This window comes from Phoenix dactylifera, chromosome 9 (genome assembly GCF_051530095.1).
Source record: "Phoenix dactylifera cultivar Ajwa chromosome 9, Ajwa_hap1_PhDact_Kaust_v1.1, whole genome shotgun sequence".
Classification (NCBI taxonomy): Eukaryota; Viridiplantae; Streptophyta; class Magnoliopsida; order Arecales; family Arecaceae; genus Phoenix; species Phoenix dactylifera.
In genome coordinates this window covers 6,510,765-6,642,625 of record NC_143198.1, presented here as the reverse complement: position 1 = coordinate 6,642,625, position 131,861 = coordinate 6,510,765, and the positions used below count along the sequence as shown (strand labels likewise).

Below are 131,861 nucleotides of genomic sequence, written 5' to 3'. Positions count from 1 at the left end.
CGCCATACCACCGGTGGGACCCCTGCCAGCCGCCAAGTGCCCCTAGCCCATGTGCACCAAAACAGGGCATGGTCCACCGTCTCGGCCACCCCACAAGCCCCACACACCAATGGGATCCTCACACCTCGACCTGCGAGTACAGCTCTCGTAGGGAGACGATCCCAAGCCACCTTCCAGAGGAACAACGCAACCCTCGGGTGGAGCCCCAATCGCCAGATCCAGGCAAAATCAGGGCCAGGCTCGTAATCCTGCCGAAGGATATGGGAGAGATCGCCCATCCTGACCCTGGATCTGGTCGAGGAACCCCACACACATACATCTGGTCCGCCACTCCGTGGTAACGGTAGTGAGCGGACCTGCTCCGCCAAATGCTGCCCGAACAAACGGGCCAACTGAATCTCATCCCAGCCAGCCCCCCCGGGGGTCATGAGATCACAAACCTGTAGACCCTCCCCAGCCTCGACACTAACCATAGTCGGCCAGAGCCGCAGCGGGAGGCCGTCGACCCATGGGTCTATAGCTGCATCGACGCTACGTCCGTCGCCTATCAGCCATCGGGTGTGACTCAACACCAATGGCACGTACGTCGCTATCTCACGCCATAGAAAGGAACATCTCCGCCCTCCTCGGGCCCAGCCCTCCGGGCTTGCCCCCCCATAGCGGATAGTCATAATCCGGCTCCAGAGCCCCTGCGGCTCCAGGATGAGACGGGAAGCATGCTGGGCAAGAAGTAGCTCTCGTCTCTCCAGGAGAGACACCACCCCTAGACCACCCTCCCTGAGGGGGAGGCAAATACGCTCCCATGCCACCATATGCACCCCACGAGCCCCTCCATGTGAGCCCCATAAGAAGCCCCGAAGAAGTCGCTCAATCTTCAATAAAACAGACCTTGGCACCACCGTAGTTGCCATAAGATAGATGGGCATGGAGCCCAGTACAGATCGAATCAGCGTGACTCTGCCCATCATAGACAGGGACGCTGCCCGCCAGCCCTTTAGTCTACTCTGAACCCGCTGCACCATCCCGGTGCACTCAGAAACTCGCAATCTCCTACCCGAGATCGGAACACCCAGATAGGTCCAGGTCCCGTCCTGCTCGGGCATCTCCAGAATCCTCCGAATCCCCCGTCGAACCCCGAGTGATGTGCTAGGGCTGAAGGAGATGGAGGATTTCTGGCCATTCACTCTCTGACCGGATACCATGCAGTAGGCAGCCAAAACCCTCCTGATAGCCTGAGCGTCCGCTACGCGAGCCCGGGTCAGGAGGAGGCAGTCATCGGCAAAGAGTAAATGTGATATCGGCTGGGCCCCTGAAGTTGGGACATAGGCCCCCAGCTCACCGGCGGCACACGCAGCCCGCAATGCCCGAGACAAGACATCAGAGCAAATGATAAACAGATACGGAGATAACGGGCATCCCTGCCGAAGCCCCATAGTAGAGCTGAAGAAAGGAGATGGAGAGCCGTTGACCAAGATAGAGAACCTCGGTCCCCGAACACACCCCAGAATCCACCCAATCCATGTCTCATGGAACCCCAGACTCTCCAAAGCTAGCCTAAGAAAACTCCACCTGATTCTATCGTAAGCTCGTTCCATATCTAGCTTGACTGCCATCAAGCTCCGCCGCTGCGAGGCCCGTCGAAGGTCCCACATCATCTCCTGGGCCACCATAACGTTATCGGAGATACTCCGACCCCTCACAAAAGCACCCTGCTCCTGACAGATGAGGCCAGAGAGGAGGGGCTTCATACGATCCATCAGTATTCTTGCCACAACTTTGTATAAAGTATTACATAAGCTGATCGGCCTAAAATGACTCGGCCCGGCCGCGTCCTGACGCTTTGGTATAAGCGTGACAAATGTGGCCTTCTAGTCATCAGGCATACCTGCCTGATTGAAAAAACACAAGACCGCTTCCACCACTGCAGTCCGAACGATCCTCCAGTATCTTCGGAAAAAGAAAGGTGGGAAGCCATCCGGACCAGGGGCTCTATCCGCACCTAGTGCCCAGATAGCCTCACGCACCTCCCCCTCCGTCACTGGACGAACCAACATAGCGTTCTCAGTCATATCAATTTGGGAAGCAGCCCTCGGGAGCTGGCCGGCAGGATCGGACTCACTATCCTCCGTCCAACGAGAGCGAAAGAAATCAAGCAGGATATGGGTGATGGCCGAATCACCTTCAACCCGGTGGCCCTGCTCATCCCGCAAGGAGCGAATCATATTCCTCTGCCTCCTGATAACCGTAGAGCGGTGAAAGAAACTAGTGTTTCAATCACCCTCTCTGACCCACTGAATTCTGGATTTTTGTCTCCAAAAGATCTCATGTTGCCTCAGGATCGAGTGGTAAGTGGCGAGGAGTCCCCGAAGGCTGACCATATCGGCCTCGGGGAGCGCGCCCATCTGGTCTTCTCTTCTTTGGTGGTCGGCAATCGCGGCCTCCACCTCCTCCAACTTCCTAAAGATATCGCCCACTACCTCACGGTTCCAACGTCGTAGCCGACGCTTAGTCAATTCCAATTTACGTGAAACCCTCTGCATGGGGTCACCACGAACCGGCAGACTCCAAGCTCCTCGGACAATGTCCCAGGATTGAGGGAGAGACAACCAAACCTTCTCGAAGCGGAAGGGGCAATGGTGAGAAGAACCAGATACAGTCGAAATCAACAAAGGACAGTGGTCTGAAGCAATCCGGGGTAGATGACTAACCCTGTAGGAAGGAAATCTGGTAAGCCAGTCAGTGGAAGCAATAGCCCTATCGAGCCGCTCCCACACCCTGGCTCGACCGGACTGGTTATTACAACAAGTAAATTGCGGGCCAGAGAAACCTATATCCACTAGGCCGTTTCGCGAGAGGAAATCGCGAAACTCCCTCCTATCCACAGTGTCAGTAAAAGCCCTACCTCCACGTTTTTCACTCCCCTCCAAGATGCAATTAAAATCACCCACTATTGCTGTTGGAAAACCCTGAGCGATTAAGTGGGTGAGCTCATCCCACAAGACCCTTCTGGTCCGATGGTCAATGCTAGCATACACACCACTCAGGACCCATGGTGCGGCGTTAGGTGTCGAGATAATCATCAGGACCTTTTGGGAGCAGTTATGGAATACATCGACTGTAGCCCCACCCCGCTTCCACAGAGCCACAATACCCCCGGACAGCCCCTGGGACTCAACTACATATGACTCCCAGTCAACCTCAAACCGGCGTACTACACGATCCAGTCCACTACCGGATAGTCGTGTTTCATAGAGAAGGCAGATCTCTGGACTATGGATCTGAACCAACCGCCTAAAGGAAGACATGAAGGCCAGCTTAGCCGCCCCTCTACAATTCCACGCAAGAATCCTCATGGGGAAAAATCCGAGAGGTCGGCCACAGGTGCATCCACCCTCTGGGCCGCAGGGTCCATCATCACCTCAGGATAAGGATCGTCCCGCAGACCCTCATCCACGCTAGCCCTGGACACGACTCGTAACACTGCCGCCTTCACCCGTTGAACAACCGTCGAATGATCAGCGGACCTACTAACCGCCCCCTCAAGACTACTCGAGTCACCTACCCCTGGCTCCACGAATGCAGGCGCGTCCCGCCCTGCCAGAGGGTCCCTCGCAGGGCAGTCTCCGCAAACAGGGAGGACACTAGCCATAGTCGCATCGCCCAAACCGGGCTCGCTCGCGACACCATCCCCCTGTCCTACATCCACCTCTAGAGGGCCCAAAGTAATAAGAACCTCAGACGGCGAAACCACCCCCAAGGCCTGGGCCCTAAACTGGAACCCAGGCGCACTGGGCCCCGCCAGCATAGCCAGCGGCACAGGCCCTAAGGCAGGCCCAACGGCAAGCCCCAAGTGGGCCATGAACAGTGGAAGGCCCCCGTCCACAGGGGCCTTCCCTGAGGCCTCTGCGCGTGGCCCAGCCAAGTTGGGCCACGCGCTATCCACCACGCGACGGGCCTGGGAACCCGTCGCGCGGTTCACCGCGTGAACCACGCGGGGCTCGCGTGCCCCGCGGTCTCCCATGGGCCCCGCTGTCCCCTACCGGGTAGGCGGCCCACATCCAGTAGCGGCCCAGCATTTCTGGGCCGCTTCTTGGACTGGACCTTGTGCTGGCCCACCAAACCAGCACTCGGCCCGGCCTGATCCCGCTGGCCAGCCCAAACCTCACACGGCCCACTCGTACTCCCCCCTGTTGCCGAGTCAACACGTCCCACGACCGTGTCAACTCGGGAACCCCCTTCCTGCCCACCGGAAGCCAGGGCCCCTACCACCACCGGCGGGGAGTGGCGAGGGCCACCTTGGTTGGCTTTTGCCAACCTTCTAGGTCCGGCGGTGACACCGGAGGCCTAGGTGAGGCGACCGGCGAGGAGGGTCGAGAAGGGGGCAGCCCACTAGAGGGCTCCGACACCATCCCCGCTTGTGCCGGCGGCCCACGCGAGGGCTCCGTCGCCTTCCCCACTTGCGCCGGCGGCCCACGCGAGGGCTCCGTCGCCTTCTCCGACTGCAGTGGCACTTGCTCCCGTGGCTGCCGGGCGCGGGATGTCACCAACCACGGGCCATAGATCGGCTCGAGAACCTCCTCCCCCGGTAGGCTCGCTCCCATCGGCGCCGGAACCCCAAATGGGCACCCTAGCTCGAGGTGACCGATCCTACCACACTGCACGCAGAGATCCGAGATACTCTCGAAGACGAACGGCTGCCAGAGAGCCTTCGTCCTCCCGAGTATCCGGATTCCAGGGAGGAGGGGAGCGGAGGCGTCAATCGCCACCTTGACACGCGCAAACCCCATGGCTCGGCGCCCCTCTGTGACACCGTCCACTGCCAACGGCCGCCCTGCCTTGGCGGCGATTTCCATGATGGTCGAGGTCGACCAATATTCTGGAGGAAGCCCGGGAAGCCGGAGCCAGACCACCACCATTTTTACCGGATTTTCCCTGGGTAGAAAATCCGGCGACCACGGCTCCATGGCTAGGAGTTGCCCCGCCACCACCCAGGGCCCCTCCAACAGGGCACGGTCCCGGCCCTCCGGCGACCGGAACCGCAGCGCGAAATGGTCTTCGGCGAGGGAAACCGCCACCACCTCGCCTGCATTCTTCAGCCGGGCGGCCACATCCTTGGCCACCCACTCGACCGACACCCGCCGACCGAGGCTCCGGCCAACCACGGCTAGGCCTTCCCACTCCCGGCGTGCCGCCTCGATGGGCTCCCCCGGGAGCTCGAAGACCGACGAGAAGTGATGGCTCAAACGCACCACCTCCGTCTCCGTCAGCCGGTGAGTAACCCACGGTCCAGGCCGTGCCCGGCCAACGGGTCGCTTCCCTTTCCCCCCCCAAGATCGTACCTTTTCCTTGAGCTGCGACCTGCGCCCACGTCCTCTTCATCGGCTCCGCAGGCAGCTCCGTCGGATCCTTGCCTTCCACCGTCGACGCCCCCGATGCCTGCTCCCCTACCGAGCCCGTCGACCCCACCAACGGCTGCTTCCCCTTCTTCCGGCTCATTAGCACTCCTGAAAGGAAAACACACAAACCAGGGCAAACAAAAGCAAGCCCGCCTCGATCTCCGCCGCCGAACACCGGGCAGCAGTAGAGCTCTCCGACCACCGGTGAAGATAGCCGTTAGACGGACCTTTCTCTCTCCTCAGAGTTTCTCACTCTAAAGAGCCGTTTTTTTCTACTTTCAAGGCGACTCTTGGTGGGAATGGTTTCCAATGGGACGAAGGCAAAAATGTTGGTCTACAATACTTTTATCTAGGCCTCCAAAGGTCCAAAAGGTTTCAACTTAGATATTAGCTACCTATTCTTAACATTAGATTGGGTGATGTTGAGTAGGTGGAGTTGTCCTTTTGCAAGATTTAAAGTCAAATTTTGGACCCTCAAGGCTACCTTTTGTTCTCTTGATGAGTTGAAATCATGTAAAGACTACTAGTTCAATGTTGTCCTTGAGTTGGTCTGAAGTCCTTCTCTTTCCAAAGAATATGAAAATACTTTATCTTCATGGGGTTGTTTATTTACTTGCAATTTCAATTGTTGCAATATAAATTGAGTAATTCAAATTGCTATAATGGAATGGCAAGTAAAATTATTATCTTTATTTGGTTGCCCATTGTTGGTGATTATATATGTATTTGCAACTATTCAATTGTATGATATAAAAAGAGGTGTGGTAATTCTACAAATGACTTGGTAAGGCCACCCTTATCGAAGAAGTGAATAATTTATTTTCTATTACGTTTGACTAGTAGATAGCTCATTATCACCCTATTTTATATATTATATAATATAACAATTATTATAATATAATATTTAGTAATTATTATAGTATTATTATCATAGTAAATTTTATACTATTATGCTATTATTATATCTGTTGCTGGTGGTCCAAACCGAGAACGATTGGCACAGCGGTGTGAACGGGGTTCCCTTTGAGTTGCTTTGGTTGCGCTCCGCCTTCCGCCGTGAAACCTGCAAACAAGCCTCGCACCACCACCGGGGTAGTGGGGGCCCTCCGACGATCAAGTCAGAGGAGATCGAAGGAGAAGGAGAAGGAGAAGGTAGCAGGTGAGTTGATACTCTGGAAGATATATCTTACCCTCCCCCTTCCCCCCCAGCCTCATATATATCAGGCTGGGGAGTTTTTCCGGGGATTCGTCATCGTGTGGCACGATGGGGCTGCCACTGACATGGCCGTTACAGGGCGTCGTGGGGCAGCGCTGGGTACAGCCATGGCAGGGCATAGTGGAGCTCCGCTTTGTACGGCTGTTACAGGGGATCGTGGGGCAGCGTCGGATACGGCCGTTGCAGGGAGTAGTGGAGCAGGGGGCCGCGGCGTGCCTCAGAGGAACAGTCTGTTGTTGTCGAGAGATTGTCGACTCGGGGTCGGATTGCTGGGTCAAGGGGCAGCCGACTCGGGGTCGGGCTGCAGAGCCGAAGATATCCGACCCGAGGTCGGATTGCTGGATCAAGGGGCAGCCGACTCGGGGTCGGGCTGCGGAGCTGAAGATATCCGACCCGAAGTCGGATTGCTGGATCAAGGGGCAGCCGTAGTCTTCCTGGGCGCGCGCGCCGGTCACGTGGGGCATGGTGGCTAAGTTCCCCCGTAACAATATCATTATACTACATTTTATTATATATGATAAAACTTATAATACTATTCTGTAATATTATATACTATATAATTACCATTATATTATAATATGGCCTAGTATAGATATAATATTAGTAAATGGTTAACATAATATTATAACAATAATCATTGTAGTAATTATTCTATTAAAAATATTTGATATTATAATAATTAATTATATTTATTATATAGACTATAATATTGACATAATACTTTGTAACTATAATATAATAAAAAAGTGATAGTTATATTATTAAATAATTATGATAATACTATGCGAAAAAAATATTAAAGTAATATATTATTATATAAATTATTTGATATCACATAATTATATACATTAGCATAATAAATTTATACTTTATAGTATATGATTAAGGTAATTAAGTAATATGTCCCATGTTAATAATATATAATATTGAATTGTAAATTAAATTAAGCTAGTGAAAGGGTGGGAGAATACAAGATGTATCAGCTAGAACTAAAGAATTATATGCAACTTTTGGGTATCTTTCTTTTAACTGGAATTGCAAGTTGTGATTAAACTGAAGACTGTAGAACTGCAAATGGGTTTGGTTAACCTATGAATTGACCCAATCACTGCATGATTAGACTTGACACCTTTTATTTTTTGAAGACTCATAGGTTGGATCAGGGTCAAAAATTGGACTCAATTTAAAAATAGGATTACATCTACATTTGTGATTTCCAACCCTACCTAACCCGGCTTATATCACGCATATCTAATTTGGATTGATAAAGAACAAGCCCATCAGACCCAAACTCGATCTGATCTAACCCGAAAATCCAAATCCTATAAACCCTCTTTTCCTTCTTCCAGACATTTTTTTAAGTTCATCAAATAAACTCTTACCTAAATAATTCCTTCTTTATTCATCCCAATGACCTCACCTTCTAGTTATATTTAACCACTAATTATTTGTCTCAGTCAATTCTTGTTTGTAATGTTCTCGAGTCTATCAACATTTATTATTTAAAATATTGTACTTTATAAACTTGTATCTTAACAATTTTTTTGATCAAATAAAAAAATGAATAAAAATTCATGTCAAGGTAACATTTCTTTAGTTTTATCTAAAACTTTTCAGTGATTTTATTTTTGATTATATTTAGCTATAAAAGATAGCTAATTGCTTGACTAGAAATGCAAGCCTGACCTGATGCAGTCCCTTTCCGAATTCGAACATGTTGGATGGGTCATGCTTGACCTCAAATCATCCTGAATGATCCATTGGATTCAGAATCTTTCTTATGTGCTTGACCCAACTTAACCTGATTTGCCATTTGGTCGGGTGTAGGTCCAAAATCAAGAACCAAAATTTAGATCAAGTTAGGTCGGGTTAAAGCATGTCTCGGTCTAACCCAACCCTTTTACAACCTTACCCGACAACCAAATAATTGCATTAGCAGCTTGCTGATTCAATTGCAGCAATCAAAATTACAAATTCTTCGAATGAAGGCAAAAAACAATTATTTAGCAAATTAGTTGTAACCTTAATAACAAGGTCTACAAGGCAACGCCTCACATCTTATTTGCTCAATGTCTTCACACACTTTGACATGCGTGGAGGGTCTTTACTTGGCTCACATTGGTGCATGATGCATGTTACCATACTTGCACAATGCATGAGATGATTTTGCTTGCATGTTTGTTGCATAGTTCAATTTGATTATTTGAAGGTCTAAGCTTTATGATGTCACATAAAAGGCTGCATGGTTTTTTCCACATATTAGTCGTCGGTGGGCATCAGAGGTAACCATGCCAACAAGTAATTTAATTAGCATCATAGAAACAAATTTATCACGCGGTATAATGGATACGACATAGAATGAAAAATTATTGATTGGATCAGGACCAACAGCTCATTGGTGGATCAGTCTAATCACAAACCAACATGCATGCTTGTATTGCTATGTTTTTTGTTCTCTGTATGCGTGTTGGACTGGTCTGCCGCTGAGCTGGTGGGCCTAATCCAATCAATAATTTTCCATATAGAATATAGATCAAAACAATTTAGTTCTTGCCTTCTTGTCTTAGGTAAATTATTGGTCAAAGAAAATAACATATTCCAATCTTTGTAAAAGGTTCTCCGTTGCCAACTCCCGGGTAACGACGTTGCTGGTCCGTAGAATATTCTCCTTCGAATCATCGCCGCCAAAGGCCCAAGATTACAACGTAGGAATAGGTGTAGGCAAAGAATCCACGAATATCCATTTGTTCAAGGAATACACCCATGCCGTTCAAATTGAGATGTAGTGGTACAAGAGACCTATCCATTCACTTCGATACAATAAATAGGAGATGAAAACCTTCATTATTAACCGTGTCCTGAACAATAAATCCCTAACCCTTGGCCCCATAAATGACTGGACTTGGATGTAAGCCTCCACCTTCGTTCTCACCCTCTTTTATCCTCCATACCTAATCGCCTTAAGTCTCTATATACGATTCTCTTCATTTTATTCTTGAACTTGTCTCAGCAAGAGTGTTTTTTTCTTTTTTTTTTTCTTTTTTCTTTTTTTTCTCTGTTAGACAAGTGGCTCCCAATACATGAGTATGGACACACCTAATAAAATCTAAAAATAAAATATTGCGAAGAGCCATGGACAGCTCTTCCCTCTGCGTCTACATAGTACCGTCTGAGTGACTAGTCACGTAAGAAGCCACTCAATCCATGGCCGCGTTGGCTTCCTATAAACATGCTTGGCTAGAAAGACCTCCCCGTCTTTGCCCATGGCCTAAATGTCTCAGAGTAGGGGATGGTCCCACCCCAACACCCTCGGATCCTCCTGGATCCATCCTATAATAGTAGCCAAGCCGTTCTCCATAATAATGAAGCTAATCTGCAATACTCGCTGCATGTATCGAAGACAACAAGAGTGTTGGTTTTTCCAAACATACATGGGAATAGTCCAATTGTTAGAGGGTAATTAAATAATAATAATAATAATTATTATTATTATTATTAGTGAAAATTATGTTCAAGAAAACTTTCAGGGACATACAGCTCCAATTAGATGTGTTAAAGTAGATGCTTATGTTCGAATCCGATATAGCTTGAAATTGAACAAGTTGGCTTGAGTTAGGGTGGCAATTTATTTTATTTTATTTTATTATACACCAGACCTGATCTGACTCTGATGGAATAGATTTTATCCAACTCGGAATAAATCTAAAATGCATATGAGTAAGTATAAAACTCATTCCAAATCTAATCTATATATATATATATATATATATATATATATATATTATTTTTTAAAATTATATAAAAAACTAATTTTTATAGCTTTATTGGATTTGATCCTCCAGCCCACCTGATCATCTAATTCTAACTATTCCAAATTTTTATCCATCTTATCTCATTCCAAGGTTAGGATAAGGCGAGTACAAGGGCCCAACCGATCCGGCCGTTTGCCGTCCCCATCGTGGTCCGTATCCACAGGTTGCATCCACTTTTTGGCTCACAACAGCAAGCAGCCAAGTCAGGACCGACCGGGGATGAAAGCAGAACGACGGTCGCCTACTCTCACCGGAGGTGCTCATACCCTCACGCGTTAGATTTTAGACTTTAAGATGGCGAAGTGAGATCGATTTATTTTTATATTATATGTTTACGATAAGTATAACCCTCATATTCCCATGCGGAGTTTCTAGACGAAATCTTCTTCGTCGTCTCCGTCCGAAGCCTTCAAACCCTTCAAGGTCGCTTAATTCCTTCCCTCTCGAAGCGTTGCGGGAACAAAAAAAAGGAAAAAAGAAAACGAAATCGATTCCCGAGTAGCGTCTCAAATCCCCGAGAGTAAAAGAATCGGAAGAAGAAATTATCTTGGACACCAGACGCTGATTGCGGAAGGGTTTCTATCCGGATTTGTTGAATCGGAGGCGAGATTTCGGTGATTTATTTTGCTTCTCCATCCTCGGATTCTTGGGTTCCACCTTTTTTTCCCAGGCTTGATTAGAGGTAATCCGATTTTTCTTCTAGGGATTCTTCGTTGGATTTGTGATTAAAATCGCTTCTTCGAAGAATTCTTTTTTGTGATGTATATGAAAAATTTGGGAATTTTTGTACTGTGATATGGTATAATCGAGGAACTTACCTTTTTTTTTTCTTAAAAAAAGGATAATTTCGTTGAGTTTTTGTTTCAATGTTTGTCTGTCTCCCTCACTTTGATATCATTTCTTTGTTCAGTTAATCGCATTTAGATATGGCAAATGTGGTGGCAACTGCACCATGGAGTTACTGTACTATTCATTTGGATTTAGACAAGCTACAACGGTTTAAGAATTTTTTTTTAATTTCTTTCAAATTGATGGTTTTGGCTTTCTTATCCATCAAGATGCCATGTTTCTCCATGCCAACATGTATGAATTTGCGCTCAAACTTCAGAACCCCTGTTTTCTTGGTGTTTTATTTGAAGATTGCAAGCAATCATCGATTGCTGCACCGATTTGTGGAAGCCAGTTTGTTTATTGTATCCTATGAACACTTATCTTTGCTTCTTATTGGAATATTATGTAGCAGTTTGTAAGATTCTATGATCTGCTTCATAGTAAGGTCCTGTAGATATCTACGAACTTATAAAGGGTTTTACTTTAGAAGATAACGATTTTCTTGTGGATGCTTTGCCGTCTGATCATATTTGATATATATACATTTTTCAGTTGTTGCGTGGACAAATCAATTTAACATTGTTGCTCTGTTGAGATGGGATGGAAATTGTGATGACACTTTTATTACGTGTACTTTCTATGTCAATGATAATTTATTCACATAAGCAATTTGTGTTGACAAGGTGCTGAATTTTTATCAGTTAGCTGTATTTGATCACATTAATTGTTGAATCATCGGCAAGTCAGGTATGCAGAGCCAAGTTGTGTGCAACGGCTGCAGGAATGTCCTTCTTTACCCTAGGGGAGCTACTAACATATGCTGTGCAATATGCAGCACTGTAACTTCAGTGCCCCCTCCAGGTATTTTTATTTTGCTCTCTGCTTGTACCAGTTAATTGTTTTATGAAAAAATATTACTAATTATTATTTTTATTAATTTTATCATAAATAAGAAATTTTATCTTATTGTGTCAGTCTGGTGGGGCCAAAAAAATTGGCTTGATAAATGTGACTAGGATCATCATGTTAGAATTGCCTCAATCACACTTGATAGCATAAAAGAATCATTTTTTGATGAACATATTTTTACTTCTTAAAAATCAATAAACTAAGTCAATTCCTATTTGACATTTTCATTATTAATTCATTCTAGTTCATATATTGCGATGCATAACAGTACTTTGTTCTAGATACTGCTCCTGATGGTCTCATAGGCAGTCCAAATGCCCTTGAATTCTGCTGAGGCCCTAGGTGAGCCATTAGGTGTGGGCCCCCTCCCCACTCACTCTGTAAAACTGCATATCCTCCAGATTTGCAATTGAGTCATCTGAGAAGGGAACTAGGGATGAAAGTGGTGTTTTGTTGTATGGAAGGGGGTTCCATGCCATTGCGGTGATTATTAGAAGTTGTTTTTCTCCCATTTATCGTTTTAGCCTTTTTTCCTTCCTTTTCCTTTCTTCACTCATTTTCATTTTTTTTTTCTTGTTTTTTTCTCTTGTTTTTTTCATTATCAGCATTTTGTCATTAATCCTTTTCTTTCTTTCATCTTTTGATTATTTACCCATTATTTCTTATAATTTTTTTTGGGTGTTTGGATGCTTGAAAATTTTTAGTTACCTGCTTCAAACCTTGTCACTTTGCAATCTCAAGATGCTTAGAGACTTATAGAAACATTGATATTGACATGTTTGGAAATGCTAATTTGTGGCAAAAGCCAAACTTGTTGACTATTGTGAGTCACTAGTGTGTACTCAATTTCATCAAATTCCGTTACAAGGTAGAGCCAGCCAACTTGGAACATGTAAATAAATCCTCTCACTTGCTGTTTGTTTTTGATTTAAACAGTAATTGGCAAGGCAGACTTATCCTTTGATGCATTAAGGAGATCAAGTGGACAAGTACTTGTTACAAGACAACCTAAGAATCATCCCCAACTTAAATTGGATCAGTGAATGGGAATATAGTAATGCAGAACTAACTATATCATCTTTGCTACTAAATTACCATTCTATTAAACCAAAAAAAAAACATTTTCTGGTAACTACCAGTCTCGATAAACTAGTGGCCTCTTCTTTATCCGACCTCCTGCTTACCAAAGATATATTATTCCCATAAAGTTTTTATTGCTGAAGTGATGTCATTTCGTGGACTCTTTGCTCCATCCTTTTGTTGGGAAAGAGTATTAAAGTTAAAGCATAAGATGAAATTTATATTAGATATAGTTCCAACATATATTTCTGCCATTTGACTATGATAAAGGCTTGCTTTATGCAAAATAAGTTAGAAATATATGAACAATATATGGAGGCATGTATAATTGATATAGTAACTTCTCACCTGAAAAATTGACGGTTTAATCTTTTGACATCTTATACCATCTGGGGCATTTCAGCTCATATTCTTTTGATCGGACTACAGTGGATTGTGATGATATCAACATCGCCATTGTTGTTCACTGTATTTTTGGATATGAGGATGTCCAGATTAAAGGTTTGGACATCAATCAGTAGGTTCTGGTATCATTATTGTATTCGGCAATGTAGGTTTTATGGATTAATTTTGTATTATTAATCAAGTCTAACAACTACACAAGAGGTGTTGTCTAAGAATTTCTTCCTCTGAAAGAAACAAAAATGTTCTTTGTAAAATAGATGTGCTTATCAGCAGTATTGGACTGGACTTCTTTCTTGCTAAAGCAAATATCAGATAATGACTTTACGAGAAGCTAGACAATATTGTTTTTCTCATATGGTGCAACTGGGTCAGTCAGATAATGATATTACTTGGAACCTACCTTAGTATTGGGATGAGAAAATAGGGCTGAACGAAATCTTGGGGTGGATTATCCAATTGGGTTTAGTATAGCAATGAGAAAATGGGGCCTGACTGAAATATACTTGCCTTATTGGACTTGATCTAAAATGGTATAGCTGTTATGTCTGGCAAGCATATTTATAAGAGCTTGATCCAAACAAATCAATGAATGAGCCTGTTTTTGTTCACATTCTAGACCCAAATTCAATTTACATCTTAGAAGGTTCATGGTGGACTTGGATGCAAATGGACTCAACCATATATTTATCCATATTCTGGCTTTATGCTCACCTATCAAAAAATGCTTTAGCAACATATACATATGAACTGCCAAAAATATGGAAAGGTTCTATGAAAGTCAAGAAATGCTGAACACACCATAGAAATTTGCATTCTAAGCAATATACCTTTAGAGCGGACAGCAAACATACTAGTGTGTCCTGCCTTAAGCAATCTTTCTTTCTAGTCTAAGTAATGCAACCTATTTTAAAACATGTGTAAATGACATAATTATGATGAAGATAGAGACAAACTGAACTAAATATTTTAGCAGGACTATTGATTAATATGTGTAACTTTGAGTTACATTTGGAGTATTCTATTCTCCCTGTAGTGTTTGTTTTCTTAAGACAAGCATTTGCTCTTTTTTTCTATATAGGCATCATTAAGTAGAAAAATTGTTTAGGTGTGCGTGGTTGCTGCTTATCTGCTGGTTAAGGACAGGCTTTTAGTTTATCCAGCCAAAATGAAAGCTAGTTGCTCAATGCCCCCCAAAACCCCTTAACTTGGTTAACTTTATTTAGGGTGAAATAAAGCTAACCACCAGAGTGTTCTTCTTCTTCTTCTTCTTCTCCTTTCTCTCTCTCTCAACTTTTTCACTTTTTTCACAACTTATCCCACTAATCATGGGAATGTCAACTTAACAGCGGATAACCTCAACTGGTGGTTAGCTGATTTCAGGGTGGTTACCGATGGTTAAATCTATATACCCCCCAGTTAGCTATTTTGCATCCAAATGCAGCTTTAGAGCATGGAAATATTTAAGCAGTTAGTGAGGGCTATATCTGGACATTCATAAACAGGTTTCCTGGGTATATATGTATATATACAGCGCTCAGTTTGCATATGCTAACATTAATACAACTTAATTGAGAAGTTTGTTCTATAACTTCTGCAGGAATGGAGATATCTCAGCTTGTATGTGGAGGTTGCCGAACTTTGTTAATGTATACCCATGGTGCAACTAACGTGAGATGTTCCTGCTGCAACACAATTAATCTTGCAAGATCAGGTATGTATTATTTATTTACACTGTTAATTATTACTTGCTGAAATTGTATTTACAAAAGTTGAAATTCAATATGGATTGACAAATTTAAGCATTACAAAGTGCTTGCATTAAGTTGTTTATCATGACTGTAGACATGACATGTGCTATTAAATATTTTTTGTGAATTTTTCTGTTTGAAATATATTGGTTTCGAGAAATGCAATGAAAAACAATGCCATGGTCAGGGAAACATTTTTGCATTCTGAGACCATATAACACCTTTAGACATTTGTGGCTTTCCATTTGATTTAGCCCTATGGATTAAATAGGTCATTCTAGTCTTCAGCAACCTTGCTGTTGAAGTCTTTTTTGTCTCATCCTTCAGGGGAAAGGGTGCTTGCTTGCTCCTTAGTTTTTGCTGCATATTGTTCAGAAAAGAACTTGGGAGTTCTTCCTTTTTATGCTTGTATAATAAAACATCACTTTGGAAGTTTGCAAGGTTAATTGAGGATGATCCATCAGTACACCTCTTTACTGTTTCTAAACTGGAAATCAAGCATGGATGGGGAGGAGGAAGAAATTTGGGAGCAGAAGAGTTTAACTTATTAAGTTGGTTTGCAGTAACTTTAGTTTAATTTTGCTTATTTTAATTACAGCTGGTCCTAGGCCTACTTTTAGGGTGTTTAGATGGGTTATTTTGATTATTTTATGTGTCTATTTGATAGAAGGCTGAGATTAGATCTAAACATGGTTTTTAGAATCTAGCTTCTTCTTTGATTTTAAGATCAGCTTAAGCATGGAGCCATAAGAGGAGCCGGCCACTTGATTGGGCGCCACATTGGCTTAAGAGAAAGAGTGAAGCTGTAGGATTCCTCTTGAATCTGTACGGACTACTGAGGCTTGTGCACCTTTCCTCCCAATCCAATTGCTGACAACAATGCTTTTATATGTTTTAGTGTCCAATGTTGGACATATTGTGGGTCCTCGTGTCTGTAGGATGTTTCTTTGTCTCGTTATAAAGATGAATAAGGGTGTACGAGAATCAGTTTTTGTAGAGATGGAATAATGATCTATAGTTATTCTTTTCTTCTTCCTCTTTCTTTTGGCTGATTTTCTTTGGGAGTTCTTCCTTTTTATACTTATAGTATAAAACATCACTTCAGAAGTTTGCAAGGTTGATTGAAGATGATCCATCAGTACACCTCTTTATTGTTTCTAAACTGAAGATCAAGCATTGATGTCAAGGAAGAAGAAATTTGGGAGCAAAAAGAGTCTAAGATATTGAGTCGTTTTGCAGTAATTTCAGTCTAATTTTAATTATTTTAATTGCTGCTGGTCTTAGGCATACTTTTGGGATGTTTAGATGGATTATTTTGATTATTTTAAGTGTCTAGTTAGTAGAAGGCTGAGATTAGTTCTAACCATGGTGTTTAGAGTCTAAATTTCTGCTTTGATTTTGGCAAGTCGGCAGCCAACTTAAGCATGGAGCCATAAGAGGAGCCAGCCACTTGATTGGATCCCACATCAACTTAAGAGAGAGAGTGAAGCCGTATGCTTCCTTGTAGAATCCATGTGGACTAGAGAGGCTTCCACACCTTTCTCCCAATTCAATTGTCCACAAGAATGGACTTATATTTTTTTCATTGTCCACTGCAGGACATATTGTGGGTCCTAGTATCTGTAGGATGTCTCTTTGTCTCATTATAAAGATGAATAAGGGTGTACGGGAATCAGCTTTTGCAGAGGTTGAGTAATATTCTAGAATGACTGTATTCTTCTTCCTCTTTCTTTTGCTTGATTTTCTTGGCCTGAGGCTCAATCTACATCATTGGAGTGCAAATGCTGCTGTTATGCAAGTTTTCTGCACTTTATTCTGTCAATTTTAGATCTGATATGAAATTCAGACCTTAAAAAGTATTGTGGATTTGCCTTTAAAGTGTTAGCATACGTCAAACTGGTGTCGGAGTGTCAGAAGATCCTAAACCAGTAGTTTCTTGAATGCTACAGAGGTGGCGAATAATGCAGAACGGGACGAGTGCCTCAAACAGCATGAGGATGCACTTGAAAGATTGGGGCAAAACGTTAGGTGATGTGTAGTGGCAATTCGAAGCAACAATATTGCGAACTGATAACATGGACAAATAGATGGACAACATGGATGATTTGATAAAGTTATGGAAATCCTAAGAAATCGATTGGACAAAGGTAATTCAGATCAGCCCCCTTTTTCGAATTTGGTAGATTAAGCCCTATAAGGTGCTTGTGGAAAGAATCCCTATAAATATCTTCAAAAACTCTAATCATAAGTTTCAATTCTTGGGGAAGTGATATGCTGATTTCTTTTCTAAAATCAATCATGTATAAGGCAGGAAGCTAGAATTTTTGAAACTTGAGGCTGGCGGAAGTATGGGCTTGAAGTGCATGGTCGGCCAGCCACATTTCATAGAAATATGGAGCAGCAAGCTTGTAATTTTGAGGAACAAGTTATGGAGGATTATCATCATAATTTTAGAGAGACTATGAGTTCTGGATCTCTTCAGCAAGCAATTGAATCTTTTAGCATGATGGAGAAAGGAGTATAGTTGGAGGTTCCAAAATTTTATGGACGGATGAATTCTGAGGTGTTCTTAGATTGGCTTTCAAGTGCCGATAATTTCTTTACCTGGCATCAATTAACTGAAGAGCGGAAGGTGCAATATGCAAAAGCAAGTTTTGAAGGGGCTGCTAATATATGGTGGAACCAGGTTCAAGAAGCAAATAAAAGAAGTGGCAGAAGAGAGTGATCACATGGGATGATATGAAGACTATTGAAACGAAGATTGTCCTCCTGATGAAGCTTGTTCATCAAATTTCATTGACTTGAAGAGGGTGATGACACGGTAGATGAGTGCATGGAGAAATTCTTTGAACTATATATGCATGCTGGGGTGTATAAAAAAATGAAGATATGTTCAGTAGCAAAGGACAGAGCAGGGCTTCAATTGGCAATATAAGATGATATGGTCGGATCTAGGCTTTGGACAGTTCAAGAAACATTAGTTGCTTTGCAAATAGAAGAAAAGTTGAAGGGGAGGTCCATTATGTGCCTGCCGACTTTGGGAGCTCCTATTGCAGCGGTTAAACCCTAAGGGCAGCCATCTAAAGCTATAGAAGACAAGCCTAAGGTGTCCAAATTTACATGCTTCAAGTGTGGGGAAATTACACATATAGGCAGCATGTGTCCTGCCTGACAATTGAAGACCACAAATGAAGAAAAAAAAGAGGATGATGTCCAAGATGACACTTCTAGGGAGGATGGAGCAATACCCTCGAATACTGTTGAAGGGGATGAATTGAGGGGAACACTCATATGGATTTCATGGAGACCAAATTTGCAGCAACAATTTTTGCGTGAGGATTGGCAAAAAACATAGCCTTCCGCACCGAAGGCTATTTGTTGTTCATGCCATTGCACTGTTGTCATCGATAATAGGAGCACTAAGAATTTTGTCTGAAAATTGGATCTTCAGAAAACTAAGATTGTCCATCATGGCTGGGCTATAATACCAACATGGTATTGTGAATGTGATGCTTGTCGCAATTTACTGTTGGAGATGTTAGGAGAGCGGGTATGGTGTGATGTAATACCAATGACAACTGCTCAAATTTTACTTTGATGCCTATTTGCAATAAAGGAGGTGTCCACTCGGTAAGAAAATAATTACACATTCTCACACCGAGGACATTGAATCATGCTGGCACCAAAGCAGAGAAGAATTTCAAGCAAAGATGGCTCTCTCTGATTGCTTAGTCTAATCCATCAGAGCCAAATTCCTCTTAGCTGGGGGGGAAGCATCCAGGCTAAAGATTAAGTATTGATGGCAAGGGAGAAGAAATTTGGGAGCAAAAAGGAGAATAAAGTTTTGAGTCGATTTGCTGTAATTTTAGTTTAGTTTTGCTTATTTCAGTTATTGCTGATCTTTAGTTTAGTTTTAGGGTGTTTAGGTGGGTTATCTTGATCATTTTAAGTGTCTTCTAGTTGATAGATTAGATCTAGACATGGTCTTTATGGTTTAGTTTTCCACTTTGATTTTTCCAAACCGGCAACCAACTTAAGCATGGAGTCATAAGAGGAAGCCAACCACTTGATTCTGTCCCGCATCAACTTATGAGAGAATGAGTGAAGCTGTACGCTTTCTCTTGGTGTCTATATGGACTAGAGAGGCCCTTGCACCTTTTCTCTTCATTGCTGAAATAAGTCACTTTTTTTTTGAATTAAGCCCTGTGTCTGCTACAAGCCATCTTGCGCAACCTATTCTCCCCACCCCCTCATCTCTCTCCGCCATCACCTTTTCTCTTACTGCTGGTCTTCTATAAGTTGTATGGATAGTGAAGTAAATGGATTATCTTATCCTTAAGAATTGCTAGTTAATCATGATCTCGCTTTCCAAGGTTGATCAATGCAAGGATTCAACTAGTTCTGGCACAAGACAGGCCAAGCAGAGTAGCCAGCACAGCACGTGCCACCACATGCCATGCCATGCTGAACTGAAGCAAGAAAAGGATTTAAGGGATCATCTCGGTTAGGTGTGGTACTAAGTTGACATGGGTCAAAATGGGCCAGCACTACTCAGTACCAAGTGGCCCACCTGGTACTCCATGCCAACCTGATGCCAAAGGCCAGTACTAGTTTGGCGTAGACCAGCATGGAATGGTACTTGAAGCCATGGATGCATGTGCCTATTGTGTCGACAGACAACATTACAGTTATTTTTGTATGTTAGACGGTTATATTATATGATTATGGATGTGTTTGTGTGACTACTAAGTCGGAGGTAGAGAGGGGGGGAGGTGGATCGTGTTGCTATTGTTTCTTATGGTTCTGGTAATAAACCATCTAATCGATCAGCAATGAAGTTTCCTGACTTTTTATTTTGAATATGTAGAGAATTTTAATTAATTAGCTTAATTTCTGAAAGTTCCTCTTGGTGCTTAGGTCAAAATTCCATTGGGTAGCTCTTCTCAATTGTGGCTATGTTTGCAATGCTTGGATTTTTCTTGTTTTTTAGGAATTAGCACGATATCAGAACTATTTTTTAGGTCTAATCTGTTAGATTCTTACCATTTATTTATATAAAGATCCCATCACCAGGGGAATGCACATACACCATTATTTTGCACCATTGCCATGCAAGTTTGCTCTTTCTATACACCTACATTGCAGTCTAATTTCATTTCCCCAGTCCCCTCTCCCACTCCCAAAAAAGACCCAATCCACACACACACCAAAAATAGAAAAGGGGAGGGTGGAGAGAGTTGCTTCTTGAAATGAATCATTGACTTTCGTGCAATTTGTTGCAAGAGCAAAATTTCAGAAAGAAAAGAAAGAAGAGGGCGATCTAGTAACCAAAATCTTGGTGTCAGGAGATTTGATCTAGTTTACTCTTCTTTAAGGGATTACTTACAGGAGACCTGCCACTCATTTTAGGAGTTTCATTTGTATGATATTGCAAGTTTCATTACTTCAACTTGCTGCATTAAATTTTAGAGCTGACGTTGTATTCTAAGAGTTGTCTAAGTACTTCAGAAATACCTTGTACTTACATCTGGATGGAAGCTCTCGGATCATTTCAGTTTAGATAGAAATTTAGTTGCTGATGTTTTCACCTGAGAAAAAAGGAGCCTACCTGTAATATTGTGTTCTAAATATGGTTTGCTCATGCATAATATGCAGCAAATCAGGTTGCTCATGTGAACTGTGGCCAATGTCATACAACTCTGATGTATCCTTATGGAGCACCGTCCGTCAAATGTGCAATATGTCATTATGTTACAAACATCGGGGTTTGTTGATATCTTCCTATGGTTTTCTTTTTTGTTCTCAAATATCTCATGACATCTTTTGTCAACTATACGGCATAATATTACAGGTTCATGTTTTCCTTTCTCTCTTTCCCTCATTGTTACAGGCAAGTAATATGAGAGTTCCAATCCCAGCAGCACACAGGCCTAATGAATTCACGGCCATGCCACCATCGAATTCAGCTGTATGTCTACTTGTCTTTGTTTTTCTTTCTTGCCCCCCCCCCCCCCCCCCCCCCCCCGCGCCGCGCCAAGCTTAACCAATTGGTAGGTGATATCAATTGTTAACTCTTTGTACCTATCTGTTTTTGTTGTCGTAGCCTTCTTCTCAAGCCCAGACTGTTGTTGTTGAGAACCCTATGACAGTGGATGAAAGCGGCAAACTGGTGAAGTCTATTTATCCTTTCAGCAGTATCTGTATGCTCTATTGCTAAGTTTATTAAAGAAATATAAAGTGCTGAACAAAGTGCTACTTCATCTTCTACGATGCAGGTGAGCAATGTTGTAGTGGGAGTCACCACTGGGAGAAAATGACGTCTTTTACCGAGATCCAGTATGTTGGTGGTTGGCATTTGTTGTTGTAAATTTGGATAAAATTAAGCTCTCCATTTTGGAGCTCGGCTGTCTGCTAGAACGGTTAAGAATGCAAGACATGATGAGTGTTTACAAAACAATTGATGCTACTCTAGCCTAGATTCCTGTATTCTTTTCATTTGTGTATGATCTGTGTTATACTGCTAGTGTGCAGGTCCCCATGACGATAACACCATAGCAAAGTAGCAGGTGGTGCCATGATTGTTGTTGCCAACTTGATATGGAGTCAGTCTTATAAATAATATCCCTAGATTTTATCTGCAAGATTATATGGTTGTAGTTATGCTTGTGATTGTATTAGCCTGATAATAGATTGGTTCGCAACAGCCTGCTGTTCCAGATGGTTATTAAGGCCCCATTTGGGGGAGCTTTTGGAGGGCCAAAAAGTACTTTCTGACCTTTCAAAAGATAAAATAGATGTGTTTCGTAAAATTTTTGGAAAGTTGTTTTAGCTTTTTTAGAAAGCTAAAATTACTTTTTGGGGAAGCTCCAAAGTAGAGCTTCTCCAAAAAAGCACTTTTAGGAAAAGTTGTTATAAGTTGTAATATTTTTTTTTGGACCAAAATATCCATAATAAAATAGAATAATTACACAAAATATATTATAGATATAATTATAATATTTATACCTTTATATTGTATTATACTATAAATATTATATTATATTATATTATATCATAATACATTAATATGTAAGATTAAATAATTTAATATTATGTTATATTATTCTATAGTCATCAAGAGCATGAAAAATTAATTTATGTTTATAATTATAATATTTTATATCTTTATTATTGTATTATACTATAAATATAATATTATATTACATTATATCATAATACATTGATATGTTATATTAAATAATTTAATATTATATTGTTATATTATAATAATATTATATTATATTACATTAATATTATACTATCATATATTTATGTATTAATACATATTATATTTTATTATGCTTTGTTGCATAATATTATATAATATTTTTTATTGTCATTTTGTTATACGAAAAGTACTTTCTTTGTTTGTTTATCAAACATATGTTAAAATTTCATAATATTTTGGAAATGTAGTTATCAAACATCAAATAGCTTTTTATAAAAATGCTATTTACAAAAGCTCTACTTTCGAAAGCTCTATTGCCAGTAGATTTCCTAAACAAGGCCAAACTTGCTTTGAAACTCGACTATTTATTTCATGTTTATGTGCCGTCAAAAGGTGCATGTATCAACCAATTGGACTAATGTTTAAACTAGCAATAAGTAGAAAATGCAGCATAGAGCACAATAATAAAGTTGGTGATCTTAACATTCATTTATTCTGATGTGGTGATATGTTTGTCCCTCCTAATTTGTTTTCTCTCATGGGATGACCAAACCAAACGTATCCGAGAACTTTAGATTAAACATTTGAGTAATCAGTACTGTTCTTGATATATTAATAGAAAAAATTAGTTTAAGATCCTGTTTGGAAGAGCTTTTGGAGGGTCAAAAAGCACTTTCTGCTAAAAAAATGGTGCTTGGTAAAAATTTCGGAAAGCTGTTTCAGCTTTTTCGGAAAACTAAATACAGCTTTTGGGAAGAAGCTCCAATTTGGAGCTTTTCGAAAATGCTATTTTCAGCTTTGTCGAAAAGCTATATTTTTGGCAAAAATACCCCTATTTAAAAGCCATGTTTTTTCTTCCAAAATCTTCCATCCTAGTGCCTCTTCCTCTCTCACCCTTCTCTCTCTATCTCCTTCTTCTTCTCACGTTGCCGACCCTGTTTTTTTTTTTGGGAGGCAGCCACCACACCGGCCACCACCCGTGGCTGCCTCCCCAGCCGCCGATGCAGCTTGTCGCCCCGGCGAGCCGGCATGGACGTCCGGCTCGCCGTTGCGGCCCACCACAACCGTCGGGCGGTGGGAAGCAAAACAAACAAAAAAAAAAGAGGAAGGGGAGGAAAGGGCAGCCATGGCCCCCGCCTCCCCGGCAGGCGCTGCGGCCCGCCGTCCCAGCACCCTGCTCCACCCCCCCCCCGCGGTCGCCATTGCCCACCGTCCCAATCCCCTCTCGGGCCCCCTCCTGCGGCTGCCGCGGCCCGCCGTCTCGGCCCCCTCCTGCGGTTGCCGCGGCCCGCCGTCTCGGCCCCCTTCCGGCGTCGCCGGCCTCGCGGGAGGAGAAGAAAGGAGAAGAAGGAAAGAGAGGAAGGAAGGAGAAGAAGAGAAGAAAAAAGAAAAGGAAAAAAAAGAAAAGGAAAGAAAAAGAAGAAAAGGAAAGAAAAAAAAGAGAAGAGAAAAGAAAAGAAAAAAAAAAGAATAAATAAATAAATAAATAAGATAATAAATAAAATATATTTTAATAAAATAAAATAATAAATAAAAATAAATATTAGTAATTATTTAAATAATTTTATTATCTAGCTAGAAAATTTGTTAGAGAGATAAATTGTCATTAGAAGAGTGAAAAATTAATTTACACTGATAATTATAATATTTTATATATTTATTATTGTATTATACTATAAATATAATATAAAATATTCCTGATCCATTAATACCGGAGGAAACAGTTTGTGAAAACTTTATTCAGGAACTATTGTCTCTTGATCCAGCCATATAAAAGTTAGACAACCTAAATACAGACATTTATTTTGGAGAAATACTCACATTTTTTTAGCCAAATACCGGCATTTATTTTGTAAATAATCGAAAAAGAGACCGGGAAAAAGAAATGTGTCATGATTAAAAAAATATTGTAATTATTAAATTAAATAACCGACAGAGACTGAGAGATCATGATTTAAAAAAACTTAAAAATATTATAATTTTTTTTTTTTAAAAGGGGAAAAGTGGAAGAGCTCAGAAGCGCAGTTTCGTCGGAATAATCAGACGGTCGTGATACGCCCTAGCATCACAGTTTGCGCAGTTATCCTCATGGCTCTTTTCTCCTTTATTGGAGTAAGAGAGGCTCGAACTCTCGACCTCGGGATAACTCTCCTAAAGAAGCTATGAGACCAAAGCGCTAGCCAACTGCGCACGACCCCATGGTGAAAGCGGCATGCTGAAATCTCCTAAAAGCTATTAAAAACGAATCCTTTTCCAATCGACAAAAAATGATAGAGCTCAGGAGCGCTCATGTCATCCCATAATCAGACGGTCATGATTTGCCCTAGCATCATAGAAGGCGCTGCTGCCATCATTGCCCTCTTTTCCACTAATGGGGTGAGAGAGGATCGAACTCAAGACCACAAGATAATCTCTTAAGAAGAGTCGAGATCAACTGCGACACCACAGCATGATGAAAACGGCATGCTGAAAAAACCTAAAACCTATTTAAAATGAATCCATTTCCAAGGGGCAAAAAACGAAAGAGCTCAGAACGGCTGATGTCATTCGATAATCAGACGGTCATGATGCGCCCTAGCATCATAGAATGCGCTGCTATCCTCGCTGCTCTTTTTTTCCACTGTTGGCGCGAGAGAGGATCGAACACTCAACCTCAGGATCAACTCTTAAGAGGATACGAGACAAACTGCGACACATCCAGATGATGGAATTAGTATGCTGAAAATATTTAAAACTTATTTAAAACGAATCCTCTTCCAAGGGACCAAAAAAGAAAGAGCTCAGGGGCGCTGAGGTCATCCGATAATTAGACGGTCGTGATGCTCCCGGCATCACAGGATGCGTTGTCGTCCTCATTGCTCTTTTTTCCACTGATGGGGTGAGAGAGGATCGAACACTCGACCTTAGGATGACTTTTAAGAAGAGGTGGGACCAACTACGCCGCGACCGGATGATGAAATTTGTATGCTGAAAATATCTAAAACCTATTTAAAACGAATCCTCTTCCAGGGACAAAAACAAGAAAGTTTTTTTTTTTTTTTGCGCACATGAATACCCTCCTAAATATCGAGTTTTACATGAATACTCTTCTAAACTAATATTTGTATGTGTATCCTAGTAAAATACTTGTTTTGCTATTTATCCTTTTTTTATTTTTGTTTTTGCATATATACCCATGCTATCTAACGACGCTAAAAAATTAATAATTTTAAATTAAAATGAATAAAATATCCTTAATGGGTAGATATGCAAATAGATCGCAATCTCGATAATAGGAGAAGAAGACAAGAACAATAGCATAATTTTAAATTTTTATTTCATTTTAATTAATATAAATATAATTTTTCTCAACACCATTACAACAACCGTTATATTAGGAGCATTTGTACAATAACAAAGTTTTATAAGAGTATACATACAGATATAAATTTTGAAAGGATACTCATGCAAAATTCGATATTTAGAAGCATATCCAAAAAAAAATCTAAGAAAAGAAAGAGCTCAGGAGCGCTGAGGTCATCTGATAATCCGACGGTTGTGATGCACCCCGGCATCACAGGAAGCCCTGTTCTCCTCATTGCTCTTTTTTCCATTATTGGCGCGAGAGAGGATCGGACACTCGACCTCAGGATGAACTCTTAAAAGGATACGAGACAAACTACGACACAGCCAGATGATGGAATTAGTTTGCTGAAAATATTTAAAACCTATTTAAAATGAATCCTCGTCAAACGGAACAAAAAAGAAAGAGCTCAGGGGCGCTGTGGTCATCCAATAATTAGACGGCCGTGACGCTTCCGGCATCACAGGATGCGTTGTCGTCCTCATTGCTCTCTTTTCCACTGATGGGGGAGAGAGGGTCGAACACTCGACCTTAGGACGACTTTTAAGAAGAGGGTGGGACCAACTATGCCGCGACCGGATGATGAAATTTGAATGCCAAAAATATCTAAAACCTATTTAAAATGAATCCTCTTCTAGGAACAAAAACAAGAAAGTTTTTTTTTTTGTGTGTGTGCATGAATACCCTCCTAAATATTAAGTTTTACATGCATACTCTTCTAAATTAATATTTGTACGTATATCCTAGTAAAATACTTGTTTTGGTATTTATCTTTTTTGTTTTTGTTTTTGTATATATAACCATGCTATCAATTTTGTATATATCAATTTTGGAAGGATACTCATGTAAAATTCGATATTTAGAAGCATATCCATAAAAAAAAATCTAAGAAAAGAAAGAGCTCAGGAGCGCTGAGGTCATCTGAAAATCCGACGGTTGTGATGCACCCCAGCATTACAGGAAGCGTTGTTCTCCTCATTGTTCTTTTTTCCACTGTTGGCGCGAGAGAGGATAGAACACTCGACCTTAGGATCAACTCTTAAGAGGATACGAGACAAAATGCGACACAGCCAGATGATGGAATTATTATGCTGAAAATATTTAAAACCTATTTAAGACGAATCCTCTTCCGAGGGACCAAAAAAGAAAGAGGTCAGGGGAGCTGAGGTCAACTGATAATCCGACTGTCATGATGCTCCTGGCATCACTAGATGCGCTTCGTCCTCATTGCTCTTTTTTCCGCTAATGGTGTGAGAGAGGATCGAACACTCGACCTATGGATGACTTTTAAGAAGAGGTGGGAACAACTACGCCGCGACCGGATGATGAAATTTGTATGCTGAAAATATCTAAAACCTATTTAAAACGAATTCTCTTTCGGGGACAAAATTAAGAAAGTTTTTTTTTTGCCATTTTTCCATTGTTGGCACGAGAGGGGATCGAACCCTCGACCTCAGTATCAACTCTTAAGAGGATACGAGACAAACTGTGACACTGCCAGATGATGGAATTAGTATGCTGAAAATATTTAAAACCTATTTAAAACGAACCCTCTTCCAAGGGAAAAAAATAAGAAAGTTTTTTTTTGTGCGCATGAATACCCTCCTAAATATCGAGTTTTACATCATCCGGCTGTGTTGCAGTTTGTCTCGTATCCTTTTAAGAGTTGATCCTGAGGTCGAGTGTTCGATCCTCTCTCGCGCTAACAATGGAAAAAAGAGCAATGAGGAGAACAGCGCTTCCTGTGACACCGGGGTGCATCACAACAGTCTGATTATCAGATGACCTCAGCGCTCCTAAGCTCTTTCTTTTCTTATTTTTTTTTTATGGATATGCTTCTAAATATCAAATTTTACATGAGCATCCTTCCAAAATTGATATTTGCATGTATACACTCGTAAAACTTAGTTATTGTACAAATGCCCCTAATATAACGATTGTTGTAACAGTGTTAAAAAAATTATATTTATATTAATTAAAAATAAAATAAAAATTTAAAATTATGCTATTGTTTCTGTCTTCTTCTCCTACTATCGAGATTACGATCTATTTGCATATCTATCCATTAAGGATATTTTTGTCATTTTAATTTAAAATCATTAATTTTTTAGCATCGTTAGATAGCATGGGTATATATGCAAAAACAAAAATAAAAAAAAGGATAAATAGCAAACCAAGTACTTTACTAGGATATACATACAAATATTACATTAGAAGAGTATTCATGTAAAACTCGATATTCAGGAGGGTATTCATGCGCACAAAATTTTTTTTTTCTTGTTTTTGTCCCTGGAAGAGGATTCGTTTTAAATAGGTTTTAGATATTTTCAACATACAAATTTCGTCATCCGGTCACGGCGTAGTTGGTCCCACCTCTTCTTAAAAGTCATCCTAAGGTCGAGTGTTCGATCCTCTCTCACCCCATTAGTGGAAAAAAGAGCAATGAGGATGACAGCGCATCCAGTGATGCCGGGGGCATCACGACCGTTTGATAATCGGATGATCTCAGCGCCCCTGAGCTCTTTCTTTTTTGGTCCCTTGGAAGAGGATTCATTTTAAATAGGTTTTAAATATTTTCAGCATACTAAGTCCATCATCTGGTTGTGTTGTAGTTTGTCTCGTATCCTCATAAGAGTTGATCCTGAGGTCGAGTGTTCGATCCTCTCTCGCAACAACAGTGGAAAAAAGAGCAATAAGGAGAATGGCGCTTCCTGTGATGCCAGGGTGCATCACAACCGTCTGATTATCAGATGGCCTCAGCGCTTCCAAGCTCTTTCTTTTCTTAGATTTTTTTTATGGATATGCTTCTAAATATCGAATTTTGCATGAGTATCCTTTTAAAATTGATATGTGCATGTGTACTCTCGTAAAACATTGTTATTGTACAAATGTTCCTAATATAACGGTTGTTCCAACGGTGTTAGGAAAAATTATATTTATATTAATTAAAAATAAAATAAAAATTTAAAATTATGCTTTTATTCCTGTCTTTTTTTTCTGCTATCGAGATTGCGATCTATTTGCATGTCTACCCATTAAGGATATTTTAGTCATTTTAATTTAAAATCGTTAATTTTTTAGCATCGTTAGATAGCATGGGTATGTATCCAAAAACAAAAATTAAAAAAAAGGATAAATAGCAAAACAAGTATTTTACTAGGATATACATACAAATATTAATTTAGAGGTGTATTCATGTAAAACTCGATTGTTGCCCAGATAGACAACCCAAGAGGGGGGGGGGGGTGAATTGGGTTTTAAAATAATTTTGCAATTAAAACGTTGTGGATGACTAATTAATGCTTTACCAAGATGATTAATTAATTGCTATGTGCTGTGAATGAAATGAGAGTAAAAGAAAGAGACACACAATCACAAACACAAGGCTTTTATAGTGGTTCGGAGCTAATCCTTGCTCCTACGTCCGCTCCCCAAGTCTCACTTGGGAATTCACTATAACCCCTCGGATTACAGCCGGTTGTTTTACAAGCTCACAACCAAACTTGTTGTTTTACGAGCTCACAACGAACTCGGTCGGTTTTCCCTGGCTCACCGACTAGAACCACCCCGATTGTTTTTCCGGAATCACAATCGAACCCTTACACGTTGGTTTTACACTCGGCTCACCAACCAACCTCTACACCCTTGATTCAATCCTCCGATTGAACCAAGTAAAGACAATATGGAAAGAATAAGAAACAAACAGAAAAATTGAGTTTCTTAAAAAGCAGATTTGCTACAATATAAACTAGAGAGAAGTTAAGAGCCCTCAAACACTTTTGAGTTGGAGTAGAGTAGGGCTTCTTGAACTTTGAGTCTCCTCTGGAATGTCTGGTCGACTTGAATGCAGGAGGAGGCTTCTTTAAAATGCTGGGAAGAGGAAGTTGGATGGAGTTAATGGCTCTCTTCCTTCTTTTCGTTGAAGACAAGTATGCAGAGAATGAATGCTTGATTTCTCTGAATGGAATGGTGCCTCTCTGCCTTGCTACAGTCCTCTGTGGCTATTTAAGCCATCCTCCACAGAAACTAGCCGTTAGACACCTTTTTCTGCCCGTTCTGCACACTCTGCACAACCTGACAATATGTCCGTTGGGGGTCGGAGTCGACTCGCGCGATCAGGAGTCGACTCGGCTGTAGCGGGAGTCGACTCATGCTTTTCTGGAGTCGACTCGGCAACTATTCCGGATTTGAATTAAAGTAGCCTCTTCGACTGGGAGTCGACTCGTCTTGACCCGGAGTCGATTCGCCAACTTCTGGAGCTGACTTGGCATTTTCGGAGTCGGCTCATCTCATGAAATTCATGGAGCTAATTTTCAACTTGGCCCACTCGAGTCGACTCGACAATCCTGGGAGTCGACTCGGCGCTCAGAGCCCGAACTCCCGATCTTCTGTCTTTTGGCTCGTCCAGTCTTGGAGTCGACTCGGACTGTTCTGGAGTCGACTCGGCTCTCAGTTTCCGAAACATGGCCTTCTGTCTTTTTGGTGTAGCGCTGCCTTGGGGTCGACTCGAGCTGTCTGGGAGTCGACTCGGCTCTCAGAGACAATAATTCGGTCTTCTGTCTTTTTGGGGTCGCGCTGTCTTGGAGTCGACTCGCGCATTGCGGGAGTCGACTCGAATCTCAGAGTTCGAAAACTGCTCTCTGACTTTTGCCTTGTGAACCACTGAGAGTCGACTCTCGCTTTCTTTGGAGTCGACCTACCAACCATCGGAGTCGACTCGCGTTCCACAGGAGTCGACTCGAATCTCAGGGTCGAAATTCGCTCTCTGACTTTTCTGTCTGTAACTCCTTGGAGTCGACTCATACTACTCCGGAGTCGACTCGGTAAACATCGGAGTCGACTCGCGCACTTCAGGAGTTGACTCGCTGACAGGTTTTAAGTTGTGCCCTTCTGTTCGTCTGTCTGTTCTCAGTCGGAGTCGACTCGTAATGGTCCGGAGTCGACTCGAGCCCGTGCCAGTGATTCTGATACGCTTGGAGTCGACTCATAATACTCTGGAGTCGACTCGAGTCTCAGACTTTGGTTCAAACTGACTTCTTAACTTATCCAAAATATTATGAACCAAGTCTAGAAACACTTTAGACAAGATTTTCACTGAAACACTCAATTGAATTCATTAGTAAACAAGAGATATACTCAGATGCTTTGAGCTCATCAAAATCAAATAGGGTTATGATCAATCACTCCACAATCTCCCCCTTTTTGATGATGACAAAACATTGAGTATATGTAAAGTGAATTGCTCAATAAACAAGGAAATAAAATCCATAAATAAATTCAAGTGTCTGGTTATTTGATTTATCCAATCTTGAAAGGTGTGAAACAATAAATTTTGGAGTTAAAGCTCCCCCTTTCATTTGGAATTATATAAGCCTTCATATCATGCAATTAATTGTTTGGCTTATATATATTTAATGATTTATCTTTCTTAAAAATTCAGATTCTCCCCCTCAACATTCTACTTTGTTTTGATTCTCTGAATTTCCTTTTAATGCATTGAAGTTTTTGAACTGAAATTTTTGGTTTTTAGAGAGAAAATCTGACAATTTGTTCTTGAGTTGGATTCAACTAATCTCCGAATATCCCTTGAATAGATTCTGGAGATTACTCCATTAGGAGCCCCAACAGAGAGATAATGAGCCTCGAGGTACCAAATCCACTAAGAACAAATTATGTTTTAATTCTCATTTTGATTCCTTTTATGTTGATTCCATTTACATATCTATTAAGTATTTCTCCCCCTTTTTGTCATCATATCAAAAAGGAGGTAAGCAGAACAAACAATCACTTAGAGATCAAATTGCACACAATTGAAGAGAATATGTCTACTCATTGTATTGATGTGTATGTAAATACATTTGAGAATACAATAAGTAAAGCAAAAAAAAGGAATACATGTCAAAATAAAGCAAAAAGCAGCTAAGGTCTCCTCGAGGATGTGGCTCCTCCTCTCAATCTGTTCTGCTCCATGAGGAGGGTGACCGCATCTGTAACATGCCCGAGCTGAGAGATAATGGACGAAGTGGCCCTGCTATGTGTAGTGGAGAGCTCGGTCACCGACTTCTGAAGTACGTCCAGCTTGTCGATGAGCACGTTCGACAAGCGCTCGGCCCCCTGAGTAGTGGTGCTCATGTCCTTCCGGATGTCATCGCGCATCTTCCGAGTGATGCCCGTGACCTCACTCATACTGGAGAATTGAGCCTGGATCAGGCTCCGGACGTTGTAAATCTCTTCCCGCACATGGGCCGTCATCTCAGTCATGGCTGTCAAGGAAGGGACCAATGCTGACGAAGGTGCAGGAGTGGGAGCAGGCACTGAACTCCGGAGCTCCCGAAGTAGATCATCTCGCAGATCTCGGACAATCTCCTGCCGCAACTCCCGGAGCTGCTCAGGAGCGATCCGGACCTCCATGACCTGAGGAGCTGAGGAGGAGGGTCCGGCTGAGGTGGTAGGAGCAGAAGTGGAGGGAAAGTCATGATAATCTGAGTCTGGCTCAGGACTAGGGGAATGTCTGGTGGTATGTGTGGAGGTGGAAGACTTCCTAACCCAGGTCTCCTCTACCTTCCGAAACCCCATCCTGTGTAGGATCCCCGGACGCATGCGATCTGTCCATCGCAATGCGCGAGAGGGTTCCCCCTCAGGAATAGGGATCTCGGCCTCCCTAAAGATAAGGGTGAACATCATGCCATAGGGGAGGGTGAGCCTAGGTCTATCTAGTGGCTCACATAGGTATCTATATATCATCTTGGAAAAGTTTATGGGGGTATCCTGAAGAATGTAGTACATGAGGGCTAGGTCCCTCTCAGACACAAAATCGAACCGTCCGGTCTTTGGGAACAAAGACCGAGAAATGATGCTCAAGAGGAGCCGCATCTCAACTGAAAGTGAGCTGGCGGACACCTCATCTAAAGGGGACTGGGGTGGATGCCCTAGAATGGCCGTAAGGGCCTCAGTCCTATCTTCGGGGTGTGTGGGAGCCACCCCTAACTATGGAAGGTGGAGGATTTGGGCTATGAAATCCTCGAAAATAAACAATGGGACACCGGCTACGGTTCCCTCTATTCCCCCATTCCCCCTATGGACAGTACCATAGAACTCTCTAATTAGGCCAGGGTATGTGGGGAGGTCTAGGGAACAAAAGTACTCTAAACCCTGGGCCCTAAGTCTATCTCCTATAGTGAAGCCCTCCCGGGAGAGATAGTCGAAATCGACGTATCTCCCGGTGGAGACCGCCTTCCCGGCACACGGCCTCGAGGGAACGGCCCTCGGCGGGGAACGAGTCGGAGGTTGTGGCCTCACGGGGTCGTTCCGAGCCTTGGAACGCCGCTCGGCACCGGTCGCGGACTGGGGCCTCTTCCGGCTTGGGACAGTGGCTTTGCGAGGCATGGTTGACCTAGAATGGGATGAAATCCTAATGGACGATGAAGGATCAACAGGAAAAGGACCTAGGGGCGGCCGGAGACGTTCTAGGAGTCGGCTCTAGGGTTTTGAATAGTGGCGGCGGTGAAAATAAGTGTTTTCTAAACGATGGAGTTAGGGTTAAAAAGTCGGATCCCGACTGCGAGTCGACTCCACTGAGTCGCGAGTCGACTCGACCTCGAGTCGACTCCAAAATATGCGCGAGTCGACTCTCCTTAGGCGCCTGTTGACCTCGAGTCGACTCCTTACTGTATGCGAGTCGACTCCCCCTTTGCTGCCATTGTTTTTGAGTCGACTCCCGTAAATGTGCGAGTCGACTCCCCCTTACGAGCCGACTCTGAAACTTACTCGAGTCGTCTCGAACTCTGGCACGCACCTAAAAATCATGCTATGTTCGTGCCGAATGAGGGAAAATCACTAAGTTATGATCTGATTTGATGATCATTGTAAAGAAACTCTAAATTAACCGCAATCTAATCATCAAAATCAATGAACTAGTGGAAAACACCACTAGCATGGATCAATCACTCCTAATCCCCTCCTAAGCACACTAAATCTCTCTTCACTTAGGGGTTTTGTAAAAATGTCAGCTAATTGATCATCAGTACAAACAAATTGTAGTGTCACATCACCATTCAGTACATGATCTCTTATGAAGTGATGTCTTATCTCAATATGTTTAGTTCTTGAATGCTGAATTGGATTCTTAGTTAGATTAATGGCACTTGTATTATCACAATTAATGGATATTTTATCTTGTTTAATGCCATAATCTTCTAATTGTTGTTTGATCCATAAGATTTGAGCACAACAACTCCCGGCTGCAACATATTCAACTTCAGCAGTAGATAATGCAACCGAGTTTTGTTTCTTGCTAAACCATGAGATTAAGTTTTCTCCTAAAAATTGACAAGATCCGCTGGTACTTTTTCTATCAAGTTTACATCCAGCAAAGTCTGAATCTGTGTATCCTATTAATTTTAGGCTAGATTCTTTAGAATACTATAAACCTATATTCTTAGTTCCTATTAGGTATTTAAAGATTCTCTTAACTACAATTAGATGTGATTCCTTAGGATTAGACTGATATCTAGCACACATGCAAACACTAAACATGATATCAGGTCTACTTGCAGTAAGATACAATAAAGATCCTATCATACCTCTATATAGTTTCTGATCTACAGATTTACCTGATTCATCTTGGTCTAATTTGCATGATGAGCTCATGGGGGTGCTGATTGACTTGTTCCCCTCCATATCAAACTTTTTAAGCATCTCCTTGATATATTTGGCTTGATTGATGAAGATGCCTCCTTCAGACTGTTTGATTTGAAGCCCGAGGAAGTAGTTCAGCTCTCCCATCATGCTCATCTCAAATTCACTCTGCATCAAATCAGCAAATTCTTCGCAGAGGCGATTGTTAGTAGCACCGAAAATAATATCATCAACGTAAATCTGCACTAATAACATATCTTTGTTTTGCTTTTTCAGAAATAGTGTTGTATCTACATTACCCCTAGAGAACTCATGTTCTAATAGGAATTTGCTAAGCCTCTCATACCATGCTCTAGGTGCTTGTTTCAAACCATAAAGTGCTTTGTTCAATTTATATACATGATTAGGGTATTGATGATTTTCAAAACCAGGAGGTTGTTCTACATATACCTCCTCATTAATATACCCATTTAAAAATGCACTTTTTACATCTATTTGAAATAGTTTGAAGTCCTTAGAGCATGCATATGCTAATAATAATCTAATAGCCTCAAGTCTAGCTACAGGAGCAAAGGTTTCATCAAAATCTATACCTTCTTCTTGATTATAGCCCTTTGCTACTAGTCTAGCCTTATTCCTTATGACAATTCCATTTTCATCAAGTTTATTTTTATAAATCCATTTGGTATCTATAATTGGATATTCAGAAGGTCTTTCATCTAGATTCCATACTTTGTTTCTAGTAAATTGGTTTAATTCTTCTTGTATTGCATTTATCCAATTTACATCTTTTTCAGCTTCTTCTATGCGTTTAGGCTCAAAATGTGAAACGAAAGCTAGATGATTGTTTAAGTTCCTAAGGGATGCTCTAGTCCTAATAGGTTGAGACGGATCATCTAGAATTAATTCCTTAGGATGCCCGTGAGCATACCTCCAAGCTTTAGTTAGCCCATGATCTACTATAGTCTCTTGGCTTGATGATGCATCTTCAATTAATTTTTGACTGTTATCTTGTAATGTCATCTCGTCAATCTTTTCTTTAAGAATTTCCGTATCATCATCAAAATTAACTCTCTTACTAGAAGAGATATCACTAGAATCATCGAAGACAACATGTATGGATTCTTCTATAACTAGGGTTCTTTTATTAAAGACTCTATATGCTTTACTAGTTGTAGAGTACCCTAAGAATATGCCCTCATCAGATTTAGAATCAAATTTTCCTAGATTATCTTTTCCATTATTATGAACAAAACACCTACATCCAAAGATATGAAAATAGTTTACCTTTGGTTTTCTGTTTTTCCAAAGTTCATAAGGTGTTTTCTTTATAATAGGTCTCAATAAAACTCTATTTAATATATGACAAGAAGTATTAATGGCTTCTCCCCAAAAGTACTTAGGGAGGTTACTTTCACATAACATAGTTCTAGCCATTTCCTCTAGAGTTCTGTTTTTCCTCTCCACAACTCCATTTTGTTGTGGTGTCCTAGGTGCAGAAAAATTGTGTGTTATCCCCTTTTTACTACAAAACTCATCAAATAAATGATTTTCGAATTCGGTACCATGGTCACTTCTAATAGCTATTACTGAAGTATCTCTAGCATTGGTTACTTCTTTATGAAATTTCTTGAAAACTGAAAAAGCTTGATCCTTATGAGCTAAGAACATGACCCAAGTGTATCTAGAATAATCATCTACAATAACTAGACCATATTTATTTCCACCTAGGCTTGTGGTTCTAGTTGGTCCGAATAGGTCCATGTATAGTAGTTCTAGAGGTCTAGAGGTTGAGACACAATTTATAGATTTAAAGGAGTTCTTTGATTGTTTGCCAAATTGACATGCTTCACATATTTTATTCTTTTCAAACTTTAATTTTGGCAAACCTATCACCGAATCTCTTTTAACTAGTTTAGATATTGTGTCCATGCTTGCATGACCTAACTTACGGTGCCATAACCAACTAGTATCATTGTCCTTAGTTTCATTAACAACTAAGCATGGGTTGTGTTTGGCAAGATCCTCAAGGTCTACAACATACACATTTCCACGTCTCATTCCTTTAAAAACTAAACTATTGTCATTTGGGTTTGTTACGATGCATAGTGATGGTTTAAACATAACATCATAACCTTTATCACATAATTGACTAATGCTTAATAAATTATGCTTAAGACCGTCAACATATCTAACATTATCAATAAAAGTAGAAGGGGTAATTTGAACTTTACCTATACCAATGATGTGACCCTGGTTATTGTCTCCAAAAGTCACAGCACCTCCCTTCTTAGCTTCAAGGGTGAAGAATTGATCCTTGTCACCCGTCATGTGTCTTGAGCAGCCACTATCCAAGTACCAGCAATTTTTGTTGACCTTGGCTGCAAGACACTCCTACATAAGCAGATCATATAATCTTAGGTACCCAAGTTTTCTTGGGTCCTTCATGGTTAGTCATATTGGTTCCTTTTGGAATCCATACCCTTTTAATTTTTCTTTTAGTTTTTTCTTTCCTATAGTCACATACATTTGCTTTATGTCCTACAGTTCCACAACAAAAGTAGGTTACTTTCTTAGTTTTGCTTTCTCCAGCTTTAACAAAGAAGTTACTCAGAAGTTTTTGCTTATTTTTAGGTTTATATCCTAAACCTGCTCTATTGAATACTGCTCGTTGACTATTAAGTATCATATTCAGTTTTTCTGAACTATATGTAAATTTTTCAACCAAGGGTTTGTATTTTTCAAGTTCTTTAGTTAGTGTTTGTTTTTCTGCTTTTAAATCATTCAGTTCTTTTGTGATACTCTCATTTATATGTTTATTATTTTTGGGTTCTAATGTTTCTTTATTCAGCCTTTCATTTTCTTTAGTTAAGGTATTATTCTTTTGTATCAAGATTTGGTTGCTTGTTTTAAGTTCTGCATTTTCTTTGGTGATACAATCCTTATCCTTAACTAACTTATCGTATTTATGTAGGTAAGATTGATTAGCTATTTTTAGTTCTTTATTCTTAAGATTTATGGCCTTATATTCAATCATTAATTCATTAAATGCATCATACAATTCATCAAAGGTAAAATCGAGATGCGTGTTGGATGTTACCTCATTTTCATTGGCCATGAAACAGAAATTGGCATTTTCTTTTTGTTCCTCATCCGATGATGAAGATGATGCGTCGGAGTCCGATAAGGTGGTGACAAGGGCTTTCTTCTTCTTGTACTTGCTGCCCTTCTTTAGTAAGGGACACTCAGCTCTGATGTGCCCCGGCTTCTTGCACTCATAACACCCAATTCCTTACCTTTATCCTTGCGATAGGAATTTGAGGGGCCTCTCCTTTGATGATAGGACTTCTTGTGGTTGATAAATTTTCTGAACTTGCGCACAAGAAGAGCCTCATCATCATCTCCCTCATGATCTTCTTCTTCACTGCTGCTACTGCAAGACAAATCTTTGTTAGATGATGTAGATTTGAGAGCTATTACCTTTTTCTTATGGGAGGACTCTTCTTCGCTGTGCTGCTTCATTGTTAGCTCGTGAGTCATTAGGGATCCAAGGAGCTCTTCAAGTGGAAGCTTGTTCAAGTCCTTAGCTTCTTGGATTGCCGTCACCTTGGCTTCCCATGACCTTGGTAGACAGCGAAGAATTTTCCTGACAAGATCACTGTTAGTATAGTTTTTGCCAAGGCTTTTTAGGCCATTGACAATGTCAGTAAACCTAGTGAACATGCTGGTGATTGTCTCATTAGAATCCATCTTAAATAGTTCATACTTATGAACTAATATATTTATTTTGGATTCTTTGACTTGATTCGTGCCCTCATGGGTCACTTCAAGTCTGTCCCAAATCTCTTTTGCAGAATTGCAAGTAGAGACTCTATTGAATTCATTCCTATCTAATGCACAGTAAAGCACATTCATTGCTTTAGAATTGATTTGTGCCTTTCTCATGTCATGTTCATCCCAATCCTTTTCTAGTTTAGGTACAGTGACACCCTCTACATAGATGGATGGGATGTATGGTCCATTTACTATAATGGTCCACATCTCATAGTCTTGGGCTTGGATGAATATTCTCATCCTAGCCTTCCAATATGAGTAGTCGGATCCATTAAAGAATGGGGGTCTTTGGGTGGACTGACCCTCAATGTGGGAAGATCCAAATGGGGTTGTCATTTTGATCTTTTACTCTTAGGGTAGAAGAGTTTAGGCTCTGATACCACTTGTTGCCCAGATAGACAACCCAAGAGGGGGGGTGAATTGGGTTTTAAAATAATTTTACAATTAAAACATTGTGGATGACTAATTAATGCTTTACCAAGATGATTAATTAATTGCTATGTGCTGTGAATGAAATGAGAGTAAAAGAAAGAGACACACAATCACAAACACAAGGCTTTTATAGTGGTTCGGAGCTAACCCTTGCTCCTACGTCCACTCCCCAAGTCTCACTTGGGAATTCACTATAACCCCTCAGATTACAGCCGGTTGTTTTACAAGCTCACAACCAAACTTGTTGTTTTACGAGCTCACAACGAACTCGGTCGGTTTTTCCTGGCTCACCGACTAGAACCACCCCGATTTCCGGGATCACAATCGAACCCTTACACGTTGGTTTTACACTCGGCTCACCAACCAACCTCTACACCCTTGATTCAATCCCCCGATTGAACCAAGTAAAGACAATATGGAAAGAATAAGAAACAAACAGAAAAACTGAGCTTCTTAAAAAGCAGATTTGCTACAATATAAACTAGAGAAAAGTTAAGAGCCCTCAAACACTTTTGAGTTGGAGTAGAGTAGGGCTTCTTGAACTTTGAGTATCCTCTGGAATGTCTGGTCGACTTGAATGCAGGAGGAGGCTTCTTTAAAATGCTGGGAAGAGGAAGTTGGATGGAGTTAATGGCTCTCTTCCTTCTTTTCGTTGAAGACAAGTATGCAGAGAATGAATGCTTGATTTCTCTGAATGGAATGGTGCCTCTCTGCCTTGCTACAGTCCTCTGTGGCTATTTAAGCCATCCCCCACGGAAACTAGCCGTTAGACACCTTTTTCTGCCCGTTCTGCACACTCTGCACAACCTGACAATATGTCCGTTGGGGGTCGGAGTCGACTCGCGCGATCAGGAGTCGACTCGGCTGTAGCGGGAGTCGACTCATGCTTTTCTGGAGTCGACTCGGCAACTGTTCCGGATTTGAATTAAAGTAGCCTCTTCGACTGGGAGTCGACTCGTCTTGACCCGGAGTCGACTCGCCAACTTCTGGAGCTGACTTGGCATTTTCGGAGTCGGCTCATCTCATGAAATCCATGGAGCTAATTTTCAACTTGGCCCACTCAAGTCGACTCGACAATCCTGGGAGTCGACTCGGCGCTCAGAGCCCGAACTCCCGATCTTCTGTCTTTTGGCTCGTCCAGTCTTGGAGTCGACTCGGACTGTTCTGGAGTCGACTCGGCTCTCAGTTTCCGAAACATGGCCTTCTGTCTTTTTGGTGTAGCGCTGCCTTGGGGTCGACTCGAGCTGTCTGGGAGTCGACTCGGCTCTCAGAGACAATAATTCGGTCTTCTGTCTTTTTGGGGTCGCGCTGTCTCGGAGTCGACTCGCGCATTGCGGGAGTCGACTCGAATCTCAGAGTCCGAAAACTGCTCTCTGACTTTTGCCTTGTGAACCACTGAGAGTCGACTCTCGCTTTCTTTGGAGTCGACCTACCAACCATCGGAGTCGACTCGCGTTCCACAGGAGTCGACTCGAATCTCAGGGTCGAAATTCGCTCTCTGACTTTTCTGTCTGTAACTCCTTGGAGTTGACTCATACTACTCCGGAGTCGACTCGGTAAACATCGGAGTCGACTCGCGCACTTCAGGAGTCGACTCGCTGACAGGTTTTAAGTTGTGCCCTTCTGTTCGTCTGTCTGTTCTCAGTCGGAGTCGACTCGTAATGGTCCGGAGTCGACTCGAGCCCGTGCCAGTGATTCTGATACGCTTGGAGTCGACTCGTAATACTCTGGAGTCGACTCGAGTCTCAGACTTTGGTTCAAACTGACTTCTTAACTTATCCAAAATATTATGAACCAAGTCTAGAAACACTTTAGACAAGATTTTCACTGAAACACTCAATTGAATTCATTAGTAAACAAGAGATATACTCAGATGCTTTGAGCTCATCAAAATCAAATAGGGTTATGATCAATCACTCCACATCGATATTTCGGAGGGTATTCATGCACACAAAAAAAAAATTTCTTGCTTTTGTCCCCGGAAGAGGATTCGTTTTGAATAGGTCTTAGATATTGTGGAGTGATTGATTAAAACCCCTATTTGATTTTGATGAGCTCAAAGCATTTGAGTATATCTTATGTTTACTAATGAATTCAATTAAGTGTTTCAGTGAAAATCGTGTCTAAGTGTTTCTAGACTTGGTTCAAGATATTTTGGATAAGGTATGAAGTCAGTTTGAACCAAAGTCTGAGACTTGAGTCGACTCCAGGATATTACGAGTCGACTCCAAGCGTATCAGAATCACTGGCACGGGCTCGAGTCGACTCCAGACCAGTACGAGTCGACTCCGACTGAGAACAGACAGACGAACAGAAAGCATCAACTCAAAATCTGTCAGCGAGTCGACTCCTGAAGTGCGCGAGTCGACTCCGATGCTTACCGAGTCGACTCCGGAGTAATATGAGTCGACTCCAAGAAGCTACAGACAGAAAAGTCAGAGAGCGTTTTTTCGACCCTGAGATTCGAGTCGACTCCTGTGGAACGCGAGTCGACTCCGATGGTTGGCAGGTCGACTCCAAAGAAAGTGAGAGTCGACTCTCAGTGGAACACAAGGCAAAAGTCAGAGAACCGTTTTCGGACTCTGAGATTCGAGTCGACTCCCGCAATACGCGAGTCGACTCCAAGACAGCGCGACCCAAAAAGACAGAAGATCAATTTGTTGTCTCTGAGAGCCGAGTCGACTCCCAGACAGCTCGAGTCGACTCCAAGGCAGCGGTACACCAAAAAGGCAGAAGACTAAGTTTCGGAAACTGAGAGCCGAGTCGACTCCGGGGAAGTTCGAGTCGACTCCAAGACTGGACGAGCCAAAAGATAGAAGATCGGGAGTTCGGGCTCTGAGCGCCGAGTCGACTCCCAGGATTGTCGAGTCGACTCGAGTGGACCAAGTTGAAAATTAGCTCCATGAATTTCATGAGATGAGCCGACTCCGAAAATGCCAAGTCAGCTCCAGAAGTTGGCGAGTCGACTCCAGGTCAAGACGAGTCGACTCCCAGTCGAAGAGGCTACTTTAATTCAAATTCGGAACAGTTGCCGAGTCGACTCCAGAAAAGCATGAGTCGACTCCCGCTACAGCCGAGTCGACTCCGGATCGCGCGAGTCGACTCCGACCCCCCAACGGACATATTGTCAGGTTGTGCAGAGTGTGCAGAACGGGCAGAAAAAGGTCTCTAACGGCTAGTTTCCGTGGGGGATGGCTTAAATAGCCACAGAGGACTGTAGCAAGGAACAGAAGCACCATTCCATTCAAAGAGATCAAGCTTTCATTCTCTGCAAGTTGGTTTTCAACGAAAAGAGGGAAGAGCGGCATTAACTCCATCCAACTTCCTCTTCCCAGCATTTAAAGAAGACTCCTCCTGCATTCAAGTCGACCAGACATTCAAGAGGAGACCCGAAGTTCAAGAAGCCCTACTCAACTCCAACTCAAACGTGTTTGAGGGCTTCTAACCTCTCTTCAGTTTATATTATTTATCTGCTTTTGAGAAGCTCAGTTTTTCTGTTTGTTTCTTATTCTTTCCATATTGTCTTTACTTGGTTCAATCGGGGGATTGAATCAAGGGTGTAGAGGTTAGTTGGTGAGCCTAGGGTAAAACCAACGTGTAAGGGTTCGATTGTGATCCCGAAAAAACAATCGGGGTGGTTCTAATCGGTGAGCCTGGAAAAACCGACCGAGTTCGTTGTGAGCTCGTAAAACAACAAGTTAGGTTGTGAGCTTGTAAAACAACCGGCTGTAATCCAAGGGGTTATAGTGAATTCCCAAGTAAGACTTGGGGAGTGGACGTAGGAGCAAGGGTTAGCTCCGAACCACTATAAAACTTTGTGTTTGTGATTGGTTGTCTCTTTCTATTTCTCTCATTTCATTCACAGCACATAGTAACGAATTAATCATCACGGTAAAGCATTAATTAGTCATCCACAAATATTTTAAATACCTAAATTATTTTAAAACCCAATTCACCCCCCCTCTTGGGTTGTCTATCTGGGCAACAAGTGGTATCAGAGCCTAAACTCTTCTACCCTAAGAGTAAAAGATCGAAATGACAACCCCATTTGGATCTTCCCACATTGAGGGTCAGTCCACCTAAAGACCCCCATTCTTTAATGGATCCGATTACTCATATTGGAAGGCTAGGATGAGAATATTCATCCAAGCCCAAGACTATGAGATGTGGACCATTGTATCAAATGGACCATACATCCCATCCATCTATGTAGAGGGGGTCACTGTACCCAAACTAGAAAAGGATTGGGATGAACATGACATGAGAAAGGCACAACTCAATTCTAAAGCAATGAATGTGCTTTACTGTGCATTAGATAGGAATGAATTCAATAGAGTCTCTACTTGCAATTCTGCAAAAGAGATTTGGGACAGACTTGAAGTGACCCATGAGGGCACGAATCAAGTCAAAGAATTCAAAATAAATATATTAGTTCATAAGTATGAACTATTTAAGATGGATTCTAATGAGACAATCACTAGCATGTTCACTAGGTTTACTGACATTGTCAATGGCCTAAAAAGCCTTGGCAAAAACTATATTAACAGTGATCTTGTCAGGAAAATTCTTCGCTGTCTACCAAGGTCATGGGAAGCCAAGGTGACGGCAATCCAAGAAGCTAAGGACTTGAACAAACTTCCACTTGAAGAGCTCCTTGGATCCCTAATGACTCACGAGCTAACAATGAAGCAGCACAGCGAAGAAGAGTCCTCCCATAAGAAAAAGGTAATAGCTCTTAAATCTACATCATCTAACAAGGACTTATCTTGCAGTAGCAGCAGTGAAGAAGAGGATCATGAGGGAGATGATGATGAGGCTCTTCTTGTGCGCAAATTCAGAAAGTTCATCAACCACAAGAAGTCCTATCATCAAAGGAGAGGCCCCTCAAATTCCTATCGCAAGGATAAAGGTAAGGAAAGGAAAAATGAGGGGATTGGTTGCTATGAGTGCAAAAAGCCGGGACATATCAGAGCTGAGTGTCCCTTACTAAAGAAGAGCAGCAAGTACAAGAAGAAGAAAGCCCTTGTCACCACCTTATCGGACTCCGACGCATCATCTTCATCATCGGATGAAGAACAAGAAGAAAAGGCCAATTTCTGCTTCATGGCCAATGAAAATGAGGTAACGTCCGAAACGCATCTAGATTTTACATTTGATGAATTGTATGATGCATTTAATGAATTAATGATAGAATATAAGGCTATAAACCTTAAGAACAAAGAGCTAAAGCTAGCTAATCAATCTTACTTACATAAATACGATAAATTAGTTAAGGATAAGGACTCTATCACCAAAGAAAATTTAGAACTTAAGACAAGCAATCAACTCTTAACTCAAAAGACTAATACCTTGAGTAAAGATATTGAAAAACTAACTAAGAAAATTTCAGAACTTAAAAACAATAAACAAATCTTAAACGAGAATGTCATAAAAGATTTAAACATTCTAAAAACCGAAAAACAAACTCTAACTAAAGAACTTGAAAAGTACAAACCTTTGGTTGAAAAATTTACATATAGTTCAGAAAAACTGAATATGATACTTAATAGTCAACGAGCCGTATTTAGTAGAGCGGGTTTAGGATATAAACCTAAAAATAAGTAAAAACTTCTTAGTAACTTCTTTGTTAAAGCTGGAGAAAGCAAAACTAAGAAAGTAACCTGCTTTTGTTGTGGAATTGTAGGACATAAAGCAAACATATGTGACTATAGGAAAGGAAAAACTAAAAGAAAAATTAAAAGGGTATGGGTTCCAAAAGGAACCAATATGACTAACCATGAAGGACCCAAGAAAACTTGGGTACCTAAGATTATATGATCTGCTTGTGTAGGAGTGTCTTGCAGCCAAGGTCAACAAAAATTGCTGGTATTTGGACAGTGGCTGCTCAAGACACATGACGGGTGACAAGGATCAATTCTTCACCCTTGAAGCTAAGAAGGGAGGTGCTGTGACTTTTGGAGACAACAACCAAGGTCACATCATTGGTATAGGTAAAGTACAAATTACCCCTTCTACTTTTATTGATAATGTTCGATATGTTGATGGTCTTAAGCATAATTTATTAAGCATTAGTCAATTATGTTATAGAGGCTATGATGTTATGTTTAAACCATCACTATGCATCGTAACAAACCCAAATGACAATAGTTTAGCTTTTAAAGGAATAAGACGTGGGAATGTGTATGTTGTAGACCTTGAGGATCTTGCCAAACACAACCCATGCTTAGTTGTTAATGAAACTAAGGACAATGATGCTAGTTGGTTATGGCACCGTAAGTTAGGTCATGCAAGCATGGACACAATATCCAAACTAGTTAAAAGAGATTCTGTGATAGGTTTGCCAAAATTAAAGTTTGAAAAGAATAAAATTTGTGAAGCATGTCAATTTGGCAAACAATCAAGGAACTTCTTTAAATCTATAAATTATGTCTCAACTTCTAGACCTCTAGAACTACTACACATGGACCTATTCGGACCAACTAGAACCACAAGCCTAGGTGGAAATAAATATGGTCTAGTTATTGTAGATGATTATTCTAGATACACTTGGGTCATGTTCTTAACTCATAAGGATCAAGCTTTTTCAGTTTTCAAGAAATTTTATAAAGAAGTAGCCAATGCTAGGGATACTTCAGTAATAGCTATTAGAAGTGACCATGGTACCGAATTTGAAAATTATTTATTTGAAGAATTTTGTAGTAAAAAGGGAATAACACACAACTTTTCTGCACCTAGGACACCACAACAAAATAGAGTTGTGGAGAGGAAAAATAGAACTCTAGAAGAAATGGCTAGAACTATGTTATGTGAAAGTAACCTCCCTAAGTACTTATGGGGAGAAGCCATTAATACTTCCTGTCATATACTAAATAGAGTTTTATTGAGACCTATTATAAAGAAAACACCTTATGAACTTTGGAAAAACAGAAAACCAAAGGTAAACTATTTTCATGTCTTTGGATGTAGGTGTTTTGTTCATAATAATGGGAAAGATAATCTAGGAAAATTTGACTCAAAATCTGATGAGGCTATATTCTTGGGGTACTCTACAACTAGCAAAGCCTATAGAGTCTTTAATAAAAGAACCTTAGTTATAGAAGAATCTATACATGTTGTATTTGATGATTCTAGTGACATCTCTTCTAGCAAGAGAGTTAATTTTGATGATGATGCTGAAATTCTTGAAGAAAAGATAGATGAGATGACATTACAAGATGATAATCAAAAATTAATTGAAGGTGCATCATCAAGCCAAGAGGCTATTGTGGATCATGGGCTAACTAAAGCTTGGAGGTATGCTCACGGGCATCCTAAGGAATTAATTCTAGATGATCCATCTCAACCTATTAGGACTAGAGCATCCCTTAGGAACTTAAACAATCATCTAGCTTTCGTTTCACATTTTGAGCCCAAACACATAGAAGAAGCTGAAAAAGATGTAAATTGGATAAATGCAATGCAAGAAGAATTAAACCAATTTACTAGAAACAAAGTATGGAATCTAGTTGAAAGACCTACTGAATATTCAATTATAGGTACCAAATGGATTTATAAAAATAAACTTGATGAAAATGGTATTGTAATAAGGAATAAGGCTAGACTAGTAGCAAAGGGTTATAATCAAGAAGAAGGTATAGATTTTGATGAAACCTTTGCTCCGGTAGCTAGACTTGAAGCAATTAGACTTTTACTAGCTTTTGCATGCTCTAAGGACTTTAAATTATTTCAAATGGATGTAAAAAGTGCATTTTTAAATGGGTATATTAATGAGGAGGTATATGTAGAACAACCTCCTGGTTTTGAAAATCATCAATACCCTAATCATGTTTATAAATTGAACAAAGCACTTTATGGTTTGAAACAAGCACCTAGAGCATGGTATGAGAGACTTAGCAAATTCCTATTAGAACATGAGTTCTCTAGGGGTAATGTAGATACAACACTATTTCTGAAAAGGCAAAACAAAGATATGTTATTAGTACAGATTTATGTTGATGATATTATTTTCGGTGCTACTAACAATCGCCTCTGCGAAGAATTTGCTGATTTGATGCAGAGTGAATTTGAAATGAGCATGATGGGAGAGCTGAATTACTTCCTTGGACTTCAAATCAAACAATCTGAAGAAGGCATCTTCATCAGTCAAGCCAAATACATCAAGGAGATGCTCAAGAAGTTTGATATGGAGGAAAACAAATTAATCAGCACCTCCATGAGCTCATCATGCAAATTAGACCAAGATGAATCAGGTAAATCTGTAGATCAGAAGCTATATAGAGGTATGATAGGATCTTTGTTGTATTTAACTGCAAGTAGACCTGATGTCATGTTTAGTGTTTGCATGTGTGCAAGATATCAGTCTAATCCTAAAGAATCTCATCTAATTGCAGTCAAAAGAATCTTTAAATACCTAATAGGAACCAAGAATATAGGTTTATGGTATTCTAAAGAATCTAGCCTAAAATTAATAGGATACACAGATTCAGACTTTGCTGGATGTAAACTTGATAGAAAAAGTACCAGCGGATCTTGTCAATTTCTAGGAGAAAACCTAATCTCATGGTTTAGTAAGAAACAAAACTCGGTTGCTTTATCTACTGCTGAAGCTGAATATGTTGCAGCCGGGAGTTGTTGTGCTCAAATCTTATGGATCAAACAACAATTAGAAGATTATGGCATTAAACAAGATAAAATATCCATTAATTGTGATAATACAAGTGCCATTAATCTAACTAAAAATCCAATTCAGCATTCAAGAACTAAACATATTGAGATAAGACATCACTTCATAAGAGATCTTGTACTGAATGGTGATGTGACACTACAATTTGTTTGCACTGATGATCAATTAGCTGACATTTTTACAAAACCCCTAAGTGAAGAGAGATTTAGTGTGCTTAGGAGGGGATTAGGAGTGATTGATCCATCCTAGTGGTATTTTCCACTAGTTCATTGATTTTGATGATTAGATCATGGTTAATTTAGAGTTTCTTTACAATGATCATCAAATCAGATCATAACTTAGTGATTTTCCCTCATACGGCACGAACATAGCATGATTTTTAGGTGCGTGCCAGGGTTCGAGACGACTCAAGCAAGTTTCAGAGTCGGCTCGTAAGGGGGAGTCGACTCGCACATTTACGGGAGTCGACTCGAGAACGATGGCAGTAGAGGGGGAGTCGACTCGCATACAGTCGGGAGTCGACTCAAGGTAAACAGGCGCATAAGGAGAGTCGACTCGCGCATATTTTGGAGTCGACTCAAGGTCGAGTCGACTCGCGACTCAGTGGAGTCGACTCGCAGTCGGGATCCGACTTTTTAACCCTAACTCCATCGTTTAGAAAACACTTATTTTCACCGCCGCCACTGTTCAAAACCCTAGAGCCGACTCCTAGATCGTCTTCGGCCGCCCCTAGGTCTTTTTCCGTCGATCTTTCATAGTCCATTAGGTTTCTCATCCCATTCTAGGTCAACCATGCCTCGCAAAGCCACTGTCCCAAGCCGGAAGAGGCCCCATTCCGCGACCGGTGCCGAGCGGCGTTCCAAGGCTCGGAACGACCCCGTGAGGCCACAACCTCCGGCTCGTTCCCCGCCGAGGGCCGTTCCCTCGAGGCCGTGTGCCGGGAAGGCGGTCTCCACCGGGAGATACGTCGATTTCGACTATCTCTCCCGGGAGGGCTTCACTATAGGAGATAGACTTAGGGCCCAAGGTTTAGAGTACTTTTGTTCCCTAGACCTCCCCACATATCCTGGCCTGATTAGAGAGTTCTATGGTACTGTCCATAGGGGGGATGGGGGAATAGAGGGAACCGTAGCCGGTGTCCCACTGTTTATTTCCGAGGATTTCATAGCCCAAATCCTCCACCTTCCACAGTTAGGGGTGGCTCCCATACACCCCGAAGATAGGACTGAGGCCCTTACGACCATTCTAGGGCATCCACCCCAGTCCCCTTTAGATGAGGTGTCCGCCAGCTCACTTTCAGTTGAGATGCGGCTCCTCTTGAGCATCATTTCTCGGTCTTTGTTCCCAAAGACCGGACGGTTCGACTTTGTGTCTGAGAGGGACCTAGCCCTCATGTACTACTTTCTCCAGGATACCCCCATAAACTTTTCCAAGATGATATATAGATACCTATGTGAGCCACTAGATAAACCTAGGCTCACCCTCCCCTATGGCATGTTGTTCACCCTTATCTTTAGGGAGGCCGAGATCCCTATTCCTGAGGGGGAACCCTCTCGCGCATTGCGATGGACAGATCGCATGCGTCCGGGGACCCTACACAGGATGGGGTTTCGGAAGGTCGAGGGGACATGGGTTAGGAAGTCTTCTACCTCCACACGTACCACCAGACACTCTCCTAGTCCTGACCCAGACTCTGATTATCCCACTCAGCCTTCCACTCCAGTACCCTCCACCTCAGCCGGACCCTCCTCCTCAGCTCCACCACCCATGGAGGTCCAGATCGCTCCTGAGCAGCTCCTGGAGTTGCGGCAGGAGATTGTCAGAGACCTGCGGGATGATCTACTTCGGGAGCTCCGAGGTTCAGTGCCTGCTCCCACTCCTGCACCCACATCTTCTGAGTTGGTCCCTTCCTTGACTGCCGTGACTGACATGACGGCCCATGTACGGGAAGAGATCTACAATGTCCGGAGCTTGATCCAGGCTCAGTTCTCCAGCATGAGTGAGGTCATGGGTATCACTCGGAAGATGCGCGATGACATCCGGAAGAACATGAGCACCACTACTCAGGGGGCCGAGTGCTTGTCGAATGTGCTCATCGACAAGCTGGACGCACTTCAGAAGTCGGTGACCGAGCTCGACACGATGCATAGCAGGGCCACCTCGGCCATCATCCGACAGCTAGAGCACGTCACCAATGCGGTCCAAGCACTCGCTGAGCGCATACCTCGGGGAGCCACATCCTCTTCGAGGAAGCCCTAGATATCGTTTTGTATTTGGATATGTATTGTTTTCCTTTACTTATTGTATTCTCAAATGTATTTACATACAAATCAATACAATGAGTAGCCATATTTTCTGCAATTCTGTGCCATTTGATCTATGATTGATTGTGTGTTCTGATTACCTCCTTTTTGATACGATGACAAAAAGGGGGAGAAATATTTAATAGATATGTAAATGGAATCAACATAAAAGGAATCAAAATAAAAATTAAAACATAATTTGTTCTTAGTGGATTTGGTACCTCGAGGCTCATTATCTCTCTGTTGGGGCTCCTAATGGAGTAATCTCCAGAATCTATTCAAGGGATATTCGGAGATTAGCCGAATCCTACTCAAGAACAAATTGACAGATTTTCCCTCTAAAAACCAAAAATTTCAGTTCAAAAACTTCAATGCATTAAAAGGAAATTCAGAGAATCAAAACAAAGTAGAATGCGTATGTTGAGGGGGAGAATCTGAATTTTTAAGAAAGCTAAATCATTAAATATATATAAGCCAAACAATTGATAGCATGATATGAAGGCTTATATAATTCCAAATGAAAGGGGGAGCTTTAACTCCAAAATTTATTGTTTCACACCTTTCAAGATTGGATAAATCAAATAACCAGACACTTGAATTCATTTATGGATTTTATTTCCTTGTTTATTGAGCAATTCACTTTACATATACTCAAAGTTTTGTCATCATCAAAAAGGGAGAGATTGTGGAGTGATTGATTAAAACCCCTATTTGATTTTGATGAGCTCAAAGCATTTGAGTATATCTTATGTTTACTAATGAATTCAATTAAGTGTTTCAGTGAAAATCGTGTCTAAGTGTTTCTAGACTTGGTTCAAGATATTTTGGATAAGGTATGCAGTCAGTTTGAACCAAAGTCTGAGACTTGAGTCGACTCCAGGATATTACGAGTCGACTCCAAGCGTATCAGAATCACTGGCACGGGCTCGAGTCGACTCCAGACCAGTACGAGTCGACTCCGACTGAGAACAGACAGACGAATAGAAAGCATCAACTCAAAATCTGTCAGCGAGTCGACTCCTGAAGTGCGCGAGTCGACTCCGATGCTTACCGAGTCGACTCCGGAGTAATATGAGTCGACTCCAAGAAGCTACAGACAGAAAAGTCAGAGAGCGTTTTTTCGACCCTGAGATTTGAGTCGACTCCTGTGGAACGCGAGTCGACTCCGATGGTTGGCAGGTCGACTCCAAAGAAAGTGAGAGTCGACTCTCAATGGAACACAAGGCAAAAGTCAGAGAACCGTTTTCGGACTCTGAGATTCGAGTCGACTCCCGCAATACGCGAGTCGACTCCAAGACAGCGCGACCCAAAAAGACAGAAGATCAATTTGTTGTCTCTGAGAGCCGAGTCGACTCCCAGACAGCTCGAGTCGACTCCAAGGCAGCGGTACACCAAAAAGGCAGAAGACTAAGTTTCGGAAACTGAGAGCCGAGTCGACTCCGGGGAAGTTCGAGTCGACTCCGGGGAAGTTCGAGTCGACTCCAAGACTGAACGAGCCAAAAGACAGAAGATCGGGAGTTCGGGCTCTGAGCGCCGAGTCGACTCCCAGGATTGTCAAGTCGACTCGAGTGGACCAAGTTGAAAATTAGCTCCATGGATTTCATGAGATGAGCCGACTCCGAAAATGCCAAGTCAGCTCCAGAAGTTGGCGAGTCGACTCCGGGTCAAGACGAGTCGACTCCCAGTCGAAGAGGCTACTTTAATTCAAATCCGGAACCAGTTGCCGAGTCGACTCCAGAAAAGCATGAGTCGACTCCCGCTACAGCCGAGTCGACTCCGGATCGCGCGAGTCGACTCCGACCCCCCAACGGACATATTGTCAGGTTGTGCAGAGTGTGCAGAACGGGCAGAAAAAGGTCTCTAACGGCTAGTTTTCGTGGGGGATGGCTTAAATAGCCACAGAGGACTGTAGCAAGGAACAGAAGCACCATTCCATTCAAAGAGATCAAGCTTTCATTCTCTGCAAGTTGGTTTTCAACGAAAAGAGGGAAGAGCGGCATTAACTCCATCCAACTTCCTCTTCCCAGCATTTAAAGAAGACTCCTCCTGCATTCAAGTCGACCAGACATTCAAGAGGAGACCCGAAGTTCAAGAAGCCCTACTCAACTCCAACTCAAACGTGTTTGAGGGCTTCTAATCTCTCTTCAGTTTATATTATTTATCTGCTTTTGAGAAGCTTTGTTTTTCTGTTTGTCCTTTTTCTTTACATCTTATCTTTGCTTGGTTCAATCGGGGGATTGAATCAAGGGTGTAGAGGTTAGTTGGTGAGCCTAGGGTAAAACCAACGTGTAAGGGTTCGATTGTGATCCCGGAAAAACAATCGGGGTGGTTTTAGTCGGTGAGCCTGGGAAAACCGACCGAGTTCGTTGTGAGCTCGTAAAACAACAAGTTAGGTTGTGAGCTTGTAAAACAACCGGCTGTAATCCAAGGGGTTATAGTGAATTCCCAAGTAAGACTTGGGGAGTGGACGTAGGAGCAAGGGTTAGCTCCGAACCACTATAAAACTTTGTGTTTGTGATTGGTTGTCTCTTTCTATTTCTCTCATTTCATTCACAGCACATAGTAACGAATTAATCATCACGCTAAAGCATTAATTAGTCATCCACAAACGTTTTAAATACCTAAATTATTTTAAAACCCAATTCACCCCCCCTCTTGGGTTGTCTATCTGGGCAACAGATATTTTCAGCATACAAATTTCATCATCCGGTCACGACGTAGTTGTTCCCACCTCTTCTTAAAAGTCATCCTAAGGTCGAGTGTTCGATCCTCTCTCACCCCATTAGCGGAAAAAAGAGCAATGAGGACGAAGCGCATCCTGTGATGCCGGGAGCATCACGACTGTCGGATTATCGGATGACCTCAGCGCCCCTGACCTCTTTCTTTTATGGTCCCTCGGAAGAGCATTCGTCTTAAATTGGTTTTAAATATTTTCAGCATAATAATTCCATCATCTGGCTGTGTCGCAGTTTGTCTCGTATCCTCTTAAGAGTTGATCCTAAGGTCGAGTGTTCTATCCTGTCTCGTGCCAACAGTGGAAAAAGGAACAATGAGGAGAACAACGCTTCCTGTAATGCTGAGGTGCATCACAACCGTCTAATTATCAGATGACCTCAGCGCTCCTCAGCTCTTTCTTTTCTTAGATTTTTTTTTATGGATATGCTTCTAAATATCGAATTTGTATTCTTCCAAAATTGATATTTGCATGTATACTTTCATAAAACTTTGTTATTGTACAAATGCCCCTAATATATCAGTTGTTCTAACAGTGTTAAGAAAATTTTTATTTATATTAATTAAAAAAATAAAAATTTAAAATTATGCTATTATTCCTCTCTTCTTCTCCTGCTATCGAGATAGCGATATATTTGCATGTCTACCCATTAAAGATATTTTAGTCATTTTAATTTTAAATCGTTAATTTTTTAGCATTGTTAGATTGCATGGTTATATATGCAAAAACAAAAAAAAAAGATAAATAGCAAAATAATTATTTTACTAGGATATATGTACAAATATTAATTTAGAAGGGTATGCATGTAAAACTCGATATTTAGGTGGGTATTCATGCACACACAAAAAAAAAAACTTTCTTGTTTTTGTCCCTGGAAGAGGATTCGTTTTAAATAGGTTTTAGATATTTTCGGCATACAAATTTCATCATCCGGTCGCAGCGTAGTTGGTCCCACCCTCTTCTTAAAAGTCGTGCTAAGGTCGAGTGTTCGATCCTCTCTCACCCCATCAATGGAAAAAAGAGCAATGAGGACAGCAACGCATCTTGTGATGCCGGGAGCATCACGACCGTCTGAATATCGGATGACCTCAGCTCCCCTGAGCTCTTTCTTTTTTGGTCCGTTGGAAGAGGATTCGTTTTAAATAGATTTTAAATATTTTCAGCATACTAATTCCATCATCTGGCTGTGTCGCAGTTAGTCTAATTTTTTAGTGTCGTTAGATAGCATGGTTATATATGCAAAAACAAAAATAAAAAAAAGGATAAATAGCAAAACTAGTATTTTACTAGGATATACATACAAATATTAGTTTAGAAGAGTATTCATGTAAAACTCGATATTTAGGAGGGTATTCATGTGCGAAAAAAAAAAAAAAAACTTTCTTGTTTTTGTCCGTGGAAGAGGCTTCGTTTTAAATAGGTTTTAGATATTTTCAGCATACAAATTTCATCATCCGGTCGCGGCGTAGTTGGCCCCACCTCTTCTTAAAAGTCATCCTAAGGTAATCATGTGGATGTGTCGCAGTTTGTCTCGTATCCTCTTAAGGGTTGATCCTGAGGTTGAGTGTTCGATCCTCTCTTGCGCCAACAGTGGAAAAAAAGACCAGCAAGGACAGCAGCGCATTCTGTGATGCTAGGGCGCTCCTGAGTTCTTTCTTTTCTTAGATTTTTTTTTATGGATATGCTTCTAAATATCGAATTTTGCATGAGTATCCTTCTAAAATTGGTATTTGTATATATACTCTCATAAAACTTTATTATTGTACAAATGTCCCTAATATAACGGTTGTTTTAACGGTGTAAAGAAAAAATATATTTATATTAATTAAAAATAAAATAAAAATTTAAAATTATGCTATTGTTCTTGTCCTCTTCTCCTTCTATCGAGATTGCGATCTATTTGCATGTCTACCCATTAAGAATATTTTAGTCATTTTAATTTAAAATTATTAATTTTTTCGCGTCGTTAGATAGCATGGGCATATATGCAAAAACAAAAATAAAAAATGGATAAATAGCAAAACAAATATTTTACTAGGATATACATACAAATATTAATTTAGAAGTGCATTCATGTAAAACTCGATATTTAGGAGGGTATTCATGCACACAAAAAAAAATAATTCTTGTTTTTGTCCCTGGAAGAGGATTCGTTTTAAATAGGTTTTAGATATTTTCAGCATACAAATTTCATCATCCGGTCGCGGCGTAGTTGGTCCCACCTCTTCTTAAATTTCATCCTAAGGTCAAGTGTTCGATTCTCTCTCACCCCATCAGTGGAAAAAAAAGCAGTGAGAACGACAGCGCATCCTGTGGGGCCGGGAGCATCACGATTGTCTGATTGTCGGATGACCTCAGCGTCCCTGAGCTCTTTCTTTTTTGGTCCCTTGGAAGAGGATTCGTTTCAAATGGGTTTTAAATATTTTCAGCATACTAATTCCATCATCTGGCTGTGTCGCCGTTTGTATCGTATCCTTTTAAGAGTTGATCCTGTGGTCGAGTGTTAGATCGTCTCTCGCGCCAACAATGGAAAAAAGAGCAATGAGGAGAACAACGCTTCCTGTGATGCTGGGGTGCATCACAACCGTCTGATTATTAGATGACCTCAGCGCTCCTGAGCTCTTTCTTTTCTTAGTTTTTTTTATGGATATGCTTCAAAATATCGAATTTTGCATGAGCATCCTTCCAAAATTGATATTTGCATGTATACACTCGTAAAACTTTGTTATTGTACAAATACTCATAATATAACGGTTGTTTTAACGGTGTTAAAAAAAATTATATTTATATTAATTAAAAATAAAATAAAAATTTAAAATTATGCTACTGTTCCTGTCTTCTTCTTCTACTATCGAGATTGCGATCTATTTGCATATCTATCCATTAAGGATATTTTTATCATTTTAATTTAAAATCATTAATTTTTTAGCATCGTTAGATAGCCTGGGTATATATGCAAAAACAAAAATAAAAAAAAGGATAAATAGCAAACTAAGTATTTTACGAGGATATACATAGAAATATTACTTTAGAAGAGTATTCATGTAAAACTCGATATTCTGGAGGGTATTCATGCGCACAAAAAAAAAAAACTTTCTTGTCATTGTCCCTGGAAGAGGATTCCTTTTAAATAGGTTTTAGATATTTTCAGCATACAAATTTCGTCATTCGGTCGCGGCGTAGTTGGTCCCACATCTTCTTAAAAGTCATCCTAAGGTCGGGTGTTCGATCCTCTCTCACCCCATTAGTGGAAAAAAGAGCAATGAGGACGACAGCGCATCCGGTGATGCCGGGAGCATCACGACCGTCTGATTATCGGATGACCTCAGCGCCCCTGAGCTCTTTCTTTTTTGGTCCCTTGGAAGCGGATTTGTTTTAAATAGGTTTTAAATATTTTCAGCATACTAATTCCATCATCTGGTTGTGTCGCAGTTTGTCTCGTATCCTCTTAAGAGTTGATCCTGAGGTCGAGTGTTCAATCCTCTCTCACAACAACAGTGGAAAAAAGAGCAATGAGGAGAATGGCGCTTCCTGTGATGCCAGGGTGCATCACAACCGTCTGATTATCAGATGACCTCAGCGCTCCTGAGCTCTTTCTTTTCTTAGATTTTTTTTATGGATATGATTTTAAATATCGAATTTTGCATGAGTATCCTTCTAAAATTGATATGTGCATGTGTACTCTCGTAAAAGATTGTTATTGTACAAATGTCCCTAATATAACGGTTGTTCCAACGGTGTTAAAAAAAATTATACTTATATTAATTAAAAATAAAATAAAAATTTAAAATTATGCTTTTATTCCTGTCTTCTTCTTCTGCTATCGAGATTGCGATCTATTTGCATGTCTACCCATTAAGGATATTTTAGTCATTTTAATTTAAAATTGTTAATTTTTTAGCATCGTTAGATAGCATGGGTATATATCCAAAAACAAGAATAAAAAAACGGATAAATAGCGAAATAAGTATTTTACTAGGATATACATACAAATATTAATTTAGAGGTGTATTCATGCAAAACTCGATATTTCGGAGGGTATACATGCACACAAAAAACAAAAACTTTCTTGCTTTTGTCCCTGGAAGTGGATTCGTTTTAAATAGGTTTTAGATATTTTCAGCATGCAAATTTCATCATCCGGTCGCGGCGTAGTTGTTCCCACCTCTTCTTAAAAGTCATCCTAAGGTCGAGTGTTCGATCCTCTCTCACCCCATTAGCGGAAAAAAGAGCAATGAGGACGAAGCGCATCCTGTGATGCCGGGAGCATCACGACTGTCGGATTATCGGATGACCTCAGCGCCCCTGACCTCTTTCTTTTTTGGCCCCTCGGAAGAGGATTCGTCTTAAATTGGTTTTAAATATTTTCAGCATAATAATTCCATCATCTCGCTGTGTCGCAGTTTGTCTCGTATCCTCTTTAGAGTTGATCCTAAGGTCGAGTGTTCTATCCTCTCTCGCGCCAACAGTGGAAAAAAGAACAATGAGGAGAACAACGCTTCCTGTGATGCTGGGGTGCATCACAACCGTCTGATTATCAGATGACCTCAGCGCTCCTGAGCTCTTTCTTTTCTTAGATTTTTTTTTATGGATATGCTTCTAAATATCGAATTTTGCATGAGTATCCTTCCAAAATTGATATTTGTATGTATACTCTCATAAAACTTTGTTATTGTACAAATGCCCCTAATATATCGATTGTTCTAACAGTGTTAAGAAAATTTTTATTTATATTAATTAAAAAATAAAAAATTAAAATTATGCTATTATTCCTGTCTTCTTCTCCTGCTTTCGAGATAGCGATATATTTGCATGTCTGCCCATTAAGGATATTTTAGTCATTTTAATTTAAAATCGTTAATTTTTTAGCATCGTTAGATTGCATGGTTATATATACAAAAACCAAAAAAAAAGATAAATAGCAAAATAATTATTTTACTAGGATATACGTACAAATATTAATTTAGAAGGGTATGCATGTAAAACTCGATATTTAGGAGGGTATTCATGCACACACACAAAAAAAAAATTTCTTGTTTTTGTCCCTGGAAGAGGATTCGTTTTAAATAGGTTTTAGATATTTTCATCATACAAATTTCATCATCCGGTCGCGGCGTAGTTGGTCCCACCCTCTTCTTAAAAGTCGTCCTAAGGTCGAGTGTTCGATCCTCTCTCACCGCATCAGTGGAAAAAAGAGCAATGAGGACAACAACGCATCCTGTGATGCCGGGAGCATCACGACCTTCTGAATATGGGATGACCTCAGCGCCCCTGAGCTCTTTCTTTTTCGGTCCGTTGGAAGAGGATTCGTTTTAAATAGGTTTTAAATATTTTCAGCATACTAATTCCATCATCTGGCTGTGTCGCAGTTTGTCTAATTTTTTAGCGTCGTTAGATAGCATGGGTATATATGCAAAAACAAAAATAAAAAAAGGATAAATAGCAAAACAAGTATTTTACTAAGATATACATACAAATATTAGTTTAGAAGAGTATTCATAAAAAACTCGATATTTAGGAGGGTATTCATGTGCGCAAAAAAAAAAAAAAAACTTTCTTGTTTTTGTCCCTGGAAGAGGCTTCGTTTTAAATAGGTTTTAGATATTTTCAGCATACAAATTTCAACATCCGGTCGCGGCGTAGTTGGTCCCACCTCTTCTTAAAAGTCATCCTAAGGTCGAGTGTTCGATCCTCTCTCACCCCATCAGTGGAAAAAGAGCAATGAGGACGACAGCGCATCTTGTGATGCCGGGAGCATCACGACCGTCTGATTATCGGATGACCTCAGCGCCCTTGAGCTCTTTCTTTTTTGGTCCCTTGGAAGAGGATTCGTTTTAAATAAGTTTTAAATAGTTTCAGCATACTAATTCCATCATCTGGATGTGTCGCAGTTTGTCTCGTATCCTTTTAAGAGTTGATCCTGAGGTTGAGTGTTCGATCCTCTCTTGCGCCAACCGTGGAAAAAAAGAGCAGCAAGGACAGCAGCGCATTCTGTGATGCTAGGGCGCATCACGACTGTCTGATTATCGGATGACATCAGCCGTTCGGAGATCTTTCGTTTTTTGCCCCTTGGAAATGGATTCGTTTTAAATAGGTTTTTGGTTTTTTCAGCATGCCGTTTTCATCATGCTGTGGTGTCGCAGTCGATCTCGGCTCTTCTTAAGAGATTATCTTGTGGTCTTGAGTTGGATCCTCTCTCACCCCATTAGTGGAAAAGAGGGCAATGATGACAGCAGCGCCTTCTGTGATGCTAGGGCAAATCATGACAGTCTGATTATGGGATGACATGAGCGCTCCTGAGCTCTATCATTTTTTGTCGATTGGAAAAGGATTCCTTTTTAATAGCTTTTAGGAGATTTCAGCATGCCGTTTCACCATGGAGTGGTGGCGCAGTTGGCTAGCGCTTTGGTCTCATGGCTTCTTTAAGAGAGTTATCCTGAGGTCGAGAGTTCGAGCCTCTCCAACTCCAATAAAGGAGAAAAGAGCCATGAGGATAACTGCGCAACCTGTGATGCTAGGGCGCATCACAACCGTCAGATTATTCCGACGAAACTGCGCTTCTGAGCTCTTCCTCTTTTCCCCTTTTTTTAAAAAAAATATAATATTTTTAAGTTTTTTTAAATCATGACACTCTTTCTCTCAGTCTCTGTCGGTTATTTAATTTAATAATTACAATATTTTTTTAATCATAACACATGTCTTTTTCCCAGTCTCTTTTTCGATTATTTACAAAATAAATGCCGGTATTTGGCTAAAAAAATGTGAGTATTTGTCCAAAATAAATATTTGTATTTAGGTTGTCTAACTTTTATATGGCTGGATCAAGAGACAATAGTTCCTGAATAAAGTTTTCACAAACTGTTTCCTCCGATTTTAATGGATCAGGAATATTTTATATTATATTTATCGTATAATATAATAATAAATATATAAAATATTATAATTATCAGTGTAAATTAATTTTTCACTCTTCTGATGACAATTTATCTCTTTAACAAATTTTCTAGCTAGGTGATAAAATTGTTTAAATAATTACTAATATTTATTTTTATTTATTATTTTATTTTATTAAAATATATTTTATTTATTATCTTATTTATTTATTTATTTATTTTTTTTTTTCTTTCCTTTTCTCTTCTCTTTTTTTCTTCCTTTTCTTCTTTTTCTTTCCTTTTCTTTTTTTATCTTTTCTTTTTTCTTCTCTTCTTCTCCTTCCTTCCTGTCTTTCCTTCTTCTTTCTTCTCCTCCCATGAGGCCGGCGACGCCGGAAGGGGGCCGAGACGGCGGGCCGCGGCAGCCGCAGGAGGGGGCCCGAGAGGGGATTGGGACGATGGGCAATGGCGACCGCAGGGGGGGGAGCAGGGTGCCAGGATGGCGGGCCGCAGCGCCTGCCGGGGAGGCGGGGGCCATGGCTGCCCTTTCCTCCCCTTCCTCTTTTTTTTTTGTTCGTTTTGCTTCCCACCGCCCGACGGCTGTGGTGGGTCGCAACCGCGAGCCGGACGTCCGTGCCGGCTCGCCGAGGCAACAAGCCGCATCGGCGGCTGGGGAGGCAGCCACGGGTGGTGGCCGGCGTGGTGGCTACCTCCCCAAAAAAAAAACAGGGCCAGCGGCATGAGAAGAAGAAGGAGATAGAGAGGGCGAGAGAGAGGGAAGGGTGAGAGAGGAAGAGGCACTAGGATGGAAGATTTTGGAAGAAAAAAATGGCTTTTAAATAGGGGTATTTTTGCCAAAAATACAGCTTTTCGATAAAGCTGAAAACAGCATTTTCAAAAAGCTCCAAATTGGAGCTTCTTCCCAAAAGCTGTATTCAGCTTTCCGAAAAAGCTAAAACAACTTTCCGAAATTTTTACCAAACACAATTTTTTAGCAGAAAGTGCTTTTTGACCCTCCAAAAGCTCTTCCAAACAGGGTCTTAAACTAATTTTTTCTGTTAATATATCAAGAACAGTACTGATTACTCAAATGTTTAATCTAGAGTTCTCGAATACGTTTGGTTTGGTCATCCCATGAGAGAAAACAAATTAGGAGGGACAAACATATCACCACATCAGAATAAATGAATGTTAAGATCACCAACTTTATTATTGTGCTCTATGCTGCATTTTCTACTTGTTGCTAGTTTAAACATTAGTCCAATTGGTTGATACATGCACCTTCTGACGGCACATAAACATGAAATAAATAGTCGAGTTTCAAAGCAAGTTTGGCCTTGTTTAGTAAATCTACTGGCAATAGAGCTTTCGAAAGTAGAGCTTTTGTAAATAGCATTTTTATAAAAAGCTATTTCATGTTTGATAACTACATTTCCAAACTGTTATGAAATTTTAACATATGTTTGATAAACAAACAAAGAAAGTACTTTTCGTATAACAAAATGACAATAAAAAATATTATATAATATTATGCAACAAAGCATAATAAAATATAATATGTATTAATACATAAATATATGATAGTATAATATTAATGTAATATAATATAATATTATTATAATATAGTAATATAATATTAAATTATTTAATATAACATATCAATGTATTATGATATAATGTAATATAATATTATATTTATAGTATAATACAATAATAAAGATATAAAATATTATAATTATAAACATAAATTAATTTTTCATGCTCTTGATGACTGTAGAATAATATAACATAATATTAAATTATTTAATCTAACATATTAATGTATTATGATATAATATAATATTATATTTATAGTATAATACAATATAAAGGTATAAATATTATAATGATATCGTATAATATATTTTGTGTAATTATTCTATTTTATTATGTATATTTTGATCCAAAAAAAAATATTACAACTCATAACAACTTTCTGACAATTCCTAAAAGTGCTTTTTTGGAGAAGCTCTACTTTAGAACTTCCCCCAAAAAGTTATTTTAGCTTTCTAAAAATGCTAAAACAACTTTCCAAAAATTTTACGAAATACCTCTATTTTATCTAAAAGTGCTTTTGAAAGGCCAGAAAGTGCTTTTTGACCCTCCAAAAACTCTCCCAAATGGGGCCTTAATAACCATCTGGAACAACAGGCTGCTGCGAACCAATCTATTATCAGGCTAATACAATCACAAGCATAACTACAACCATATAATCTTGCAGATAAAATCTAGGGATATTATTCATAAGACTGACTCCATATCAAGTTGGCAACAACAATCATGGCACCACCTGCTACTTTGCTATGGTGTTATCGTCATGGGGACCTGCACACTAGCAGTATAACACAGCTCATACACAAATGAAAAGAATACAGGAATCTAGGCTAGAGTAGCATCAATTGTTTTGTAAACACTCATCATGTCTTGCATTCTTAACCGTTCTAGCAGACAGCTGAGCTCCAAAATGGAGAGCTTAATTTTATCCAAATTTACAACAACAAATACCAACCACCAACATACTGGATTTTTTTTTGTTTTTGTATATATAACCATGCAATCTAACGATGCTAAAAAATTAACTATTTTAAATTAAAATGACTAAAATATCCTTAATGGGTAGACATGCAAATATATCGCTATCTCGATAGCAGGAGAAGAAGGCAGGAATAATAGCATAATTTTAAATTTTTATTTTTTTTAATTAATATAAATAAAAATTTTCTTAACACTATTAGAACAATCGATATATTAGGGGCATTTGTACAATAACAAAGTTTAATGAGAGTATACATGCAAATATCAATTTTGAAAGGATACTGATGCAAAATTCGATATTTAGAAGCATATCCATAAAAAAAAAAATCAAAGAAAAGAAAGAGCTCAGGAGCGCTGAGGTCATCTGATAATCAGACAGTTGTGATGCACCCCAGCATGACAGGAAGCGTTGTTCTCCTCATTGTTCTTTTTTCCACTGTTGGCGTGAGAGAGGATAGAACACTCGACCTTAGGATCAATTCTTAAGAGGATACGAGACAAATTGCGACACAGCCAGATGATGGAATTATTATGCTGAAAATATTTAAAACCAATTTAAGACGAATCCTCTTCCGAGGGACCAAAAAAGAAAGAGATCAGGTGCGCTGAGGTCATCCGATAATCCGACAGTCGTGATGCTCCCGGCATCATAGGATGCGCTTCGTCCTCATTGCTCTTTTATACGCTAATAGGGTGGGAGAGGATCGAACACTCGACCTTAGGATGACTTTTAAGAAGAGGTGGGAACAACTACACCGCGACCAGATGATGAAATTTGTATGCTGAAAATATCTAAAACCTATTTAAAACAAATCCTCTTTCGAGGACAAAAGCAAGAATTTTTTTTTTGTGTGCATGAATACCCTCCGAAGTATCGAGTTTTACATGAATACACCTCTAAATTAATATTTGTATGTATATCCTAGTAAAATACTTGTTTTGCTATTTATCCTTTTTTTTATTTTTGTTTTTGGATATATACCCATGCTATCTAACGATGCTAAAAAATTAACGATTTTAAATTAAAATGACTAAAATATCCTTAATGGGTAGACATGCAAATAGATCGCAATCTCGATAGCAGAAGAATAAGACAAGAATAAAAGCATAATTTTAAATTTTTATTTTATTTGTAATTAATATAAGTATAATTTTTCTTAACACCGTTGGAACAACCATTATATTAGGAACATTTGTACAATAACAATATTTTACGAGAGTACACATGCACATATCAATTTTAGAAGGATACTCATGCAAAATTCGATATTTAGAAGCATATCCATAAAAAAAAAATCTAAGAAAAGAAAGAGCTCAGGAGCGCTGAGGTCATCTGATAATCAGACGGTTGTGATGCACCCCGGCATCACAGGAAGCGCCATTCTCCTCATTGCTCTTTTTTCCACTGTTGTTGCGAGAGAGGATCGAACACTCGACCTCAGGATCGACTCTTAAGAGGATACGAGACAAACTGCGGCACAACCAGATGATGGAATTAGTATGTTGAAAATATTTAAAACGAATCCTCTTCCAAGGGACCAAAAAAGAAAGAGCTTAGGGGCGCTGAGGTCATCCGATAATCTGACGGTCGTGATGCTCTCGGCATCACTGAATGCGCTGTCGTCCTCATTGCTCTTTTTTTCACTAATGGGGTGAGAGAGGATCGAACACTCGACCTTAGGATGACTTTTAAGAAGAGGTGGGACCAACTACGCCGCGACCGGATGACGAAATTTGTATGCTGAAAATATCTAAAGCCTATTTAAAACGAATCCTCTTCCAGGGACAAAAACAAGAAAGTTTTTTTTTTGTGCGCATGAATACCCTCCTGAATATCGAGTTTTACATGAATACTCTTCTAAAGTAATATTTGTATGTATATCCTAGTATAATACTTGGTTTGCTATTTATCCTTTTTGTCATTTTTGTTATTGCATATATACCCATGCTATCTAACGACTCTAAAAAATTAATAATTTTAAATTAAAATGACAAAAATATCCTTAATGGATAGATATGCAAATAGATCGCAATCTCGATAGTAGGAGAAGAAGACACGAACAATAGCATAATTTTAAATTTTTATTTTATTTTTAATTAACATAAATATAATTTTTTTTAACACCGTTACAACAACCGTTATATTAGGGGCATTTGTACAATAACAAAGTTTTACGAGAGTATGCATGCAAATAACAATTTTGGAAGGATGCTCATGCAAAATTCAATATTTAGAAGCATATCCATAAAAAAAAACTAAGAAAAGAAAGAGCTCAGGAGCGCTGTTCTCCTCATAGCTCTTTTTCCATTGTTGGCGCGAGAGAGGATCGAACACTCGACCTCAGGATCAACTCTTAAAAGGATACGAGACAAACTGCGACACAGCCGGATGATGGAATTAGTATGCTGAAAATATTTAAAACCCATTTGAAACGAATCCTCTTCCAAGGGACCAAAAAAGAAAGAGCTCAGGGGCGCTGAGATCATCCGACAATCAGACGATCGTGATGCTCCCGGCACCACAGGATGCGCTGTCGTCCTCACTGCTTTTTTTTCCACTGATGGGGTGAGAGAGGATCGAACACTGGACCTTAGGATGAAATTTAAGAAGACGTGTGACCAACTACGCCGCGACCGGATGATGAAATTTGTATGCTGAAAATATCTAAAATCTATTTAAAACGAATCCTCTTCCAGGGACAAAAACAAGAAAGTTTTTTTTTGTGTGCATGAATACCCTCCTAAATATCGAGTTTTACATGAATGCACTTCTAAATTAATATTTGTATGCATATCCTAGTAAAATATTTGTTTTGCTGTTTATCCATTTTTTATTTTTGTTTTTACATATATGTCCATGCTATCTAACGACGTGAAAAAATAGACAATTTTAAATTAAAATGACTAAAATATCCTTAATGGGTAGACATGCAAATAGATCGCAATCTCGATAGAAGGAGAAGAGGACAAGAACAATAGCATAATTTTAAATTTTTATTTTATTTTTATTTAATATAAATATATTTTTTCTTAACACCGTTAGAACAACCGTTATATTAGGGGCATTTGTACAATAACAAAGTTTTATGAGAGTATACATACAAATACCAATTTTAGAAGGATACTCATGCAAAATTCGATATTTAGAAGCATATCCATAAAAAAAAAATCTAAGAAAAGAAAGAACTCAGGAGCGCTGAGCTCATCTGATAATCAGACGGTTGTGATGCACCCCGGCATCATAGGAAGCACTGTTCTCCTCAATGCTCATTTTTCCATTGTTGGCGCGAGAGGGGATCGAACCCTCGACCTCAGTATCAACTCTTAAGAGGATACGAGACAAACTGCGACACAGCCAGATGATGGAATTAGTATGTTGAAAATATTTAAAACCTATTTAAAACGAATCCTCTTCCAGGGACAAAAACAAGAAAGTTTTTTTTTTGTGCGCATGAATACCCTCCTAAATATCGAATTTTACATCATCCGGCTGTGTTGCAGTTTGTCTCGTATCCTTTTAAGAGTTGATCCTGAGGTCGAGTGTTTGATCCTCTCTCGCGCCAACAATGGAAAAAAGAGTAATGAGGAGAACAGCGCTTCCTGTGACACCGGGGTGCATCACAATAGTCTGATTATCAGATGACCTCAGCGCTCTTGAGCTCTTTCTTTTCTTATTTTTTTTATGGATATGCTTCTAAATATCGAATTTTGCATGAGCATCCTTCCAAAATTGATATTTGCATGTATACACTCGTAAAACTTAGTTATTGTACAAATGCCCCTAATATAACGGTTGTTGTAACGGTGTTAAAAAATTATATTTATATTAATTAAAAATAAAATAAAAATTTAAAATCATGCTATTGTTTCTGTCTTCTTCTCCTACTATTGAGATTACGATCTATTTGCATATCTCTCCATTAAGGATATTTTTATCATTTTAATTTAAAATCATTAATTTTTTAGCATCATTAGATAGCATGGGTATATATGCAAAAACAAAAATAAAAAAAGGATAAATAGCAAACCAAGTATTTTACTAGGATATACATACAAATATTACTTTAGAAGAGTATTCATGTAAAACTCGATATTCAGGAGGGTATTCATGCGCACAAAAAAAAATTTTTTTTTCTTGTTTTTGTCCGTGGAAGAGGATTCGTTTTAAATAGGTTTTAGATATTTTCAGCATACAAATTTCGTCATCCGGTCGCAGCGTAGTTGGTCCCACCTCTTCTTAAAAGTCATCCTAAGGTCGAGTGTTCGATCCTCTCTCACCCCATTAGTGGAAAAAAGAGCAATGAGGACGACAGCGCATCCAGTGATGCCGGGAGCATCACGACCGTCTGATAATCGGATGATCTCAGCGCCCCTGAGCTCTTTCTTTTTTGGTCCCTTGGAAGAGGATTCGTTATAAATAGGTTTTAAATATTTTCAGCATACTAATTCCATCATCTGGTTGTGTCGTAGTTTGTCTCGTATCCTCATAAGAGTTGATCCTGAGGTCGAGTGTTCGATCCTCTCTCGCAACAACAGTGGAAAAAAGAGCAATGAGGAGAATGGCGCTTCCTGTGATGCCGGGGTGCATCACAACCGTCTGATTATCAGATGGCCTCAGCGCTTCCAAGCTCTTTCTTTTCTTAGATTTTTTTTATGGATATGCTTCTAAATATCGAATTTTGCATGAGTATCCTTTTAAAATTGATATGTGCATGTGTAGTCTCGTAAAACATTGTTATTGTACAAATGTTCCTAATATAACGGTTATTCCAACGGTGTTAGGAAAAATTATATTTATATTAATTAAAAATAAAATAAAAATTTAAAATTATGCTTTTATTCCTGTCTTTTTCTTCTGCTATCGAGATTGCGATCTATTTGCATGTCTACCCATTAAGGATATTTTAGTCATTTTAATTTAAAATCGTTAATTTTTTAGCATCGTTAGATAGCATGGGTATATATCCAAAAACAAAAATTAAAAAAAAGGATAAATAGCAAAACAAGTATTTTACTAGGATATACATACAAATATTAATTTAGAGGTGTATTCATGTAAAACTCGATATTTCGGAGGGTATTCATGCACACACAAAAAAAAACTTTCTTGCTTTTGTCCCCGGAAGAGGATTCGTTTTGAATAGGGCTTAGATATTTTCAGCATACAAATTTCATCATCCAGTCACGACGTAGTTGTTCCCACCTCTTCTTAAAAGTCATCTTAAGGTTGAGTGTTCGATCCTCTCTCACCCCATTAGCGGAAAAAAGAGCAATGAGGACGAAGCGCATCCTGTGATGCCGGGAGCATCACGACTGTCGGATTATCGGATGACCTCAGCGCCCCTGACCTCTTTCTTTTTTGGTCCCTCGGAAGAGTATTCGTCTTAAATTGGTTTTAAATATTTTTAGCATAATAATTCCATCATCTGGCTGTGTCGCAGTTTGTCTCGTATCCTCTTAAGAGTTGATCCTAAGGTCGAGTGTTCTATCCTCTCTCGTGCCAACAGTGGAAAAAAGAACAATGAGGAGAACAACGCTTCCCGTGATGCTGAGGTGCATCACAACCGTCTGATTATCAGATGACCTCAGCGCTCCTGAGCTCTTTCTTTTCTTAGATTTTTTTTTAAGGATATGCTTCTAAATATCGAATTTGTATCCTTCCAAAATTAATATTTGCATGTATACTCTCATAAAACTTTGTTATTGTACAAATGCCCCCAATATATCAGTTGTTCTAACAGTGTTAAGAAAATTTTTATTTATATTAATTAAAAAAATAAAAATTTAAAATTATGCTATTATTCCTCTCTTCTTCTCCTGCTATCGAGATAGCGATATATTTGCATGTCTACCCATTAAGGATATTTTAGTCATTTTAATTTTAAATCGTTAATTTTTTATCATTGTTAGATTGCATGGTTATATATACAAAAACAAAAAAAAAAGATAAATTGCAAAATAATTATTTTACTTGGATATACGTACAACTATTAATTTAGAAGGGTATGCATGTAAAACTCGATATTTAGGTGGGTATTCATGCACACACACAAAAAAAAACTTTCTTATTTTTGTCCCTAGAAGAGGATTCGTTTTAAATAGGTTTTAGATATTTTCGGCATACAAATTTCATCATCCGGTCGCAGCGTAGTTGGTCCCACCCTCTTCTTAAAAGTCGTGCTAAGGTCGAGTGTTCGATCCTCTCTCACCCCATCAGTGGAAAAAAGAGCAATGAGGACAACAACGCATCTTGTGATGCCGGGAGCATCACGACCGTCTGAATATCGGATGACCTCAGCTCCCCTGAGCTCTTTCTTTTTCGGTCCGTTGGAAGAGGATTCGTTTTAAATAGGTTTTAAATATTTTCAGCGTACTAATTCCATCATCTGGTGTTAAAAAAAATTATATTTATATTAATTAAAAATAAAATAAAAATTTAAAATTATGCTACTGTTCCTGTCTTCTTCTTCTACTATCGAGATTGCAATCTATTTGCATATCTATCCATTAAGGATATTTTTATCATTTTAATTTAAAATCATTAATTTTTTAGCATCGTTAGATAGCCTGGGTATATATGCAAAAACAAAAATAAAAAAAAGGATAAATAGCAAACCAAGTATTTTACGAGGATATACATAGAAATATTACTTTAGAAGAGTATTCATGTAAAACTCGATATTCTGGAGGGTATTCATGCGCACAAAAAAAAAAACTTTCTTGTTTTTGTCCCTGGAAGAGGATTCGTTTTAAATAGGTTTTAGATATTTTCAGCATACAAATTTCGTCATCCGGTCGCGGCGTAGTTGGTCCCACCTCTTCTTAAAAGTCATCCAAAGGTCGGCTGTTCGATCCTCTCTCACCCCATTAGTGGAAAAAAGAGCAATGAGGACGACAGCGCATCCAGTGATGCCGGGAGCATCACGACCGTCTGATTATCGGATGACCTCAGCGCCCCTGAGCTCTTTCTTTTTTGGTCCCTTGGAAGCGGATTTGTTTTAAATAGGTTTTAAATATTTTCAGCATACTAATTCCATCATCTGGTTGTGTCGCAGTTTGTCTCGTATCCTCTTAAGAGTTGATCCTGAGGTCGAGTGTTCGATCCTCTCTCACAACAATGGTGGAAAAAAGAGCAATGAGGAGAATGGCGCTTCCTGTGATGCCAGGGGGCATCACAACCATCTGATTATCAGATGACCTCAGCGCTCCTGAGCTCTTTCTTTTTTTAGATTTTTTTTTTGGATATGATTTTAAATATCGAATTTTGCATGAGTATCCTTCTAAAATTGATATGTGCATGTGTGCTCTCGTAAAACATTGTTATTGTACAAATGTCCCTAATATAACGGTTGTTCCAACGGTGTTAAGAAAAATTATATTTATATTAATTAAAAATAAAATAAAAATTTAAAATTATGCTTTTATTCCTATCTTCTTCTTCTGCTATCGAGATTGCGATCTATTTGCATGTCTACCCATTAAGGATATTTTAGTCATTTTAATTTAAAATTGTTAATTTTTTAGCATCGTTAGATAGCGTGGGTATATATCCAAAAACAAAAATAAAAAAAGGATAAATAGCGAAATAAGTATTTTACTAGGATATACATACAAATATTAATTTAGAGGTGTATTCATGTAAAACTCGATATTTCGGAGGGTATACATGCACACAAAAAAAAAACTTTCTTGCTTTTGTCCCGGAAGTGGATTCGTTTTAAATAGATTTTAGATATTTTCAGCATACAAATTTCATCATCCGATCGCAGCGTAGTTGTTCCCACCTCGTCTTAAAAGTCATCCATAGGTCGAGTGTTCGATCCTCTCTCACCCCATTAGCGAAAAAAGAGCAATGAGGACGAAGCGCATCCTGTGATGCCGGGAGCATCACGACTGTCGGATTATCGGATGACCTCAGCGCCCCTGACCTCTTTCTTTTTTGGTCCCTCGGAAGAGGATTCGTCTTAAATTGGTTTTAAATATTTTCAGCATAATAATTCCATCATCTGGCTGTGTCGCAGTTTGTCTCGTATCCTCTTAAGAGTTGATCCTAAGGTCGAGTGTTCTATCCTCTCTCGCGCCAACAGTGGAAAAAAGAACAATGAGGAGAACAACGCTTCCTGTGATGCTGGGGTGCATCACAACCGTCTGATTATCAGATGACCTCAGCGCTCCTGAGCTCTTTCTTTTCTTAGATTTTTTTTTATGGATATGCTTCTAAATATCGAATTTTGCATGAGTATCCTTCCAAAATTGATATTTGTATGTATACTCTCATAAAACTTTGTTATTGTACAAATGCCCCTAATATATCGATTGTTCTAACAGTGTTAAGAAAATTTTTATTTATATTAATTAAAAAATAAAAAATTAAAATTATGCTATTATTCCTGTCTTCTTCTCCTGCTATCGAGATAGTGATATATTTGCATGTCTGCCCATTAAGGATATTTTAGTCATTTTAATTTAAAATCGTTAATTTTTTAGCATCGTTAGATTGCATGGTTATATATACAAAAACCAAAAAAAAAGATAAATAGCAAAATAATTATTTTACTAGGATATACGTACAAATATTAATTTAGAAGGGTATGCATGTAAAACTCGATATTTAGGAGGGTATTCATGCACGCACACAAAAAAAAACTTTCTTGTTTTTGTCCCTGGAAGAGGATTCGTTTTAAATAGGTTTTGGATATTTTCGGCATACAAATTTCATCATCCGGTCGTGGCGTAGTTGGTCCCACCCTCTTCTTAAAAGTCGTCCTAAGGTCGAGTGTTCGATCCTCTCTCACCGCATCAGTGGAAAAAAGAGCAATGAGGACAACAACGCATCCTGTGATGCCGGGAGCATCACGACCTTCTGAATATGGGATGACCTCAGCGCCCCTGAGCTCTTTCTTTTTCGGTCCGTTGGAAGAGGATTCGTTTTAAATAGGTTTTAAATATTTTCAGCGTACTAATTCCATCATCTGGCTGTGTCGCAGTTTGTCTAATTTTTTAGCGTCGTTAGATAGCATGGGTATATATGCAAAAACAAAAATAAAAAAAGGATAAATAGCAAAACAAGTATTTTACTAAGATATACATACAAATATTAGTTTAGAAGAGTATTCATGTAAAACTCGATATTTAGGAGGTATTCATGTGCGCAAAAAAAAAAAAACTTTCTTGTTTTTGTCCCTGGAAGAGGCTTCGTTTTAAATAGGTTTTAGATATTTTCAGCATACAATTTTCATCATCCGGTCGCGGCGTAGTTGGTCCCACCTCTTCTTAAAAGTCATCCTAAGGTCTGTGATGCCGGGAGCATCACGACCGTCTGATTATCGGATGACCTCAGCACCCCTGAGCTCTTTCTTTTTTGGTCCCTTGGAAGGGGATTCGTTTTAAATAAGTTTTAAATAGTTTCAGCATACTAATTCCATCATCTGGATGTGTCGCAGTTTGTCTCGTATCCTCTTAAGAGTTGATCCTGAGGTTGAGTGTTCGATCCTCTCTTGCGCCAACCGTGGAAAAAAAGAGCAGCAAGGACAGCAGCGCATTCTGTGATGCTAGGGCGCATCACGACTGTCTGATTATCGGATGACATCAGCCGTTCGGAGATCTTTCGTTTTTTGCCCCTTGGAAATGGATTCGTTTTAAATAGGTTTTTGGTTTTTTCAGCATGCCGTTTTCATCATGCTGTGGTGTCGCAGTCGATCTCGGCTCTTCTTAAGAGATTATCTTGTGGTCTTGAGTTGGATCCTCTCTCACCCCATTAGTGGAAAAGAGGGCAATGATGACAGCAGCGCCTTCTGTGATGCTAGGGCAAATCATGACAGTCTGATTATGGGATGACATGAGCGCTCCTGAGCTCTATCATTTTTTGTCGATTGGAAAAGGATTCCTTTTTAATAGCTTTTAGGAGATTTCAGCATGCCGTTTCACCATGGAGTGGTGGCGCAGTTGGCTAGCGCTTTGGTCTCATGGCTTCTTTAAGAGAGTTATCCTGAGGTCGAGAGTTCGAGCCTCTCCAACTCCAATAAAGGAGAAAAGAGCCATGAGGATAACTGCGCAACCTGTGATGCTAGGGCGCATCACAACCGTCAGATTATTCCGACGAAACTGCGCTTCTGAGCTCTTCCTCTTTTCCCCTTTTTTTAAAAAAAATATAATATTTTTAAGTTTTTTTAAATCATGACACTCTTTCTCTCAGTCTCTGTCGGTTATTTAATTTAATAATTACAATATTTTTTTAATCATAACACATGTCTTTTTCCCAGTCTCTTTTTCGATTATTTACAAAATAAATGCCGGTATTTGGCTAAAAAAATGTGAGTATTTGTCCAAAATAAATATTTGTATTTAGGTTGTCTAACTTTTATATGGCTGGATCAAGAGACAATAGTTCCTGAATAAAGTTTTCACAAACTGTTTCCTCCGATTTTAATGGATCAGGAATATTTTATATTATATTTATCGTATAATATAATAATAAATATATAAAATATTATAATTATCAGTGTAAATTAATTTTTCACTCTTCTGATGACAATTTATCTCTTTAACAAATTTTCTAGCTAGGTGATAAAATTGTTTAAATAATTACTAATATTTATTTTTATTTATTATTTTATTTTATTAAAATATATTTTATTTATTATCTTATTTATTTATTTATTTATTTATTTTTTTTCTTTCCTTTTCTCTTCTCTTTTTTTCTTCCTTTTCTTCTTTTTCTTTCCTTTTCTTTTTTTATCTTTTCTTTTTTCTTCTCTTCTTCTCCTTCCTTCCTGTCTTTCCTTCTTCTTTCTTCTCCTCCCATGAGGCCGGCGACGCCGGAAGGGGGCCGAGACGGCGGGCCGCGGCAGCCGCAGGAGGGGGCCCGAGAGGGGATTGGGACGATGGGCAATGGCGACCGCAGGGGGGGGGAGCAGGGTGCCAGGATGGCGGGCCGCAGCGCCTGCCGGGGAGGCGGGGGCCATGGCTGCCCTTTCCTCCCCTTCCTCTTTTTTTTTTGTTCGTTTTGCTTCCCACCGCCCGACGGCTGTGGTGGGTCGCAACCGCGAGCCGGACGTCCGTGCCGGCTCGCCGAGGCAACAAGCCGCATCGGCGGCTGGGGAGGCAGCCACGGGTGGTGGCCGGCGTGGTGGCTACCTCCCCAAAAAAAAAACAGGGCCAGCGGCATGAGAAGAAGAAGGAGATAGAGAGGGCGAGAGAGAGGGAAGGGTGAGAGAGGAAGAGGCACTAGGATGGAAGATTTTGGAAGAAAAAAATGGCTTTTAAATAGGGGTATTTTTGCCAAAAATACAGCTTTTCGATAAAGCTGAAAACAGCATTTTCAAAAAGCTCCAAATTGGAGCTTCTTCCCAAAAGCTGTATTCAGCTTTCCGAAAAAGCTAAAACAACTTTCCGAAATTTTTACCAAATACAATTTTTTAGCAGAAAGTGCTTTTTGACCCTCCAAAAGCTCTTCCAAACAGGGTCTTAAACTAATTTTTTCTGTTAATATATCAAGAACAGTACTGATTACTCAAATGTTTAATCTAGAGTTCTCGAATACGTTTGGTTTGGTCATCCCATGAGAGAAAACAAATTAGGAGGGACAAACATATCACCACATCAGAATAAATGAATGTTAAGATCACCAACTTTATTATTGTGCTCTATGCTGCATTTTCTACTTGTTGCTAGTTTAAACATTAGTCCAATTGGTTGATACATGCACCTTCTGACGGCACATAAACATGAAATAAATAGTCGAGTTTCAAAGCAAGTTTGGCCTTGTTTAGTAAATCTACTGGCAATAGAGCTTTCGAAAGTAGAGCTTTTGTAAATAGCATTTTTATAAAAAGCTATTTCATGTTTGATAACTACATTTCCAAACTGTTATGAAATTTTAACATATGTTTGATAAACAAACAAAGAAAGTACTTTTCGTATAACAAAATAACAATAAAAAATATTATATAATATTATGCAACAAAGCATAATAAAATATAACATGTATTAATACATAAATATATGATAGTATTATATTAATGTAATATAATATAATATTATTATAATATAGTAATATAATATTAAATTATTTAATATAACATATCAATGTATTATGATATAATGTAATATAATATTATATTTATAGTATAATACAATAATAAAGATATAAAATATTATAATTATAAACATAAATTAATTTTTCATGCTCTTGATGACTGTAGAATAATATAACATAATATTAAATTATTTAATCTTACATATTAATGTATTATGATATAATATAATATAATATTATATTTATAGTATAATACAATATAAAGGTATAAATATTATAATTGTATCATATAATATATTTTGTGTAATTATTCTATTTTATTATGGATATTTTGATCCAAAAAAAAAATATTACAACTTATAACAACTTTCTGACGATTCCTAAAAGTGCTTTTTTGGAGAAGCTCTACTTCGGAGCTTCCTCCAAAAAGTTATTTTAGCTTTCTAAAAAAGCTAAAACAACTTTCCAAAAATTTTATGAAACACCTCTATTTTATCTAAAAGTGCTTTTGAAAGGCCAGAAAGTACTTTTTGGCCCACCAAAAGCTCCCCCAAATGGGGCCTTAATAACCATCTAGAACAACAGGCTGCTGCGAACCAATCTATTATCATGCTAATACAATCACCAGCATAACTACAACCATATAATCTTGCAGATAAAATCTAGGGATATTATTCATAAGACTGACTCCATATCAAGTTGGCAACAACAATCCTGGCACCACCTGCTACTTTGCTATGGTGTTATCGTCATGGGGACCTGCACACTAGCAGTATAACACAGCTCATACACAAATGAAAAGAATACAGGAATCTAGGCTAGAGTAGCATCAATTGTTTTGTAAACACTCATCATGTCTCGCATTCTTAACCGATCTAGCAGACAGCCGAGCTCCAAAATGGAGAGCTTAATTTTATCCAAATTTACAACAACAAATACCAACCACCAACATACTGGATCTTTTTTTTGTTTTTGTATATATAACCATGCAATCTAATGATGCTAAAAAATTAACGATTTTAAATTAAAATAACTAAAATATCCTTAATGGGTAGACATGCAAATATACCGCTATCTCGATAGCAGCAGAAGAAGACAGGAATAATAGCATAATTTTAAATTTTTATTTTTTTAATTAATATAAATAAAAATTTTCTTAACACAGTTAGAACAATCGATATATTAGGGTCATTTGTACAATAACAAAGTTTTATGAGAGTATACATGCAAATATCAATTTTGGAAGGATACTCATGCAAAATTCGATATTTAGAAGCATATCCATAAAAAAAAATCTAAGAAAAGAAAGAGCTCAGGAGCGCTGAGGTCATCTGATAATCAGACGGTTCTGATGCACCCCAGCATCACAGGAAGCGTTGTTCTCCTCATTGTTCTTTTTTCCACTGTTGGCGCGAGAGAGGATAGAACACTCGACCATAGGATCAACTCTTAAGAGGATACGAGACAAACTGCGACACAACCAGATGATGAAATTATTATGCTGAAAATATTTAAAACCAATTTAAGACGAATCCTCTTCCGAGGGACCAAAAAAGAAAGAGATCAGGGGCGCTGAGGTCATCCGATAATCCGACAGTCGTGATGCTCGCGGCATCATAGGATGCGCTTCGCCCTCATTGCTCTTTTTTTCGCTAATGGGGTGAGAGAGGATCGAACACTCGACCTTAGGATGACTTTTAAGAAGAGGTGGGAACAACTACACCGCGACCGGATGATGAAATTTGTATGCTGAAAATATCTAAACCCTATTTAAAACGAATCCTCTTTCGAGGACAAAAGCAAGAAACTTTTTTTTTTGTGTGTGCATGAATACCCTCCGAAATATCGAGTTTTACATGAATACACCTCTAAATTAATATTTGTATGTATATCCTAGTAAAATACTTGTTTTGCTATTTATCCTTTTTTTTTGTTTTTGGATATATAACCATGCTATCTAACGATGCTAAAAAATTAACGATTTTAAATTAAAATGACTAAAATATTCTTAATGGGTAGACATACAAATAGATCGCAATCTCGATAGCAAAAGAAGAAGACAGGAATAAAAGCATAATTTTAAATTTTCATTTTATTTTTAATTAATATAAATATAATTTTTCTTAACACCGTTGGAACAACCATTATATTAGGGACATTTGAACAACAACAATGTTTTGCGAGAGTACACATGCACATATCAATTTTAGAAGGATACTCATGCAAAATTCGATATTTAGAAGCATATCCATAAAAAAAAATCTAAGAAAAGAAAGAGCTCAGGAGCGCTGAGGTCATCTGATAATCAGAAGGTTGTGATGCACCCCGGCATCACAGGAAGCGCCATTCTCCTCATTGCTCTTTTTTCCACTATTGTTGCGGGAGAGGATCGAACACTCGACCTCAGGATCAACTCTTAAGAGGATACGAGACAAACTGCGGCACAACCAGATGATGGAATTAGTATGCTAAAAATATTTAAAACCTATTTAAAATGAATCCTCTTCCAAGGGACCAAAAAAGAAAGAGCTTAGGGCGCTGAGGTCATCCGATAATCTGACGGTCGTGATGCTCGCGGCATCACTGAATGCGCTGACGTCCTCATTGCTCTTTTTTCCACTAATGGGGTGAGAGAGGATCGAACACTCGACCTTAGGATGACTTTTAAGAAGAGGTGGGACCAACTACGCTGCGACCGGATGACGAAATTTGTATGCTGAAAATATCTAAAGCCTATTTAAAACGAATCCTCTTCCAGGGACAAAAACAAGAAAGTTTTTTTTTGTGCGCATGAATACCCTCCTGAATATCGAGTTTTACATGAATACTCTCCTAAAGTAATATTTGTATGTATATCCTAGTAAAATACTTGGTTTGCTATTTATCATTTTTTTCATTTTTGTTTTTGCATATATACCCATGCTATCTAACGACTCTAAAAAATTAATAATTTTAAATTAAAATGACAAAAATATCCTTAATGGATAGATATGCAAATAGATCGCAATCTCGATAGTAGGAGAAGAAGACAGGAACAATAACATAATTTTAAATTTTTATTTTATTTTTAATTAATATAAATATAATTTTTTTTAACACCGTTACAACAACCGTTATATTAGGGTCATTTGTACAATAACAAAGTTTTACGAGAGTATGCATACAAATAACAATTTTGGAAGGATGCTCATGCAAAATTCGATATTTAGAAGCATATCCATAAAAAAAACTAAGAAAAGAAAGAGCTCAGGAGCGCTGAGGTCATCTGATAATCAGACGGCTGTGATGCACCCCGGCATCACAGGAAGCGCTGTTCTCCTCATTGTTCTTTTTTCCATTGTTGGCGCGAGAGAGGATCGAACACTCGACCTCAGGATCAACTCTTAAAAGGATACGAGACAAACTGCGACACAGCCGGATGATGGAATTAGTATGCTGAAAATATTTAAAATCCATTTGAAACGAATCCTCTTCCAAGGGACCAAAAAAGAAAGAGCTCAGGGGCGGTGAGGTCATCCGACAATCAGACGATCGTGATGCTCCCGGCACCACAGGATGCGCCGTCGTCCTCACTGCTTTTTTTTCCACTGATGGGGTAAGAGAGGATCGAACACTAGACCTTAGTATGAAATTTAAGAAGAGGTGTGACCAACTACGCTGCGACCGGATGATGAAATTTGTTTGCTGAAAATATCTAAAACCTATTTAAAACGAATCCTCTTCCACGACAAAAACAAGAAAGTTTTTTTTTTGTGTGCATGAATACCCTCCTAAATATCGAGTTTTACATAAATGCACTTCTAAATTAATATTTGTATCTATATCCTAGTAAAATATTTGTTTTGCTATTTATCTATTTTTTCTTTTTGTTTTTGCATATATGTCCATGCTATCTAACGATGTGAAAAAATTAACAATTTTAAATTAAAATGACTAAAATATTCTTAATGGGTAGACATGCAAATAGATCGCAATCTCGATAGAAGGAGAAGAGGACAAGAACAATAGCATAATTTTAAATTTTTATTTTATTTTTAATTAATATAAATATATTTTTTCTTAACACCGTTAGAACAACCATTATGTTAGGGGCATTTGTACACTAACAAAGTTTTATGAGAGTATACATGCAAATATCAATTTTGGAAGAATGCTCATGCAAAATTCGATATTTAGAAGCATATCCATAAAAAAAAAATGTTAGAAAAGAAAGAGCTCAGGCACGCTGAGGTCACCTGATAATCAGACGGTTGTGATGCACCCCGGCATCACAGGAAGCGCTGTTCTCCTCATTGCTATTTTTTCCATTGTTGGCATTAGAGAGGATAGAACACTCGACCTGAGGATCAACTCTTAAGAGGATACGAGACAAATTGCGACACAGCGAAATGATGGAATTAGTCTGCTGAAAATATTTAAAACCTATTTAAAACGAATCCTCTTGCAAGGGACCAAAAAAGAAAGAGCTCAGGGGCGCTGAGGTCATCCGATAATCAGACGGTCGTGATGCTCCCGGCATCACAGGATGCGCTCCGTCCTCATTGCTCTTTTTTTTGCTAATGGGGTGAAAGAGGATGGAACCCTCAACCTTAGGATGATTTTTAAGAAGAGGTGGGAACAACTACGCTGCGACCAGATGATGAAATTTGTATACTGAAAATATCTAAAACCTATTTAAAACGAATCCTCTTTCGGGTACAAAAGCAAGAATGTTTTTTTTTTGTGTGCATGAATACCCTCCGAAATATCGAGTTTTACATGAATACACCTCTAAATTAATATTTGTATGTATATCCTAGTAAAATACTTGTTTTGCTATTTATCCTTTTTTTTATTTTTGTTTTTGGATATATACCCATGCTATCTAACGATGCTAAAAAATTTACGATTTTAAATTAAAATAAATAAAATATCTTTAATGGGTAGACATGCAAATAGATCGCAATCTCGATAGCAGAAGAAGAAGACAGGAATAAAAACATAATTTTAAATTTTTATTTTATTGTTAATTAATATAAATATAATTTTTCTTAACACCGTTGGAACAACCATTATATTAGGGACATTTGTACAAGGAACATTTGTACATTAACAATGTTTTACTAGAGTACACATGCACATATCAATTTTAGAAGGATACTCATGCAAAATTCGATATTTAGAAGCATATCCATAAAACAAAATCTAAGAAAAGAAAAAGCTCAGGAGTGCTGAGGTCATCTGATAATCAGATGGTTGTGATGCACCCCGGCATCACAGGAAGCGCCATTCTCCTCGTTGCTCTTTTTTCCACTGTTGTTGCGAGAGAGGATCGAACACTCGACCTCAGGATCAACTCTTAAGAGGATACGAGACAAACTGCGACACAACCAGATGATGGAATTAGTATGCTGAAAATATTTAAAACCTATTTAAAACGAATCCTCTTCCAAGGCACCAAAAAGAAAGAGCTGAATACCCTTCGAAATATCGAGTTTTACATGAATACACCTCTAAATTAATATTTGTATGTATATCCTAGTAAAATACTTGTTTTGCTATTTATTCTTTTTTTTATTTTTGTTTTTGGATATATACCCATGCTAGAAAAATTTATGATTTTAAATTAAAATGAATAAAATATCTTTAATGGGTAGACATGCAAATAGATCGCAATCTCGATAGCAGAAGAAGAAGACAGGAATAAAAGCATAATTTTAAATTTTTATTTTATTGTTAATTAATATAAATATAATTTTTCTTAACACCGTTGGAACAACCGTTATAGTAGGGACATTTGTACAAGGGACATTTGTACAATAACAATGTTTTACTAGAGTACACATGCACATATCAATTTTAGAAGGATACTCATGCAAAATTCGATATTTAGAAGCATATCCATAAAACAAAATCTAAGAAAAGAAAGAGCTCAGGAGCGTTGAGGTCATCTGATAATCAGATGGTTGTGATGCACCCGGCATCACAGGAAGCGCCATTCTCCTCGTTGCTCTTTTTTCCACTGTTGTTGCGAGAGAGGATTGAACACTCGACCTCAGGATCAACTCTTAAGAGGATACGAGACAAACTGCGACACAACCAGATGATGGAATTAGTATGCTGAAAATATTTAAAACCTATTTAAAACGAATCCTCTTCCAAGGGACCAAAAAGAAAGAGCTCAAGGGCGACTGAGGTCATCTGATAATCAGACGGTCGTGATGCTCCCGGCATCACTGGATGCGCTGTCATCCTCATTGCTCTTTTTTCCACTAATGGGGTGAGAGAGGATCGAACACTCGACCTTAGGATGACTTTTAAGAAGAGGTGGGACCAACTACGCTGCGACCGGATGACGAAATTTATATGCTGAAAATATCTAAAACCTATTTAAAACGAATCCTCTTCTAGGGACAATAACAAGAAAGTTTTTTTTTTTTTTTGTGCGCATGAATACCCTCCTAAATATCGAGTTTTACATGAATACTCTTCTAAAGTAATATTTGTATGTATATCCTAGTATAATACTTGGTTTGCTATTTATCCTTTTTTTTTATTTTTGTTTTTGCATATATACCCATGCTGTCTAACGACGCTAAAGAATTAATAATTTTAAATTAAAATGACAAAAATATCCTTAATGGATAGATATGCAAATAGATCGCAATCTCGATAGTAGGAGAAGAAGATAGGAACAATAGCATAATTTTAAATTTTTATTTTATTTTTAATTAATATAAATATAATTTTTTTTAACACCGTTACAACAACCGTTATATTAGGGGCATTTGTACAATAATAAAGTTTTACGAGAGTATACATGCAAATATCAATTTTGGGAGGATGCTCATGCAAAATTCGATATTTAGAAGCATATCCATAAAAAAAAATCTAAGAAAAGAAAGAGCTTAGGAGCGCCGAGGTCATCTGATAATCAGACAGTTGGGATGCACCCCGGCATCACAGGAAGTGCTGTTCTTCTCATTGCTCTTTTTTCCATTATTGGCGCGAGAGAGGATCGAACACTCGTCCTCAGGATCAACTCTTAAAAGGATACGAGACAAATTGTGACACGGCTAGATGATGGAATTAGTATGCTGAAAATATTTAAAACCCATTTGAAACGAATCCTCTTCCAAGGGACCAAAAAAGAAAGAGCTCAGGGGCGCTGAGGTCATCCGACAATCAGACGATCGTGATGCTCCCGACACCACAGGATGTGCTGTCGTCCTCACTACTCTTTTTTCCACTGATGGGATGAGAGAGGATCAAACACTTGACCTTAGGATGAAATTTAAGAAGAGGTGGGACCAACTACGCCACGATCGAATGATGAAATTTGTATGCTCAAAATATCTAAAACCTATTTAAAACGAATCCTCTTCGAGGGACAAAAATAAGAAAGTTTTTTTTTTTGTGCATGAATACCCTCCTAAATATCGAGTTTTGCATGAATGCACTTCTAAATTAATATTTGTATGTATATCCTAGTAAAATATTTGTTTTGCTATTTATCCATTTTTTAATTTTGTTTTTGCATATATGCCCATGCTATCTAACGACGCAAAAAAATTAACAATTTTAAATTAAAATGACTAAAATATTCTTAATGGGTAGACATGCAAATAGATCGCAATCTCGATAGAAGGAGAAGAGGACAAGAACAATAGCATAATTTTAATTTTTTATTTTATTTTTATTTAATATAAATATATTTTTTCTTAACACCGTTAGAACAACCGTTATATTAGGGGCATTTCTACAATAACAAAGTTTTATGAGAGTATACATACAAATACCAATTTTAGAAGGATACTCATGCAAAATTCAATATTTAGAAGCATATCCATAAAAAAAAATCTAAGGAAGAACTCAGGAGCGCTGAGCTCATCTGATAATCAGACGGTTGTGATGCACCCCGGCATCATAGGAAGCACTGTTCTCCTCAATGCTCATTTTTCCATTGTTGGCGCGAGAGGGGATCGAACCCTCGACCTCAGTATCAACTCTTAAAAGGATACGAGACAAACTGCGACACAGCCAGATGATGGAACTAGTATGCTGAAAATATTTAAAACCTATTTAAAATGAATCCTCTTCCAAGGGACTAAAAAAGAAAGGGCTCAGGGGCACTGAGGTCATCCAATAATCAGACAGTCGTGATGCTCCCGGCATCACAGGATGCGCTGTTGTCCTCATTGCTCTTTTTTCCACTGATGGGGTGAGAGAGGATCGAACACTCGACCTTAGGATGACTTTTAAGAAGAGGTGGGAACAACTACGCCGCGACTAGATGATGAAATTTGTATGCTAAAAATATCTAAAACCTATTTAAAATGAATCCTCTTCCAAGGTCAAAAACAAGAAAGTTTTTTTTTTCTTGTGTGTGCATGAATACCCTCCTAAATATCAAGTTTTACATGAATACTCTTGTAAATTAATATTTGTATGTATGTCCAAGTAAAATACTTGTTTTTCTATTTATCCTTTTTTTATTTTTTATTTTTGCATATATACCCATGCTATCTAACGGCGCTAAAAAATTAGCAATTTTAAATTAAAATGACAAAAATATCCTTAATGGGTAGACATGCAAATAGATCGCAATCTCGATAGTAGAAAAAAAAGACAGGAACAATAGCATAATTTTAAATTTTTATTTTATTTTTAATTAATAAAAATGTAATTTTTCTTAACACTGTTAGAACAACCGTTATATTAGGGGTATTTGTACACTAACAAAGTTTTACGAGAGTATACATGCAAATATCAATTTTGGAAGAATGCTCATGCAAAATTCGATATTTAGAAGCATATCCATAAAAAAAATCTAAGAAAAGAAAGAGCTCAGGAGCGCTGAGGTCATTTGATAATTAGACGGTTGTGATAAACCCCGGCATCATTGGAAGCATTGTTCTCCTCATTGCTAGTTTTTCCATTGTTGGCGTGAGAGAGGATAGAACACTCGACCTGAGGATCAACTCTTAAGAGGAGACAAGACAAACTGCGACACAGCCAGATGATGGAATTAGTCTGCTGAAAATATTTAAAACCTATTTAAAACGAATCCTCTTCCAAGGGACCAATAAAGAAAGCGCTCAGGGGCGCTGAGGTCATCCAACAATCAGACGGTCGTGATGCTCCCGGCATCACAGGATGCGCTCCATCCACATTGCTCTTTTTTCCGCTAATGGGGTGAGAGAAGATCGAACACTCGACCTTAGGATGACTTTTAAGAAGAGGTGGGAACAACTACGCCGTGACCGGATGATGAAATTCGTATGCTGAAAATATCTAAAACCTATTTAAAACGAATCCTCTTTCGGGGACAAAAACAAGAATGTTTTTTTTTTGCGTGCATGATACCCCCATAAATATCGAGTTTTACATGAATACACCTCTAAATTAATATTTGTATGTATATCCTAGTAAAATACTTCTTTTGCTATTTATCCTTTTTTATTTCTATTTTTGCATATATACCTATGCTATCTAACGATGCTAAAAAATTAACAATTTTAAATTAAAATGACTAAAATATTCTTAATGGGTAGACAAGCAAATAGATCGCAATCTCGATAGCGGGATTAGAAGACAGGAACAAAAGCATAATTTTAAATTTTTATTTTATTTTAAATTAATATAAATATAATTTTTCTTAACACCGTTAGAACAACAGTTATATTAGGGACATTTGTATAATAACAAAGTTTTACGAGAGTATACATGCAAATATCAATTTTAGAAGGATACACTTGCAAAATTCATTATTTAGAAGCATATCCATCAAAAAAAATCCATGAAAAGGAAGAGCTCAGGAGCGCTGAGGTCATCTGATAATCAGACGGTTATGATGCACCCCGGCATCATAGGAAGCGCTGTTCTCCTCATTGCTCTTTTTTCCACTATTGGCGTGAGAGAGGATCGAACACTCGACCTCAGGATCAACTCTTAAGAGGATACGAGACAAACTGCGACACAACCAGATGATGGAATTAGTATGCTGAAAATATTTAAAACCTATTTAAAACGAATCCTCTTCCAAGGGACCAAAAAAGAAAGAGCTCAGGGGCACTGAGGTCATCCGACAATCCGACGGTTGTGATGCTCCCGGCATCACAGGATGCCTTGTCGTCCCCATTGCTCTTTTTTCCACTAATGGGGTGAGCGAGGATCGAACACTCGACCTTAGGATGACTTTTAACAAGAGGTGGGACCAACTACGCCATGACTGGATGATGAAATTTTTATACTGAAAATATCTTAAACCTATTTAAAATGAATCCTCAAGGACAAAAACGAGAAAGTTTTTTTTTTGTGTGCGCATGAATACCCTCCTAAATATCGAGTTTTACATGAATACTCTTCTAAAGTAATATTTGTATGTATATCCTAGCAAAATACTTGTTTTGCTATTTATCATTTTTTTTATTTTTGTTTTTGCATATATACCCATGCTATCTAAAGACGCTAAAAAATTAATGATTTTAAATTAAAATGACTAAAATATCCTTAATAGGTAGATATGCAGATAGATCGTAATCTCGATTGTAGGAGAAGAAGACAGAAACAATAGCATAATTTTAAATTTTTATTTTATTTTTAATTAATATAAATATAATTTTTCTTAACACCGTTACAACAACCGTTATATTAGGGGCATTTATACAATAACAATATTTTACGAGAGTATACATGCAAATATTAATTTTAGAAGGATACTCATGCAAAATTCGATATTTAGAAGCATATCCGTAAAAAAAAATCTAAGAAAAGAAAGTGCTCAGGAGCGCTGAGGTCATCTGATAATCAGACGGTTGTGATGCACCCCGGCATCACAAGAAGCGCTGTTCTCCTCATTGCTCTTTTTTCCATTATTGGCGCGAGAGAGGATCGAACACTCGACCTCAGGATCAACTCTTAAAAGGATACGAGACAAACTGCGACACAACCAGATGATGGAATTAGTATGCTAAAAATATTTAAAACCTATTTAAAACGAATCCTCTTCCAACAGACCAAATAAGAAAGAGCTCAGGGGCGCTGAGGTCATCCGATAATCCAACGGTCGTGATGCTCCCGGCATCACAGGATGCGCTGTCGTCCTCATTGCTCTTTTTTCCACTGATGGGGTGAGAGAGGATCGATCACTCGACCTTAGGACGACTTTTAAGAAGAGGGTGGGACCAACTACGCTGCGACCAGATGATGAAATTTGTATGCCGAAAATATCTAAAAACTATTTAAAACGAATCCTATTCGAGGGACAAAAACAAGAAAGTTTTTTTTTTTGTGTGTGTGTGCATGAATACCCTCCTAAATATCGAGTTTTACATGCATACTCTTCTAAATTAATATTTGTGCATATATCCTAGTAAAATTCTTGTTTTACTATTTATCTTTTTTTTTTTTTTGTTTTTGTATATATAACCATGCTATCTAATGACACTAAAAAATTAACGATTTTAAATTAAAATAACTAAAATATTCTTAATGGGTAGACATGCAAATATATCGCAATCTCGATAGCAGGACAAGAAGACAGGAATAATAGCATAATTTTAAATTTTTATTTTATTTTTAATTAATATAAATAAAATTTTTCTTAACACTGTTAGAACAACCAATACATTAGGGGCATTTGTATAATAACAAAGTTTTATGAGACTATACATGCAAATATCAATTTTGGAAGGATACTCATGCAAAATTCGATATTTAGAAGCATATCCATAAAAAAAAAAAATCTAATAAAAGAAAGAGCTCAGTAGCGCTGAGGTCATCTGATAATCAGATGGTTGTGATGCACCCCGGCATCACAGGAAGCGCTGTTCTCCTCATTTCTGTTTTTTTCACTGTTGGCGCGAGAGAGGATTGAACACTCGACCTCAGGATCAACTCTTAAGAGGATACGAGACAAACTGCGACACAGCCAGATGATGGAATTAGTATGCTGAAAATATTTAAAGCCTATTTAAAACGAATCCTCTTCCAAGGGACCAAAAAAGAAAGAGCTCAGGTGTGCTGAGGTCATCAGATAAGCAGATGGCCATGATGCTCCCGGCATCACAGGATGTGCTTCGTCCTCATTGCTCTTTTTTCCGCTAATGGGGTGAGAGAGGATCGAACACTCGACCTTAGGACGACTTTTAGGAAGAGGTGGGAACAACTACGCCGCGAACGGATGATGAAATTTGCATGCTGAAAATATCTAAAACCTATTTAAAACGAATCCTCTTCCGAGGACAAAAACAAGAATGTTTTTTTTTGTGTGCATGAATACCCTCCTAAATATCGAGTTTTACATGAATACACCTCTAAATTAATATTGTATATATATCCTAGTAAAATACTTGTTTTGCTATTTATCCTTTTTTTATTTCTGTTTTTGCATATACACCCATGCTATCTAACGATGCTAAAAAATTAACGATTTTAAATTAAAATAACTAAAATATCCTTAATGGGTAGATATGCAAATCGATCATAATCTCAATAGCAGGAGAAGAAGACAGGAACAAAAGTTTAATTTTAAATTTTTATTTTATTTTTAATTAATATAAATATAATTTTTCTTAACACCGTTAGAACTACCGTTATATTAGGAACATTTGTACAATAACAAATTTTTATGAGAGTACACATGCAAATATCAATTTTAGAAGGATACTCATGCAAAATTCGATATTTAGAAGCATATCCGTAAAAAAAAATCTAAGAAAAGAAAGAGCTGAGGAGCGCTGAGGTCATCCGATAATCAGACGCTCGTGATGCTCTCGGCATCACAGGATGCGCTGTCGTCCTCATTGCTCTTTTTTTCACTAATGGGGTGAGAGAGGATCGGACACTCGACCTTAGGATGACTTTTAAGAAGAGGTGGGACCAACTACGCCGCGACCGGATGATGAAACTTGTATGCTGAAAAATATCTAAAACCTATTTAAAACGAATCCTCTTCCAGGGACAAAAACAAGAAAGTTTTTTTTTTTTTTGCGCACATGAATACCCTCCTAAATATCGAGTTTTACATGAATACTCTTCTAAACTAATATTTGTATGTATATCCTAGTAAAATACTTGTTTTGCTATTTATCCTTTTTGTATTTTTGTTTTTGCATATATACCCATGCTATCTAACGATGCTAAAAAATTAGACAAACTGCGACACAGCTAGATGATGGAATTAGTATGCTGAAAATATTTAAAATCTATTTAAAATGAATCCTCTTCCAAACGGACCAAAAAAGAAAGAGCTCAGGGGCGCTGAGGTCATCTGATATTCAGACGGTCGTGATGCTCCCGGCATCACAGGATGCGCTGTCGTCCTCATTGCTCTTTTTTCCACTGATGGGGCGAGAGAGGATCGAACACTCGACCTTAGGACGACTTTTAAGGAGAGGGTGGGACCAACTACGCTGTGACCGGATGATGAAATTTGTATGCCGAAAATATCTAAAACCTATTTAAAATGAATCCTATTCCAGGGACAAAAACAAGAAAGTTTTTTTTTTTGTGTGTGTGCATGAGTACCCTCCTAATTTTTCTTAAAACCGTTAGAACAACCGTTATAAGAGGGGCATTTGTACAATAACAAAGTTTTACGAGAGTATACATGCAAATATCAATTTTGGAAATATACTCATGCAAAATTTGATATTTAGAAACATATCTATAAAAAAAAATCTAAGAAAAGAAAGAGCTCAGGAGTGCTGAGGTCATCTGATAATCAGACGGTTGGGATGCACCCCGGCATCACAGGACGTGTTGTTCTCCTCATTGCTCTTTTTTCCACTGTTGGCGCGAGGGAGGATCGAACAGTCAACCTCAGGATCAACTCTTAAGAGGATACGAGACATACTGCGACACGGCCAAAAGATGGAATTAGTATGCTGGGAAATATTTAAAGCCTATCTAAAACGAATCCACTTCCAAGAGACCAAAAAAGAAAGAGCTCAGGGGCGCCGAGGTCATCCAATAATCAGATGGTCGTGATGCTCCCAGCATCACAGGATGCGCTGTCGTCCTCATTGCTCTTTTTTCCACTGATAGGGTGATAGGGGATCGAACACTCGACCTTAGGATGACTTTTAAGAAGAGGTGGGACCAACTACGCCGCAACCGGATGATGAAATTTGTATGCTGAAAATATCTAAAACCTATTTAAAACGAATCCTCTTCCAGGGGCAAAAACAAGAAAGTTTTTTTTTTTTTTTTGTGCATGAATACCCTCCTAAATATCGAGTGTTACATGAATACTGTACTAAATTAATATTTGTATGTATATCCTAGTGAAATACTTGTTTTGCTATTTATGTTTTTTTTTATTTTTTATTTTGCATTTATGCCCGTGCTATCTAACAGTGCTAAAAAATTAACGATTTTGAATTAAAACGACTAAAATATACTTAATGGGTTGACATGCAAATAGATCGTAATCTCGATAGTGGTAGAAGAAGATAGGAACAATGGCATAATTTTAATTTTTTTTAATTAATATAAGTATAATTTTTTTTAGCACAGTTGGAACAACAGTTATATTTGGGGCATTTGTACAATAACAAAGTTGAGCTTAGGCCAATAGTCACATCGTCGCCAGGTTTTTCGCAGTCATTGCCCTCGGACTCTGCCGAGATTCAGGCGAGCGGGATTGGGGCCTGTAAGGAACACCTCGGCCTTTGAGGTTATCTTCACAGGTTGACATCGGAGTCTGGGCATGGGGGCTGAATTTGGCCCTTGCCCATAAGGGTTTATATGAGTTGTGGTGGAGATCGTCGGTAGACGAAGCATGCACAAGGTCAACGGAAGATTAATCTTACACCGACTTGTAGAAGCAATCCGACCTTGGCCAGATTAAGGTCCCGATTTCAGTCGGGGTTTCACTGTCAATACGTAGATAAATATAACAAGGCGAGCATCAAATACGATGTACCTTTTGTGTCTCCAAAATTGTGCCCCTCGTATCAGAGTAGGTGGCCTTATCTCCTCGCCAACTTCCGGAGTCATTCTTTGACTTTTGAGGAGCTCGGGCTTCTCATGAGCCCTATGGCGCCCTCCGAGGTTGAGGGGGTTTGGGGATGCTCCATCAATCTGCGACTCTTCCCGAGGTCGAGGGAGTTTGGGACTCTACGGTCGAACCTCGGGGCATCCGATCTTAGTCAGGAGGTCGTGCGCCAGGTCGCTGGGTCTGGGAACGCGCTACCGACCTGCGACGCTTTCCGAAGTCGAGGGAGTTTGGGACTCTACGGTCGACCGTCGGGGCATCTCGACCTTAGTCGAGGGATCGTGCGCCAGGTCGGTGGGTCTGGGAACGCGCTACCGACCTGCGACGCTTCCCGAGGTCGAGGGAGTTTGGGACTCTACGGTCGACCCTCGGGGCATCTCGACGTTAGTCGAGGGATCGTGCGCCAGGTCGGTGGGTCTGGGAACGCGCTACCGACCTGCGACGCTTCCCGAGGTCGAGGGAGTTTGGGACTCTACGGTCGACCCTCGGGGCATCTCGACCTTAGTCGAGGGATCGTGCGCCAGGTCGGTGGGTCTGGGAACGCGTTACCGACCTGCGACGCTTTCCGAGGTCGAGGGAGTTTGGGACTCTACGGTCGACCCTCGAGGCATCTCGACCTTAGTCGAGGGATCGTGCGCCAGGTCGGTGGGTCTGGGAACGCGCTACCGACCTGCGACGCTTCCCGAGGTCGAGGGAGTTTGGGACTCTACGGTCGACCCTCGGGGCATCTCGACCTTAGTCGAGGGATCGTGCGCCAGGTCGGTGGGTCTGGGGACACGCTACCGACCTGCGACGCTTTCCGAGGTCGAGGGAGTTTGGGACTCTACGGTCGACCCTCGGAGCATCCCGACCTTAGTCGAGGGATCGTGCGCCAGGTCGATGCTCCGCTGTCCTGCAATACTTCCCGAGGTCAAGGGAGTTTGGAACTCTACGGTCGAGCCTTGAGGCATCCCGACCTTGGCCGAGGAATCTGGGGATCACAAACGACCCAAGGTTAGAAGAGATAACTGTAATTATTGGAATGGTCAGATCATATGTAAAAAGGAGACCGAATCCGTGTTTTTGGTTGTTTTGAACCCCTAGGGGTCTTATTGGTAGTACATTCGTAGATTCTCGGAATTCCAGCTTCGCGGAATGGGGGTCCCTTCGAGAGATTTCAGCTTGTATGCTCCGGGTCGTTGTACTCGGGCGATTTGATACGGCCCTTCCTAATTCGGGGCGAGCTTTCCCTGCTCAGTTGGCTGAGAGGCCTCGGCCCTCCTGAGGACGAGGTCCCCTACTTTGAAGAGCTTGGGCTTGACCCGAGAGTTGTAGTATTGAGCCGTTTTTTGTTGGTATCTTGCCATACGGACCCGGGCGACCTCTCGTGTCTCTTCGACGAGATCCAGGTTGTTTCTGAGCCGAGAAGAGTTGGAGTCAGGATCATAATGCTCCACTCTTGGGGAAGGGAGGCCGATTTCCAGTGGGATGACAGCCTCCATGCCGTATGCCAGGTTGAAGGGGGTCTCGCCGGTGGGCAATCGGAACGTAGTCCGATAAGCCCAGAGGACGTTGTACAGGTCCTCAACCCATTGTCCTTTGGATCGGTCAAGCCTGGTCTTGAGTCCCTGCAAAATAGTACGATTTGTTACCTCAGTTTCCCCGTTTGTCTGAGGATGGGCGACTGAGGTGTAGCGGTGGTCGATGCCGAGCTCAGAGCAAAATTCTCTGAAGTGGACGTTGTCGAACTGCCGGCCATTGTCGGATATAAGGATACGGGGGAGTCTGAATCTACAGATAATGGACTTCCACACGAAGTCCCGCATCTTATGCTCGGTGATCCGAGCCACAGGTTCAGCTTCGACCCACTTGGTGAAGTAGTCGATGGAGACGACCAGAAATTTTCTTTGTCCGGTTGCCAGAGGGAAGGGTCCCAGAATGTCGATTCCCCACTGGGCAAACGGCCAGGGGGCGGTGATTGAGGTCAGCAGGGCCGAAGGTCGGCGTTGGATGTTGGCGTTCCGCTGGCACCGGTCGCACCTCCGAACGAAGTCCGTCGCATCCTTCTGGAGGGTGGGCCAGTAATATCCTTGTCGCAGGATCTTATGGGCTAACGACCGACCTCCCAGGTGGTTTCCGCAAATTCCTTCATGGACCTCTCGGAGGGCATAGTCCGCCTCAGAAGGACGGAGACATCTGAGGAGGGGAGAAGTGAATGATCGACGATAAAGCCTATTTTCATATAGGACATACCGTGGAGCTTGACGCCTGATCCGGCGAGCCTCAATCTCATCTTGAGGGAGGGTTCCATCCCAGAAATAACGGACGAGCCCGTCGATCCAGCTCGGCTCGAAGTCGATGCACATGGTGGGTTCGGGTTCCTCCGTGCTGGGTGTCCGAAGATATTCGAGCGTCGTCTCCTTAGAAAGCTCGCTCATGCGGGAGGTCGCTAGCTTGGATAACAGGTCCGCCCTGAGATTCTCCGCTCTGGGAATGTGCTGGATGTTGAAAGAGCCTAGGGTGGACGTAAGTTTCCGCACTTTTTGAAGATACTTTTGCATTGATGGCTCTTTCGCTTCAAAGTCCCCCTGGACTTGGCTCACTATCAGCTGGGAATCGCTGAAGGCCTTCAAATCTTCCACTTTCAGTTCTTTCGCCAATTTAAGCCCAGCAATAAGCGCCTCGTACTCCGCCTCGTTGTTTGAGGCCGGGAACTCGAGGCGGAAGGCTTGCTCGGCCACCACTCCGTCTGGGCTGGTGAGGATTAATCCAGCCCCGCTACCCCCCGAAGCTGAAGACCCGTCCGAATATAGAACCCACGGTTGCTTCGGGGTTCCGTCCATAGGCGCAGATGGTGGCTCAGGGTCGTCCGGCAAGGTACATTCCACAAGGAAGTCGGCGAGAACTTGAGCTTTGATGGCCGGCCTGGGCCGATATTCGAGGTCGAATTCCTCGAGCTCTACCGCCCACTTGGCGATTCTCCCTGCACGATCCGACCTCTGCAATATTTGCTTCATAGGCTGGTCGGTCAGTATGACTATTGTATGTGCTTGAAAATAAGGGCGGAGTCTCCGAGCCGAGATGATAAGGGCAAAAATTGTCTTCTCAAGTTTAGAATATCGGGTCTCAGGATCCCTGAGGACCCGGCTGATGTAGTAGACTGGCTTTTGGAGCTTGTCCTCTTCCCGGACCAGGACTGAGCTTACTGCGGTCGGAGAAACGGCCAAGTATAAGTAGAGGACCTCGCCCCGCTGAGGCTTGGTGAGCAGCGGGGGAGAGGCCAGAAGGCGTCTGAGCTCTTCAAAGGCCCGCTGGCATTCTTCTGACCATAGAAAGTCCTTTGGCCGCTTAAGGATCTTGAAGAAGGGGAGACAGTGCTCGGCCGATCGGGAGACGAACCTCCCCAAGGCGGCGACCCGTCCAGTGAGTCGCTGCACTTCTTTGACTGTCTTTGGGGGCGTCATCTCCTGCAGCGCCCGAATTTTCTCGGGGTTGGCTTCAACTCCACGCTGGGTCACTATGAAGCCCAGAAATTTGCTAGAGGTGACTCCGAAGGCGCATTTTGCTGGGTTGAGTTTCATTCGGTACCTCCCGAGCTTGGAGAATGTTTCGTTGAGATCGGCCACATGGTGCTCCGCCACTTGGCTTTTCACCAGCATGTCGTCCACGTAGACCTCCATATTTCAGCCGATCTGGTCCTCAAATATTTGGCTGACCAGCCTCTGATACGTGGCTCCAGCATTCTTCAAACCGAAAGGCATCACCTTGTAGCAATAGGTGCCCTTGTCGGTGATGAAGGCCGTCTTCTCCTCGTCTTCCGGCGCCATCCGGATCTGATTGTATCCAGAGAAGGCGTCCATGAATGTCAGCAGTTGATGTCCTGAGGTAGAATCTACGAGCTGGTCGATACTTGGAAGGGGGAAGCTATCCTTCGGGCAGGCCTTGTTCAGGTCAGTGTAGTCCACGCACATGCGCCATTTCCCATTGGCCTTCTTTACAAGGACTATGTTGGCGAGCCAATCTGGGTAGGAGACCTCCCGGATGAAGCCGGCTTTGAGGAGTTTGTCTACCTCCTTGGCTGCGGCCCGTTGTCGTTCCGGGGCGGAGCCCCTCTTTTTCTGCTTCACAGGTCGGCTGGTTGGCTTCACCTGGAGTCGATGGACTATGACCTCAGGGTCAATTCCTGGTACGTCAGCGGGCGACCAGGCGAAGACATCAGCATTGTCCCGCAGGAAGCTGATGAGGTGACCCCTCTCGCGGACGCCAAGGCCGGAGCCGACCTGCACAGTTAGCTCGGGAAGATTTTTTCGTAGGGGAACTTGAACAAGCAGCTCACCAGGCTCTACTTGCTTCTTCCAGGGATTGTCCCTTGCGTCCAGGATTTCTATGGGTAACGAGGGACCCGTTGCCTGGGCCGGCGCCTCGTTTGGCTGCTTCACTCTGTGAGCCGCCATGTAGCACTGCTTGGCGACCAGCTGATCCCTGCGGGCTTCGCCTACTCCTCGGTTGGTGGGGAATCGCATGAGTAGATGTCGGGTCGAGACCACAGCTCGGAGGGCATTTAGCCCTGGTCGCCCCAGGATGGCGTTGTAGGCCGAGGGTAGGCGGACCACAAGGAAGTCCATCCTCACAGTGCTTTCTCGAGGAGCGAGGCCGACCGTAACAAGAGAGCTGACCTCGCCCTCGACCGGGACCGAGTCTCCGGTAAACCCGACAAGTGGGGCATTAATTTTTCGGAGTTGTCCTTCTGGTGACCCCATTTTTTGGTAGGCATGATAGTACAAAACGTTGGCTGAACTTCCATTGTCAACTAGGACACGTTTTACATCGAATTTATTGACAATCATGGAGATGACCACAGCGTCATCGTGAGGGGTCTCAACCCCTTCCAAATCCTCGTCCGAGAACGAAATGACTTCAGCAGTACGCGGGCGCTTCGGGGAAATTCCTTGGGCTGGTCCTCCCGCCGAGGCTTCTCCGATTATATTGATGGTGCCGGCGATGGGCCTGTTGTCATCCGGATTCTCGGACAGTGCTGCGTTTTCCACTGGCCTCCTTTCTTCGCGTCGGTTCCGAACGAACCGATTGAGCACCCCACGGCGAATAAGCGCCTCGATCTCGTCTCGGAGCTGAATACAGTCCTCCGTGTCGTGTCCGCGGTCTCGGTGGAAGCGACAGTACTTCCTGGGGTTGCGCGGGAATCCCGTATCCCGCATAGGAGGTGGAGGTCGGAAGAAATCCCGACCTTCGATCTCCATCAAAATTTCGGCCCGGGGAGCGTTGACAGGGGTGTAATTTTCGTACCTCCCTAGGTGTGTCCGAGGTCGTGGTGGGGACCTTGGTCGTGGTGAGGTCCTCCGCTGAGGTTGTCCCCGCTGCCGAGGCGGGCTTCTCAGTCGGGGGAGATTCTTCTCTCGGCGAGGGGATCGACTTCTTTGGCGGCCGCGCTCCTCGCGACGTTTCTTCTGCTTTCTTGAGGCGGGCTCGATTGCGCCTCGCCTAGAGGCGATTGCCTCTTCGGCCTTAGCGTACTTCCGAGCTCGGGCCAGCATCTCGGTGAAGTCGGCCGGGAAGCTTTTCTCGATAGAGAAAAGGAATCGATAAGAGCGGGCCCCAGTCTTTAAAGCCGACATGGCTATGGACTGGTCCAGCTCGCGAACTTTCCATGTGGCGGCGGTAAAGCGGTCCAGATACTCCTTCAGGGACTCTCCCTCCTTCTGCTTGACATCCAGGAGGGAATCTGACGTCCGCCGTTGGCGTCGGCTGGCGGCAAAATTGGTGGCAAATTGTCTGCCAAGTTGCTCGAAGGAAGATACTGTGCTCGGCTTTAGCCCAGAAAACCAGAGTCGAGCTGTCCCTCGAAGAGTTGCCGGGAAGGCCTTACAAAGCACAGCCTCCGAGGATCCTTGTAGGGCCATAAGAGCTCGGTAGCTCTCCAAGTGATCGAGGGGGTCGGTGACTCCATTGTAGGGCTCCACTTGAGGCATTTTGAACCTCAAGGGGACCGGCTCATCCTCGATCTGGCGGGAAAAGGGGGACTTGGTGGTGAACTCAAAATCCCCATCTTGTCTTGCCTTCTTGCTGTGGAGCGCTTCAATCTGGCGCTCCAAGTGCTCGACTTTCCTATCGAGCTCCCCAACCCGAGGAACCGTCGCCGTGGTTTGCTCCGGCTCACGGTGGTCTGGGGCAGATTCGGCTTCAGAGGGTTGGGGTCTTCCGTTGGGACCTTCCCCAGGCAGCTCTCTCCGGGGGGAGGTCCGCCCTTCATTGTTGGCCCTTGAAGAACCATGAAGATTCTGGCCCTAGGGGACCGGACCGTTGGGAGGAGACTCCGGCAAGAGCTGGGCCTGCGGGGGGAGCGTTGGTAAGGCCTCCTCACGTCGCAGGCCTTGAACGGCGGCCGCCAAGGCCTGGACTTGCTGCACCAGGGCATTGAATTGCTCCGGCTGGACCTGAGGAACCGGGTCAGCCGGAGCAGGTGAATTCTGGACGGAATGTCCAGGACTCTGTGGGGGATGCCGGGAGATGTTGGAGGCTCCCTTACTTCTCAACTTCCTGATCGCAACTCGAGCCCTTCCTCTAGCGCCAACTGTTGCTGGAAATTGGACCCGGGGGCGATCGTCCGTCGAGGAGGGGGAGCTGTCGGCGGATGCGAGGGAGTGATGATGCGTCGGCGGGCGGCGTCCTCTATCGGGGTGCCTGCAGAAAAGCCGGTGGCCGGGTCTTCCGGCGCCGGCCCTCCGATGCTTAAGTCAGAAGGGGCAAAATAGTGTTCAAAGAAAATGGGAGCAGTAGTGTTTTTTCTCTCCCTCTCTGTTCCCCCCCCCCCCCCCGCCCTTGAGAAGCACGGTTCCCTTTTATAGGGGGGGTTTACCTGCGATGTGACCGAACAAGGCCGTCGTACAGCTCGGCACGTTGCTTGATCTGGTGCACGGACAAGTAAATAATTACACTGATGTCGGAGGTAAGGCCGTCGTACGACCTGAGCCGTCGCGCGATCGGGTGAATCATTGCATTGATGTCGGCGGTGAGGCTGGGGTCAGACTTATCATGGCGGACAGGACTCTGCCGAGCTGATTTGCCGTGGAGAACTGAGGATCCGTAGATGAAAAGAGCCACGCGCATTAATTGTTGCGTAGGCCGGAGATTCACATTAATTGTTGCGTAGGCCGGAGATTCACATTAATTATTGCGTGAACTGGGGATTTGCCGGGATCATGTGTAATAAATGCTGGGGCAGTGGCAGGATATGGCCCTTGGCCGGACCTCGGAGAGGTACGGCCGCGGCAGGTGGTCGACAAAGACCAGCCTTTGAGGTCGGAAGTCCTCTAGGTCGGATGATCCGGGATCGGACGTTCTGGGGTCGGGCGCCGACCTCAGTCGTCCGGGGTCGTCGACTGCGTAGTCTTCCGGTGGCAGGGTTATTGTATTATTGGGGGAAAACCGTATTCCCCCAACAGAAGCATATCCATAAAAAAAATCTAAGAAAAGAAAGAGCTCAGGAGTGCTGAGGTCATCTGATAATCAAACAGTTGTGATGCACCCCGCCATCACAGGAAGCGCTGTTCTCCTCATTGCTTTTTTTTCCACTGATGGTGTGAGAGAGGATCGAACACTTGACCTTAGGATGACTTTTAAGAAGAGGTGGGACCAACTACGCCGCGACGGGATAATGAAATTTGTATCCTGAAAATATCTAAAAACTATTTAAAATGAATCCTCTTTCGGGGACAAAAACAAGGAAGTTTTTTTTTGTGTGTGCATGAATACCCTCCTAAATATCGTGTTTTACATGAATACTCTTGTAAATTAATATTTGTATGTATATCCTAGTAAAATACTTGTTTTGCTATTTATCCTTTTTTATTTTTGTTTTTGCATATATATACCCATGCTATCTAACGACGCTAAAAAATTAACGATTTTAAATTAAAATGACTAAAATATTCTTAATGGGTAGACATGCAAATAGATCGCAATCTCGGTTGTAGGAGAAGAAGACAGGAACAATAGCATAATTTTAAATTTTTATTTTATTTTTAATTAATATAAGTATAATTTTTCTTTACACCGTTAGAACAACCGTTATATTAGGGGCATTTGTACAATAACAAAGTTTTACGAGAGTATACATGCAAATATCAATGTTGGAAGGATACTCATGCAAAATTTGATATTTAGAAGCATATCCATAAAAAAAAAAATTCTAAGAAAGAAAGAGTTCAGGAGCGTTAAGGTCATCTGATAATCAGACGGTTGTGATGCACCCCGGTATCACAGTAAGCGTTGTTCTCCTCATTGCCCTTTTTTCCACTGTTGGCGCGAGAGAGGATCAAACCCTCGACCTCAGGATCAACTCTTAAGAGGATACGAGACAAACTGCGAGGCGTCATGATGCTCGGCATCACAGGATGCGCTGTCATCCTCACTGCTCCTTTTTCCACTGATGGGGTGAGAGAGGATCGAACACTCGACCTTAGGATGACTTTTAAGAAGAGGTGGGACCAACTACGCCGCGACCGAATGATGAAATTTGTATGCTGAAAATAGCTAAAACCTATTTAAAACGAATCCTCTTCCAAGGACAAAAACAAGAAAGTTTTTTTTTTTTGTGCATGAACACCCTCCTAAATTTCGAGTTTTACATTAATACTCTTCTAAATTAATATTTGTATATATATCCTAGTAAAATACTTGTTTTTCTATTTATCTTTTTTTTTGTTTTTGTATATATACCCATGCTATCTAACGACGCTAAAAAATTAACGATTTTAAATTAAAATGACTAAAATATCCTTAATGGGTAGACATGCAAATAGATCGCAATCTCGATAGTAGGAGAAGAAGATAGGAGCAATAGCATAATTTTGAATTTTTATTTTATTTTTAATTAATATAAATATAATTTTTCTTAATACCGTTAGAACAATCGTTATATTAGGAGCATTTGTACAATAACAAAATTTTACGAAAGTATATATGTAAATATCAATTTAAGGATACTCATACAAAATTCGATATTTACAAGTATATATATATAAAAAATCTAAGAAAAAAAAGTGCTCAGGACCACTGAAGCCATCTGATAATCAAACAGTTAGGATGCAACCCGGCATCATAGAATGCGCTGTCCTCCTCGTTTTTTTTCCAACTGTTGGGGTGAGAGAGGCTCGAACTCAGGATAACTCTTTAGAAGCTATGAGACCTACGCGCTAGCCAACTGCGCCACCACCCCTGGACAATCCTATTTTAAAACCTATTTAAAACGAGTCCTTTTCCACGGGAGCCCTCATCTCCTCCGAAAATCAGACGGCTGTGATGCGCCCTCTGGTCCACTAATTGAGTAATTTCTTTGGGGTGATAAGAGGCTCGAAACTCCCGACCCCAGGATAACCCAAGAAGCCATGAGACCTGCGCGCTGACCTACTGCGCCGCCACCCCGAGCTGGTAGTATATATCTCCGGTAAAATCTTTGAAGTCTCGAACGAAAATCCAACAACCCAACCTCATAAAACTTTAGCCATCCTTCACAAAGTTTCCAGCCAAACATGGGAAACTTCTGGGAGTGGTAGTTCCATTTAGCCACTTTCTAATCAAACAACCCAAATGCACCATCTAGACAATTAAGAACGTTCCTAGATAGTTCTTGTTAGTTGCATCAAACCCAGAATTTTCTTTGATATATAGAGATCACCATTTTTTAAAAATTAAATCCAAATGATGAGCACAGAATGTGGCTTAGTATTGTCTCCATGATTAAGCCATCTCATGAGGTTCTTAAACATTTCCTTTAGACAAACGGGTTGGCATGACAAGAGAAAATGTAGCAACACTAATACTCGAGACTTGGAAGCAATAATGCATGAGGACTCAAAACTATAACTGATACAAGAGATCATGCATTCGATATAACCTTCATCCTCTCATTGCCATTCCCATGCCCATCGGTTCTCTCTAGACATGGCTATTGAGAACAGCAAGGAAACAGGACTGGGCTACAGGCAGAAAGCTAGGGTGCTTGGCCTGCTACTAGTTTTGCTGAGGTTGGCAGCTCTGTTGGCCACAGCTACAGCCACTGTGGTTATGGCACTCAACAAGCAGACCAAAAGAGAGACCGTTGCCTATGTGGGCACTACTCCCATCGTCCAAACCTTCACTGCCAAGTTCCAGCATACACCTGCTTTTGTGTAAGCTTTCGCATATATTTGTAGCCATGCATATTTATTTCCTACTACTCCCTTGAGTCTGGTTAACTAATTTAAATAAAAAAGAAGAGATTTTCTTATAAAATTTCATCTAATTTTGATTTGATTTTTCTGGGAAATTCAAGCAATTCTTGGTATTTAGATATACTGACCATATGTTATCATCTCTCCTCAGGTATTTTGTGGGAGCCAATGCTGTAGCCAGCTTATACAGTCTGATGGTGCTGCTGCTCAGGCCCTTCATGAAACGCAAGTCTCATGAGATTTTCCAGCACCTAGGAGGAATGGTAACAAGATTCCTCTCTCACATCCAGGGAATAGAAATCTCTTTCATCAGTTCATTGAATAAATTAAGCTTCCACTTGGATAGTCCTAGGTTACTACTATTGTGTCATGGCCCAGGACCAAACAGGCCAGGTTTAGCTCAAGCCATGGATAGTTAGGCCATTACCGCATCTCTCTTTTGAAGGAAACTATATCAGAAACTATCTACCAACTAATATCAGAAACTATCTACCAACTAATAAATTATCAGGGAGCAGTGACATATAGAACTTGGGTGGTTGGGCAGGTAATGGTGAGTGTAGTGGCAAGCGGTGCCGCCGCAGCAGCTGCAATGGCTGAGTTGGGAAAGAAAGGAAACTTGCATGCAAGATGGAACCCAATATGCGACAGATTCGATGCCTTCTGCTGCCGCGGAGGCGTGGCTCTCATCGCGTCCTTCATCGGAGCGGCTCTCCTTATGATCCTCAATGCAGTGTCCACCATCACTCTCTTGAAGAATGTAGCTATCCAGGATTAGTCCTTTATCTCATTTCCCTTTCACGTGTAATTTTGTGATGAATTGTGTGTTCCCCACTTCCCCTATACCAGTTTGGCCTTTCAGTGAGCTGAGTGGAACCTAATGGCCCTCTCTAAGGCCTACTGGAAGGAAGTTTCATGTTTAAACATTGCCTTGTCAAGTCTTACAGTGTTTGTCATTTTATGCTTTTGCTTGTGACTCGAGAAAAGAAACGTTACAGACAAAAGGGTGAGTCTAAATTAAGCAAGACGTAGATTATCACTGTACTTCCTTTGTCACCTTGTATTAATTGGCTACGTCCATACCAAAGCCTAAAGTTATGTTTCATAGTCTATTGGAAGTCTCTTTCTAATAGCTGGATGTGTCTAAATGGATATATACTAGGTGAAGAGAAGCACTGGAACTTCCTTCTATAATTGCTATCTTCCTCTTATTGGAGAGAATAATTTGGATGAGAGTTTAATGAGTCCCATCGGTAGCCCTACGATATTGCTAAATTAATATATACTCTCTATGTTGGGGTAGGTTAGGTTAGGATTTTCTTATAAGAATTGTTCAATACTCTGAAAGATTCCATAGCCCGGAGGTCGGCGGAGTGTTGCTATCAAGACTCTCGGTCAATTAATTATGAGGCAAGTAGGATTTGAATGCCATTTGGTGCAACATATCAACCTAAGTGTGAGAGGCTATGTGGCTAATTTGGAGGATAGTCACATAAACATCCGAAGCAATAGAAGTGAATAGATGTTGGATTTTTAGGGTGATGTTGCCATATAACCAAATGAAGTCGACCATGTAATCTGTTCCTTTTATATGTCAGCAAATCTAGTCACTGATCACATAATATTTAATATATAGCTCATGTTGAACGAAGATAATTTTACTATAAACTATAAGAAAGATATACAAATGAGAGGCCAATGGTGAGGTGAGCATAAATATTTTGCAGTAATTGGTTGTCATGCGCTGACTGCAAAAGATTGCAGTATCTTTGTTATTCACTGTTGTCCGTTGAAAAAAAATTTAGCTATTTGTATTGGTATAGAAGATAATAGAATTCAGTCAACTACCTAACAAAGCTGCAACATGGCAATCTTTGGTATCCTTCAGAGAACTAAAAAGAAGCTCCAAAGACAAAAGTGACGACAAGATCCAATTAAGTTTGCAATTTTGGTGAGGAAAGAGTAACGTAATGACTGATAGAGAGTATAGGACATAAGTTCCACTTCATTAAACTAATAAATCAATCCTATATCAATTTCATTCCCTCTGTTCATGAATTGGTAGGTGCAATAAGTTGCAGCCCTAGTAAAGCATGAGTAATCTTAGGCATGCCTGGTGAAATTACTCAATGCAGCAATACTAAATGAAAGATATTCCATGCTTTGTAGAGTAGAATCAGCTGTATTGTTGATTCTAAGGAGAAAATTTATTGTAAACTTGTCCCAATTAAACTAGATATAAATATTAGAGATGGAAGGATTTGAGTCAGAGAAATTTAAATAGATATCATGGAGATGACTGGACCCATTCTCATAGTTATTCTCACCCATAGAATGAGGCATGGGTTAGAGTTGGAATTTAGTAGAAGGTTATGCAACTTAGATAAGGTTGTCCTTGTTCGACAGCCGAAGTTGCCGATTGAAATAGTTCACATTTTTGTCGAACTCAAAGCATAGCCCCTCTCAAGGGGCGCATTATTTTCCTCTTATAATTTTCATATAAAGTATCTATGAATGTAGAAAGATGAGAAGTTTGTCAAACTTATGTTAAATTGCATACAAAAGAACTAGGATTACATAGATACCAAAGATTGCAAAGTAATGATGATGGAATAAATTATGACACATAGGATCTATCGAAAAATACCACTAAACTTATCATTCTAATAAGATTGTCTGTCACATACAGTACCATGGAAGAGATTTGGTGTTACCGAAACGTATAAAATTGGCTTCGATAAAATGATCCGATGTACTTAACTCACAACTTGCAACAAAAGACATGAATGGTGCCCTCAAAATCAAAATCAAGCCTTCTTCACGTGGAGTGGAACATTTCACCACTAATAACCAGCCAGCCAACCAGAAACTTTTGTCATCAATATTCATCAATCCTACCCTTTTTTTTTTGTCACATTAGAAGAATTTTGTCAATGTGCCCATAAAAAGCATTCATTTGGGCAATTCCAAGTAAAAACAACAACAATCTCACACCTTATATATATGGATAGACAATATGTACAAATTTGATAGGTGACTCCCTATAAATAGAAGATACCTTCACCTCACAAGCCTTACCAATCTTCACTAAGATTCAAAAAAGGATTCCAAGCGGGCAGACCCATATCAGAGAAGTAACCTCCCAAACTCCCTTCGGCCAAAGTTGGCAGGACCTCCCCCTTTGGATTGCCCTCCAGCTTGGTGAGCTGGTTTAGGACTGCTTTTATGGCCTTTCTATCACTGGAGAGAGGGGTCACACAAGAGCCCAGGTCAGGCAAGTCCCCCAATTGGGCTAAGCCTTTGGTTAAGGGCAGGTTTCTTTCCATTGGGGGCAGGGGTGGGGCCAATAATGGGTTTGGGGGCTGGTATGTGTGGCTTGGAGGAAGGCTGGAGAAGCAGGGCACCTGCTCAAACCCCTCAAAGTTTTGTGGGGCTTGGTCCAAGGTGATGTAGGTGTCCATAAGAGGTGGGAGGGAGGAGGAGCCTGAGTCAAGATAGCTTGCTTCAATGCTTGGCTTGGAGGAGATCCCCCTGTGCTTGCAGAACACTTTGCATAAGACCCAATCTTCCTGTTTAAAAAAGAAAGAGAGAAAGAGAAATAGGTTATATGATATTATGCATGATTAGAGGACTAGTTAACCATGACATGTTTGGAAAATCCATGACAAGGAGTGTGTGGAATATTTGATCGTCACCCCGTAACTAAGCACTTGCAATGGCTTGCAAGCATGGAGATTTTAGATATTGTATAATCTTCTACTATTGGTAGTTGGGCCATTAGCAGAACTTGTGATTAACTTTGCAAGGTGATCAATGTTTTGGACCCTACACAATTAGGAGTTTTGTCACAAACTGATTTAAACTTGGTTAAGTTACTGGATAATTAGTTAACAAGATAGTATGTTCGCAACACATTGATAATTATGTCCTCGTGTTGGATTACAGTTTGGCTAATGAATGCTTGAAATTGTATATTTTAAATTTCAAATTTGGTTACATCTTTAGGCTATGATTAGAGAGATGTCAGCATATTGATCCACAAATCACAACACTTGCTGTCTATTTTCTATTTTTTTCAGCATTTTGTACTTGTCCTGCTGGATAAAGTGATGTTAATTGTAAGTGAAAAGGATGCAGCTTAATCAAGAAAAATCAAGTGAACATGAGATAAAGTCTAGGTACAATGATACTAATTTTTTATGTCATGGAGAACTATATATATCAATACTAGCATAGTGGGAAAGCTTATATTGTGTTGCATAAAGTGACAAAAGTTAGGCATGACAGTGAATGAGACAGACTAGGAGGATAGATAAATAATAAACATATAAGTATCATAAGGTACAATATAGAGTTCTTTATTACGAAGATAGGAGAAAATAATGTCTGAAGTAAATATAGACAGGACTTATGAAAGCAACTGATAACCCCCAAAGTTGGTACTCGGAGAACATCTAGCAGTAGTAAATTCCATGGCAAGAAGGAAACAACATCTAGACAAATGAAGGGTTCTTTTTCCAATATATTACAGAGAAGAAAAAGCTTACTATATATTAGGATTTAGTAAAATAACTCCTCTAATTTTCACTAGAATCATGACCTATTGAACAATATTATCAGCTCTTGGATTCATAAATCACATGTTGCACTGCGATAAATAATACTATCTAGATAGTTTACAAAGTCTAGTACTTGTGAAACTAATTTCACCATGGAGAGAATTTGGCTCTTTTTGTTAATATCAATTGCTATATTGAGTTGTCTAAACTAATTCTGATATCTACCTCATAGTCTTGTTTATAAATAGAATTGTCAGGCAATGACTACTATAATATTGCTCCAATATGAGAACTCAAAACTTGAATTACTTCAACCTAGTTGTTTATATCTTCTATCTACTAATTTATGAAACACTACTAGAGAATTCATTATTATAATTGCTCATGATAATAGTCCACTACCTATTATTTTCTAAACAAAATGAAGAATCATAGAATAATTGGTGCAACTATAACAAAGCAAAGGAACTTATTTGTAGGTAGAAAATTTTTGACATTATAAATTCACCTTGAAGGGCAGCTTTGGCAGATCATTGGGTCCTTCCATGCGGAACTCATGCATGACCCAGTCAGTCTTCTTACCCTTGGGGGCTCTCCCTCGATAGAAAACCAGGGTCTTCCTCATCCCAACCTGCACCGCCTTTCGAGCTACCGGCCTATCCTTTCCGGTGGCCTTCCAGTAGCCCATCAAGGTTGCCCGGTTAGTTCGTTGACCGGTCGCATACTTGCGATCCCGGAGACTGAAGAAGTACCACTCCTTTCCCCCAATGCAAGCCATTTCTAACTCACAATCATTTGCATCAGCACCCACAAGTTTAGCATTCAATAATAATTCGATGTGGGGGCAAAAAGGTTAAAGAGAAAGGTGTACATCCATGTAGGAGTGCATGCAAGAGTAGCAAACATGAGAATTATTATTTGGTGAATATCATGAAATTTATGTGTCATTAATTGATAGGGATTTATAGGATAAAATTTGCTCGGATGTTGAGTGTGAAATATTGAAAACAAATTTTCATAGTTATGGGTGGAGTTAATTTGATACTCTCATGCAACTAAGTAGTAATCAGGAGGTAACATCCAGTGTTTTTGTTTACTAATTAGCATTTCGAATACTAGGTTAAGTTGCACTCCTCATGTGTAACCTTAGGTAGAGCAATGACTGAAATCTTATAAAGTATCTACTATATAAAAGTTATGCTAACGTGCAATGATGGAATTATGTCTTGACATGTTTGATTTGGAAGTTGACCCAATGGCGAAAGGTTTTGTGGAGTTGGTGCCATGCAATGAACCCTCCATGGCTTTGTTAGCATCATCATCATGCAACCTGGCACTTTGATAGAGATTGCTTATCATCGTGTCGATGGCCGATGCAATAGCATGTCGGGCAGAGGCCCATCGATGATTCCATCGTCGACATCAAATATCGTAATCCACATATTGTTAGAAAGTAAGTTATTTGAGCCAGAAATGAGGACCTGGGATCAAGGTGGTTCATAGCTACAGGAACACGTGTGTGGTCCATATGAGATTGAAAATCTTTTGGGATAGGTCAAAGGCCCCCCACCTCCATGTGAAGCCATCAACATCTACGGAAAAATACCAATAACTAAAGTAGAAAATTTCTTTATTCCTGGTGTCGTGGTGTAGTTGGTTATCACGTCAGTGGGCGACGCCATTTCAGCATCTATATTTTTAAATTTTCCCATGAGATCCCTCTCTCTCTCTCTCTCTCTCTTGCCTCGCGTATAATAATTTAGATAAGAGCAGAAGAAATAAACTGTGGGAAGTTGGCAAGCCATCATGGAAGGAATGAGACACATGGAAGAGGTTAAAAAGTGGCCAAATTCTGGCACAATATGGGGAAGGAAAGCCCAAAAGAACGGCACTGGTTTCAAGATTGGGATGTGATAGATTTGGAAAATAATTATTCCTCTGCACTAAAAAAAAATATAAAGGAGCTTATTTAGTTGGAAGTTAATCCTAATACAAAGATGTCTTTATGTGCTGGAAAAAATTATAAATTAGGACTAGGATATTTTAAGAAAGCAACTCTTTTCAACATAAGAAGCGAGTAAACTCCACATAATAGAACTTAAAAGAAGGATATAAGAGGTTCGTTGGAAGGATATGAATGAGCTATATATATATATATGTGTGTGTGTGTATACAGGTCACTGATGGCATTGAATAAGGATTTCAAGTAATTTTCTTAACATACGAGTGTTGCATCTTTTCCATATTCTAGAAGACAGCATATGATATTCTCAGCATAGAATAAAGAAGGATATCCAATGATGGCTCTTCAATTCTTTTGTTAAGGAGGGATAAGAACAACTCTCAACATCCAATACCAAATCCTTCGAGGTAAATCAAGACCGCAATCATTTGCTAGGAGTCTTGGAATTTTCCCACTGGGTTTCCCTGTCAGAACAATCGGAATAGGACTGCATGCATAGCCATAAGAAATGACTCCTAGAATAAGGAGAAGTGCATACAGAGGTATAATTCTGAACTGATGATGCCAAGAAACAAAGCCATGTCACGAAAACATAGAACTATTTTGTGTGTTATGCCAGTATCAGTTCTGCAAAGCAATGAATCTAGAATTGGTGGTGGAGATGGTAATTAAGAGAAGTGGCTATATTGTTAGTCTTACCAGGGAGGTCCCATGGTTCACACTTGTTCAGATCGACATCAACCATCGTCGGACCGCCGCAGAAGCTCCGGTTGCGATCTCCGGCGACCTTCGTCGCTAGGTAGTCGCAGATTAGCTCATCGTCCCTCGGGTGGAATCGGAACCCTGGAGGCAGTTTAGCCTCCACCATGCTCAAGCAGCTCATGGAGCTACTGTCGAGATAGAAACTATGAGAGAGAGAGATAAAGAGATAGACAGATACAGAAAGAGAGAATGAGAGGAGCAAGGGGATGATGGGATTTCCCTCAAAGCAAGGGGGATTAGAAGGTGTATAAATAGAGGCTACAAGTCAACTTTTAAGGAGAAAGAAGGGAAGAATGTAATGGAACAGTGCTCACGTCTTTTTTGGTGTTTTCTGTAGACCGTGACAGCACTCATCCTCGTGTTCCCACGTGGAGTGATGACGTGGACCTACCGGTGATAGCCCGCCAACCCCTACCCCAATCACCCCGGAGGGTTTTCAGATAGAGTTGGCAAGTTCTCACCTTCCCCTGCCTCATGGAAAAGAGTTGGACCCTACTACCCATGCTGACGTTGGCTATTTCGGCCCTGATCCCTTGGGACCATTTTTATGGATCAGGTCACTAAGACTGCAAATTGGCCTTCTAAGTCTAAGTTTTAAATCCAAATTAAATTATCAATTCGTGATGTGTAAAGATTTAGATCCATTCGTTAAAAAAAAAAAAAAAAAAAAAAAAAAACTAATGCTAAGGTTGGTTGGATTTGGTTTGGTTCGGTCAATTGCGTATACAAGTTTGGCTCGATTTCGATCATAATTATCGAGTATAGCATGCGAATGAGACCGCTGAATGGGTCAATTCTTGAGCTAAGCACAGACATAGATTTAGTTCTACAACGTGGAAATTGTTGCTCGAAACTTACTTAGCTTGAACTTGGATGATTTTATGAACAAAGAGTCTGAACAATGAAGGATAGCAAACCAAGCCCTAGCAATTCATGAAAAGCTAGTACAGTTCTAAGACCCAATAAGAACTTATACTTCCTTGATTTCCAGGATGGAGCTCATAAAATACAGCACCAAATGTGTATCCAAAGTAGTAGAAATTGATAACCATGCTGATCATCTAGCAGTTTCTACTTTAACACTTGCTTTGGATTGGAGGCATGAGTCAAAGTTCTGTGGTCGCTGGAAGACTTGATCAGGTTGAATTTTTAGCTTTGGCTAGGGTGGAAAGCTCCAATCACATGAAATGGACAGGCAGCATGGACAAATAAAGTTGCAGCGCAAATCCGTCATCTCTCTGGCTGCTCCAGGTGGCCTGCAATTGCACGCCGCCATCGATCCCAATGATAGATATCCAAATCAAGGTCAGGAGGTGACACAGAATCTATCAGGGTTACGTAGACTATATAAATCCATGGCTGTCATGAGACCACCTGAAAGCTAGAACAATATCTCTATCAGAAGTTGGCTCCATCATTCGAAAGTGAAGATGAGATGAAACTCTTCAGAATGTCTCCCCTAGTACAAGTTCAGGTCCTGAGATCTTGAGAACACAAACTTTATTTTTCAGGTAGACTGTGCATTGAAAAATTCCACAACTACATCTTCCATCCTTTTCCTCCTTCCTCTTGGATAATTGAGTCGTTGTCATCTTTCTGAGAAGCCAATGAGACCAACCTGAGAGGTCCTATGCCTCACAAGGCACCCATGGAGAGGGATAAAGATTAGCCACTGCATGGGCAACTGGCAATCAACCATAGCATAACATGTGCCACACGGCGACAAACAGGTGCTGGATTCAATGTTTCCACCCATAATTTGAGGTCATGATGTAACTCATTTGGCTGTCTAGGCCACTACTGCGTCAGCCACAGAGTTAGATTTTTCCAGCTACCATGACATGATCCATTAGACAGATCAGAGCCCTGCTTGGATTTGTTCTCACAACTTCAAAAAGGCTGTTGGTACCGGGGTTCTACCTGTGATATAGTGAATTTTAGGGGTTGCACGCAGAAGGTTGAAATTCCTGCATGACATTGCAAAGTTGTGATGAAAGAATCAAGTGACATAAGCATTGCTACAGGTCAACATGACTTAAAAATATCTGATGATATCCTTTTTACAAGAGATTACATTTCATTTCTTCCAAATTGTGAAGGAAAAATGAATCCGTATTTAGGTTGCCTAAGTCACTAATATATTTATTCAGCAGTGCCCCTTCCAATGACAAAGTAGAGTGATTATGTTTAATTATGCAGAGTCAGGTGAAGCTGAACAAAATCCAACAGGTACACTACACCTACAACACTCAATGTTGTCTGGTGTTGTAAAAGAATGGTGCCAAATATGCAGCTTGAGAACCACCATCCGTGGACTTGACTCTAGAAGCTAATCAGGCTGCAAATTTCTTAATGCATGGTATGCCGTATTGGCCTGAACTATGCAGTACAGGGTGTACCATATCGTATAGGTTCGTGCCGATATGCAGTATGAGTGGCGTACCGACACTTGGTATGTCAAAAAAAGTTGGTACCGTACCGTACCAACACTGTGCTAGTGTGGCACCAGTACAAGGTCCGGTACCGAGATGGCGAACCTTGTCTCAATGTTAATCATGAAGAGGTTTTGTTTCTTTAAAATAAATTTGGACAAAATCCGTCACTAGCAAATTAAGTCAGATCAGAGTCCAAAAACAAATCCTTCCATATTTTGAAACAACATGTCCGGTCATATTCAAACTCACCCCATTTCAGTGCACAGACAGAACACCATGGTCAAATACAAAAGGAGAAAATACCATGGCAAAATTTTGTTAGAACAATTTGCTGTCCACGATAGCCACAACTATCTGCTGAAAGAAGGTACTTAAGCACATAAATTTCTCCAATACACGCCAACAAAATAAAGGGCAGTTTTCAAGTAATTAAAAATACTAAGAATAAATTTTCATAAAAACATAGCAAAATGCAATCAGCAGAGATATGTACAGGAATCTTTTGTATAGATATTCCCATTTCCAGCCAGTTGGAGATCACGCTGGAAAATTTTCTATTAATATCATTTCACAACAAACTCTATTTTATTTTTGTAACAAAGATATCATCCTCCATCTATGACAAATTATGCAGCTCAAAACCTAAATGAGTAGCTGCACAAAAAGTACCTATAGATTTTTAAAATAAAGTAAAGTGAATCAGGTGATAAAAGCTGAACACTTCTTTCTGAGAATGCAATTGATATTTCAAGGAAATTGATAACATAAAACATAATAAATGGAATTTCAAGTTTCATGAATTACCTTGAAAGAGTAGTGCAAAAGTGAAATTCCAAGGATCTAGGGGGTTGAACCACATGTTTATTCACTTCTAGAATACACTCAAGGTCGAGTGTTCAATCACAATGGAAAGAAAACTCTCTGTTCAAATGCTTATGGTGCAAGAAAGGGCACAAGAAAGTTGTTCCTTCATGTTTCTCTCTCTCAAACACTGAAATTTTTCTTGAAGAGAAGTCTAGACATGAATGGTATACAGATAAGTGAGGGAGAGAGGGAGAAACTACCCAGTAGTTTCTTCTTTTCTTTCAACTATTTTCCTCTCTTATTTAAATGTTAGATGATCTTGGTCGGGCTAGCCCATCATAGGCGACCCAACCAAGCCCAAAAACCAACAGAAATAAAAACCAAATATGAAACAAAGCCAGATGTCATGTTCTGCACTTGAAGACTCACAGAGCTCCAAAATAACTTATTGCACCATTGCACATCTATACCTGTCTCCTTTTCATATTCACAGTTTCAATAACAATAAGAAGATGAAGACCACAATTAAGAGACTAAATTTGTTTTCTAAGAAGTGTGTGTTCTCTCAACGCAATTGTCTTGCAAATTTAAATGAATACACATAAAACATATGTTGATTCAACCCACTGGCTCTGGCCTTACCACATATACAACTTTCTGATCACATACCACAGTAATAATAATCGGGTTTACAGGCCTGATATAAAAGCAAACATTTTATATTCTTTTGATGAGTGAGGTACATCTTACCATTTCTTCGTGAAGTGGCTCAAAGTAACTACCTGAATGCAAGAACAACATACAAGAGAATGCATGTGTAAATCAGGAGTTGACAAGTACTGTTACCACGTCATGTTGTAAGTGTATCCGCATCAGTTTTTCGGGCAACTATAATCACATTTCTTGGTGATCAAACAGAGGGAACAACAATGCTTCCACTGAATTGCCTTGCTCTTGAAGGAATAATAACCTATCAAGTAAAATATAAGTTTCTACCAATGGCCCTAGAGCAGCCCACGGACACCAAAAAAGACCTACAAAAATTCCTGCATGAGTAAAAGATTTGATCATGTATTAACTGCAGCATTAGTAAATCTTTCTTGACTAGTCTTTTCATATAAGCTATTTAAAGGCATTCCATTTGAACATGATGATTAACAGAAAACCTCCTAAAAAAGTTTAGAATAGCCAAAGTAAGAGGGAAGAGAGGGGAGCATTTTCAATGGAAATACAGCCATCTCCTGTCATAAAGTTTTTCCTTCTAATTCCAAGAAAAAAAGGAAACAAACAAGTGTCTGGAAGCACTATTGAAAATAACTGCCGCAAATTATATCAAACAATGCATAAAAGTAATTTCTTATGTGTATTAAAGCATTGGAGTAATGTTCTGAAATTGCCGCTAACTTACAATGGCAAACAACACTCTTCAACAAAGTTACTCTAAAGAAGAACAAATTCAGTAAATCAATCTAACCAATATCCTGTAAATTTGTAGCTGAGATAGTAACAATCTCCATGTTTCTTGTATACTTGGTGAAGTTTCTGGAAGGTGAAAATGGATGCAAGCCCTCTAGTTTTTTACACTGTTAGTTCGAGACGGACACAACCCTCAATTTCCCTCTTCATTTTCCATTTCCTTCCATTGTTAAGTTTTTCATTATCTAACCCTAGCCATATCTGCCACAATAAACCTATATCTATCATTTAACACCTATTGCCCATTCTCCTGGATATGCACATCCGTATTAAATAGAATAATTGCATTAGCAATAGACATCACAGAGCTTTTTTTTCTGAATGTTGGAGGGAATGCAAGACATATACACTGCCACACGATTTGCAAAGATAAGGGATTGGTTAAGTGCCAACCAGATGTGATAATTTGGGCTCCCAAGGAAAGACAAGAGACCTCAAAGTGCATATAAATTCTTGAAGGGAATGGGGCCAATAGTCCTGTACATAGATGAATAAAGTGGAGCAATTAGATCCTTATACATAAAAACCACATGCATCAATAGAAAGATGATACTGGAAATCAATATAATTAGGTATCAAGCTATCTTTATCTCTTCTTTCCTTTTTTAGCTCTAGATAATCAATCTGTTGTATCATAAAAAAATCCAATTTTCATAAATATTGCAAAAAATATAAATTACAAGTACATTAAGCCCCTCCATTTTCTTTTTCTTTAGCGAATCAAGATTTCCCCTTCTGCGCATCAACATGAATCCAGGTGTATAAAGACACTACTACTATACCAGCATGATTTTCTTTCTAGTCATCGTCTCAATTTTCTGTCAAGCCAACACAGTGTTGCAAACACCAGTCTCACTGTTTGTACCAAATTTACAACATTGCATCACTTAACTCAGTATCTGAAATCAAGGTTCAATCGTTCTCGTGAAAGTTGGTTTCTTTTTTTCAGAATAATTTTCAACGTTCTGCAAGTAGCTTAGTGTAAAAACTAAGACAAACCAAAGAGTCATCCAATTCTGCAAGCACCACGTTAGATTCATCATTTATATAGAGTAGGAGAATACTAAACCATGAAGAAAAATTAAAAAATGAGTGCAACTCTATACACTGTATAGCTAATCAAAAATTCCAGTACTTGATAAAAACAAAACAAGCTTTAAATTTTAAGAAAATCCCCATTCCATGTTATAAACAGAGAAAGATAAAACATAAAAAGAATGGAAGCAATGGAGCAGATTCCTTCTGAAAGCATTAAATCCACTGCTCATCGACCATATCCCACCACCTATCCTGTGGAATCCAACGGCGTGAGATCAGAAACTAGGGTTCAAGGAAGGAATCGAAGGAAAGCTATGGTTTCAGAGGCGACTTCGAAGAAACTGGCGACGTGAGCGTTGAGGAGGGGCTTGAAGGGCCGGGAAAAATGGACGATAGCGTTCATCCACTCTAGGATTTGGACGGCGGACTCTCAGGAGAAGCTGCAGCGGAGGCGCCTACCGTGGTCCGAAGGAACACTGGACGCAACTCCCGCCAAGAGAACAAGCTCGAGAGAGAGAAGGGAAGAAGAGCGCGCGCGCGCCCGCGGGCGCTCGTGGCATCGACCTAATCCCAATCGGGTGGGGTCCAGGCTCGGTAAAATTAGACCCAATTGACCTGAAAGAGGGCAGATTTTTCCGCTTCTCTAGTCTGAGTCATTCTCACTTGCACCATCTTTTCTTTAAAAAAATTCGATTGGATTGACGAACCAATATGATCCTACGGCCCATAAACCACCTATCATTGCTAGCATGTCATCATAAAAGAGAAAAATATCCTCTCTTCGACCATTTTCAAAGGCCATTCTACTACCCACAAAAAAATATTTTTTTAAAAAAAATTAAAAATAAAAAATAGTAGAATATTGGACCCGATAGGCCGCGAATAAATGATAATGTTCATCGACTCAAGACCCTCTCCTTTAAGTAGGCCAATAGCTCCATCCACATCGGCACCTCCATCTAGCTCTACTCCCTCATCCTTATTAAATTCGTCAATCACCAGCTCACGTCTCCTCTTCCACCACTAACTCCACCATCTCCTCCGCTTCCTTAGCAAGCATGTTGGCAAGCATACAGTTAAGCCCGGCTTCAAGTGTGACCATGTTGGCCTCGACCTTGCTACCCTCAGCCTCGATATTTTCTTCAGCGACATCACCCCCATCCTTCCCACCTTCTATCGTAAACTCAAGTGGAATCACCTCGTCTTCCCCAAAATCTCCAAGCTCGCTTAGCTCTACTAGAACAAGCACACACAAATCCAACCCCTTAACCCCTTCCCCCAACACCGACATCACTCTTTTCATCATTGCAAACATCGTCTACATGGAGGACTCCACCACCCACCTCGTCATGCCATGAATGCCCTCCTCATGCCCGACTGTTGCCCAGGTATGCAGCCTAAGCGAGAAGGGGGTAAATTGGGTTGTTCAAAAACTTTAAGTGAATGCAGCGGAATCAAATACTTGATAGAAGAATATAAACTTTAGTAGCAAACTAATAAGTAAATATGCTAAAGATAAATGCAAGTAAAGCAATCAATGCAAATACAAAAAAATTATAGTAGTTCGGTGCCAATCCTGCACTTACGTCCACTTTCCAAGATTTTTTGAGAATTTCACAATAATCTATAACCTAGATTATAGTACAGTTGTTTTCTGGGTTTATAACCAAACCCAATTGATTTTTCAGACAATCAACCAAAACTTTTAATCTATTATTTTTCGGGTTTATAATCAACTTAGTTGATTTTTTAGAAAATTAACCAAAATATACACCAATTATTTTACTCGGGTTCACAATTAATCCAATTGATTTTTCAAGCAATCAACCATATACACCAATTATGAATTTATGTATGGTCTTAGTAGTAGATGCTATGGGCAAACTTAAATGGAGATACATATGTTTCAAAATCTTTGCAATTTGTTTTGGGACAAGTATGATTTGACAAGTACTAGAGATATAAACATTGAAGAAACAATAGGTACCATGGGCCATGAGTTGGAATAAATTTATTCAAGAACAATTTCAACATTCTAGAGAGACTATTAATGGACAACGTCATATAGTTGTCCAAGCATTGGAGCTTTTTGCAATTGACATGGTAAAACAACCATCAAATTATAATGATACCATCGTTGAATACAGTCAACAAAGATTGCAATTTTACCTATATTTTAAAGTATGGACTTAATATGATATCTTATCTTTGTATATTTGAGTTGTACATTTCTGTATATTTATTAGTTATCCTGCTTTGTTTGTTGTGTAATGAATGGAATTGTATTGGTGATATTGATGGAACATATGTTTATATAGTGGTTCATGTGGATATACAAATTTCCTGTATAGAGAGGGGATATCATTGCATACAGAACATCATAGTAATGTTTGGCTTTGGCATATATTTTATATTTGTATGGGATAGGTGGAAAGGCACCGCTCATGAAACACATATTCTCCACACCTAAGAGGTGGTGAGTGAAACAAATAACTTATATTTCCAACTTCATGAGTGGAATGAATATAACTTCCATTTTACATAATATTATTTTTACTTTGAAATATAGAAATATTATGTTATTGATGTAGGGTATCTAAGCATGAAAGGATACTTGCCATTGTTCAAATGGGAAAGGCCTTAAATTACTAAATTTCAATGTAGCAATCAACTAATACGGGATCCAAATGCGACATTCGACTAAGCTCATACATCACTCTGAAATATCATAGAGTATATACTTAGAGTTTGAAAGAATAAATAGGCTATATTCAACCGAAATGGTAATTCTTAACTATATCAGGAAGCATGCAAAGTATGATAAGGACTTTGATAAGATTATTGATGATCATATGCCATTTGTTGTGAGTGATGTTGACCATGAGGATGTTATATAACTTTATAAGTTAAGTGCATGATAGTATACGTGATGAGTTAATGTGATAGGCTACTGGAGCATATTAATGTAACCAAGATTTGCCCTACTGATGTACCATCTCGTACCGAACATATTGATACTGTATTAGTATGGTATTGGTAACGGATCCAGTACCGAGAGTGCGAAACTTAAGCGTAATCTTCTTTTTGTTGGAATATATAATGGAATTATACAATTTTATGTTATTTTATTTTATTTTTATTCATATTAGCTTTGAGCAAAACATCATGTTATGTGGTAATTATTAAACTCCGTTTGTGGCATGGTACTCATTTACCTCATAGCCAAACAGTTTCAGAATCTTTTTTGTGCGCTTGTCTTTTTTAAGTATTTTGTCACTCAAAAGTAATTTTGGCTTTGATATTCAAGCATGCAGTAAATTACTTCTACAGTTTCAGGATAGTTTTTAGACTGTGACAGCCAAATACTTCTACAGCAAAAACTGCTTCGCCCAAATTAGTTTCCTAATCTCGAAATACAGCTTCCGTCAAAAGTAATTTTTAACCCAAAATTAAAGCATCATCGAATGGAGCCTTAATGTCATAAATCATCTCCACCATGGATTTACTCTTTGGCATTAGTAAGTATCTAAAGCAGCTCGAGGGCATGAGAGAAGCTATTAACTCAGCCCATGTTTGGAATTGTAATCCATTGACAAGCTCCAAAAATTATGTCACCCTCCTGTTTGTTGATATCACCTAGGAAGGGCTTTGCCTTCTTTTTTTTTATTAAATTAAAAAGGCCTTTGCCAGGATATTTCAGCCTAGTTGTGTTAGACCTGCAGGCATGTGGCTCCAAATTGCCGCCGAAGTCCTTCCACTCTGCACAGGATTGCTACCGATCATGTTCCAATCCTGCAAATAAATACAACCATGCGGGCATCGACTGCAGTACCAGGAGGGTGCTTGCTACAGCGCTGACATTGTCATCAGAGATCAGCAGGTTAGATTAATGGCGGTCGGAGGTCGGCGTATTTTCGATTAGTCTATCGACAGCACCGAGATTAGAGAAGCATGTCAGGGAGTGTCCTATGCGAGACGGGTGCTGGGAGCAGACCGCATCATTCTTGCGAGAACTCCGCCATGGTGATCGAGGAGATCCAAAAGACCGAAGTATTGATGGAAGAATGCGACTATTTTACGATATTCGCCGACTGTTAGGTAAATATGTCTTCCATCGGGCTACTCATGCTTACAGAGATACCAACAGTGCAACGAATTGGGTGCCTCCTATGCAGCTCATCATTCAGACGAATTTATCTGGATGGACCAGGCTTCTGTTCCGTCTCTTCTATAGCCTATTTTACTTTCTGATTTATTGGGCAACACCCATGCCCATTATGTGAGTCGTCGATATACCCAAAAAAAAAAATTATCTATGGTACTATCATTTTTCTAGCAGCAATCATTGAATTAGCTTGCATTATTATCGCATTTTGCATCACTCATATTTACTAAAGACAAACAAAGCTGCGGAACAGGACTTAACATTCTAGTAGGCTCTAGAAAAACCACGTGGCTGCCCCTCCTCCCCCTCTAAGTTTTTTTTTTTTTTTTGACTGTACTTATATTAGATTAGTATGACTCAGCATTGTACCAAAAAAACAGTACGATTCCATGTACCATGGCCTAGAAGCTTGGGTTCTATACCCTACGGAAAAGAGTGAAGATATTGAGCATCTTTCTTTTCAAGACATGATCACAATGACACGGTGGAACGGCTTTGTTACTTGTGGTGAGACTAGTGACATATGCCTACAAAGCCATACGGCTTTCCCCATCTAGACTTCGTGGAGTGCACGGTGGCACGCTAACTTTGAGGTTGAAGGATCAGTGTATTCCCTCGGATGTACTTATCCCTCCATTCTCACACGCAGATTTTAGCTAAATCGCGTTTTTTATAAGTGTCCTACATCCAAAATATGATCTAACAAAAATAAGGAAGAAATGTAAAATAGGGTAATCAAAAGCGACCTCATCTAAGAATTAGTCCTAAAAAAAGATTTTTTTAAAAAATGACTACACCATCATACCCTTATCTTCTTAAGTATTTGAATATTTTCAAGGGTGCATCAATATGCACAACATGAGCATCTATTACCAATAGGTGTGAACCAACTAAAATAAATTTGTGCATTACCCCCCCCCCTTCAAAAAAAAAAAAATGGTAGTTTTATGATGTGGCATGCATTGAGTGGGTTGGTGTATGTTAGTTTGGTACACCTCACCATACCCTTTTTTTTTTTTTTTGGTTCTTATACGTGACTTTAGTTAGGTCACATGAACCATTTTTATTGACTCTTTTTGGCCACATGATAGAAGTGGGCAACCCTCACCATTTCTTGGGAGTTGTTCTTAAATTTTTTTCTCTCTTCATCATATTCGTAAGCCACTATTGTAATTTCTCCTCTTTTGATATAGTGAAATTTCTTCCTCTCATCTCTGGTGGACATAAGCCAAAGGCTGAACCACCTTAAATTTCTGTTTATCCTATATAGTTATTTTGCTTTATTTTATTCTCTATTTCAAATTAGCTAGTACAATTAGTTGCAATCACAACAAATTGGTATCAGTGCCATAGGTTATTTTTTGATTGGATCTGGGGTTATTTCAGTTTCGTTTTTGGGTGTTGAGTTACATTACTGGTTTTTCGAATAGCTTTCAGATCTATGTGGTTGTGCAATCAATTGTTAGTTTTAGGTTTCTGGGATGGCTACAAAAGTTTCTGCGAAGTTCAAAATAGAGAAATTTAATGGAAAGGGTGATTTTAATCTCTGATGTGCAACAAGGGCTACTTTAGGCCTTGAAGGGTAAAGAAGGTTTGACAACGATGGAAGAAAAAGAAGATATTTTGGAGTGGGCATACAGTTGCATTCAGCTATCATTGGCTGATGTGGTGCTGCCAAAGGTTGTAGATGAGATTTCTACTGCTTTGTTGTGGCTTCTATTAAAGTCTCGGTATATGACGAAGTCTCTCACCAATCATTTGTACATGAAGCAATGACTCTATACTTTTCATATGAAGGTATACCAATCTCTAACCATCTAGATGAATTTAAAAAAAAAAAATATTCTTGTTTTGAAAAATATAGATTGTAAGGTCGATGATGAGGATCATGCCCCAATTTTGTTGTGTTCATTGCCACCTTTTTTTGAGCATTTTGTTGAAACTATGTTATATGGGAGAAAAACTATTTCTATTGAAGATGTAAAAGGTACTTTGAACTCTAAGGAGTTGAAGAAGAGGGTGTCTGAAAATTCGAATGACAATCAGACTAATGGTTTGATTGCTAGAGGTAGACCTAAGCAGAAGGGTTCTAGCAGCAATAAACAAAAATCTAGATCAAAATCTAGAGTTAAAAATATAATATGCAATTATTGTAAGAGGAAAGGGCACATTATGAAAGACTGTGTTAAACTCAAAGCTAAACTTATCATGTCAAGTTGTTGGGATTGGCATAGTTCAGATTAAGATGCATGATGGAATTGTTAGAACTTTGAATGATGTTCGGCATGTACCAAACTTAAAGAAAAATCTTGTTTCTTTGAGTATTCTTGACTCCCAAGGATACAAATACGCCGGTGAAGGTGGAGGCTTGAAAGTCTGCAAAGGTGCTCTTGTTGTGAGTAAAGGAAAATTAGTAAATGGCCTCTATTTGCTTCAGGGTAGCATGGTTATTAGTGCAGCATTAGTATCATCTTCATCAAATTTTGATTTAGATGCTACTCGCTTATGGCATATGAGCCTGGGTCATATGAGTTAAAGAGGTATCACAATGTTGAGCCAGCAAGGTTTATTGGGTGGTCAGAAAATTGGTAAGCTCGACTTTTGTGAGTATTGTATCTTTGGCAAGTAGACGAGAGTTAAATTTAGTTCAATTGTTCATAGGACTAAGGGCACAGTGGATTACATCCATTCTAATCTTTGGAGCCCTTCTTTGTTCCGTCCAAGGCTGGTTCTTGGTATTTGTTGACGTTCATTGATGACCATTTGAGAATGGTTTGGGTATATTTTTTGAAGCAAAAGAGTGATGTGTTTGTCACCTTCAAGCAATGCAAGACACTTATTGAGAAGCAGACTGGTAAGAAGATTAAGTGTTTCAGGACATTTAATGGTTTAGAATTTTGCAAAGGCGAATTTGATGAGTTTCGCAAGAATAAAGGAATAGTAAGACACCACACTATGAGAAAAATATCACAGCAGAATGGAGTTGTAGAGCACATGAACATAACTCTTTTAGAAAGGGCTCGTTGCATGTTATCAATGCTAGTTTGTCTAAGAACTTTTAAGCCGAAGCAATTAATATGGCATGGTACTTGGTGAATAGATCTCCATCAACTCTTATTGATTGTAAGACTCTATTTGAGGTATGGTCTGGTTCTTCTGCTTATTATTCTGATTTAAGAGTTTTTGGGTGTCCTGCTTATGCTTATGCGAATGACAGTAAACTTTAGCATAGGGCAAAGAAATGCATATTCCTGGGCTATGCATTAGGGGTTAAGGCTTATAGGTTGTGGTGTTCAGATTCATCTTCCTTGGTTTTGATTGTCCGTAGAGATGTGAATTTAATGAATTTGCTATTGTCGACCATGCAAAAGGAGTTTCAGAAGTAGGTAAAGATTACGATGTCAATGAGCAGTGGAGCTTGAGTGTGAAACTCCTAATAAAATACAAGGCAGCACTTCAGTTTAGCATATTAAGAAAGAGGTGCATTGATGTGTTTGGATGTACCACAGGAGCAGCAACAATATAGTATTGCCACTGGGGAAGAGGAGATAGATTAGGCCCCCACAAAGATGGGTATGCGGATCTCGTGTCTTATGCATTATCTACGGGAAAGAGTATTGATGCTCTAGAGCTTTCTAGATACCAGGAGGCTATCACTAGTAGTAATTCTTCTTAGTGGTTAATTGCTATAGGAGATTGAGTCTCTTCATAAGAACCATATTTGGGAATTAGTGAAACAGCCTGAGGGCTAGAAGATTATTGATTGAAAATAGGTTTTTAAGAAAAAAGAAGAACCCGTAGGGGTTGAAGCGCCAAGGTTCAAGGCACATTTAGTGGCAAAGGGCTATAGTCAGCGAGAAGGTATAAACTTTAATGAAGTGTTCTCTCCTATTGTAAAACATAGCTCTATTCACACATTGTTTTCTATGGCTGCATTGTTTGACTTAGATATTGAGTAGTTTGATGTCAAGATAGCTTTTCTACATGACAAGCTTAAGGAATAGATTTATATGCATCAGCCAGAGGGTTTTGTTGCTCAGAAAAAAAAAAGACCTTGTTTGCTTGTTGAAAAAATTCTTATACGGTTTAAAGCAATCTCCTAGGAATATGGTTTGAAACCTTTATGGTTGAGCATGGTTACACTAGAATTGACTATAATAGTTTTGTCTATCACAGGAAGATCTCAAATGGTTCTTTTGTTTTGTGTACATATTGTTGCACGTTGATGGCATGCTCCTTGCTTCTAAGAACATATTTGAGATCAATAGTTTGAAGGCTCAGCTTAATGGTGAATTTGAGATGAAAGATTTGGGTGCAGTTAATAAAATTTTGGGTATGAAAATCTAAAGGGATCAGAAAGCGGGCAAGTTAATTTTGTCATAGACTATATTGAGAAAATACTTGAAAACTTTGGTATGCAGAGATACAAGCCTATGAGTACTCCACTTGCTACGCATTTTAGGTTTTTTGCAAGTATGTCACCATAGTCTGAGGAGGAGGAGGAGAAGCGAATGTGGCGTGTTCCTTATGCTAGTGTAGTTGGAAGCATTATGCATGCTATGGTTTGCACTCGTCCAAATACCTCATATCCTATTAGGGTTGTCAGTAGATACATAACTTGTCCTGATAAAGAGCATTGGCAAGCTATGAAATGAATCCTTCGGTATTTGAGTGGTACTATTGGTATTGACTTGGTATATGATAGTAGTTCTAGCAGTAATACTGGTGTTGTTGGATTTGTTGATTCTAACTATTCCAGTGATTTGGATAAGAAGATATCTCTGGCAGGTATGTCTTTACTCTTTGTGGTTGTGCCGTTAGTTGGAAAGCGATTTTATAATCTATAGTTGCTTTGTCTACTACTGACGCAGAGTATATGGCAATTACAGAAGCAACAAAAGAAGCTATTAGGTTGAGAGGTTTAATTAGTGGTTTGGGTTTACAGTAGATTGAGACTATTATATTTTGCGATAGCTAGAGTGATATATATCTAGCCAAAACTCAAATGTATCATGAGAGGAACAAACACAGTGATGTCAGATAAGACTTCATTTAGGAAATTGTATCACAAGGCATTATTTTAGTCAGAAAAGTTGCTACAACAGATAATCCAGCAGATGTAATGACCAAGCCTATTAGTACTCTCAAGTTCAAGCATTACTTGGACTTGATTAGTATTCATAGTTTGTGAGATTCTCTTTGGGGCTTTGTGGTAGCAGAGGAGTTCTTTTATTTAATACTGCTTGATTCCATTCAAGCCAAGGTGGAAATTTGTTATAATATGATATGAATTGAGTGGGTTGGTATGTGTTAGTTTGGGGCATCTCACCACACCCAATCAATTTCTTTTTTCATTCTTATGCGCGGTTTAGTTAGGTCATGTGAACCACCTTTGTTGAAAGAGTTTAAAACCCTTATTTGACTATTTTTGCCCGCATGAGAGAAGAGGGCAGCTGCCACTCTTCCATGGGAGGCATTCTGAAGTTTTTTTTCTTTCTTCTTCAAATTTGTAAGCCATTGTTGTAATTTCTCCTCTTTTGATATAGTAAAATTTTCTCCTCCCATTGTTGGTGGACATAGGCCAAAGGCCAAACCACTTTAAATTTTTGTCTTTCTTGTGTAGTTGTTTTGCTTTATTTTATTCTCTGTTTCATAATTTGCTAGTATAATTAGTTGCAATCACAATTGGTAGCTTTTGCATCATGAATGTAATCTTTTTCCAAAAGTTTTCAATTTATCTCAATATCATTAACATTAAGTGCATGCGTATAAGAGAAAGCAAGACAACTAGTTACATGAATGGTATGGTTCAATCAATTTCCTTTTAAACTTAAAAGGCTTGGTTTGTGAGCAACTAAATATAGAGGACTCCTAAGATTTCCCAATCAGTAGGAAAAAAGAAAGAATAAAGTTTTTGGTCAATCATACTCTAGCTTATTGATGACTCATATGTTCAAAACCATTTTATTTGTTTGTCCGATCTTCATATTTCCTTGAAGATCTCATTTATCAATTCATGTAAACATTAACATATATATATATATATATATATATATATATATATATATATATATATATATATATATATATATATAGATGGAGTTAAAGGTACCTATCTTCCTTTTCTAGTGCATTTCATACACCAAGTATTGTGGCCCTAGAGCTAAGCATTTGATCAACAAATCTCTAGTACCATAATACAAGAATTTGAAAGTAAACCTCATTCTCTATATGATCATCTCTTTATTAAGGATTTTGTAACTATCCTTCCAGAACCTTGAAGCCATAGTTCTACATGACTTTCCTTTCCTTTTATTTTTTATTTATTTTTGTAAAAATAAATTACAAAAACTTCTCTAAGATTTACGTTTATTATACTTACACCAATAATTTGTAAAATATATACTTCTTAAAAGATCCCACATTGGCTATACTCGTTTCAGAACTTGGGCATATGAGGCGGGTGTCTCCAAATCCTGCAGACGCATTTTGGATAGAAAACAAAATTGGAGAGGGGTTTGAACGGTACGCGTGCGGCCTCCGGAATCGAATAATATTTGGCAGGGGAGCCCCGTGTTCCCCCCTCATGTGGCCCCTACATAGGCACTAGGTGCATCACGTACCCCACTTAGGTAGGGGCGTGACATTTTGGTATCAGAGCCGAGGACGGCTCTAGTTCGAGGGTGGGTGAATGAAAAATTCCATATTGGCTAGACTCGTTTCAGAGCCTGGGCATATGAGGCGGGTGTCTCCAAATCCTGTAGATGCTTTTTCGGTGGAAAACAAAATCGAAAAAGGGTCTGAGCGGCGCGCACGCGACTCCTGAAATCGGACAATATCTGGCAGAGGCGCCTTATGTTCCCTCCTCATGTGGCCCCCACATGGGCACTGGGTGCCTCACGTGCCCCGCGTAGGCGGAGATGTGACACTTCTACCCAGTTAAATTAATAGCATTAGTGAATCAGTTTATCTCCTATTAAAAGTCAAAATTACCTTTGAATGAGAAGGAGGTACATATATTTTCTTATATCCTTAAGTAGTTGCTATGTCATGTAAGATTATTTTGGTTATTTTAAAATTTTTCTGCCGTAGCATTTGGATTTCATTAAAAGTTAACGGTTTGACTAACGTTTTATTAATTTATAGGTTAAAGTAATAAATAAAAATAAACCTCAAGGGATAAACATAGGTTTTTCATACTATTAGATATAAATATAATTTATCCTTAATTTTATAAAGATTTTTATAATTTATTTTTTTGTAAAATGTTTCAAGATCTCAATTATATGCAGAAAAGGGTTCATCAAGTCCAGAACTATTGTTTGGGTAATTTGGTGATCAACCAATTCTCTTATTTGATCATAAATCTCACGAATATTTCTTGCTAGATGGTAAAAAAATTATTGTTATATACATAATAAGAGCGGAAGCGTTGTCCCCCGCCCCCATCATCTTCCCTTTCCTTTTGCTCTATTCAACTACTTGCCTCAAAAGCATCTCATATGTGGATCTCTAGCAAGTAAAAAAACGTAGACCATTAGCATTTGGTTGCATCTTTGGTGCAAAAAATATGTTTTTTTTTTTTTCCATAAAATCATAATCTCAAGGTGTTATTGGGCGATCCAACGGTGCAAAAGGTGAATCATACTTCTGTCCGAAATATACAACCGGAACCCGTCTCGAAAATTGTGGGCCAAGACAAGCACACATCGGGACCCGTTCCATCTTTGACCAAGCGTTTACTTAATGGATGGGTCCGATTTTACCTGTAGCATTGTCGTTTTGCCCAAGATCTTCAAATCGCCAAAATGCCCTCGTCCCTCACGAGACATCATATCCACTAATTATTACAGTGTCTCGTGTCAATCCAGTATTAAATAATCGGACGGTCCAGATATCATCTCTTTAGCGTACCCTTAAAAGAAGATATCCCCGCACGGAAACCGAAGACCACGTGGCTTGCACGAGCATCGCACCTTGTAACGGCTACTTTATCCGAACTCCCCCCACGTAAGCGAACTCGACTCGTGTCGATTGATGGGTGCACGGAGAGCTGGGGACCAGGAAAAGATCCATCTCGTAGACGGTGGATCTCGGGAATAGAAGCACCGAAAAGTAAATACGCGGGGGTACACGGTGAGTACCACGTACCGCGTCGAAACAATCCGTCCGTTTGTACGGCTGGAACTCACTACCCAGATTGCGAGTTCGCCCCCGATAACTGAACCGCAACCGATACGAGAACGAAGATAAGAGGGGTATTTTCGTCATATACAAATAAAAGGGCAATTCCGTAACTATAGTAAAAGCTTGCGTTACTCGCTATGATTTTATTGTCCCAGGCATTTGGTGCATTACTAGAATAACCCTATAAACAGAGAAAAGACGGGGGTGGTTCTATATACACCCCCCCTATTGCTAAGGACACCCCCAAAAACCAAAAAAAAAAATATCCAAACTAACCTTTAGTGTAATTACCATATTGCCCTTGAAATTTTCTAATACACCCCCCTTCCTCCTCCTCCGTTTCGTTTTGAAAAGAAAAAAAAAAACACCCCTCAAACCCCCCTTAAACCCCTCGATCCATTTACATCGTTTAGGCGATCTTTGAAGGAGATTTAAGCCCCATTCGAAGCATGGACAAGCAACTAGTGATTTGGCACGAAAAATCGGCCGCAAAGGTACGTGTTCCACCTTGTTTCGAAATTTTTTTTTTTCACGGTTCGTGCTCCGTTCGGCACTGGATCGCCGAACAAAAGGCTTCTGTTCGGCTGAACAGTGCCGAACAGAAGCCTTCTGTTCGGCAACCCTCAACCGAACAGATCTGTTCGGCTGCACAGTGCCGAACAGAAGGCTTCTGTCCGGCACTGTTCAGCCGAACAGAAGCCTTTTGTTCGGCGATCCAGTGCCGAACGGAGCACGAACCGTGAAAAAAAAAAATTTCGGGAGAAGCCGGCGAGGTGGTTCCGGGAGAAGCCGGCGAGGTGGTCGGAGATCGGGAGAATGCCGGCGACGAGAGGGAGAAGGGGGAACGGGGGGGTTTTGGGCATTGGCGAGGTGTTTTGGAGGGGAAGAGCGGGGTGGGGGGGGGGTTTGGGGGGTGTAGAGAGCAATTTAGGTGAGGGGGTGGGGAGGGTGGGGGGTAATTTAGGAATTTTTAATTTTTTAGGGGTGTCCTTAGCAAATGGGGGGTGTAGAGAGTATTTAATTTTTTTTTAATTTTTGGGGGGTGTCCTGAGCAATAGGGGGGGTGTATATAGAACCACCCAAAAGACGGCGAAGTTGCGAGGGCAAGAGGGTCATTTAAAGCCCGATCCGTCTGATTTGTGGTCCCACGTGGCGGGAGGTGGCAGGGAAGAGAGTGGGAAATGGGAAGCTGGCGTTACGTGAGCCGCCGCGTGTTCCGGATAAGGTTGAGAGGCACCGGAACCGTTGGATGGGGAAAGAGGGGAACTGGATGGATGGGATGGGGCTGGGAGCGGTCAACGTCAGAGAAATGTACACTGTACTGTGCTATTGTAAATCATTAAATTGGCCGAATTAGTATCTACCAATTTGGCATTGTAATGGGCAACAATTGAGGTAGGATGAGACTGACCAGTGTTTGAAATTAAGTGTACTGGAGCTCTGGAGTTTTCATTGAAGAGAACATGGGCTAGGTTGTTGTTCATGGCCAGTGGCCTACATGGCATGACGTTGTTGGCCCATTTTTATCAGTACTGAAATTAATGATCACATCGTACAGGTTTAGCTGAAGCTATTCCATAGCCATGGAATTGTTTTTCTTGCACTAATTGAACTGCATTTGATTGCAAGTGAAGGGTATCTCACACAATGTGTACAGTGGGATGCCACTAAGGTTTAAACCAAGAACTTACTCCGTACAACTATTTTACTAGGCTAGTTGGCTAAAATTTCAGCAATTTAAGCGAGTCATTAAATCATTTTGCAATGACATCTAAGACCTATTTTGAAAAACAAAATATATAATTAAACAAACCAATCATGCCTGCTTTTTCTCTTATTCTCAATGTATATTCTCTAGACTGTCGAATGATTTTATTAGAAGTTAAATAGCATATTATTATTATTATTATTATTATTATTTTGCTTTATCGGGTTCAGCATACAGTGCGTGTAAGAATACATCAAATAAAATTAAAAAACACAAACTCACGGAGTGTCCATGGCAACTTCTCCTTTTATAACCATAGAGCGTACCTTGAGTGGTGAACTGCATAAGCAGCAATCCAATCGGCCGCCTTGTTGGCCTCTCTAAATACATGCTTCATCTGGAAGGCCACCCCATCTCTAGTCATCATCCCAATATCTCGGATCAAGGGATGGACCATGCTCTCGCCCCTCGGACATACTATTATTGATTTGGTACATGGTCATAGTGCGAACTCTTGCAAGGTATGTTAAATATCAGGGGTGTGTAGACCTTCAGTGTGACTCTAGGCCCTTGGCTATCATTATTATCATTCAATTACCATCAACCACTGACTATAAACAGCTAGACCACTTAATTGTCAGCAGCAAAAGTAGATAAGGATTTTTTTGCAATGGGGGTGTTTATACCATCACCAATCATGCACACTCTGTGAATTTGCACCCAGCTATAACCATAGAGTGGCTCCAATCAACACATTGGTCCCCTTAAATTAAGGAAGACAACAATTAACCTATCAATGATGTGCCCTTTTGATTCTGCAAGGCCTGCAAACGAAAACGATGCTGCTTTCTTGGTTGCACGAAGGCTGACAGTATTTTGCTTCCGCCGGAGCTGTAATTTTATCAGAGCCACGTACGCCTCCACGTGGTCTTCTGTTATTTTGCACGTCTGATGCTTATTTATCCAAGAACCAGCACGACCGCACCGCACCGCTCCATTTCCACCCCCTCCGCCTCCTAATGTGATGGTCTAAGGGAACCCTAGACTAGGCATCAATCCAAATCTCCTCCTCGTTTCCACTCCCAAATATATACTTCGTCGCCGATCGAGAAATCGGCCGGCTCTCGCCGGACTCTGTCCCAGCTACTGAGCTTGATGATCGCCGATGATGGCCTCCGCCTGCGTCAACAACGTCGGAACGTCGCCAGAGGCTTTCCTCGACTGCCCTCCGGCATGCCCCTCCTACGGCTGGCTCAGCCCTAGGATCTCCTTCAGCCGCGACCTCGCCGACGACGGCACCCCGGCGTCCGCCGCAGAGGAACCCGAGGCGGAGAAGCCGGATCTGGATGCCGCCGGCAAGGATCTCGCCGACTTCGAGTTCCGACTCCACGATCCCGTCGCGATGCTCCCCGCCGATGAGCTCTTTGCGGACGGGAAGCTGGTCCCGCTCCAGCTGGCGACGGCGCGGCCCGTGGCGGAGATGCCGGCTCCGGCTCCGCACAGGATCCGCTCGCCGGAGGTGGCCGCAGAGACGCGGAGGGTGGCGGACGTTCTCGGATCGGATGTCTTCGTCGCCGAGTCTCCCAAGGCGCCGCGGTGCTCCAGCCGGTGGCGGGAGCTGCTCGGCCTCAAGAGACAGCAGAGCTCCAAGCCAGAAACCCAGAAGGCGGCCGTGTCCGCCCCTTCCAAGAACCATAACACCAGATCTCTCCGGCATTTCCTTCACCGTAACTCTAAGCCCAAATCCTCCTCCACTGACTCATCTCTGAGCCTTCCTCTCCTCCGCGACTCCTCCGACGCCGAGTCGGTTTCCATCTCTTCCCGCCTCTCCCTTTCCTCCTCTTCCTCATCCGGCCCCGACCACGAGGACCTCCCCCGCCTTTCCCTGGACGCCGAGAAGCCCTCCCGGATCCCGCTCTCCCTCGGCCAGAACCCGCCCCGGGTGCGGGTCGCCCGGACGAGAACCACCGTTCCGGACGGCCATCAGGCATCGAGGGTCGGCCGGAGCCCGGTCCGACGGCCGCCGGAGGCGGCCGCGGCCTCGCGGGGGGCGTCGGTGGACAGCCCAAGGATGAACGCGTCGGGGAAGGTGGTGTTCCAGGGGCTGGAGCGGAGCTCGAGCAGCCCGAGCAGCTTCAGCGGCGGCCCAAGGATCAAGTACCGGAGCATGGAGCGCTCCTACTCGGCCAACGTGAGGATCACACCGGTCCTCAACGTCCCGGTCTGCTCCCTCCGAGGATCCTCCAAGTCCGTCACGGTGTTTGGCTTCGGCCAGCTTTTCTCTCCCCAGAAGAAGGAGGAAGGTTCCATGGCGAGAAGCAGCAGCAATGGAAGCAGAGCCAAGATCGAGAGGAGGAAAGCTTGAACGAGATCTAGGTACCCAACCCCCAACCGAAAAAAAATGAAACCGAAAAAATTAACAAGAAAAAACTCGATTGACAGTTTTTAAATTCTCTTTGATTTGGTTTCTACATCTTCTCTCTTTTCAAAAAAATTCTGGTGGGGTTTCTTTGCTTACGGATCTACGTGTATAAAATGTAGTGTTGTTTTTTTCATGAATTTTGCTCGGAAGTTTGATCGATTTGATTTCAAAAATGGAGGTGGTTTGTGTTTCTAAGATGCGCCGGGCGAGCCGGTGCATGTTAGCGTGCGGATACTGCGCGAAGTGAAAGGTTTCCCTTGTGTTTGTTCGTCCGTTACCCGGTGCTTGTCGTGTAGATGTGCCTCCGTAGGTGTGCACGATAGCGTCAGCCGCAGATGTCCTCTTCCACTGCACAACTGTTCGCATGTGATGGATAGCATGTTACCTCCCGGTCCCCTCTTCACTAAAATGCGCCGGCGGGTCCTCCCTATTTTTGTCGTGTTTTTGTTCGTACGCCAGTCGGAGGCCCCCGCAACCTCTCCCGGTTTCTCTCTCTACATGCCATGCTAATAAATTACTATTTGCAATGGTTTCCGTGCTCTTGGATTTATGTGGATATCCTTATTATATCAATCCAATCAAAAGATCAATTCAAAGCTTGGTGGCGGGACTAACGAAACTAAGGAAGAGGACGTGCTCTTTTTATTATTTTCTTTTCTCTTAAATAACAACTGTAGTTGCAGGAGGAAGCAGGCTTTACTGAAACTCTGCTGCTATTTTGGGCAGAAGATTCCTTTCTAGTATTTTATTTTTATTTTTATTTTGGCGTCTTCCGAGTCCGATGGGGATGGGAATGGGAATGGAGTTTTTTTCCCCTTAGCAATGATGCTCGAGATGTGCGTGAGAGAGCAGCATCTAATTTGCGTTTGGTTCGAATCAAAATAAATAAAAATAAAAATGAACATATTTTTCGACATATTTAATTCATGATTGAAATTGATATCAAAATTAAAATAGAATTAAAATTCTAGAGGAAGATTAAAAATTAAATTTTGAAAAATTAAAATATTTCTATTTTTTACTAACATTAAAATGAAAACGAAATTTTTACTAGCCAAATAGTTGGAATGGAAATCGTCCATCCTCTTTTTCATTTTAGAGTTTAATTTTTTCCAACCAAACATGCTCTAAGATGATTTAGCCCACAACACCTTGTTTGTTTCTCACTCCATAAAGTTTTTGATGGAGCCATAACGTGCTGTGGCGGTAATTACACGCCATTCTTGGTGGTCTTGGTTATTGGCGGGGCATGACAACCTAACTCAATTATGGACCAAGAAATGAATAGTAGAAGAATTTATTAAGTGGCATCATCTACAACTGTTTACGAGCCATCCGCTGATATGTGCCAATTGGTCCCCATCGGATGTTAGCTTCTCATAGAGTAAATTTGTTTGCATATCTATTAGGTCATATCTCTCTCCCAGAGACCCAGTTCCTTGCCTCCTCGCCGTCTCAAGCACCTTGGCGTCTTATGTTGCTCTTGGCCTGTTCGGGTGGAAAATTTGTCGCTAAGTTTGTACTGTCTGCAACCTCAAATGCAGTATAAGCAAAGTAAAGCATTTCAGATTTGATTGGTATTACAAGTTACAACTATGTGCACTGGTACTTTTATGATTGCCTTATTTGCCCAAGTTCTTTTTTTTCCTAAAAATTGAGATATTAGGAAGCGAGGAAACAAAGTTGAACAGTAGCCAAGGGGACCCAACTTAGAATTGTGTGCATGTCAGCCAGTAATAAATCAATTGCCTCTGTTGGCTGTTCCGTTTTAATTTATGCCATTATTATTGGAATATTTCAAAATTCCAAGTCTGCCTTCCTTTATCTTTTATCTTTATCTAGTATACTTTTTGTAGTGCCACATTAGATAGAGATAAAACTCAAAAGTTTTTTATGTAGTATTCAACTTTTTAACTTGTGAAGCAAAGAAAGTAAGTAGCCCACGTGCGCACGAGCCCAATAGAGGTCCAAGGCAAAATTGGTGAATTCGATCTGAAAATGTTAATCGGACGCGTCACGCTCGATCATCACGTAAGGGAGGGGGGGACCCAATTTTGAAAATATTGGAGTTTATAGGGGGACCCATAAATTGGAACCCAAATCAAAATTCCAAGTCTGTCCTTCTTTGCCTCTCATTAAGCGAATTAGCCAAGCTAGAGCTACACTTTGCCTGTGTTGATTTGGCTAAAAATATAGAATAATATTTTTTTAATAATTATTGGTTATAAGTTTACATAGATTATGAGGGATAAAATGTATTTCAACTATAAGATTAAAATATAATCAGGATTATGTGCTCTATTCTTATATTTATGTTTATTATATACTTATTATATGACCAATCAATTACTTGAAATGAAATGAAAGATTCAAACAAATAAAAAAACTTTTAGCTAACAAAGGTTTATAGATTTTCTGTATTATTGAAATGGGTGAATACGATAATATCTTACATGAATTATTAGAAATCTTTGATTCATACTTTCATGATCTTCCTTGGCATTTCATCAACTAGTCTTTCTAGAGACAAAAACAATTAGATTGTTATGAGAATAGTCGCTTTCTGAATGAGAATTGCTACCATCCTATTTTCTTTCTCTTAATTTAAGAGATAACTACAAGATAAAACAACTACAAAAATGAGTAATAAACTCCAATATAGAATGCTACAACTCAATTCAACAGTTGTTAATTCGGGTTCGATTGTCTCATTGCCCTATAATTCGAATTAGGCTTATCGTTGGATGAGCGTCATTGTTGATACTGCATCCTAAGAAAAAAGGTTGGTTAAACAAATTCGTGAAGAACCAACCATCTAAGTGTAAAAATTGGATAGGTTCGATCTATGGTTATTGGGGGGGGCTACTAAAAAGATTTACTAACGTTATTGAGTTGTTCCAAAGAATCAAAATGGCTAGTTATTAATGGAATTCCTTATTGGGTCACTATAAAGTACTTGTTTGGCCAAGAACTTTCAAACATGTCATAAGTTACACTGTTACTGATGAATAACTGGCCTGCAATGGTAATGCTATGAATGATCCAGTATTGAACATTAGTAACAATATCAACAAAAGGATGCTCTACAATGATTCTAGACA

General features: G+C 40.2%; 5 protein-coding genes, 1 long non-coding RNA gene and 54 other non-coding genes across 62 annotated transcripts; 26 read left to right on the top strand and 34 right to left on the bottom strand.

The window, feature by feature from the left end:
* Nucleotides 1–2,270: 2,270 nt before the first annotated feature.
* Nucleotides 2,271–3,353, bottom strand: LOC149752801 (uncharacterized). Its single transcript, XM_089925420.1, has one exon. It carries the CDS (start codon nucleotides 3,351–3,353, stop codon nucleotides 2,271–2,273), a length of 1,083 nt encoding a protein of 360 aa, XP_089781546.1.
* Nucleotides 3,354–10,745: 7,392 nt separating this feature from the next.
* On the top strand, nucleotides 10,746–22,038 carry LOC103696259 (protein LOL2-like). Its single transcript, XM_008777818.5, has 7 exons — nucleotides 10,746–11,106; nucleotides 12,003–12,116; nucleotides 15,247–15,360; nucleotides 21,053–21,162; nucleotides 21,288–21,365; nucleotides 21,501–21,566; nucleotides 21,673–22,038. Exons 2-7 carry the CDS (start codon nucleotides 12,005–12,007, stop codon nucleotides 21,712–21,714), a joined length of 522 nt encoding a protein of 173 aa, XP_008776040.2. The 5' UTR covers nucleotides 10,746–11,106; nucleotides 12,003–12,004; the 3' UTR covers nucleotides 21,715–22,038.
* A 2,575-nt stretch (nucleotides 22,039–24,613) lies between these two features.
* On the bottom strand, nucleotides 24,614–24,699 carry LOC113461180 (small nucleolar RNA snoR114). The gene has a single exon (XR_003383288.2). It is a non-coding gene; the product is annotated as a small nucleolar RNA snoR114 (small nucleolar RNA).
* A 178-nt stretch (nucleotides 24,700–24,877) lies between these two features.
* LOC113461185 (small nucleolar RNA snoR114) lies at nucleotides 24,878–24,963 on the bottom strand. Its single transcript, XR_003383293.2, has one exon. It is a non-coding gene; the product is annotated as a small nucleolar RNA snoR114 (small nucleolar RNA).
* A 165-nt stretch (nucleotides 24,964–25,128) lies between these two features.
* LOC113461187 (small nucleolar RNA snoR114) lies at nucleotides 25,129–25,214 on the bottom strand. The gene has a single exon (XR_003383295.2). It is a non-coding gene; the product is annotated as a small nucleolar RNA snoR114 (small nucleolar RNA).
* A 166-nt stretch (nucleotides 25,215–25,380) lies between these two features.
* On the bottom strand, nucleotides 25,381–25,465 carry LOC149752800 (small nucleolar RNA snoR114). Its single transcript, XR_016396598.1, has one exon. It is a non-coding gene; the product is annotated as a small nucleolar RNA snoR114 (small nucleolar RNA).
* A 636-nt stretch (nucleotides 25,466–26,101) lies between these two features.
* Nucleotides 26,102–26,187, bottom strand: LOC113463670 (small nucleolar RNA snoR114). The gene has a single exon (XR_003388346.3). It is a non-coding gene; the product is annotated as a small nucleolar RNA snoR114 (small nucleolar RNA).
* A 658-nt stretch (nucleotides 26,188–26,845) lies between these two features.
* Nucleotides 26,846–26,931, bottom strand: LOC120112660 (small nucleolar RNA snoR114). The gene has a single exon (XR_005514235.2). It is a non-coding gene; the product is annotated as a small nucleolar RNA snoR114 (small nucleolar RNA).
* Nucleotides 26,932–27,665: 734 nt separating this feature from the next.
* On the top strand, nucleotides 27,666–27,751 carry LOC120112640 (small nucleolar RNA snoR114). The gene has a single exon (XR_005514214.2). It is a non-coding gene; the product is annotated as a small nucleolar RNA snoR114 (small nucleolar RNA).
* A 633-nt stretch (nucleotides 27,752–28,384) lies between these two features.
* LOC149752799 (small nucleolar RNA snoR114) lies at nucleotides 28,385–28,469 on the top strand. Its single transcript, XR_016396594.1, has one exon. It is a non-coding gene; the product is annotated as a small nucleolar RNA snoR114 (small nucleolar RNA).
* Nucleotides 28,470–28,634: 165 nt separating this feature from the next.
* On the top strand, nucleotides 28,635–28,720 carry LOC149752798 (small nucleolar RNA snoR114). The gene has a single exon (XR_016396592.1). It is a non-coding gene; the product is annotated as a small nucleolar RNA snoR114 (small nucleolar RNA).
* Nucleotides 28,721–53,590: 24,870 nt separating this feature from the next.
* On the top strand, nucleotides 53,591–53,675 carry LOC113461690 (small nucleolar RNA snoR114). Its single transcript, XR_003383981.2, has one exon. It is a non-coding gene; the product is annotated as a small nucleolar RNA snoR114 (small nucleolar RNA).
* Nucleotides 53,676–55,106: 1,431 nt separating this feature from the next.
* LOC120112613 (small nucleolar RNA snoR114) lies at nucleotides 55,107–55,192 on the top strand. Its single transcript, XR_005514186.2, has one exon. It is a non-coding gene; the product is annotated as a small nucleolar RNA snoR114 (small nucleolar RNA).
* Nucleotides 55,193–55,827: 635 nt separating this feature from the next.
* On the top strand, nucleotides 55,828–55,912 carry LOC120112644 (small nucleolar RNA snoR114). The gene has a single exon (XR_005514219.2). It is a non-coding gene; the product is annotated as a small nucleolar RNA snoR114 (small nucleolar RNA).
* Nucleotides 55,913–56,077: 165 nt separating this feature from the next.
* LOC120112614 (small nucleolar RNA snoR114) lies at nucleotides 56,078–56,163 on the top strand. The gene has a single exon (XR_005514187.1). It is a non-coding gene; the product is annotated as a small nucleolar RNA snoR114 (small nucleolar RNA).
* Nucleotides 56,164–57,048: 885 nt separating this feature from the next.
* On the top strand, nucleotides 57,049–57,134 carry LOC113461183 (small nucleolar RNA snoR114). The gene has a single exon (XR_003383291.1). It is a non-coding gene; the product is annotated as a small nucleolar RNA snoR114 (small nucleolar RNA).
* Nucleotides 57,135–57,764: 630 nt separating this feature from the next.
* LOC148702425 (small nucleolar RNA snoR114) lies at nucleotides 57,765–57,849 on the top strand. Its single transcript, XR_015969214.2, has one exon. It is a non-coding gene; the product is annotated as a small nucleolar RNA snoR114 (small nucleolar RNA).
* Nucleotides 57,850–58,286: 437 nt separating this feature from the next.
* On the top strand, nucleotides 58,287–58,371 carry LOC120112636 (small nucleolar RNA snoR114). Its single transcript, XR_005514210.2, has one exon. It is a non-coding gene; the product is annotated as a small nucleolar RNA snoR114 (small nucleolar RNA).
* A 417-nt stretch (nucleotides 58,372–58,788) lies between these two features.
* Nucleotides 58,789–58,874, top strand: LOC120112633 (small nucleolar RNA snoR114). Its single transcript, XR_005514207.2, has one exon. It is a non-coding gene; the product is annotated as a small nucleolar RNA snoR114 (small nucleolar RNA).
* A 178-nt stretch (nucleotides 58,875–59,052) lies between these two features.
* Nucleotides 59,053–59,138, top strand: LOC113461194 (small nucleolar RNA snoR114). Its single transcript, XR_003383302.3, has one exon. It is a non-coding gene; the product is annotated as a small nucleolar RNA snoR114 (small nucleolar RNA).
* A 3,219-nt stretch (nucleotides 59,139–62,357) lies between these two features.
* LOC120112664 (small nucleolar RNA snoR114) lies at nucleotides 62,358–62,443 on the bottom strand. Its single transcript, XR_005514239.2, has one exon. It is a non-coding gene; the product is annotated as a small nucleolar RNA snoR114 (small nucleolar RNA).
* An 883-nt stretch (nucleotides 62,444–63,326) lies between these two features.
* LOC113461680 (small nucleolar RNA snoR114) lies at nucleotides 63,327–63,412 on the bottom strand. Its single transcript, XR_003383971.3, has one exon. It is a non-coding gene; the product is annotated as a small nucleolar RNA snoR114 (small nucleolar RNA).
* Nucleotides 63,413–64,480: 1,068 nt separating this feature from the next.
* Nucleotides 64,481–64,565, bottom strand: LOC149752797 (small nucleolar RNA snoR114). The gene has a single exon (XR_016396596.1). It is a non-coding gene; the product is annotated as a small nucleolar RNA snoR114 (small nucleolar RNA).
* A 634-nt stretch (nucleotides 64,566–65,199) lies between these two features.
* LOC113461689 (small nucleolar RNA snoR114) lies at nucleotides 65,200–65,285 on the bottom strand. The gene has a single exon (XR_003383980.2). It is a non-coding gene; the product is annotated as a small nucleolar RNA snoR114 (small nucleolar RNA).
* Nucleotides 65,286–65,592: 307 nt separating this feature from the next.
* On the top strand, nucleotides 65,593–65,678 carry LOC113461694 (small nucleolar RNA snoR114). The gene has a single exon (XR_003383985.2). It is a non-coding gene; the product is annotated as a small nucleolar RNA snoR114 (small nucleolar RNA).
* Nucleotides 65,679–66,311: 633 nt separating this feature from the next.
* On the top strand, nucleotides 66,312–66,396 carry LOC113461695 (small nucleolar RNA snoR114). The gene has a single exon (XR_003383986.2). It is a non-coding gene; the product is annotated as a small nucleolar RNA snoR114 (small nucleolar RNA).
* Nucleotides 66,397–66,561: 165 nt separating this feature from the next.
* Nucleotides 66,562–66,647, top strand: LOC120112622 (small nucleolar RNA snoR114). The gene has a single exon (XR_005514195.2). It is a non-coding gene; the product is annotated as a small nucleolar RNA snoR114 (small nucleolar RNA).
* Nucleotides 66,648–67,532: 885 nt separating this feature from the next.
* LOC113461192 (small nucleolar RNA snoR114) lies at nucleotides 67,533–67,618 on the top strand. The gene has a single exon (XR_003383300.2). It is a non-coding gene; the product is annotated as a small nucleolar RNA snoR114 (small nucleolar RNA).
* Nucleotides 67,619–68,242: 624 nt separating this feature from the next.
* LOC149752796 (small nucleolar RNA snoR114) lies at nucleotides 68,243–68,327 on the top strand. Its single transcript, XR_016396595.1, has one exon. It is a non-coding gene; the product is annotated as a small nucleolar RNA snoR114 (small nucleolar RNA).
* A 569-nt stretch (nucleotides 68,328–68,896) lies between these two features.
* LOC113461186 (small nucleolar RNA snoR114) lies at nucleotides 68,897–68,981 on the top strand. The gene has a single exon (XR_003383294.1). It is a non-coding gene; the product is annotated as a small nucleolar RNA snoR114 (small nucleolar RNA).
* A 165-nt stretch (nucleotides 68,982–69,146) lies between these two features.
* LOC113461191 (small nucleolar RNA snoR114) lies at nucleotides 69,147–69,232 on the top strand. Its single transcript, XR_003383299.2, has one exon. It is a non-coding gene; the product is annotated as a small nucleolar RNA snoR114 (small nucleolar RNA).
* An 880-nt stretch (nucleotides 69,233–70,112) lies between these two features.
* LOC113461681 (small nucleolar RNA snoR114) lies at nucleotides 70,113–70,198 on the top strand. Its single transcript, XR_003383972.1, has one exon. It is a non-coding gene; the product is annotated as a small nucleolar RNA snoR114 (small nucleolar RNA).
* Nucleotides 70,199–70,828: 630 nt separating this feature from the next.
* LOC149752795 (small nucleolar RNA snoR114) lies at nucleotides 70,829–70,913 on the top strand. Its single transcript, XR_016396597.1, has one exon. It is a non-coding gene; the product is annotated as a small nucleolar RNA snoR114 (small nucleolar RNA).
* An 873-nt stretch (nucleotides 70,914–71,786) lies between these two features.
* Nucleotides 71,787–71,872, top strand: LOC149752794 (small nucleolar RNA snoR114). The gene has a single exon (XR_016396590.1). It is a non-coding gene; the product is annotated as a small nucleolar RNA snoR114 (small nucleolar RNA).
* Nucleotides 71,873–72,050: 178 nt separating this feature from the next.
* On the top strand, nucleotides 72,051–72,136 carry LOC120112610 (small nucleolar RNA snoR114). The gene has a single exon (XR_005514184.2). It is a non-coding gene; the product is annotated as a small nucleolar RNA snoR114 (small nucleolar RNA).
* Nucleotides 72,137–75,361: 3,225 nt separating this feature from the next.
* LOC120112628 (small nucleolar RNA snoR114) lies at nucleotides 75,362–75,447 on the bottom strand. The gene has a single exon (XR_005514201.2). It is a non-coding gene; the product is annotated as a small nucleolar RNA snoR114 (small nucleolar RNA).
* Nucleotides 75,448–76,328: 881 nt separating this feature from the next.
* On the bottom strand, nucleotides 76,329–76,414 carry LOC120112619 (small nucleolar RNA snoR114). The gene has a single exon (XR_005514192.1). It is a non-coding gene; the product is annotated as a small nucleolar RNA snoR114 (small nucleolar RNA).
* Nucleotides 76,415–77,295: 881 nt separating this feature from the next.
* LOC113461520 (small nucleolar RNA snoR114) lies at nucleotides 77,296–77,381 on the bottom strand. The gene has a single exon (XR_003383797.1). It is a non-coding gene; the product is annotated as a small nucleolar RNA snoR114 (small nucleolar RNA).
* An 884-nt stretch (nucleotides 77,382–78,265) lies between these two features.
* Nucleotides 78,266–78,351, bottom strand: LOC120112635 (small nucleolar RNA snoR114). The gene has a single exon (XR_005514209.1). It is a non-coding gene; the product is annotated as a small nucleolar RNA snoR114 (small nucleolar RNA).
* Nucleotides 78,352–78,516: 165 nt separating this feature from the next.
* LOC113461901 (small nucleolar RNA snoR114) lies at nucleotides 78,517–78,600 on the bottom strand. The gene has a single exon (XR_003384166.1). It is a non-coding gene; the product is annotated as a small nucleolar RNA snoR114 (small nucleolar RNA).
* Nucleotides 78,601–79,250: 650 nt separating this feature from the next.
* Nucleotides 79,251–79,336, bottom strand: LOC113461898 (small nucleolar RNA snoR114). Its single transcript, XR_003384163.2, has one exon. It is a non-coding gene; the product is annotated as a small nucleolar RNA snoR114 (small nucleolar RNA).
* A 624-nt stretch (nucleotides 79,337–79,960) lies between these two features.
* Nucleotides 79,961–80,045, bottom strand: LOC113461899 (small nucleolar RNA snoR114). The gene has a single exon (XR_003384164.3). It is a non-coding gene; the product is annotated as a small nucleolar RNA snoR114 (small nucleolar RNA).
* A 164-nt stretch (nucleotides 80,046–80,209) lies between these two features.
* LOC113461900 (small nucleolar RNA snoR114) lies at nucleotides 80,210–80,295 on the bottom strand. The gene has a single exon (XR_003384165.3). It is a non-coding gene; the product is annotated as a small nucleolar RNA snoR114 (small nucleolar RNA).
* Nucleotides 80,296–80,936: 641 nt separating this feature from the next.
* Nucleotides 80,937–81,022, bottom strand: LOC120112665 (small nucleolar RNA snoR114). The gene has a single exon (XR_005514240.2). It is a non-coding gene; the product is annotated as a small nucleolar RNA snoR114 (small nucleolar RNA).
* Nucleotides 81,023–81,187: 165 nt separating this feature from the next.
* Nucleotides 81,188–81,272, bottom strand: LOC120112666 (small nucleolar RNA snoR114). The gene has a single exon (XR_005514241.2). It is a non-coding gene; the product is annotated as a small nucleolar RNA snoR114 (small nucleolar RNA).
* Nucleotides 81,273–81,900: 628 nt separating this feature from the next.
* Nucleotides 81,901–81,986, bottom strand: LOC149752793 (small nucleolar RNA snoR114). The gene has a single exon (XR_016396591.1). It is a non-coding gene; the product is annotated as a small nucleolar RNA snoR114 (small nucleolar RNA).
* Nucleotides 81,987–82,875: 889 nt separating this feature from the next.
* On the bottom strand, nucleotides 82,876–82,961 carry LOC120112618 (small nucleolar RNA snoR114). The gene has a single exon (XR_005514191.2). It is a non-coding gene; the product is annotated as a small nucleolar RNA snoR114 (small nucleolar RNA).
* An 881-nt stretch (nucleotides 82,962–83,842) lies between these two features.
* LOC120112630 (small nucleolar RNA snoR114) lies at nucleotides 83,843–83,928 on the bottom strand. Its single transcript, XR_005514203.2, has one exon. It is a non-coding gene; the product is annotated as a small nucleolar RNA snoR114 (small nucleolar RNA).
* An 883-nt stretch (nucleotides 83,929–84,811) lies between these two features.
* LOC120112642 (small nucleolar RNA snoR114) lies at nucleotides 84,812–84,897 on the bottom strand. The gene has a single exon (XR_005514217.2). It is a non-coding gene; the product is annotated as a small nucleolar RNA snoR114 (small nucleolar RNA).
* Nucleotides 84,898–85,062: 165 nt separating this feature from the next.
* On the bottom strand, nucleotides 85,063–85,147 carry LOC120112657 (small nucleolar RNA snoR114). Its single transcript, XR_005514232.2, has one exon. It is a non-coding gene; the product is annotated as a small nucleolar RNA snoR114 (small nucleolar RNA).
* Nucleotides 85,148–85,792: 645 nt separating this feature from the next.
* LOC113461181 (small nucleolar RNA snoR114) lies at nucleotides 85,793–85,878 on the bottom strand. Its single transcript, XR_003383289.2, has one exon. It is a non-coding gene; the product is annotated as a small nucleolar RNA snoR114 (small nucleolar RNA).
* Nucleotides 85,879–87,282: 1,404 nt separating this feature from the next.
* Nucleotides 87,283–87,367, bottom strand: LOC113462790 (small nucleolar RNA snoR114). The gene has a single exon (XR_003385922.2). It is a non-coding gene; the product is annotated as a small nucleolar RNA snoR114 (small nucleolar RNA).
* A 361-nt stretch (nucleotides 87,368–87,728) lies between these two features.
* Nucleotides 87,729–87,814, bottom strand: LOC113462793 (small nucleolar RNA snoR114). The gene has a single exon (XR_003385925.2). It is a non-coding gene; the product is annotated as a small nucleolar RNA snoR114 (small nucleolar RNA).
* A 166-nt stretch (nucleotides 87,815–87,980) lies between these two features.
* LOC149752792 (small nucleolar RNA snoR114) lies at nucleotides 87,981–88,065 on the bottom strand. The gene has a single exon (XR_016396593.1). It is a non-coding gene; the product is annotated as a small nucleolar RNA snoR114 (small nucleolar RNA).
* An 8,441-nt stretch (nucleotides 88,066–96,506) lies between these two features.
* On the bottom strand, nucleotides 96,507–96,592 carry LOC120112641 (small nucleolar RNA snoR114). The gene has a single exon (XR_005514216.2). It is a non-coding gene; the product is annotated as a small nucleolar RNA snoR114 (small nucleolar RNA).
* Nucleotides 96,593–97,230: 638 nt separating this feature from the next.
* LOC120112656 (small nucleolar RNA snoR114) lies at nucleotides 97,231–97,316 on the bottom strand. The gene has a single exon (XR_005514231.2). It is a non-coding gene; the product is annotated as a small nucleolar RNA snoR114 (small nucleolar RNA).
* A 1,496-nt stretch (nucleotides 97,317–98,812) lies between these two features.
* On the top strand, nucleotides 98,813–100,197 carry LOC103722890 (CASP-like protein 1B1). The gene is made up of 3 exons (XM_008813611.4): nucleotides 98,813–99,199; nucleotides 99,393–99,504; nucleotides 99,789–100,197. Exons 1-3 carry the CDS (start codon nucleotides 98,973–98,975, stop codon nucleotides 100,017–100,019), a joined length of 570 nt encoding a protein of 189 aa, XP_008811833.1. The 5' UTR covers nucleotides 98,813–98,972; the 3' UTR covers nucleotides 100,020–100,197.
* A 1,926-nt stretch (nucleotides 100,198–102,123) lies between these two features.
* LOC103722888 (NAC domain-containing protein 21/22-like) lies at nucleotides 102,124–106,769 on the bottom strand. Its single transcript, XM_008813609.6, has 3 exons — nucleotides 106,463–106,769; nucleotides 104,309–104,580; nucleotides 102,124–102,810 (listed from the first exon to the last, which is right to left on the bottom strand). Exons 1-3 carry the CDS (start codon nucleotides 106,644–106,646, stop codon nucleotides 102,316–102,318), a joined length of 951 nt encoding a protein of 316 aa, XP_008811831.3. The 5' UTR covers nucleotides 106,647–106,769; the 3' UTR covers nucleotides 102,124–102,315.
* A 617-nt stretch (nucleotides 106,770–107,386) lies between these two features.
* Nucleotides 107,387–112,885, bottom strand: LOC113460972 (uncharacterized). Of its 3 annotated transcripts, none has more exons than XR_003382802.4 (3): nucleotides 111,634–112,853; nucleotides 109,210–110,810; nucleotides 107,387–108,492 (listed from the first exon to the last, which is right to left on the bottom strand). It is a non-coding gene; the product is annotated as an uncharacterized LOC113460972 (long non-coding RNA). The 3 variants fall into 3 exon arrangements; XR_016396374.1 differs by having other exon boundaries at nucleotides 107,387–110,810; nucleotides 111,634–112,530; nucleotides 112,610–112,851; XR_015968689.2 differs by having other exon boundaries at nucleotides 107,387–110,810; nucleotides 111,634–112,885.
* A 13,943-nt stretch (nucleotides 112,886–126,828) lies between these two features.
* Nucleotides 126,829–128,919, top strand: LOC103722887 (uncharacterized). The gene has a single exon (XM_008813608.6). It carries the CDS (start codon nucleotides 127,504–127,506, stop codon nucleotides 128,701–128,703), a length of 1,200 nt encoding a protein of 399 aa, XP_008811830.2. The 5' UTR covers nucleotides 126,829–127,503; the 3' UTR covers nucleotides 128,704–128,919.
* The last annotated feature ends 2,942 nt before the right edge of the window (nucleotides 128,920–131,861 follow it).

Coding starts and splice junctions, on each gene's coding strand:
- LOC149752801 (XM_089925420.1), bottom strand. CDS start 3,353: ATGAGGATTCTTGCGTGGAATTGTAGAGGGGCGGCTAAGCTGGCCTTC.
- LOC103696259 (XM_008777818.5), top strand. CDS start 12,005: ATGCAGAGCCAAGTTGTGTGCAACGGCTGCAGGAATGTCCTTCTTTAC. Junction 21,163..21,287: donor ATTATGTTACAAACATCGGG/GTTTGTTGATAT, acceptor TCATTGTTACAG/GCAAGTAATATGAGAGTTCC. Junction 21,366..21,500: donor TGCCACCATCGAATTCAGCT/GTATGTCTACTT, acceptor TTGTTGTCGTAG/CCTTCTTCTCAAGCCCAGAC.
- LOC103722890 (XM_008813611.4), top strand. CDS start 98,973: ATGGCTATTGAGAACAGCAAGGAAACAGGACTGGGCTACAGGCAGAAA. Junction 99,200..99,392: donor CAGCATACACCTGCTTTTGT/GTAAGCTTTCGC, acceptor ATCTCTCCTCAG/GTATTTTGTGGGAGCCAATG. Junction 99,505..99,788: donor TCCAGCACCTAGGAGGAATG/GTAACAAGATTC, acceptor GTGGTTGGGCAG/GTAATGGTGAGTGTAGTGGC.
- LOC103722888 (XM_008813609.6), bottom strand. CDS start 106,646: ATGAGCTGCTTGAGCATGGTGGAGGCTAAACTGCCTCCAGGGTTCCGA. Junction 104,581..106,462: donor TGAACCATGGGACCTCCCTG/GTAAGACTAACA, acceptor ATTGTGAGTTAG/AAATGGCTTGCATTGGGGGA. Junction 102,811..104,308: donor TGCCAAAGCTGCCCTTCAAG/GTGAATTTATAA, acceptor TTTTTTAAACAG/GAAGATTGGGTCTTATGCAA.
- LOC103722887 (XM_008813608.6), top strand. CDS start 127,504: ATGATGGCCTCCGCCTGCGTCAACAACGTCGGAACGTCGCCAGAGGCT.